Here is a 127,651-nt window from a genome sequence, read left to right as displayed (position 1 = left end):
GTATTGTGTGTAGCTTGATGAGGATATTTCTTTATTTAATCCACTTTAGAATAAGGCTGCAACGTAACAAAATGTGGAAAAAGTCAAGGGCTCTGAATACTTTCCAAATGCACTGTATATTTGTGGCAAATCCAATACAACACATCACTGAGTTCCACTTCATATTTTCAAGGATGGTGGGGGCTGCATCATTTTATGGATATGCTTGTCATCAGCAAGGATTAGTGAGTTTTTTTAGGATAAAAAGAAATGGAATAGAGCTAAGCACAGGCAAAATCCTACAGGAAAACCTGGTTCAGTTTGCCTTCCTACAGACAGTGAGAGACAAATTCACCTTTCATCAGGACAATAAGCTAAAACTCAAGGCCAAATATACACTGGAGTTGCTTACAAAGACGGCATTGAATGTTCCTGAGTGGCCTAGTTACAGTTTTGACTTATATCGGCTTGAAAATCTATGGCAAGACATGAAAATGGTTGTCTAGCAATGATCAACAACAAACTTGGTTGAGCTTGAAGAGTATAAAAATAAAAATGGGCAAATATTGTACAATCCAGATGTGCAAAGCTCTTAGACTTACCCAGAAAGACACACAGCTGTAATCACTGCAAAAAGCACTTCTATAAAGTATTGACCCAGGGATGTGAATAGTTGTCTGAACAAGATATTTCTTTAATTCATTATCGATAAATGTGCAAAAATCTCTCTAAAAACAAAAATGCATTGCATGTAGATGGGTGAGAAAAAAATCGATTTAAACCATGTAGAATTCAGGTTGTAACACATCAAAATGTGGAATAAGTCAAAGGGTATGAATATTTTCTGAAGGTACTGTATGTATTACCGTTTTATTTTTCATTCATCATTTTTTATATATTTTTTATTAATTTTTCTTACAGACATTAAAGAGTATTTTGTGTAGATTGTTGAGAATTTTTAAAATTTGTAACACAACAAAATGTGGAAAAGTCAAGGGGTGTGAGAACTTTCTGAAGGCACTGTGAAACTTTCTGCCTGCACTGGGCCATTAAGTATAATAAACATCTGGTATTCAAGAAATACGTTGTTTCATGTAACATGTACAAGCAGGAATCCATGATTCAAGATATTTTGATGTGCAACCTAATCCAGTGATTGTCATGAATTTTGGTTGAATAATTAGACTTTTTTTCTTGTATGTGTGAGGTAGTCTTTCAAAAATCATGTTTAAACTCACTAACTGCACTTGCTTTCCAACTCCCTGCGTCTACGTTACAAAGGCACTGATTCAAATGAAGGCCCCAAATATATTGGCAGACTAGACTTCCGGGACACTGTCCCTTGCATCCAGGAAGATCCTTGTGAAGAAGAGATATTGGATTGTCATTTTACTGAGCACATTGTCAATGTTTACTTTCAGTTTTGGAGTGGCCATTACATGCCCAGAATGTTTTGATTTGTTTAGAGCAGGGCTGCCCAAAGTTTGGGCTGCAGCTGATTACTGAGTCCAAAAGCTTGGGCATCCCCTGGTCTGGGGGTTAATGTGAATTATTGGTCATCAGAAGTGGTTTGGTAATTACAGTGTTCTCACTCTTTCCAGTTACCCATCTAGTGCTAACAAGCTGACTCTGGCAAAGAACATGATCACTGTCTTCCCTCTGTTAACACTATTATTTCACACAGAGTGAGTCCATGCAACTTATGTGACTTGTTAGGCACATTTTTACTCCAGAACTAATTTAGGCTTGGCATAACAAAGGGGTTGAATACTTATTTACTTTCATTTTTAATTTGTAAACATCCCTGAAAACATAATTCCACTTTGACATTATGGGGTATTGTGTGTAGGCCAGTGACAAAAAAATTGAAATTTAAATGCAGGCTGTAACACAACAAAATGTGGAAAAAGTCAAGGGGTGTGAGAATACTTTCTGAAGGCACTGTATATTCATATCCAGTCACTTACACATACTGCTATCACAACTCAGGATATGACCCAGATGCAGACACAGGAGGCGGATGGTTCAGTTCTCAGATAATTTATTATAACACGGGGAGCAGGCAAAGGGCAGGCAGAGGACAGGCAGAGGTTCGTAACCAGATCAGAGTCCGACAGGTACTGGACGGCAGACAGGCTCAGGTCAGGCAGAAGTTCATAAACCATGTCAGAATCAGGCAGGTACAGAACGGCAGGGAGGGTCAGGGCAGGGAGAAAAGTCAGAACCGGAAATGCTAGAAACAAAAAACTAGAAGCAGTGAAAACCAGTAAACACGCTGGGACGACCTGACAATACAAGACAAACTGGCAACAGAAAACGCAGGTATAAATACACAGGGGATAATGGGGAAAATGGGAGACACCTGGTGGGGGGTGGAGACAAGCACAAGACATGTGAAACAGATCAGGGTGTGAAAACTGCTCTACTCTTGCCCGTTGGTCCTGTCTCTCTAGCCCAGAGGAGGAAGGAGCTTATCTGAGTGAGGGGCTTAACTGAGTGACAGGGATATATTACATCTTTGTTAGATGATCCATGAACAGAGGTAAGTTGAACACACATGAAACAACCTTTTAAAGCTCCTCTATGGTGCCACTTCATAAACACACATCTCTTACAGCTAACAGAGCAGCACTTGTACATTTCACATATCACTGACTTGTCATGCACAGCCCACTGTATGTCAGTCAATGAATTGGATAAATCTTCTTCTCAATAGGGGGTGCTGTTTGCACTTTGTAAAAATTTCGTTCCCAAATTAAACTGCCTCGTACTCAATTCTTGCTCGTACAATATGCATATTATTATTACTATTGGATAGAAAACACTCTCTAGTTTCTAAAACCGTTTGAATTATTTCTCTGAGTGAAACAGAACTCATTCTGCAGCACACTTCCTGTCAGGAAGTGAGATTTCTGAAATCGAGGTCTCTGTTCTAGGGTCAGTTTATAAATTCCCATGTAAGCTATGGGGCTACATGCACTGCATACGCCTTCCTCTAGATGTCAGTAAGCGGTGAGAATTTGAATGGAGTGGATTGCACCATCTGGGGCACTATAAAAGCTCTTGGAACGGAAGGTCCGACATTTTCAACGGGGGGCCTGACGCAGGAGGGACATCACCATGGCGTCCTGAAAAGCTTTCGTTTTAGCAGTTCTATATCTCCGGCTCTGATTTAATTTGATTTTTGTCTTAATAACTTCATAAGGTAGTTAATTTAAACCGACTTATAGCAGTTTATATCAATTTATTGCGATTTTCTGGAATTTCTTTGTCACGCGCTATCGCGAGTTGGACACCTCTCCGGCACATGGCTAGCGTTAGCTGCTATTTCTACAGGAGAAGAGGACATCTTTCAACCAAAAGACGATTGTTCTGGAGAAAGGACACCTTGCCCAAGATTCTGATGGAAGCTCATCAAATAGTAAGAAGTCTTTATGCTGTTAATTCGTATTTATGTTGACAAATGTTAAACAATAATTCCGCCATGAATTTCGGTGCGGTCTCGCTTTAGCGCACGCTGTATGCGTAGTAACGTTAATTTTAAAAATCTAACACAGCGGTTGCATTAAGAACTAATGTATCTTTCATTTGCTGTCCAACCTGTATTTTTTTGTCAAGTTTAGGATTAGTTATCGATTAGAATAGGTGCCTCTCCAAGATGGCGCCGGACAGATTGCTTGAAGTTTGGCCACTAATCACATTGTATAACCACGATTTGTGCCGCTACATATGCACATTTTCGAACAAACCCTATATGCATTGTGTAATATGATGTTACAGGACTGTCATCTGAAGAAGTTTATGAAGGTTAGTCAAAAATTATATATCTTTTGCTTGTTTCTTACGATCGCTAACCTTTGCTGCTGGTAAATGGCTTGTGTTTCTGGCTATTGTGGTAAGCTAATATAATGCTATATTGTGTTTTCGCTGTAAAACACTTAAAAAATCTGAAATATTGGCTGGATTCACAAGATGTTTGTCTTTCATTTGCTGTACGCTGTGTATTTTTCAGAAATGTTTTATGATGAGTATTTAGGTAATTCACGTTGCTCTCTGTAGTTATTCTAGTCGCTTTGGTGAGAGTTGTGATGGTGGCTGCAATGGTAAACTATGATTTATACCTGAAATATGCACATTTTTCTAACAAAACATATGCTATACAATAAATATGTTATCAGACTGTCATCTGATGAAGTTGTTTCTTGGTTAGTGGCTATTTATATCTTTATTTGGTCGAATTTGTGATAGCTACCTATGCAGGAAAAAACTGGTGGAGTAAAAAAAGTGGTGTCTTTTGCTAACGTGGTTAGCTAATAGATTTACATATTGTGTCTTCCCTGTAAAACATTTTAAAAATCAGAAATGATGGCTGGATTCACAAGATGTGTATCTTTCATCTGGTGTCTTGGACTTGTGATTTAATGATATTTAGATGCTAGTATTTACTTGTGACGCTATGCTAGGCTATGCTAGTCAGCTTTTTTACTGATGGGGGTGCTCCCGGATCCGGGATTGTGTGGAAGTAGAGGATAAACAATATCTGACTGATAGTTTTTAAAATAACAAGACTATTACAGTTAACAGTGCCAAACAGCGTACTAAACAAATATTTAGTTGTGTTAAACAACACTGCTCTCCTTTTAACAGTAAGTTAAGTGGCCATAGCATGATTAAATCTGGCCCCTTCTCTGTAGATTTATGAGACTGGGATGTATTGCATCATCCTGTTTCGCTGCCTAGCTAACTGAATCTAATAATGTTTATGAATGCTCCATCCTTCTACTGGGTGCTGGGCAGTGAGTGATAGGACAGAGAGAGTTTATGATCAAAGCAACAATAGTGGTGAATTATCTGTTCTTTCTCCTATCCATACTTCTCTCAATTCAATTCAGGGGCTTTATTGGCATGGGAAACATGTGTTTACATTGCCAAAGCAAGTGAAATAAACAATTACATAAATGTAAACCTCAAAATAATGTTGACCTTGACAGGAGAATCAAAGCCCTATGTCATAGCCATGGCAGTGTTCATTTGCTCATGATGAAAAAATGGGATAGAGGATCTTTCAGCTGTTTCTGACGTTATGCAAGAGGCCTGTCAACACTTCTCTCAGGTTTAAGGAAAAACCACTGTGACACAGTCAGAGTGAAATCTGAGCCCTGAGAAAAGTGTGTGGGGAATCTACTGAATAGGAAGGAACTTAAGAGTACACTAGGGATTCTCCATACTGCTAATCACTCTCTGATGCATCGACCCGACTGGTCCTGAAAGCATGTGTATTGAGATTGTGTGTGCGTTCTTACACTAATGTGTGTGTGCTCGAGCTTGAGGGAGTGCCTATGTGGATACTACTGTACAGTAACCACATGATCTGCTGGCCTCTAACTCTGTCCTTGTTCATAGCCTTTCGACACTTTCCCATAAGGAAGATAAGTCTTGCCAGGCTGAAGGAAGTCTGTGGGTGAAGTGCCCTGATGTGGTGAAGGGTAAATGTGAAGGTGATGAACGGTAGTCAGGCTGAGAGGCTCTGAGAGCCGTCGTTTAGGAGTCAGAGGTCTGTGTGGACCAGGACATGGTGCTGCTGGGTCACAATGTGGTGAGATCGCTGAGGAAAACAGGATATGTGTCTAATCAACAACACGAGCAACAGGGGACAGTGTTTTGACCTGCTGGTCTGACCTCAAACATTTGTTATATTTGAGAACTTAAAATGTTCAGGTTATCCACATAAATAGCCTACATGTAGACTAGGCCTACATACTGTATCTGCCTAATCACCCCAATTGTGAAGGAAGTTGTTCCCCTGATCTAGTCATGTGGAAAAGCTCTATTTAGTGATAGATTAGTAATGTCAATAAATCATTGAGTGAACAGAACTCATCCCATCTAGAATTAAACTCTGTATTTACTGTAATCAAATACCTGGTCCATATATAGTTACAACTTTATCAATACGCTAAGAGCTAGTGTGCTCTTTAAAATATATTTCAATAAATAAAATTGACCAAATTCACCATGAAAGCTTTTCACAATTGCACAATAGTTTGGCACAGTGGAAGCATCATAATACCCATAAAACCTAGCGGTAAAACCCAGTAATGCTTCCAATAGTTTTTTCACCATTCATTTTTGCGTCTGGGATTTGAGAACTACGGTACTTCATATATAAGGTCTATGTTTCGTGTAGGCTTACCCTGGTGTGACATGTTGACAAATAAAATACAATTATTTCATTCAACAAAGTTGATGGAAAATGGTCACTGGTTAGCTGTGTTACTGAATGTTGAAGGGACTTTTTTTTACTATGATGAATGTGTATGGCTATAATAACAACAACCAAAACTTAATCCCATTTAACAAGCTGAAATATCTTATCTCAGAATTAAAAGGGTTATATCCTACAGATAATATAATTGTTGGGGGTGATTTCAACATGGCCCCAGATGAGTCAACTGATAGATATCCCCCCCAGATATTATGTGCATTATAATAGTCTTATCTCCAACTTTTGTGACTCTTATGCATTAATGGATGTGTGGATAGTTCAGAACCCAGCTATTAAGCAATTTTCATGGTTCAAACCCAATGGTCCCAGTAAATCAAGAATTGATTATTGACTTATTTCAAATAATTTAGCCACCTATGTCTGTAACACTTCCGTTTCAGCTTCTCCTCTCACATCTCTAGATTTAAAACCTACAATCCATAAATCTGGACATTTAACACTGATTTTCTTATGGATGAGAGTTATGTGCGTACAGAAGTAAATGGGAATATCTCAAATTTAAGATATGCGAATTTTCTTTTAGTAAAAAGGTTTTTCAGTGTAAAAGACAGTCAGAGTTTGATTTGGTTAACGAAATCAATATATTTTGTAACAAGTCAGATTTGTCTGTTGATGACAAAAATATGATAAAAATGTTACAATCCAAATTGGATGATGTTAACATAAAGAAGGCCAACAGATCAAAGGCAAAGTGGATAGGAGAAAAGAAAACACTTACTTTAGCAGACTTGAGGAAAGGAACGCTATAAATTCATAGTATGTTAATATAAAAGGTCAGAACCAAAGTTGATTGCTACAGAAATAATAAATATTTATACAGTTGAAGTCGGAAGTTTACATACACCTTAGCAAAATACATTTAAACTCAGTTTTTAACAATTCCTGACATTTAGTCCTAGTGAAAATTCCCTGTCTTAGGTCAGTTAGGATCACCACTTTATTTTAAGAATGTGAAATGTCAGAATAATAGCAGAGAGAATAATTAATTTCAGCTTTTATTTCTTTCATCACATTCCCAGTGGGTCAGAAGTTTACATACACTCAATTAGTATTTGGTAGCATTGGCTTTAAATTGTTTAACTTGGGTCAAACGTTTTGGGTAGCCTTCCACAAGCTTCCCACAATAAGTTGGGTGAATTTTGGCCAATTCCTCCTGACAGAGCTGGTGTAACTGAGTCAGGTTTGTAGGCCTCCTTGCTCGCACATGCTTTTTCAGTTCTGCCCACAAATTTTCTTGAGGTCAGGGCTTTGTGATGGCCACTCCAATACCTTGACTCTGTTGTCCTTAAGCCATTTTGCCACAACTTTGGAAGTATGCTTGGGGTCATTGTCCATTTGGAAGATCCATTTGCAACCAAGCTTTAACTTCCTGACTGATGTCTTGAGATGTTGCTTCAATATATCCACATCATTTTGTTTCCTCATGATACCATCTATTTTGTGAAGTGCACCAGTCCCTCCTGCAGCAAAGTACCCCCACAACATGATGCAGCCAACCCCGTGATTCACGTTTAGGATGGTGTTCTTCGGCTTGCAAGCCTCCTCCTTTTTCCGCCACACATAACGATGGTCATTATGGCCAAACAGTTCTATTTTTGTTTCATCAGACCAGAGGATATTTCTCCAAAAAGTACGATCTTTGTCCCCATGTGCTGTTGCAAACCGTAGTCTGGCTTTTTTATGGCGGTATTGGAGCAGTGGCTTCTTCCTTGCGGAGCGGCCTTTCAGGTTATGTCGATATAGGACTAGTTTTACTGTTGATATAGATACTTTTGTACCTGTTCCCTCGCATCTTCACAAGGTCCTTTGCTGTTGTTCTGGGATTGATTTGCACTTTTCGCACCAAAGTACGTTCATCTCTAGGAGACAGAATGCATCTCCTTCCTGAGCGGTATGACGGCTGCGTGGTCCCATGGTGTTTATACTTGCGTACTATTGTTTGTACAGATGAACATGGTACCTTCAAGCATTTGGAAATTGCTCCCAAGGATGAATCAGACTTGTGGAGGTCCGCAAAAAAATTTCTGAGGTCTTGGCTGATTTCTTGATTTTCCCATGATGTCACGCAAAGAGGCCCTGAGTTTGAAGGTAGGCTTTGAAATACATCAACGGGTACACCTCCAATTGACTCAAATTATGTCAATTAGCCTATCAGAAGCTTCCAAAGCCATGACATCATTTTCTGGAATTTTCCAAGCTGTTTAAAGGCACAGTCAATTTAGTGTATGTAAACTTCTGACCCACTGGAATTGTGATACAGTGAGTTAAAAGTGAAAATCTGTTTGTAAACAATTGTTGGAAAAATTACTTGTGTCATGCACAAAGTAGATGTCTTAACCGACTTGCCAAAACTATAGTTTGTTAACAAGACATTTGTGGAGAGGTTAAAAAATTAGTTTTAATGACTCCAACCTAAGTGTATGTAAACTTCAGACTTCAACTGTACATTTATATTCCTCATCCTACTCCCCCAATAACTGCAATGATTTTTTTGAAAATTAAAAGCCATATTCCTACAATAGATTTAGAATTTAAAGAGTTTTACGAGGCAGAGCTTCAGATCCTTGGTGTCCACATCAGCAACAAACTATCATGGTCCAAACACACCAAGACAGTCGGGCATGACAAAACCTATTCCCCCTCAGGAGACTGAAAAGATTTGGCATGGGTCCTCAGATCCTCAAAAGGTTCTACAGTTGCACCATCGAGAGCATCCTGACTGGTAGCATCACTGCCTGGTATGGCAACTGCTTGGCCTCCGACCGCAAGGCACTACAGAGGGTAGTGCATACGGCCCAGTATGTCACTGGGGCCAAGCTTCCTGCCATCCAGGACCTCTATGCCAGGCGGTGTCAGAGGAAGGCACTAAATTATCAAAGACTCCAGCCACCCTAGTCATAGACTGTTCTCTCTGCTACCGTACGGCAAGCGGTACCGGAGCACCAAGTCTAGGTCCAAGAGGCTTCTAAACAGCTTCTACCCCCAGGCCATAAGACTACTGAACATCTAATCAAATGGCCACCCAGACTATTTGCATTGCCCCCCTTTTACACCGCTGCTACTCTCTGTTGTTGTTATCATCTATGCATAGTCACTTTAATAACTCTACCGACATGTACATATTACCTCAATGATAACAATGGCATAATATATTCAATATGCTGTGGGCTATTGTCTTTTAACAGTGTCGCTCAATTCATTCTGATCAACCTAGCAATTACGACACACCCCTCACTATTGTCATTGGTTACAGTAATTGCACTGTTTGTCTACATAACCTGATTCAAGCATTCATGACATTACCCCGAAGGCGGTACAGTGAAGCTGAAACATTGGTGGTTTTTTACCCAATACATTACTGGGAGGTTATACATATGGAGTGTGTGACTCTCTTTATTTTTATACCGCTCCACGATTCAACATTAATCGTGTAATTCGACAAAGCTGTCCAATTTCACAATTTTTATACAGTATTGATACATTTGAGCTTATGGCCATACATGACCATCCATTCATTTCATTGCATAGGAAAGGGTGATGTTTTAAGACCATACAAGGATTGGAGCTTGAATGTTATTGATTTTGAATGAATGAATGTATGAACTAATGTGGTTACAGTCTTTTCTCTGTGATATGGATGGCCTGTGGTTCAGTGTCCCCACTTTCTTTTAAAAAATATATAGGAGGAATAGATTTCTTGCTTAGATGTAACTTCAATATTAACAAATTACCTGTGAAACTTTCTGCATTTCACCAACAAGTGTTATTATATTAGAAATTGGCATATAAAACACAACTTTACTCCACATAACACACCAATGTGGAATAATAGGTGTATTCTGTACCATAACAAGACCATATACTCATATATTTGGTCTAATACAGCTCTTTTAGATGAAAGTGGTAATATCCTCCGCTATAATGATTTTATGATAAAACATGACTTTCCTTGTTGCCCTAAGCAATACTGTACAGTCATAAATGCTATTTCTTCTAGTCTTGTACTGCTGGTGAAAGGTGAAGTTATGTTCAGATGTGTCTCCTTGCCTACTGTCTTTGTATATAGATGGCTGTTGTTTGTGGGATAAGAAGTGTAACAATAAACATGTTAGACAAGTTATTTCCAAAAACAGCTAAAAAATAAATTATATCTGTCCATTTTTTTATGTATCTGTAACAAAGAAAATAAGAACAAAATATTTATCTTTCCCTATAACAACCAAGGCCAAAGTGAATCATTTAAAAATTGTAAATTATATTTATCCATCAAATGAATTTTAAAGATCAAAATTCAATGTAAAGCGTAATGACTGTACATTTTGTGGGAATGACATTGAAACTACTGAACATATTTTATTGTAATCATATTACCACATTCTGGGTGGAGTTACATGATTTATTAATTTCAAAGAATATTAATATTGACAAGTTCACATAAAATTTGGTTTATTTCAAGATGATAACGATTTCAATTTCCTGGTCAATAATATAATTGTTTTAGACAAATTATTTGTACACAAATGTAGATTTTTGAAGACTACCCCCTTATTATTGATTTTTTAAGTTAGCTTGATATTTTTGTGCAATCATTAAGATTTGTTAAGTGCATTTTGAATGTATTATTCAAGTGTCGTATATGTTTGAACAATTTGATGTTTAATAATAAAAAATATATATATTTCTTTTACTCTCGACCACCGATGGGTGTTAACTTAATGTCGCTGCAGTAGTCATTGATTAAATTTCAGCGTTTTCCCCCCTTCAGGTCGTCAACTGTCTGTGACTCCACTGTTATCAACTGCACGTGAAGAACATAATCAAAGGATTTGCTGCTATGTCTGAAAAATCTGAGGTTGATTTAACCGGAGCTAAGCAAAACCACGGCGTATGGCTAGTAAAGGTTTGTTGCCTAAAATGTATCTGAACGATAAGTCATATCCATAAACATATTGGTCACACTTGTCAGTTTTCTTGAGGACCTAGCCTAGCATTTAGCTAGCTAAACTACAGTACCACCTCTTCCCCGGTCTCTTTTTCACTTTTGTTTTACCTGATCAGGTTTCCAGTACCTAGCCCAGCAGTGCGCCAACGCGTCAGGAAAATGAGAGGTTGGAAAGTAAGAACTGGCCTTTGGCTACAACTCCACATTTGTTCTTTACAGAAAACATGATGTATTTTCAGAGGGCTCCAACAATGCCAAAAAGAGAAATGTTGAATTCTGCAGTGGACATCATGCTCAATTGGGTAGTTGGTGATGTTGCATGTAAATAGGTCTTAATGTCTTAGCTGACTAATCTCAACTCCATGGTGAAGGACGTTTCTGGTGGAGTTCATCAAAACTTCCATCACCATGGTGTTGAGTTTAGTCAGTTATCAATGTCCTAAATTCTGTAAAAAAAAAAAATTCAGGAGTCAGTTGTCTAATGAGAAAATGTGTGTAGTCTGTTGTAGTTTCCTTTTTGTATTTTGTCCAACAGGAAACAAGGAAAAGCAGATGTACGTCTGGTACTTGTCGCCACATGGTGTCACTGTAAACCCATACACTGTTCCTCATCCTCTAATACCTCCAACTTTTGGAAGTATTCTAGAAAACACTAGCTGTATTATTGGATATAAGTTGAATTATTAGATGTCATGTTTATATATTCATAGAATATTATTAGTTGAATCAGACGTGTTACTGCTTGGTTGGAACAAAAGCCTGCACCCATGCTGAGATGTTAGCTGATTCATGGGTCTGTGGTGTGTCCCTCGGGTGTCGTTCACACTGAATGAGGACCTGACCAGCCTGTCTGCATTTGGGGAGAAGCCAGCATCGGTACGAGCCCCACGGGACCATCCAATGACCATGCACAGTGTAGGGGGAAAGACTCTGGCTGTGTTCACTGAAAGCTCTGCAGGTAACAGTCAACTGACCTGCTCTAATACTGGTAAAACACCATGGCGGTATGGTTAATTTGAGTTGACGCAATATGGTGCATCAGTTGATTAATCATAAATAATCAAGAAATGAAACTCCTTGAGATTAATCAGATTAGATTTGGGTGTCCTGCTCAAGCAGTCTCTTTGACATGTCATGGAGAAATGGAGAGATTTATAATCAAGACTTCTCATTTGGCTTATTTCATTTTACTTGTCTTGAAAAACTGTAGCTGAAATGTCAACAAAAGCCTATTTTATACTCTCCTGATTTTGCCTTGCTCTATTGTGTACAGAGTTATTACGATTACTCTAACACACTGATTTTATTTAATCACAATTTTTTAATTGTATTTAAACATTTCATCCCATAAAATAGATTTACCCAACTTTAAAACAGCCTACTGTAACACTTAACGCCTTCTCATGTGCGTACATAGTGTCAGCACATGCACCCACATGTACAACTACACGCACCCACATAGTGTCAGCACATGCACCCACATGTACAACTACACACACCCACATACTGTACATGTATTTTAATGATCTGTTGAATGATTCTCAGAAAGAACACAGAATGGGAACATCCATAGGCGCAAATATATCGACGCATACACACACAGAGCGCTAATTGCGTCTGTTAATGATGTCATTCCTACAGAAGCCATGCACGGAATATCAGTAGTAGTTGGTTCATGTAATTTCATATGTAAGTGTTTTATTTTTTTGTGCTTAGTGCCCAACTCTGGCATGCAGCAGGTATTGATTAAGTGGTTGCTTAGCAACAAGCTTCGCTACAGAAGCAGTGAATAGGCTCAGCTGTACTGTACTGTTAGAAAGCCATTCATTTCTCTCCCTCATCCCTCCTGCTCTCTCCTTCTCCCTCTAATTCTCTGCCAACCCCCATGCTCTCTCTCTCTCTCTCTTAACCCTCCTGAAAGGAAATTGGTCAGGGGTGAAACTACAGTGCCAGTCAAAAGTTTGGACACACCTACTCATTCAAGTTATTTTATTTTTTACATTGTAGAATAACATTAAAGACATCAAAACTATAAAATAACACGTATGGAATCATGTAGTAACCAAAAAAAAGTGTTAAACAATTCAAAATATATTTTATATTTGAGATTCTTCAAAGTAGCCACCTATTGCCTTGATGACAGCTTTGCACACTCTTGGCATTCTCTCAACCAGCTTCATGAGGTAGTCAACTGGAATGCATTTCAATGAACAGGTGTTAATGCGCTAGAGCCAATCAGTTGTGTTGTGACAAGGTAGGGGTGGTATACAGAAGATAGCCCTATTTGGTAAAAGACCAAGTCCATATTATGGCAAGAAGTTCAAATAAGCAAAGAGAAACGACAGTCCATCATTACTTTAAGACATGAAGGACAGTGATTTCGGAAAATTTCAAGAACTTTAGAAGTTTCTTCAAGTGCAGTCGCAGAAACCATCAAGCTCTCATGAGAAACGCCACTGGAAAGGAAGACCCAGAGTTACCTCTGCTGCCGGGGATGTTCATTAGAGTTACCAGCCTAAGAAATTGCAGGCCAAATAAATGCTTCAGAGAGTTCAAGTAACCGACACATCTCAACATCAACTGTTCAGAGGAGAGTGCGTGAATCAGGCCTTCATGGTCTAATTGCTGCAAAGAAACCACTTCTAAAGGACACCAATAATAATAAGAGACTTGCTTGGTCCAAGAAACACGAGCAATGGACATTAGACCGGTCAAAATCTGTCCTTTGCTCTGATGAGTCCAAATTTGAGATTTTTGGTTCCAACCGCTGTGTCTTTGTGAGACGCAGCGTAGGTGAACGGATGATCTCCGTTATAATATGGCCGGTGCCAGTAAACGCCTGCAAAAAAGTGTAATTAAATTGTTGCCAGGAGAGCTGGTTAGGTTGTTTTCATGTTATCCAGAGGGAAACAAATCATTGGCCAGAGTGTCAAGTGTGCACTCCGAGAGCGAAACAAGATGGGTGGGGCTAAAGCTTAAGAGGGTGTGAACGATGCTGAATGGGTGTAGACGAAGAGCACTTCACTAGATACCAAAACATTCAAAGGCCATTTTCTCGAAATTGAGTTTACAAGTTGATTAACTTTCAAAGCAGAATTACTTTCCCATTGTTCCTCAAATGCAGTGTATGCTATGCAATGTTGTAGCTCTGAGTCTCTACTTTTATCCAATGTAAAAAAAACACCATTTCACATTTTGCTACATAATAGGGAATCCAGGTGGTGAGTCACATATTGGGAACTCCTTTAAGCCTGTTGGAAAAGCATTCCAGGTGAAGCTGGTTGAGAGAATGTTTAGAGTGTGCAAAGCTGTCATCAAGGCAAAGGGTGGCTACTTTGAAGAATCTCAAATATAAAATATATTTTGATTTGTTTAACGCTTTTTTTTTTGTTACTACATGATTCCATATGTGCCATATCATTAGTTTTGATGTTCACTATTATTCTAAATAAGGCAGGCAGTTATACAGTCAGCTGCCTGGTCTCTGTGTGAACATTTTCTACTGATTATTACTTGCAACACGTGCATCCTTTGTGAGAGAGCAAAGCAGAGGGTGACATTGTCTCTCTTCCAGGACACGAATGGATCTCTGAGCAACAATTACTTTTCCTGCCTGAACAATATGCTGCTGCTGGCTGGATGATGTCCACATGGACCTGGGCTGGTAGCTTTCACACCAATCTCAGCAAATCCACCCAGCCTCTCAGCTGATCAGACGCTACATACATCTTCTATTCCAGCACCAGCAGGACATGATTTAACTAGACAACTAATCACCAAACCTTGGGTTGAGTTGAATGAAGTGCTCTATCTAGAGCTGGGTGGGAGAAACACTGTTAGACTGTTGTAGATGAATAGAGTAGAGACAGGGTCAGTAGGAGAGGGCAGGTAACAAGCCGTCTGCCCTCCCACCCACCTAGGCCCTGACCTTGGCTTCTCCTCTCATTACAGACATGGACAGAACCGACAGGAGCACAGCTCTCGGCCTGACAACCGTCACATGATCGCTCCAGTAGAGACAGATAAGAGAGCAGGTCTGAGGGGGATGAATCAATGGCAAAAATCCTGTGATTCACTCCCAGTGCTGAGAGGTGTTCGGGTGGAATGCTCAGTGATTCGCACAGGGAGTTGGACTGAAGACACACAGCCGACCCAGACGGCTACATTTCCTACAAGCTGCCTCAGATCCTGCCTCACAGAGCTAGAGGCTCGGCAAAGACACACCCCAACCCTGAAGAACATTAGCAACAGTAGCAATGCGCATGCCCCACCCACCTGAGGATCTGTCTTTTTCAGGCATCTATTTTCTGTGTTTGAGGGGTGCAAAATCCATTTGTCAGTTAAATCTCACTGGATTGATTGCTTTCATTTTGTTGCTGCGACTATTTCATTCCCTAGCTTGTGCCCGTCATTTTTTCCCATTCAATTTGTGTCCACAGAAATGTTTGTAACACCCTGTCAAGCACACCCCGGTAATGGCTGAAATGGGCTAAATGGAATACATTGTCTTTCCGTTGTATCTATAAAAACACTAAAGCTTCATCTGGGATTTAACGCACCGTCTCGACACTTACATCACAAGAAAGAGCACTTTTTTTGATGGGTGTTAATTGTTTGGGCAATTGAAAAAAAGTAATAATTTAGTGCAGTTGAAATGTTTACAAATTAAATGAGTTAAAAGCAACGTCCGAAAATGAATACGCAGATTATAGTGATATTATGTCTAATCTCTCAAACAATGTAAAGTAGGGTTCGGCGGTATGCAGATTTTCATATCGTTTCTGTACCATATCTGGGTATATGTTAATACAGAATGTACAACGGGCGTTATTTAATTTTGTAATTACATTTTTTTTTTTTACGACGCACAAAACAATTTAGGCAACAGGGACCTTGATCCAGGAGGGGATTGAATTCATAGAATTAGGGACTACAATACTTCTCTGAACAAAATTATAACACACATGCAACAATTTCAAACATTTTACTGAGTTCATATAAGGAAATCAGTAAATTGAAACATTTATTAGGCCGTCACCTATGGATTTCACATGACTGGGAATACAGATATGCATCTGTTGGTTACAGATACCTTTAAAAAAAAGCTAGGGGCAAGGATCAGATAACCAGTCAGTATCTGGTGTTACCACCATTTGCTTCATGCAGTGCGACACATCTCCTTCACATAGAGTTGATCAGGCCGTTGATTGTGGCCTGTGGAATGTTGTCACACTCATCTTCAAATGGCAGTGTGAAGTTGCTGATATTGGCAGGAACTGGAACACGGTGTCGTACACGTCGCTCCAGAGCATCCCAAACATGCTCAATGGGTGACATGTCTGGTGAGTATGCAGGCCAATGGAAGAACTGGGATATTTTCAGCTTTCAGGAATTGTGTACAGACCCTAGCTACATGGGGCTGTGCATTATCATGCTGTAACACCAGGCGATGGCAGAAAATGAATGGCACGACAATGGGCCTCAGGATCTCGTCACGGTATCTGTACATTCAAATTGCCATCGATAAAATGCAATTGTGTTCGTTGTCCGTACCTTATGCCTGCTCAACCCCACCGCCACATGGGGCACTCTGTTTACAACGTTGATATCAGCAAACGGCTTGCCCACATGACACCATACCCGCCATCTGCCAGGTACATTTGAAACCGGGATTCATCCGTGAAGAGCACACTTCTCCAGCGTGTCAGTGGCCATCGAAGGTGAGCATTGGCCCACTGAATTCGATTACGATGCCAAACTACAGTGAAGTCAAGACCTTGGTGAGGATGATGAGCACACAGATGAGCTTCCCTGAGACGGTTTCTGACAGTTTGTGCAGAAATTATTTGGTTGGCAAACCCACAGTTTCATCAGCTGTCCGGGTGGCTGGTCTCAGACAATCCCGCAGGTGAAGAAGCCAGATGTGAAGGTCCTGGGCTTGCGTGGTTACACGTAGTCTGCAGTTGTGAGGCCGGTTGGACGTACTGCCAAATTCTCTAAAACAACAGCTTATGGTAGAGAAATTAACATTAAATTCTCTGTCAACAGCTCTGGTGGACATCCCTGCAGTCATCATGCCAATTGCACTCTCTCTCAAAACTTGATACATCTGTGGCATTGTGTTGTGTGACAAAACTGAACATTTTAGTGGCCTTTAATTGTCCCCAGCACAAGGTGCACCTTTAATGATCATGCTGTTTAATCAGCCTCTTGATATGCCACACCTGTCAGGTGGATGGATTATCTTGGCAAAGGAGAAATGCTCACCAAGAGGGATGTAAACAAATGTGTATTTCGAAATACCCCGGTATATCGCCCCAGCCTAAGGTATATCGCCCCAGTCGAATATCAAGTATGTTTAGATAGATGTAATTTAGAGTTAAGCGTGTTGATTTTTTTATCATCTGAGGGTTTCCTGCTATTGACACACTTTTTGAATTAAGCAAGAGAATGTGACAACAGTAATTAATGAGGCCGTCTAGACAACACAGGTAGGGTAGACAGAGACAGGTGTTTGGTGGTTGCAGCCCTGGTCCACCCCTTTATGTTAATGTAATCATATATGCGAATACACCTGGTGTATTTATGCAAATTAGATACATATGATACCCTTATTTTAACATGAAAAAATACCTGATAGAATAAGAAAATATATACAGTTGAAGTTGGAAGTCTACATACACTTAGATTGGAGTCATTAAAACTAATTTTTCAACCACTCCACAAATTTCTTGTTAACAAACTATAGTTTTGGCAAGTCAGTTAGGACATCTACTTTGTGCATGACAAGTAATTTTTCCAACAATTGTTTACAGACATAATATTTCACTGTATCACAATTCCAGTGGGTCAGAAGTTTACATACACTAAGTTGACTGTGCATTTAAACAGCTTGGAAAATTCCAGAAAATGATGTTTTGACTTCAGAAGCTTATGATAGGCAAATGTTTATTTTTTTATTTCACCATATAGGCTAGTTCAGAACAAGTTCTCATTTACAACTCCGACCTGGCCAAGATAAAGCAAAGCAGTGCAACAAACAACAACACAGTTACACATGGAATAAACAAACATACAGTCAATAATACAATAGAGAAAGTCTATATACAGTGTGTGATAATGAGGTAGGATAAGGGAGGTAAGGCAATAAATAGGCCATAGTGGCGAAATAATTACAATATAGCAATTAAACACTGGAGAGATAGATGTGCAGAAGATGAGTATGCAAGTAGAGATACTGGGGTGCAAAGGACCAAAATAAATAAAAGTATGGGGATGAGGTAGTTGGATGAGCTATTTACACATGTGCTATGTACAGGTGCAGTAATCTATGAGCTGCTCTGACAGCTGGTGCTTAAAGTTAGTGAGGGAGATATGAGTCTCCAGCTTCAGTGATTTTTGCAGTTTGTTCCAGTCATTGGCAGCAGAGAACTGGAAGGAAAGGCGGCCAAAGTAGGAATTGGCTTTGGGGGTGACCAGTGAAATATACCTGCTGGGGTGCGTGCTGCTATGGTGACCAGTGAACTGAGATAAGGCGGGGCTTTACCTAGCAAATACTTAAAGATGACCTGGAGCCAGTGGGTTTGGCGACGAATATGAAGCGAGGGCCAGCCAACGAGAGCATACAGGTCGCAGTGGTGGGTAGTATATGGGGCTTTGGTGACAAAACAGATGGCACTGTGATAGACTGCATCCAATTTGCTAAGTAGAGTGTTGGAGGCTATTTTGTAAATGACGTCGCCGAAGTCAAGGATCGGTAGGATAGTCAGTTTTACGAAGGTATGTTTGGCAGCATGAGAGAAGGATGCTTTGTTGTGAAATAGGAAGCCAATTCTAGATTTAATTTTGGATTGGAGATGCTTAATGTGAGTCTGGAAGGAGAGTTTACAGTCTAACCAGACACTTAGAATATGTGGACAACTACAAATACCTAAGTCAGAACCGTCCAGAGTAGTGATGCTGGACGGGCAGGCAGGTGTGGGCAGCAATCGGTTGAAGAGCATGCATTTAGTTTTGCTTGCATTGAAGAGCAGTTGGAGGCCACGGCAGGAGAGTTGTATGGCATTGAAGCTCGTCTGAAGGTTAGTTAACACAGTGTCCAAAGAAGGGACAGAAGTATACAAAACGGTGTCGTCTGCGTAGAGGTGGATCAGAGAATCACCAGCAGCAAGAGCGACATCATTGATGTATACAGAGAAAAGAGTCGGCCCGAGGATTGAACCCTGTGGCACCCACATAGAGACTGCCAGAGGCCCAGACAACAGGCCCTCCGATTTGACACACCGAACTCTGTCTGAGAAGTAGTTGGTGAACCAGGCGAGGCAGTCATTTGAGAAACCAAGGCTGTTGAGTCTGCCGATAAGAATGCAGTGATTGACAGAGTTGAACGCCTTGGCCAGGTTGATGAATACAGCTGCACAGTATTGTCTCTTATCGATGGCGGTTATAATATCGTTTAGGACCTTGAGCGTGGCTGAGGTGCACCCATGACCAGCTCGGAAACCAGATTGCATAGCGTAAAAGGTACGGTGGGATTCTAAATGGTCGTTGATCTGTTTATTAACTTGGCTTTCGAAGACCTTAGAAAGGCAGGGTAGGATAGATATAGGTCTGTAGCAGGTTGGGTCTAGAGTGTCTCCCCCTTTGAAGAGGGGGATGACCGAAGCAGCTTTCCAATCTTTGAGGATCTCAGACGATACGAAAGAGGTTGAACAGGCTAGTAATAGGGGTTGCAACAATTTCGTCTGATAATTTTAGGAAGAGAGGGTCCAGATTGTCTAGCCCGGCTGATTTGTAGGGGCCCCGATTTTGCAGCTCTTTCAGAACATCAGCTATCTGGATTTCGGTGAAGGAGAAATGGGGGAGGCTTGGGTAAGTTGCTGTGGGGGGTGCAGGGCTGTTGACCGGGGTAGGGGTAGCCAGGTGGAAGCATGGCCAGCCGTAGAAAAATGCTTTTTGAAATTCTCAATTATCGTGGATTTATTGGTGGTGACAGTGTTTCCTAGCCTCGGTGCAGTGTGCAGCTGGGAGGAGGTGCTCTTATTCTCCATGGACTTTACAGTGTCCCAGAACTTTTTGGAGTTTGTGCTACAGGATGCAAATTTCTGTTTGCTTTCCTAACTGCCTGTGTATATTGGTTCCTGACTTCCCTGAAAAGTTGCATGTCGCAGGGGCTATTTGATGCTAATGCAGTATGCCACAGGATGTTTTTGTGCTGGTCAAGTGCAGTCAGGTCTGAAGTGAACCAAGGGCTATATCGGTTCCTGGTACTACATTTTTTGAATGGGGCATGCTTATTTAAGATGGTGAGGAAAGCACTTTTAAAGAATAACCAGGCATCCTCTACTGACGGAATGAGGTCAATATCCTTCCAGGATACCGGGCCAGGTCGATTAGAAAGGCCTGCTTGCTGAAGTGTTTTAGGGAGCGTTTGACAGTGATGAGGGGTGGTTGTTTTTTAAATTTATTTCACCTTTATTTAACCAGGTAGGCTAGTTGAGAACAAGTTTTCATTTGCAACTGCGACCTGGCCAAGATAAAGCATAGCAGTGTGAACAGACAACAACACAGAGTTACACATGGAGTAAACAATAAACAAGTCAATAACATGGTAGAAAAAAAGAGAATCTATATACAATGTGTGCAAAAGGCATGAGGAGTGAGGTGGATCAGGGAATCACCCGCAGCAAGAGCAACATAATTGATATATACAGAGAAAAGAGTCGGCCCGAGAATTTAACCCTGTGGTACCCCCATAGAGACTGCCAGAGGACCGGACAACATGCCCTCCGATTTGACACACTGAACTCTGTCTGCAAAGTAGTTGGTGAACCAGGCAAGGCAGTCATTAGAAAAACCGAGGCTACTGAGTCTGCCGATAAGAATATGGTGATTGACAGAGTCGAAAGCCTTGGCCAGGTCGATGAAGACGGCTGCACAGTAATGTCTTTTATCGATGGCGGTTATGATATCGTTTAGTACCTTGAGCGTGGCTGAGGTGCACCCGTGACCGGCTCGGAAACCGGATTGCACAGCGGAGAAGGTATGGTGGGATTCGAGATGGTCAGTGATCTGTTTGTTGACTTGGCTTTCGAAGACCTTAGATAGGCAGGGCAGGATGGATATAGGTCTGTAACAGTTTGGGTCCAGGGTGTCTCCCCCTTTGAAGAGGGGGATGACCGCGGCAGCTTTCCAATCCTTGGGGATCTCAGATGATACGAAGGAGAGGTTGAACAGGGTGGTAATAGGGGGTGCGACAATGGCGGCGGACAGTTTCAGAAATAGGGGGTCCAGATTGTCAAGCCCAGCTGATTTGTATGGGTCCAGGTTTTCCAGCTCTTTCAGAACATCTGCTATCTGGATATGGGTAAAGGAGAAGCTGGGGAGGCTTGGGCGAGTAGCAGCGGGGGGGGGGGGGGGCGGGGCTGTTGGCCAAGGTTGGAGTCGCCAGGAGGAAGGCATGGCCAGCCATTGAGAAATGCTTGTTGAAGTTTTCGATTATCACGGATTTATCGGTGGTGACCGTGTTACCTAGCCTCAGTGCAGTGGGCAGCTGGGAGGAGGTGCTCTTGTTCTCCATGGACTTTACAGTATCCCAGAACTTTTTGGAGTTAGAGCTACAGGATGCAAATTTCTGCTTGAAAAAGCTGGCCTTTGCTTTCCTGACTGACTGCGTGTATTGGTTCCTGACTTCCCTGAACAGTTGCATATCGCGGGGGCTCTTCGATGCTATTGCAGTTCGCCACAGGATGTTTTTGTGCTGGTCGAGGGCAGTCAGGTCAGGAGTGAACCAAGGGCTATATCTGTTCTTAGTTCTGCATTTTTTGAACGGAGCATGCTTGTCTAATATGGTGAGGAAGTAACTTTTAAAGAATGACCAGGCATCCTCAACTGACGGGATGAGGTCAATATCCTTCCAGGGTACCCTGGCCAGGTCGATTAGAAAGGCCTGCTCGCAGAAGTGTTTTAGGGAGCGTTTGACAGTGATGAGGGGTGGTCGTTTGACCGCGGACCCGTAGCGGATACAGGCAATGAGGCAGTGATCGCTGAGATCTTGATTGAAGACAGCAGAGGTGTATTTGGAGGGCAAGTTGGTCAGGATAATGTCTATTAGGGTGCCCATGTTTACGGATTTAGGGTTGTACCTGGTGGGTTCCTTGATGATTTGTGTGAGATTGAGGGCATCAAGCTTAGATTGTAGGACTGTCGGGGTGTTAAGCATATCCCAGTTTAGGTCACCTAACAGCACGAGCTCTGAAGATAGATGGGGGGGCAGTCAATTCACATATGGTGTCCAGGGCACAGCTGGGGGCAGAAGGTGGTCTATAGCAAGCAGCAACAGTGAGAGACTTATTTCTGGAAAGGTGGATTTTTAAAAGTAGAAGCTCAAATTGTTTGGGCACAGACCTGGATAGTAAGACAGAACTCTGTAGGCTCTCTCTGCAGTAGATTGCAACTCCACCCCCTTTAGCAATTCTATCTTGGCGGAAAATGTCAATTTCAGGGGTGTTGGTGGTCTTCCTAAGCCAGGATTCAGACATGGCTAGGACATCCGGGTTGGCAGAGTGTGCTAAAGCTGTGAATAAAACAAAAACTTAGGGAGGAGGCTTCTAATGTTATGTTACAGAAGTCAACAAAGGAGAGCGCCTGGGGAATGGGAGTGGAGCTAGGCCCTGCAGGGCCTGGATTAACCTCTACATCACCAGAGGAACAGAGGAGGAGTAGGATAAGGTTACGGCTAAAGCTATAAGAACTGGTCGTCTAGTACATTCAGAACAGAGAGTAAAAGGAGCAGGTTTCTGGGCACGGTAGAATAGATTCAAGGCATAATGTACAGACAAAGGTATGGTAGGATGTGAATACAGTGGAGGTAAACATATGCATTGAGTGACGATGAGAGAGATATTGTCTCTAGAAACATAATTTAAACCAGGTGAGGTCACCGCATGTGTGGGAGGTGGAACTAAAGGGTTAGCTAAGGCGTATTGAGCAGGACTAGAGGCTTTACAGTGAAATAAGGCAATAATCACTAACCAAAACAGCATAAGGCATATTGACATTAGGGAGAGGCATGCGTAGCCAAGTGATCATAGGGGTCCAGTGAGTAGCTCGGCGGGCTGGAGACACGGCGATTCAGACAGCTAGAGGGCCGGGGCTAGCAAAAGGGCCTTAGAGGGACGTCGTGATGGAAGAAGTCTGTTGTAGCCCCCTCGTGCTGTTACGTCGGCAGACCAGTCGTCGTGGATCAGCAGGGCTCCGTGTGGTAAAAGGCTCCAGGCCAATTGGCAAAATATGTATAGTGGCCAAAGAATTTGCCCGATGGGCCTCTTCAGCTAACAGTCCAATATGCTCTAGACAGCTAGCGGGCCGCGGCTAGCAGATGGGCATGGGCATTCAGCCTCCTTTGAGTCAATTGGAGGTGTACCTGTGGATGTATTTCAAGGCCTACCTTCAAACTCAGTGCCTCTGATTGACATCATGGGAAAATCAAAAGAAATCAGCCAAGACCTCAGAAAAAGAATTGCAGACCTCCACAAGTCTGGTTCATCCTTGGGAGCAATTTCCAAACGCCTGAAGGTACCACGTTTATCTGTACAAACTACAGTACGCAAGTATAAACACCATGGAACCACGCAGCCGTCATACCGCTCATGAAGGAGGCGCGTTCTGTCTCCTAGAGATGAACGTACTTTGGTGCGAAAAGTGCAAATCAATCCCAGAACAACAGCAAAGGACCTTGTGAAGTTGCTGGAGGAAACAGGTACAAAAGTATCTATATCCACAGTCAAACGAGTCCTATATCGGCATAACCTGAAAGGCCGCTCAGCAAGGAAGAGGCCGCTCAGCAAGGAAGAAGCCACTGCTCCAAAACCGCCATAAAAAGCCAGACTACGGTTTGCAACTGCACATGGGGACAAAGATCATACTTTTTGGAGAAATGTCCTCTGGTCTGATGATACAAAAATAGAACTGTTTAGCCATAATGACCATTGTTATGTTTGGAGGAAAAAGGGGGAGGCTTACAAGCCGAAGAACACCATCCCAACTGTGAAGCACGGGGGTGGCAGCATCATGTTGTCGGGGTGCTTTGCTGCACGAGGGATTGGGGCACTTCACAAAATAGATGGCGTCATGAGGAAGGGAAATTATGTGGATATATTGAAGCAACATCTCAAGACATCAGTCAGGAAGTTAAAGCTTGGTCGCAAATGGGTCTTCCAAATGGACAATGACCCCAAGCATACTTCCAAAGTTGTGGCGAAATGGGTTAAGGACAACAAAGTCAAGGTATTGGAGCGGCCATCACAAAGCCCTGACCTCAATCCTTTTGAAGGTTTTAGGCAGAACTGAAAAAGCATGTGCGAGCAAGGAGGCCTACAAACCTGACTCAGTTACACAAGCTCTGTCAGGAGGAATGGGCCAAAATTCACCCAACTTATTGTGGGAAGCTTGTGGAAGGCTACTCGAAATGTTTGACCCAAGTTAAACAATTTAAAGGCAATGCTATCAAATACTAATTTAGTGTATGTAAACTTCTGACCCACTGGGAATGTGATGAAAGAAATAAAAGCTGAAATTAATCATTCTCTCTACTATTATTCTGACATTTCGCATTCTTAAAATAAAGGGGTGATCCTAACTGACCTAAAACAGGGCATTTTTACTAGGATTAATTGTCAGGAATTGTTAACTGAGTTGATATGTATTTTGCTAAGGTGTATGTAAACTTCAGACTTCAACTGTATATATCAGGGGAAAGGGGAAATTTTACAATAAATTGAATATCTGAATTTCCACCAAAATCCCTGAACTCATTATTTGTCGGTGCCAGTAAAATGTTTTATGTTCTACAATTCAGTCAATATCTAATGGATTATAAACATTCAAAACGTTTAGAGTATCTTCATCCACTGTCCAACTGTTGCAACAATTTTGATGACGTTGCTAATGCTAGTGCTGAACTTTTACTTAAAACAATTAGAGACGCACTCACAAGAAAGCTATAAATAGTGTTATTTGACATGCATCTTTTTTGACACGCAAAGTCCCAAACAGCGTTCCATATTTGTGTGTGTATATCAGCATCACTCATTCACAACAGGTGGGCTGGAGTTATTTCCAGAACACTTCTCTTTCTGATGTATGTAATGCAGTATGGTTTCTTTCAGACAGTCTGACTTCGTGTCTGCAGTAACAGCAGAGTACAGAGAGAGGTGTTATTAAAGATGATCTGTAGTGCAATCTCTCTGCTCTGTTCTGGCTTTTCTGTTGTTTACCGTACCTTCTGAAACTGCTGGAGCAGGTGGTTATACAGTACAAGTCAAACGTTTGGACACACCTACTCATTCAAGGGTTTTTCTTTATTTTCTACATTGTAGAATAAGGCAGTTCCATTAAGCCCAGGATGGAATGTACAGTACACATACTCTTTAAAATATAAAGAAACATGTATGTGTATTCTGTTTTTAATTTTACCTTTATTTAGCCAGGTAGGCTAGTTGAGAACAAGTTCTCATTTACAACTGCTACCTGGCCAAGATAAAGCAAAGCAGTGCGACAAACACTGAGTTACATATGGAATAAACAAACATACAGTCAATAATACAATAGAAATAGTCTATATACAGTGTGTGCAAATGAGGTAGGATAAGGGAGGTAAGGCAATAAATAGGCCATAGTGGCTAAATAATTACAATATAGCAATTAAACACTGGAGAGATAGATGTGCAGAAGATGAGTATGCGAGTAGAGATACTGGGGTGCAAACGACCACAATAAATAAAATAAATAACAGTATTGGGATGAGGTAGTTGGATGGGCTATTTACAGATGGGCTATGTACAGGTGCATTATCTGTGGATAATGCAGGAAATGCACAAGTAGATAGTGGGTATGTTTAGAACATAATATTATTTGGAATGTACAGAGATATTCATTGGAATGTAGAAATTCTTTAGAATGTACAGATGTTCTGTAGAGTGCTGAATGAAGGCTGATGATTTATTTGAGAGACCACAGCATGTGGGGAATGTGCAACTACAATGTCACATCTCTCATTCAACCTGCTAAGAGAACTGTTGTCAAGCCTTCAGTGCCTCGACTGTCATTAGATTTGTGTTCTAACTACAGTAGCAGAATATAATGTAAGACGCCATTGTCTTACGTCAGATGGCATCACTCCTACGCAACGCTCGTACCTCAATTATTGCAGGCGGAATCGCCACAATCTGGCGTAAGACCATGGTGAAATTCTGTATTGCAGTGTTCTCCAGGGAGAGAAAGTAAGGGCGACGTCAGTCCATTCCTATTCTTTGGTTGTCATTGGCTACAAGAAAGAGAAAGTCTAATTTGCATTATTTCTTAAGTCAAAACACTCAGTTGGTCTTTAGGTCGTGTGTGTGAACAGTCATCTGTTATAGCGTCAGAATAATAGCTGATATTATTAGTTCAGCTTGTTGAGATGTGGCACTCACTCCTCTCAGCCATGCTGTCGGGGGAGAGGAGCGGATTGATTGAGTCAGCTGGCTTTCTTTTTCTCTGCCTCTCTCTGCCTGTCATCTTTCTCTTTCCCCCTGCCTTTCTTTTCTTCTCTTGTTATTTTCTTTCTGTCTGTCATCTCTGCCATTCCTATCTCCTTGCATTTCTCGCTCTCTTCCTTCTTTCTCTCCTCTCTGCCTCTCCTCTTTCTGCCTCTTCTCCCTTGATCCTCTCTATGCCCCGCCTCATTCTGCCTCTCCTCTTCTCTCTGTGCCTATTTTCCCTCTACCCTTGCCTTGGCTACTCTTCAGTCTAGGTCAGCTGTAGTTGACCCATCCATTAAAAGAGTCATTCCAGGGAGGAGGAATGTATTGATAGTTATGTAAATTAAGGGAAACCACTAAGATTCCTATAGCCATGGAGACACCTACTGCCACAGGGAACAGGCTAGGAGTGTATGTGTGTGTGTGTATTAGAGAGAAGAAAGTCAGCGTGGAGTGTGATGTAGGAGTTTAATTTGCCTGGTGAGAGCAAAAAAAATACAAAAATAAAAATACAAAAATGTTAAATAAATAAAAAAATCGGTGAACATTAATCTGTTAATGCGTTGCCTCTAGGGCTGTTAGTGACATTATTACCGCAGTCAATTTCGCAGTCAATTTCCACGTGGCCGTTTAGTCATATTAACTAGGCTTTTCCAAGCTTTGATGCTGATGGTCGTTAGTAGCCTACCTAACTTGCTAACTGCCTGGTACTCAGCACTCTATTGCCCCTTTAATCACTCATCAATGCAAATGTGATAGAAAATCCATGAGCTCATGTTGCGCAACATTTCTATAGGCTATGTAATTGCGTGAGAAAACAGAGTTTTGATGGCCTCTTAAAAAGAGGATCCCATCCTCTTTCTATATGCTAGGCCTACTATATTTATTTCTCAACTTTCCTAATATTAAGCACATTGCTTCACTTTACAGTCGGAGTATAGCCTACCTGGCTGGCATGAAAATGAACCATGGGAAAAGCGTCCTCCATTTTCTATTTAAGTGCATAGATGACATGTATTTTTTCCCCTGCCCTGTTCTGAGACAGGTGCATGACAGTGGTCCATTCTAAATCAAAACTAATTTCACGCATAGTGTATATTATCTAGTAGATGTAAAGATCAGATTAAATTAGCATAGTCTGATGGGTGACATTAGCCTATCACTTGTGCATGATGTATTAGGCAATCACTTGTTAATGATGTCCATATAACTATAATTACCTGTTGATACCGATTCCGCTGGACAGACTATCAAGTTTCCTCCTCTTCTTCACAACAGGTCAGTCATACCCGAGGTACAATTCCAGATAGGGGTGTTCCATGGTGGGTTACTTGTTGAGGAAGTGGAATGAGCACACAGCCAAATTGTTTCCCAGAGCGTGCAGTAAGGCAAGAAACAGTGCATGCCTTTTTTTGCAACTTTTTCAAAATCATAGTCGCACACCTCATGTAGCCTAGCCCATAGGCCTATATGTTTTGATAAGGGTTGTATCACAACTAAAGTTGCCAAATAACTTCTTAAAATTAAGCACATTATTCCGTTTTACAACTGGTGTAGAACCTAACTGGCCTACATAGGCAACACATGAGTTTCAAGTTTGGGAAAGATAATTTTCACCATAAAAATGCACCTTTATAATAAAAGCATTACATGCATAATCGCAATTGCAGTCACTTTTGAGAACAGTGCTTTCTCACTGATTGATTTCGTTTTGAAACATTTGTGCTTATAGCCTACTTAGGCGTGTGCGCATTGCTACGCTTTTAATGTGTAGAAATAGCCGAAACTTTTCGATCTGTTGTGTCAGCCTCATTGCTTTTAAAAGATTTTTGATGCGAGTGGTGGTATTGATTTGGGATCTATCACATCCCACAACTGTCCCAGACTATGTTTGGAATATTTCTTTCTCTCACAGAATGACAAGTTGACCAATAGAATAGGTTAACCAGTGTACTATGGGGGGATAGATTGACATAGACTAGTGCATTGCTGTTCGTTAGTCCTACTCACCTTGTTGGCTGGCGAAAAGTAAGTGTGGACAGTTCTGACATCTTCAATATGCGCCTCAGAATTAGTTTAAAAGGACCGAGCAGCTGCGTTCCCGACGTGTCTGTCTTCACTTGTAGCCTACTTTGGAGCTGAGATGCTTGTGAGAAGGACCCGATCACCTGGTGGGTATTGGTGGCTAATAAGAATTGAGATATCTGAGAAAGCTATGTGAGTGAGAGGCAATTGGCAGCCGGGAGAAGGGAATTTATAATTATTATATTCAGAACATTGGCCACTTTGGCCGCAAAAGGCATGGATTTTTTTCGGGGTATTACAGCCACACAAGGAGGATGCCGCCACAAAATTCGAAGCCTGGTGAGAATATTATCAAGTGCTTGTCAAATTGTGAAGCAGGGACTGATGAAGTGTGTGCAGGCTGAAACAAGGCAGAGCTCATCATTAGAGTCGCATCATGCAGCCTTAGAATGTATTAAAAATCAAAACATACAAACGTTGGGCTATCACAACTAAAGTTGCATAAATAACTCTAAATTAAGCATATAGGAGGACCTGTTTCTTTGTTAACTGCTCAACACAGAATAGCTGCATGTACGCACTACCTCTGAAATCGTTTGGAGAAAATATCCTTTATTTTATTCAGCTCAATTGTATTCGTCATACTATGAAATAATGTAAAATACTGCCACAGAATTCTAAGCAAATCGTGTCTGCTAAATTAACTATTGTAGCCCACAGCCATATGGCATAGCCAGATCAGGGCCTAACAAGGACAACTCAGAGTATCCTATTCTGTTATTTTGAAATAGAGTACATTTTTTTCATATCATGTTTCTTTAGGCTTAAAATAAATAATTGATGTATTGTGATGGTGTAGGCTCTATTAAAATGGATTTATTATACTTTTTAAAATGTAGATGTTCCAAAGGTCTGCATCAGTGGCTTGTAGGCTATGTGTGGAAGCCAGGAAATGCAAAACGTGTTTGTTGATTAACGGTCAATTACCGTGAGACCGGCAGTTATTTGCTTGACAATCACCGGCTGACAAAATGTTATGAACGCCACAGCCCTAGTTGCCTCTGTTTTGAATAAGCTAAGTGTGTTCTCTCTATCTCTGTTTTTCTCTCTTTCTGTATTAACCCCCACCTCTCTCTCTCCTCCCCCTACTTTTTCCTCTCCCTCTGTCTCTCTCCATCCATCTCCCTTAATCTCTCTCCCTGCCACCTGTGGGTTAGATATTCATCAGTCTGAGCCAAAAGCTAATAGGCACAGTGGTATCATCAAATATGGATGGGTCTGATCTGCAATTAAAAAGCTCTCAGGTTTGATGTCGCCCTCAGCACACTGCTGGCTTCGGGAGCTTCATGTTTGCCCTGCGCCAGAAGAATGTGTGTGTGTGCACATGAGGGATTGTGTGTGTGTGTGAGTCATGAGTAGGGGGCTGTAGAGAAAAAAAGCGAGCACAGATTGATTCACTCCAAAGCCTACATGTAAAGACTTCAGTGATTTGTATTTCTTGCAACTTTCTGAAGACGTAGCGGCATGGGAATGCTTTTGTACTGTTAGCGATGCCGAAACAGTCATTTAATATATAAATACACTGCTCAAAAAAATAAAGGGAACACTTAAACAACACAATGTAACTCCAAGTCAATCACACTTCTGTGAAATCAAACTGTCCACTTAGGAAGCAACACTGATTGACAATACATTTCACATGCTGTTGTGCAAATGGAATAGACAAAAGGTGGAAATTATAGGCAATTAGCAAGACACCCCCAAAAAAGGAGTGATTCTGCAGGTGGTGACCACAGACCACTTCTCAGTTCCTATGCTTCCTGGCTGATGTTTTGGTCACTTTTGAATGCTGGCGGTGCTCTCACTCTAGTGGTAGCATGAGACGGAGTCTACAACCCACACAAGTGGCTCAGGTAGTGCAGTTAATCCAGGATGGCACATCAATGCGAGCTGTGGCAAAAAGGTTTGCTGTGTCTGTCAGCGTAGTGTCCAGAGCATGGAGGCGCTACCAGGAGACAGGCCAGTACATCAGGAGACGTGGAGGAGGCCGTAGGAGGGCAACAACCCAGCAGCAGGACCGCTACCTCCGCCTTTGTGCAAGGAGGTGCACTGCCAGAGCCCTGCAAAATGACCTCCAGCAGGCCACAAATGTGCATGTGTCAGCATATGGTCTCACAAGGGGTCTGAGGATCTCATCTCGGTACCTATTGGCAGTCAGACTACCTCTGGCGAGCACATGGAGGGCTGTGCGGCCCCACAAAGAAATGCCACCCCACACCATGACTGACCCATCGCCAAACCGGTCATGCTGGAGGATGTTGCAGGCAGCAGAACGTTCTCCACGGCGTCTCCAGACTCTGTCACGTCTGTCACATGTGCTCGTGTGCTCAGTGTGAACCTGCTTTCATCTGTGAAGAGCACAGGGCGCCAGTGGCGAATGTGCCAATCTTGGTGTTCTCTGGCAAATGCCAAACGTCCTGCACGGTGCTGGGCTGTAAGCACAACCCCCACCTGTGGACGTCGGGCCCTCATACCACCCTCATGGAGTCTGTTTCTGACCGTTTGAGCAGACACATGCACATTTGTGGCCTGCTGGAGGTCATTTTGCAGGGCTCTGGCAGTGCACCTCCTTGCACAAAGGCGGAGGTAGCGGTCCTGCTGCTGGGTTGTTGCCCTCCTACGGCCTCCTCCACGTCTCCTGATGTACTGGCCTGTCTCCTGGTAGCGCCTCCATGCTCTGGACACTACGCTGACAGACACAGCAAACCTTTTTGCCACAGCTCGCATTGATGTGCCATCCTGGATGAACTGCACTACCTGAGCCACTTGTGTGGGTTGTAGACTCCGTCTCATGCTACCACTAGAGTGAGAGCACCGCCAGCATTCAAAAGTGACCAAAACATCAGCCAGGAAGCATAGGAACTGAGAAGTGGTCTGTGGTCACCACCTGCAGAATCACTCCTTTTTTGGGGGTGTCTTGCTAATTGCCTATAATTTCCACCTTTTGTCTATTCCATTTGCACAACAGCATGTGAAATTTATTGTCAATCAGTGTTGCTTCCTAAGTGGACAGTTTGATTTCACAGAAGTGTGATTGACTTGGAGTTACATTGTGTTGTTTAAGTGTTCCCTTTATTTTTTTGAGCAGTGTATATAAAGTGCATTAGGAAACTATTCAGAGCCCTTGACTTTTTCCACATTTTGTTACATTACAGCTTTATTCTAAAATGGATTAAAAATATTTTCTCAAATCTATACACAATACCCCATAATGACAAAGCGAAAAAAGTTTTTGAAATTCTTGCAAATGTATGATAAGAATGTGTATTTTACATAAGTATTCAGACCCTTTGCTATGAGACTCAAAATTGAGCTCAAGTGCATCCTGTTTCCATTGATCATCCTTGATTGGAGTCCACCTCTGGTAAATTCAATTGATTGGACATTATTTGGAAAGGGACACAGCTGTCTATATAAAGTCCCACAGTTGACAGTGCAAGACATGAGGTCAAAGGAATTGTCCGTAGAGCTCCGAGACAGGATTGTGTTGAGGCACACATCTGGAGAAGGGTACCAAAAAATGCCTGCAGCATTGAAGGTCCCCAAGAGCACGGTGGCCTCAATCATTCTTGAGTTTGGAACCACCAAGACTCCTCCTAGAGCTGGCTGCCTGGCCAAACTGAGCAATCGGGGGAGAAATGCCTTGGTCAGGGAGGTGACCAAGAACCCGATGGTCACTGACAGAGCTCCAGACTTCCTCTGTGAGTTGGGAGAACCTTCCAGAAGGACAACCATCTCTGCAGCACTCCACCAATCAGGTCTTTTATGGTAAAGTGGCCAGACGGAAGCCACTCCTCAGTAAAAGGCACATGGCAGCCCACTTGTGAGAGTCCTTTAGGTGCCTTTTGGCAAACTCCACCATGAAAAACAAGATTCTCTGGTCTGATGAAACCAAGATTGAACTCTTTGGCCTGAATGCCAAGCGTCACGTCTGGAGGAAACCTGGCACCATCCCTACGGTGAAGCATGGTGCATCGTGCTGTGGGGATGTTTTTCAGCGGCAGGGACTGGGAGACTAGTCAGGATCGAGAGAAAGATGAACGTAGCAAAGTACAGAGAGATCCTTGATGAAGACCTACTCCAAAGCGCTCAGGACATCAGACTGGGGCGAAGGTTAACCTTCCAACAGGAGAACGACCCTAAGCACACAGCCAAGACAACGCAGGAGTGGCTTCAGGACAAGTCTTTGAATGTTCTTGAGTGTCCCAGCCAGAGGCCGGACTTGAACCCAGATCGAACATCTCTGGAGAGACCTGAAAATAGCTGTGCAGCGACTCTCCCCATCCAACCTGACAAAGCTTGAGAGGCTCTGCAGAGAAGAATGGGAGAAACTCCCCAAATACAGGTGTGCCAAGCTTGCAGCGTCATACCCAAAAAGACTCGAGGCTGTAATCACTGCCAAAGGTGATTCAACAAAGTACTGAGTAAAGGGTCTGAATACTTATGTAAGTGTTATTTCAGTTTTTATTTTTAATACATTTGCAAAAATTTCAAAACCCATTTTTGCTTTGTCATTATGGGGTATTGTGTGTAGATTGATGGGGAAAAAACGATGTAATAGATTTTAGAATAAGGCTGTTATGTAACAAAATGTGGAAAAAGGGGTCTGAATACTTTCCGAATGTACTGTACCTGCCACAGTGGCGGGTGGACCAAAACGTTTGTTTTAGGTCCTGTTAATAAACCATGTTGCAGGTCGTTCCAAAACCACTCACAGCATTTGTTTACATTTTGTTCAGTCATGTTACCTCATTACCTAGCTAGTTTGCTAGCTAGCTAACAACCTGGTTACTTTACCAGTATATCCAAACATTTGGGGGCACAGAAAGAAAGTAAAAGGAATAGCTTCTTTAGAAGATCAATGATCATAGCAATGAATGATCTGTTGCATGTCGTCAGAAAGGAAGAGGGGACGCGAGAGGGTTTACTCCGCCCAAAATCTGTCCACAAAAACAGGGTGTAGGAGCCATGGGGGGACATGCACCCCCCTTCCCCCAATGTTAGCAGCAGGTGAAATGCCACCCCCCCCAGATTTCATCAGGATCTCAAATTATTGGTGCAATTTCAAAATTTGGTTGTGCATCTTAAGTTTTTGTTTTTGCTGTGTCAGTCACTGACAGTCACTCAATTATCTAACATTTCTTAATTTGGTAAAATAACTTGCTTGACTATCTAAACTTGTAGCAATCATGGTCAAATTACTGACTGGGGGTCACTCTCACTCAAATATATTAAAAACTGCAAAGATCTCTCTCCGCACCATGGCAAAATGAGTAGAATTGAATGAAATGTATTTAAATTGCTAAAACTTCTCCCAACCTAATGTCAAAATGTGTCGAACTGCAGCAAACTTGATTTAAAAATGCAACATTTTCTCTACGGCCCATGGCACAATGTGTAGAATTGCAGGAAATTAACAATAAAACAATTTCTCTCCGATGTCAAGGGAGGGCGCTAAAATGTTTTGTTCGCAAGGTGGACCATATTAACGGACAGTAATCAAAATTGGACAGGCCAAGACCAGAGCCGTAACAATTATCACAGTTGTCAAAACGCAGAACATATTTTTATGACATACATCTACCCATCTTCACAACAACTTTGTCAATATGACTTCACCATGATAATTGACCATCCAATGTTATACCTAGGAGTTTAGCTTCCTCAACTTGTTCAATGGTCACACCCTTTATACACAACTACAGTTGAGGTTTAGGTCATAGAGAATGTTTTGAACAAAATAAAATGCTTTTAGTTTTAGATGTATTTAAGACCAGTTTATTATTAATTACCCATTCTGATACTGACTAACTCCTTATCTAGAATTTCAGTGAGCTCACTGGCTTTAGGTGCTGACATGTAGAGTGTGGAATCATCCGCATACATAGTCATTATAGCTTTGTGTAAGACCAGTAGCAAATAATTTGTAAAAATAGAGAAGATGAATGGCCCAAGGCAACTGCCTTGAGGGACACCGCACTGTACATATCTGATGTTCGAAATCTTCCATTGAAGAACACTCTCTGGGTTCTATTGGATAAATAACTCCCCAACCATGTGATGGCAGGTGATGTAACGCCATAGCAAGTGAATTTCTTTTTTTGGGTCAATAACATCCTCTAACAATACAGCTCCAACTATCATGTTATTATCCATTTCTTTTAACCAATTATCTCCATCAGTTTACTAAGAGTAGGCAACAAACTGATTGGGTGCTTTACTATTTTTAGGCAGTGGAATTACTTTAGCTTCTTTCCACGCCTGTGGACACAACCTCCTTTATGCTTTGGTTAAAGATATAGTAAATAGGTGTGGCAATACAGTCTGCTACCATTCTCAATAGTTTCCCATTAAGGTTGTCTATACCTGGTGGTTTATCATTAGTGATGGATAACAATAGTTTTTCCACCTCTCCTACACCAACTTGACCAAATTCAAAACAGCATGAGTTTTTCCACTTTACTAGTGAAATAGTCATTGAAATTATTCGCAATATTGAAAGGTTTTGTTATAAATGATCCATCAACTTCAATGAAAGCTGGCAGTGAATTCTGCCTATGATATAATTTAAGCTACTCAAGTCTTTTTCCATTGTTTTACACTGTACAAAAATATAAAACGCAACATGCAACAATTTCAAAGATACCTTAAAAAAATGGGGGCGTGGATCAGAAAACTAGTCAGTATCTGGTGTGACCACCATTTGCCACATGCAGCGTGACACATCTCCATCACATAGTTGATCAGGCTGTTGATTCTGGCCTGTGGAATGCTGTCCCACTCTATAATGACTGTGCGAAGTTGCTGGACATTGGCGGGAACTGGAACACACTGTCGTACACGTCGATCCAGAGCATGGAAGAACTGGGACATTTTCAGCTTCCAGGAATTGTGTACAGACCCAAGCGACATGGGGCCGTGCATAATCATGCAGAAACGTGAGGTGATGGCGGCGGATGAATGACACGACAATGGGCCTCAGGATCTCGTCACGGTATCTCTGTGCATTCAAATTGCGATCGATAAAATGCAATTGTGTTCGTTGTCCGTAGCTTATGCCTGCCTATACCATAACCCCACCACCACATGGCACTGTTCACAACGTTGACATCAACAAACGGCTCGCCCACATAACGCCATACGCTGTCTGCCATCTGCCTGGTATAGTTGAAACCGGGATTCATCCGGGAAGAGCACAATTCTCCAGCATGCCAGTGGCCATCAAAGGTGAGCATTTTCCCACTGAAGTCGGTTACGACGCTGAACTGGTCAAGTCAGGTCAAGACCCTGGTGAGGATGACGAGCATGCAGATGAGTTTCCCTGAGACTGTTTCTGACAGTTTGTGCAGAAATTCTTCAGTTGTGCAAACCCACAGTTTCATCAGCTGTCCGGGTGGCTCGTTTCAGACCATACCGCAGGTGAAGAACAGATGTGGAGGTCCTGGGCTGGCGTGATTACACATGGTCTGTGGTTGTGAGGCCGGTTGGACGTACTGCCAAATTCTCTAAAATGACATTGGAGGCGGCTTATGGTAGAGAATAACATTCAGTTCTCTGGCAACAGCTCCCTCAACTTGAGACATTCGTGGCATTCTGTTGTGTGACAAAACTGCACATTTTACAGTGGCCTTTTTATTGTCCCCAGCACAAGGTGCACCTGTGTAAAGATCATGCTGTTTAATCTGCTTAATATGCCACACCTGTCAGGTGGAGGGATTATCTTGGCAAAGGAGAAATGCTCAGTAACAGGGATGTTAACAAATTTGTACACAGAATTTGAGAGAAATAAGCTTTTTGTGCGTGTGGAAGATTTCTGGGATCTTTTATTTCAGCTCATGAAACATGGGACCAACACTTTACATGTTGCATTTATATTTTTGTTAAGTATATGTCATTTCTTGGTTTGGTAATCGTTTAATCTTTTTGTTAAGTTTAGTCACAACATTTCTCAATGTACAGTATGTCAACCAATCAGCTGAACAGCCTGACTTTTTGGCACCTCTTTTGCATAATTTCTTTGAACCATACCATTTTTTAATTCATCATCAATCCAGAGGGCTCGAACAGTTCTCAGTTAATTTCTTAACAGGTGCATAGTTCTCAACAATTGGCATTAATAATTTTACAAATACTACCAACGCTGCATCTAGATGAACCTCCTCATACACATCAGACCTACACACATATTATTCAACAAAAGAGTCATGAGAAACAACATTTTGTACGATCTCTTATAAATTGCTTTAGGCCCAACCTTTGGCACTTTGGCTTTACATGTTATTGCTACAATGGAGTGATTCTCTGCATCATTAGTGAAGCTATTGTGACAAGCCTCTTCAAGGTTAGGAGAGTTTGTCACAAATGAAGCGGGAGACCGTCACCAAAATCACCCCAGAATGAGAGTTATTTCAAACAGGACCTGTATGTTGGTTTCTCCATCGTGGTCAAGGATAGCAGGGTTCGGTACACGAATCAGGTTCTCGGTAGGTCCGAGTCCAAACAGTCCAGCCGATATACATTGTCTCTTTCTCTATGGTTCACAGACCCCAGCCCCTTTCTCTCTCTCTTCCTGGTTTGTCTTGACCCCTAATCTGTGGGTCACATTCCGAGTGTTCTCCTTGCCTCTGGGGATTGTAGTTTGGTGGTCGGCCATTTTGTGATCTGTAGTTCTTGTCGGGGTGGCCATTTTAGTGAGAGGACAGAGCCCATTTATTAGTTTTGCCCTCACATATCTGCCATTTATCCCTCGGCCCCCTTCTTTGCCACACATCTCCCCCCTAGCTTCGACCCCCTAGGTCAGGCTACCGCAGCAAAATAGGCGTGCATGTGGGATAACCCATCCACAATTCCTTCCCTGCTCTGTGTTTTATTTAAGTGAAACGGTTGGAGACTCAAAAACCACTGCATCACCCAAGCGTTCTTCTCTTTAGCCCCATGCATCCAGGTGAGTGGGACATGGTCACTGATGAGTATTTCAGGCTTTCTAGAGCCCACTTTACTGCCAACGCCTCTTTCTCAACAACTGAGTAGTGGGTCTTGTGTGGTTCCTGCTTAAAAAACAGGATGCGGTGTTCCACCTCTTCTACATCTCGTTTCCCAAGCCAACCTTTGATGCATCTGTCTGAACAATGACTTGCATTCAAATCTGGTACCACCAGCACTGGATTACAACAGAGAGCCTCCTGTAATGTTCTAAATGTTTTGGTGGCCTTTTCATCCTATTTTTCCATGTTTGGCCCTCTGGCTCTAGTCATGTCGGTGAGTGAGGCGACCACTGTGCTATAACTTGGGATGAACTTCCGGTAGTAACCGGTCAACCCTAGGAAGTCTCGAGCCTGCTTCTTATTTACTGGTTTCGGCCATCCTCTAATTGCCTCAACCTTCTTAAGTTGGGGTTTGATTAACCTTCTTCCCACGGTGTTTCCCAGATAATCGGGTTCCTCTAACCCCACACAACACTTGGCAGGTTTCGCCATGAGCCCTTCCTTCCTAAGGGCGTCTAGCACTGCCTGTACCCGGGGTAAGTGGGATTCCCAATCTGGGCTGTAGAACCACACGTCATTTAAATAGGCTGTGGAGTAAGCTTGCTGCGGTTTTAGAACCTGGTCCATTAGCCGTTGAAAGGTGGCTGGGGCCCCGTGTAAGCTGAATGGCATGACAGTGTATTGAAACAAACCATCAGGGGTTGCAAATGCTGTCTTTTCTTTGGCTCTGGGGGGTCAGAGGAATTTGCCAGTAACCTTTGGCTGGGTCCAGGGTCATAATGTACCGAGCTTTACCAATTTTTTACAACTATTCATATACTCGAGGCATGGGATAGGCATCAAACTTGGAGATTTCATTTACCTTTCCGAAAATCATTACAAAACCGCAAAGACCCATGGGCTTGGAGACCATCACAATTGGGCTGAACCACTCACTATGTGACTCTTCGACTACTCCATCTGCCAACATTTTCTCAGTCTCTGCTGTAATCGCGGCTCGTCGAGCCTCGGGTACCCGATATGGCCTCATGCTCACTTTTCTCCCTGGTAGGGAAACAATATCATGAGCCATAACCTCAGTTTGGCTTGGTATCCCTGAAAACACATCTCTGTTTTTCTGGATCAGGGTCTTTACTTTCTGTACTGGTGCTGGGGACAGAGTAGGTGAAACATGCACTTCGGCTGCCTCCTGAGTGGGCGTGGGGTACTTGACAATTAGTGTTTCTCTCTCTCTCTCCATGCTTTTAACAGGTTAATGTGATAGATCTGTTCCGGAGGCCGGCGACCTGGCTGTCAGATTTGATAATTAACTTCTCCTATTCTCTCCAGCACTTCATATGGTCCTTTCCATGTGGCTAGTAGTGCTGTTCCCCACGGTAGAGTGTAAACTAACACCTTATCTCCCAGTTGAAATTCCCTCAGGGTAGCCTGCCGATTATAAGCTGGTGCTCTTGTGCTTGCCTCGTGCTCTTTGACGATCGGCATGACTGTGGTTATCCTGTCTTGCATTGCCGTGACATGCTCTATAACACTAGTATAAGGGGTGGATTGGTGCTCCAAGGTTTCCCGGGGGTGCCTCCCATATACCAGCTCAAAGGGTGAAAACCTTGGGGCTTGGGGAACCTCTCTCTAATGGCAAACATCAGATACGGCAACATGCGATCCCAGTTTTTCCCATCCTTATCGATTACCTTCCTGAGCATTGACTTCAGGGGGTGGTTGAATCTCTCAACCAGCCCGTCCGTCTAAGGATGCTAAACCGATGTCCTCAACTGTTTCACCTGCCACAACTTACAAAGTTATGTGAGTTTGTCACAAATTAAACAGGAGAGCGTCACCAAAATCACCCCAGAATGAGAGTTATTTTGAACAGGACAGTACCTGTATGTTGGTTTCTCCTTCGTGGTCAAGCATAGCAGGGTTCGGTACACAAATCAGGTTCACGGTAGGTCCAGGTCCAAATGCCAACAGGTAAGTCCAAACAGTAAAGGTCATGCACGGTAAATCCAGCCGATATATATTGTCTCTTTCGCTATGGTTCACAGATCCCCAAGCCCCTTTCTCTCTCTCTTCCTGGTTTGTCCTGACCCCTTATCTGTGGGTCGGCCCCACTTTCCGAGTGTTCCATTGCCTCTCGGGATTGTAGTTTTGGGCGATCGACCATTTTGTGATCTGTAGTTCTTGTCAGGGTGGACATTTTAGTGAGAGGACAGAGCCCGTTTTATTAGTTCTGCCCTCACATATCTGCCATTTATCACTCAGCCCCCTTTGCCACAATATAATCAATACAAGTGAATGTCACAGATCCAACACTGTTGCTATGCACTCTAGTTGGTTGAGTAATAATTTGGGTCATATTACAGGTATTCGTCACAGTTAGACGCTTCCTCTTGAGATGACAGCTAGTTGCTATGCAGTCAATAAATGTTCTGTTCACCCAGAGAATAAACCTCGGTTAACATCACACACACACTATCAAGTATTGCACACATATTATCCAAATGCTGACCGTTCGCACTTGGTAGACTATAGCAGCACCCCAGAAGAAGAGGCTTTAGATGAGGCAGGTGAACTTGAAACTGCAACACTTCAACAACATTTGACATGAGATCCTCTCTAAGCTTTACAGGACCATGACTCTGAACATATACAGTACCGCAACACCTCCCCCGTAGGCATTCCTGTCTTTTCTGTAAATGTTATATCCTTGTAATGCTATTGTTTCAGAGATAGCCAGTATATGAATGTTATCCGATGTTAGCAAGTTATTGATTTCATTAACCTTATTTCTAAGGCTATATACAGTATAATAATATGGGCTATTCTTAGCCCTTTCCTGGGTAGCTTACTGGAGATAGACAGACATTATATGGCTATTAAAAAACAAAAAACATGTTTAGCTAATAGTCAATCAATCAGGTGCTTGTGAATGTCGGTTGGTGTGTGTGTGTTGGTCTGAAGATACTGACCCAAAAGCTTGGCTCTCTCACTCCTCCCAGGGTTTTGGGAGGGAAGGTGGACAATGATCTTGTCGTTGCGGATGTAAGCAATGTCCCCACGCTCTCTGGACGTTTTCATAGCTGGGCTAAGTTCTTTCCGCCTCAGGCGCACAGCTTCAGAGAAGTCCTCATTTAGGAAGATGGCTCTCTCCAGAACAGCCATCTTGTCCTTGAACCTTAGGAACTTGACCACTATTGCCCTGGGTCTGTCACTTGGGCTCGTTACAGGTTTTCCAGACCTTGAGCTTTTCCTTGAACATTTTTCTCACTTTCTCCTCAGATTCCGTCCAGGTCTCATGTGAACTCTCTGGTATGCCATCCACAACAATGTTATTCCTACTGGATTGTCCCTCCTAGATATTCTGTTTTCCCAGTCATCTGTAATAATAATTCACAGACAGTGCTCATGTCATCTCGCATGGACTTACAGTTAGTTGTCATCTTGCTGGAAGTCTCTTTCATGACGTCCGCCTCTCCCTGGGATAACTGCAAACTTTTCTTAAGGTCTTGGACCTCTCTGGTCAGATCGTCCATTCTTTTGTTAGTTGAGTCCACAACTATTTGGACAACGCTCTTGAAGCTATTTTCCTATTGCTGTAACAATTGCTTGTAGACATCTTGTTGTTGATTTAAAAGATCACGCACCTGTGATCCCCATTACTCCAAGCTTCTTTAACTTTGGGCGGCATGATGCTAGCAACGTAGGCTAATGCTGGTACTCCATGCAGTTCCAGGCAGCACAAATCGCAGGGTCGATTGAAACTGCAGGGATATAAACAGCAAGAATTTAAACAGCCAGAAGCCTGAAACTATATGTAGTCCCAGTCACAAGGGCTAACTGCTTCACATGTTGTGTTCAAACTATCATGGAAGCCTGGCTAGCTTGATAGTGAGCAGCTAGGCTAGCTGCTTTGCCAAGCAGCAGCTCTTCAGACTTTCCCGGTTTGGCAGTATCCCGGGACAGATGGTAGTGGTCCCAGCAACTGAGGCCAACTGCATCGCGGGATCCAAATTAAACAGGTAGGCTAATATTTTTTTTTTAAATAAATATTTTTTGGTTTGTAGTTGATCACTCTCTCGTTCCATGTTCAGCGCCCATCCCTGGTCTAGAGGATGTATTGCATGTATTAACTTCATGCAAGAGAGAGGCAGCCATGTTGATATCCATGGACAGACAGGAGGAGGGAGAGCGAGGCCACAAACAGAGTTCATAGACTGATCTGTCATATTGTGGATCTACAGTGCATTCAGAAAGTATTCAGACCCCTTGACTTTTTCTTAATTATGTTACTTTACAGCCTTATTCTAAATTGTATTACATTTTTGCAAATGTATTAAAAATTAAACAATTTCACATTTACATAAGTATTCAGACCCTTTTACTCAGTACTTTGTTAGAGCACCTTTGACATTGATTACATCCTTGAGTCTTCTTGGGTATGACGCTGAAAGCTTGGCAAACATGTATTTGGGGAGTTTCTCCCATTCTTCTCTGCAGATCCTCTCAAGCTCTGTCAGATTGGATGGGGAGTGTCACTGCATAGCTATTTTCAGGTCTCTCCAGAGATGTTCGATCGGGTTCAAGTCCGAGCTCTGCCTGCGACACTCAAGAACATTGAGACTTGTCCCGAAGCCACTTCTGCGTTGTCTTGGCTGTGTGCTTATGGTTGTTGTCCTGTTGGAAGGTGAACCTTCACCCCAGTCTGAGGTCCTGAGCGGTCTGGAGCAGGTTTTCTTCAAGGATCTCTCTGTATTTTGCTCCGTTCATCTTTCTTTCAATCCTGACTAGTCTCCTAGTCCCTGCCGCTGACAAACATCCTCACAGCATGATGCTTCACCGTAGGGATGGTGCCAGGTTTCCTCCAGACGTGATGCTTGGCATTCAGGCCAAAGAGTTCAATCTTGATTTCATCAGACCAGAGTTTGAGAGTCCTTCAGGTGCCTTTTGACAAACTCCAAGCGGACTATCATTTGCCTTTTTTACTGGCTTCCGTCTTGCCACTCTACTATAAAGGCCTGATTGGTGGAGTGCTGCAGAGATGGTTGTCCTTCTGGAAGGTTCTCCCAACTTCACAGAGGAAGTCTGGAGCTCTGTCAGGGTGACCATCAGGTTGTTGGTCACCTCCCTGACCAAGGCCCTTTTCCCCCCGATTGCTCAGTTTGGCCGGGCGGCCAGCTCTAGGAAGAGTCTTGGTGGTTCCCAACAATCAGCAGCATTGCATTAGTGGAAACCACAACTGTTTTTGTATCAATATTTTAGCTTTTTATAATAAACAAATGTTTTTACAGGGTTAAATATTAGATTCTAGAGCACAACATGTGCTTCAAAAGAAGCTAGAATCCTATAATATATCTGGCGCTGCTAGACTTTCTTGTGCTTCTAACTTTAAAAGAATTGGGAGCACCAATGCTACCAATGACTCATGTTAATTTAGAGCCCTGGCTGCAACAGATGGTTTTTGGGGTGTTTGAGACACAGGCTGAATCGAGGTGGGCGACTCCATATGTGCTAAACACTACAGCTACTGTTTTTCAAGCATAGACTGAGTTGACTTATTTTAGTTCCTAATGTTCTAGTCTCGCACCATCTGTTTCCTTGTGTCAGAAGGGTTCTGGCAGAGATTAATTACAAGATGGTAAAGCAATTAGCACTGGGAGGCAGGGGAATACCAAGTAGCCTAACTCTAAGTCCAAACTAAAGGGAATGTGTCTGGTTAGGCAGAGACACACCATATCATACTCTACCACTTGTGCTCTGTACAACAATGTAATAGAATACAATACGTAGATACTGATCAACAACAACCCCTTTTGCAGAGTTTTGGAAAATAACTACACAATGAAATATTCAATATGTTTAGTCTTGTTGTCAAATGTAGACATGGCCCAAATTGAAAGTGAAGTAATTGATAGTACTACAAATGTAAAACATTGAGACATGGATTTAAAAAGAGGTCCACCTTGAGGGAAGAGAGCAGCGTTTATTGAATTGCCTTTCTGACCCACTTCTTTAAATATCACCAGTCTCCAAACTCTGGGGAGTAGAAGACACACCAGCGCAACTGTCAGTCACTGATCTTTCTCACCAGTGATCACTTCCTATAAGAAATGTTAGATTATAAAAATCATGAAATGGGAAACAAGAGTCTTAGATTAATATAGGAATTCTGATCAAATTCAGATTCTTATAAATATGCATTGTTTTTGACATGACATAATAACCTGTCTGAGGGTTTGGCTAGAAGTAACTGCTCTGGGTTGTTGGGCGCTGATGCATTTTCCAATACAGTAAGCTTACATTACAGTTAATAAGGAAAGTAGAAGTAGTTAACTCTATTATAGTTCTACGTCTACAGCATTAGTTACTTGTCTGTTCTATTAAATCCATATGGTAAAATCTTTCTGCATTAATGAGCTGTCATAATATGGATGCAAATAAATACAGTGCATTCGGAAAGTATTCAGACCTCTTGACTTTTTCCACATTTTGTTACATTACAGCCTTATTCTAAAACTGATTTTAAATAGTTTTTTCCCTCATCAATCTACATAAAATACCCCATAATGACAAAGTAAAAACAGGTTTTTAGAATTCTTTGCAAATTTATTAAAGAAACTGAAATTTCACATACAGTAAGTATTCAGAGCCTTTACTCAGTACTTTGTTGAAGGGCCTGTGGCAGCGATGACAGCCTAGAGTCTTCTTGGGTATGACGCCACAAGCTTGGTACACCTGTATTTGGGGAGTTTCTCCCATTCTTCTCTGCAGATCCTCTCAAACTCTGTCAGGTTGGATGGGGAGAGTCGCTGCAAAGCTATTACTAGGTTTCTCCAGAAAGGCCTGATTGGTATAGTGCTGCAGACATGGTTGTCCTTCTGGAAGGTTCTCCCATCTCCACAGAGGAACTTTGGAGCTCTATTAGCGTGACCATTGGGTTCTTGGTCACCTCCCTGACCAAGGCCCTTCACCCCCTGATTGCTCAGTTTGGCTGGGGGGCCAGCTCTAGGAAGAGTCAGGGTGGTTCCAAACGTGTTTTATTTAAGAATGATGGAGGCCACTGTGTTCCTGGGGAGCTTTAATGCTGCAAACATTTTTTGGACCTGTGCCTCGACACAATCCTGTCTCTGAGCTCCATGGACAATTCCTTTGACCTCATTGCTTAGTTTTTGCTCTGACATGCACTGTCAACTGTGAGACCTTATATAAACAGGTGTGTGCCTTTCCAAATAATGTCCAATCAATTGAATTTACCACAGGTGGACTCCAAGTTGTAGAAACATCTCAAGGATGATCAATGGAAATAGGATGCACCTGAGCTCAATTTTGAGTCTCATAGCAAAGAGTCTGAATACTTTTGTAAATAAGGTATTTAAGTTGTAGTTTTTTTAATATAAATGTACAAATATTTCTAAAAGCCTGTTTTCGCTTTGTCATTATGGGGTATTATGTGTAGATTGATGAGGAAAACAATTAATTTAAGCAATTTTAGAATAAGGCTGTAGCGTAACACAATGTGGAAAAAGGAAGGGGTCTGAATGCTTTCCGAATGCACTATATTTCCAAGTCCCCTTGTACTATATAATAGAATGAACACAAATTCCATGTGTTGTGGAAGAAATATTCCAAACCAATTTGCAGATGCTATATGTCTGTAATATTTAACAAGATAATCATGTAATGACTGACAATATTCATTACTTTTATTGTGTGTAAAACAAAACATTCACATATCCAAATGAACACATTGTTACTTACTCACTCACTGCACAGGCGATCAAACAATCACAAAGTTGGTTTCTGATTTGAAAATCTTCACTGCACATGCATCATGCTAGATTTGAACCCTTGGGTCTAACCCCTACGTGTATATTTTCTGCAAAGCACACCTCTCATCCAGTCAGGCTATGTGTGAGAAGTTTCTGGAATAAAACAATTGTTTTTGTCCAATAAACAGCAACCGTCAGTAGGTCAGTCAGTACATTCTTCCACTCTACCACTCCCCTCAGGATCCAGAAAAAGGCTTGGTCACACAACTAAATACTAGAACACAGCAACTAAACACAGCAACTGAACACACACACTGTAATACCTCACTGTGCACACAAAGGCTGGTTTGAAGGGGGAGCAGACAGGATGGAAAAAGCAGCTTGATGCAATCCAGTAGGAGACTGTTCCTCTGAGAGTGTGTGTTCTGTCCTGCAGCAGTGAAGAGAAACGGGCTGTCCTGCATCAGTTCCAGCCCAGGGGCTAGGGGTCAATCTGGAATCAGACACCTTTCTCCTCCCTCTAGTTCCCCTCTACCTGCCTGTTACCTGCCCCATTCTCTTCCCTTCTCTTTGCACCTCCCTGTCCATTCTCTCCCAGATCCCTCTCCCCCATCTTTCCCTCTTCCCCTCTCTTCCCTCTCTTACTTGACAAAGTGCAGTGCCTCTGCGGCCACCACAGATCCCTTGCTGCTGTCCAGAGAGGTGATGATAGAGAAGCCAGCCTTCAGAGCCAGCATCACCGTCTCTAGCTTCAGACACTCCAGAGTACACACGAAGGTACTGTCCTGCTTCAGCACCAGCCTGGAGCCCGGTTCTGACTTGATGAAGTGGCGGAACTGGATCACGTTGGACGACACTTCAAACTCCTCCGGGAAGCCGTCCAGCCGGCTCTTTGAGATCTGAACCAGGCGACCTTTGACCTTGTCAATGAAAGTGGGGTCACTACAATACACCTTGAAGCCCTGTGACCTCTCGTCAGTCACCTCCAGGAAGGCGGGCTCCCGCTGTACTGCCCGCAGCTCCTCCCACTCCAAAATGGCCTCCACCAATCCGCTGAGGCGGTAGAACTCTGCTTCCCGTCTCAGAAGGCCTGCCTCTCGGAAGTCGTCGGGTAGCTGCAGGTCTCCGGTCCGCAGGAAGTTGAGGATGTGTCGGAACACAGGGCCGTCACGGTCAATGAAGGGGTTGCCCATGGAGTCAGTGTGCTGGACGGTCTTTTTGCCACTGGCCAGCTCCTCCAACACTGACCCCTGGTGGCGGCTGAGAGTGGTGCGGTGCGCGGCATACAGAAAGCCCCCCACGTTGAGGGTGATGGTGCCTGACGAGGGCTTCTTGATGCTCTTACTGGGCTGCAGCAGGTCCGAGTTGATCTGTCTAAGTTCACTGTCCATCCTTCTGAGGTTCCATTCCATGCCGCTCCTGCTCAACAACCGCACAGTCTCTTTGTCTGTGTCTGCGGTCCTCAGGATAAGTGTGTGTAGCGTGCAGTAAAAAGTGAGTGTGTGTGTGGGAGCCACTCGGAGAGGTACTGGCATAGAGAGGAGCGCAGAGCGCACTGGTAGCATAATGAGTCTGCCTCTCCCTTTCTCTCCTCCCTCTTACATCCCTCCCTCCCTTTTACCTCTCTCTATTTCTCTCTCTCTCTCTGCATCTATGCTGGAGGAAGAGGGGGGCCACCCTCTGTCACAGGGTGGGAGGAGAGGGAGTGTGTGTGCATTGGAGAGAAAGCGATGAGTAGAAAGGGTGGCAGGTGCTCTCCTTACCGCTCTCTCCTTACTCTCTACACCCCCTCTTTTCTTTCCCCTTTGTCTTGTCCCCTTTCTCTCGCCATCTTCTCTCGTTCCCCCTTTCTCATTCTCCTCCAGCCTCCCTCTTTCTTCTATTTCTCTCTCTACCCATCTCTCTCTCTCTCCGAATCTTAGTAATTAGCCCTCTTTTCTCGCTGATGAAAAAGCTCCCCAGCTGTGCTTCCCCACGTGAGACAACAGGAGGCCCCTGAACACACACACACACCCTATATGCACACACACACACACACCCTATATGCACACACACAGACACAGGAGGTTGTCGTGGCAGGGAACCTCTCTCCCCAACCCCATCCTAGGAACCTGTTGGTGTAGATAGACTGTAGTTGTGTAAGTATCTCTGCTGTAGAGACTTTCTGCAGTGTGCTACAAACCATGTTTACAGCTTTGTCCAGGGTGGCATTTACTGGCAGCTTGGTGGGCATTTACTGGCAGCTTGGTGGGCACATTCACTGGCAGTGTGATAGAGAGATAGGGATAAGTGGGCAGATTGTGGGTATTTATGTAAATGAGAGTGTATTTACACAAATGCCTGATTTCTCTCAAAGATTGCATGCAGTTGGTTAAGATCTCCCTGAGAGTAAACCCCTCAGAGATGTGTGTGTGTGTGTGTGCGCGCCTAATTACTGGTGAATGTAGGCAGGCAGGGTCTGAGCCTGCAGGATCTTTGATTAGTCCACATCTTCCTGTATCCACCCACAGCCTTGGAAGTTGACTGGAAGGTAATTAGGTCTAAACTGAGGGTAATGTCTCTTACTTCTCTATAAGGAAGAGAGGCTTGTGATGTGTATAAAGGCCTTGTGTATTATTATGGTGAGTCATAGACTCATATTGTTAGCCTCCAGAACATGGTGCAAGGAGCTTAAATCAATACTGTATAATACAGTACAATATTTCTTTCTACATGGGCTGACCATGACAAACTGTCTGGACAATGTCTTCGCCTGACACTTATTGTAACAAATAGGGACGTGTGTGTTTGACAGTTTTGCTCCCAGAGGTGAGAGAGTGTCCTGCAGGTGATGGGCTGTCACAGACAGACAGTGATGTTTCTCAACCCCCCCTTCTCTCCCTTTAGCATACATTCTCCCTTGGGAGCAGAAGTGTCATTATAGTAAACAGTGAGATAGATGTGTAATTAGGTTGTCTTTTCTCAGTGTGAAGTCTGTTTGATGGAGCTGGTCTGGTGTTGTCCACAGTTATACAGAAGGCTTTGGTGTGTGTATGCTGGTGTTAAAATTGTAATTAAACCAAGCAATCACCCCAGAATCCAGGTGTAGAACATTCCCACACAGCCTTGATAGAGACACAACCTATCAAATAGAATATCCCCTCTGTCTTATCTCCAGAAGTGGAGGCCCGACTTCCATTCACCCGTCCCCTTCAATGAACGTACCTGTGGACAATCAGTGTGACAGTCTGACAACCCTTTCCGTTCATTTCATTTCCGGTGCGACAGCTCACCATGGTGACGTCTGAGTGGCACGTCGGCGATCAACGAGGCGGCTCTACCGTACCGTGGTGCTTTTTAATCATAATATGATTAGTGGAATCATCCCTGTATTAGAATTGCAAATGAGACAGTGGAACAGCGAATGGAAGAACAGCAGAGAAGAGATGGTGGGTGGGTGAACTGCTTTCCTTCCCAGCCCTTTCACACCATTGTTACCCTGGATAATTGTTCAACTTCATGTCGGAATCTATTTCATTTCTTTTTCTTTTTTTCCTCAGAAAGTACTGAGAACGGTATTGTCCCATCAGTAAAATCACTTTGTCTCTTTTCATTAAAGATATTGAATTATTCATAATGTTACTGGCCAAGACAGAGCTGTAACACAAACTGCAGTGAAGCTCGCATAGCAACAGTAGCCTTGAGGAACATAGATGTGGTGTGTGTGTGTAGCGGAGGTGGTAAGGTAGCCTTGCCTGAGACCTGTAGCCTTGAGGAACATAGATGTGGTGTATGAGGTGTGTGTGTGTGTGTAGCGGAGGTGGTAAGGTAGCCTTGCCTGAGACCTGTAGCCTTGAGGAACATAGATGTGGTGTGTGTGTGTGTAGCGGAGGTGGTAAGGTAGCCTTGCCTGAGACCTGTAGCCTTGAGGAACATAGATGTGGTGTGTGTGTGTGTAGCGGAGGTGGTAAGGTAGCCTTGCCTGAGACCTGTAGCCTTGAGGAACATAGATGTGGTGTGTGTGTGTGTGTGTGTGTGTGTAGGGGAGGTGGTAAGGTAGCCTTGCCTGAGACCTGTAGCCTTGAGGAACATAGATGTGGTGTATGAGGTGTGTGTGTGTGTGTAGGGGAGGTGGTAAGGTAGCCTTGCCTGAGACCTGTAGACTTGAGGAACATAGATGTGGTGTGTGTGTGTGTAGCGGAGGTGGTAAGGTAGCCTTGCCTGAGACCTGTAGCCTTGAGGAACATAGATGAGGTGTGTGTGTGTGTGTAGCGGAGGTGGTAAGGTAGCCTTGCCTGAGACCTGTAAACTTGAGGAACATAGATGTGGTGTGTGTGTGTAGGGGAGGTGGTAAGGTAGCCTTGCCTGAGACCTGTAGCCTTGAGGAACATAGATGTGGTGTGTGTGTGTGTAGCGGAGGTGGTAAGGTAGCCTTGCCTGAGACCTGTAGACTTGAGGAACATAGATGTGGTGTGTGTGTGTGTGTAGCGGAGGTGGTAAGGTAGCCTTGCCTGAGACCTGTAGCCTTGAGGAACATAGATGAGGTGTGTGTGTGTGTGTAGCGGAGGTGGTAAGGTAGCCTTGCCTGAGACCTGTAAACTTGAGGAACATAGATGTGGTGTGTGTGTGTAGGGGAGGTGGTAAGGTAGCCTTGCCTGAGACCTGTAGCCTTGAGGAACATAGATGTGGTGTGTGTGTGTGTAGGGGAGGTGGTAAGGTAGCCTTGCCTGAGACCTGTAGCCTTGAGGAACATAGATGTGGTGTATGAGGTGTGTGTGTTTGTGTAGGGGAGGTGGTAAGGTAGCCTTGCCTGAGACCTGTAGCCTTGAGGAACATAGATGTGGTGTGTGTGTGTGTAGCGGAGGTGGTAAGGTAGCCTTGCCTGAGACCTGTAGCCTTGAGGAACATAGATGTGGTGTGTGTGTGTAGGGGAGGTGGTAAGGTAGCCTTGCCTGAGACCTGTAGACTTGAGGAACATAGATGTGGTGTGTGTGTGTGTGTGTGTGTGTGTGTGTGTGTGTGTGTGTGTGTGTGTGTGTGTGTAGGGGAGGTGGTAAGGTAGCCTTGCCTGAGACCTGTAGACTTGCGTTAAGCTCCCCAAGCTAATGCCTAGGCTTTAGTTCAGCAGGCTAACACGGTTTAGATATGTACAGACAACCTGGGTTCAAACTCTGTCAGTCACATGGGTTCTCTCTATGTCAAACACTCTCTGATGTTGGCTATTTTTTAGGAAACATCTCCTAGGGTGCTGAAAATGTTGTCTAGTATCTTTGATACAGGTAATGGAGTAAATTAATAGCCCTTCACAGCAGATTGTTGATAAAGATGTCTTCTCTTCCCTCTTCTGAGTACCCCCCCCAAACCCCCTCATGTGAAATCATTTATAGATAGTGTATTTACAGAGAGATCGCTTTGGGCATGCAGTCCCCCTACATCTCTTCCACTATTGAGAGACATTACAGCCTTAAGAATAGTGCTGCTCTTCCAAGGCTGTGTTGTGTAGGATAGTAAGATAGTGTTGTGTGGGTTGTCAATAGAACAAAAAAATGCAATATGGCTAACATCTTTGTTGAACTGAAATTGGTACTTAATGCAGGTAAAACTGTTATTTTCCAAAAAGCATATGTACATTGGATGGTGCCCACATTGATCATGTCCCCGCTCATGAATATCTGAATTGAGGAAAAGCCATCTTTCAAAAAGCATATTGATGAGTTAGTTGAGAAATTAAGAATTAAGATGGGTTTCCTTTAGAAATAGGGCATGCCTTTCGTTAAATAGCAGAAAACCAATAATTCAGTCGACATTCATTCCGGCTTTAGACTATGGCGACATTGTCTGTATGAATGCAGCTGCCACTATTGAAGCAATTGGACACAGTTTATAAGAGCACTCTTATTATGGGCGATAGGTTCAGTACATATCACTACGTTCTTTATCAGGAAGTAGGCTGACCCTCTCAAAGTCTCGTAGATCAGTGCACTTCTCTCTTTTAGTTTATAAATCACTCTTGTGCAAACTTTTGCCATACCTTACTTCATTGTTAAATTACAGACGAGTCACCAGACAAGACCCGATCACAGGGATGGCTAACTCCCTTTGGTCTCCACTGAGTTAGCTAGATCTGCGGGGGGGGTTTGCACCTTGTGTAACGATCTCCAGAACACGGATGTTTTGGTGCCGCTTTTTAATGTTTTTTTTTTCTTCAAGATGGTGTTTTGTAAGTTACTTTTCTTAAGTTGTTTTTAAAATGTTTTTATTGTGTTGGAATTGTAAATATTTGGAATTTGTATGATTGTGTGCAGACTCCTTTGTAAAAGAGGCCTTGGTCTCAATGGGATTCCCTGTTTAAATAAAACAACATTTAAACTGAATTATGAGCAGGTGCAGGTTAGGGTTCAGGTTAGACACTACTGTGTAATCTGAGAGATCATAAGGCTGTCTCTTATTCCTGTACGCAGGCTGATGGTAGTAGTCGATCTAGTCAACAGGTTTCCTCTATCTCTTTTCTTGTCACCTCAAGAATAAATACCGCAATCATCTGACTATCACCTTTGCCAGTTTTTAACATATTCCTTTGAGACACTTTTCTATCTGATGGTTTTTGGTAGTCTATCTGAGATTCACCAGAGGCTTGAGAAATCTGAAGGCTCACAATTTCATTCTCTTCTGGAATATTCAGATACAGAGAGGGAGGTGTCTGGGGATAAGTATTAGGTTGTGGTGGGAGTGGGGGCAGTGTGTGTGTGTGTGTGTGTGTGTGTGTGTGTGTGTGTGTGTGTGTGTGTGTGTGTGCTTTAAGGAAGGTCCTTGGAGCAGATAAGAGGTTGGAGATTGTGGGAGAAGATGGAGGGAGGGAGCGGAAGCTTCTTCTCTTTCCCTCTTTCTCCCTCCTCCTGTTCCTCTCCCTCTTCTCTCTCCTCACGTTCCTCTCCCTCTTTGCTCGGCAGCCTGTAGCAACAAGTGCTGTGGCAATTCCACCTCACTGAGTCTTCCTACTCCTACTCCTCCTCTCATTCTGATCTCCTTTCTTTCTGCTCCTCTTTCCATCTCTGCATGTGCAGCTTTGCTCTCCTACATACCAATGTCCTTCCACGCTAAACTGACATAAATCTGTAACACTCCCAGTCTTGAACAATCCTACATGAGAAGAGGCATGAGCAGTCTAGTGAGAGGGGGATAGAGTAGGGGATAGATTTAGAGACAAAAGACGGGAAGAGAAAGGATGGAAAAGGAGAGGGGGAGCCTTGAGAGAGGGAGAAGATGGGAAGAGAGTGAAAATAAGAGTGAGCCTTTAGAGGAGATCTATACTATTCTCTCCTATATGACCCTGACCCAGGTGACCCTAGCCACTGTGTGTAACTAGCAGGATAGTTGGAGGCAGGCTGCTCTGAAGTTGAAAAATGCGTTTGTGTGTAGGTAGGTGTGTTTATGGAGATGCACCGACAAGTGTTCCAGCACTTATCATGCAGTAATTGCACATAATTGTGTCCATTTGTGAAAACAGTGAGTAATGGATATTAGTGAGTGAGTGAGATCTGTGACATTTGACTGTAAAGTGATTTATCCGGAGCCACCTGGTAAAAGTTGCAGATTTTTAACTGCACCAGCAAACGAAAACTGGACATTTTGTTTCAGTAGAACAAAACATGAGTTTAGCCAACCCACGCCAACGGACACCAACTGGACTTCAGTGGCTGTTGGCTGTTCTTGAACGTGTGTTGGGCGAAATCTCCTTATCTCTGTATGAAAGTGTGTCATACCATCTTGTGAACCTATCCCCGCCCCCTTGTTACACACACACACACACATACACACACACACACACTTCATGACAAAGAAAAACCCAAACAGAGGAATCACTACAGTTTGAAATGTCAAGCTGTTGATGAGCATTCCAATGGCAGTTGATGAGTGGAGTTTTGGAGTGTTGGCTGTGGAGTACTCAGCTCGGGTGGTGCCACCTATTTCACCTCTTTCTGTGTTGATTTAGTCAAGTGGCACAGACAGAATAACCAAATATTATAATTTTGGCAGCATTTGGAAAGTATTCAGACCCTTTGACTTTTTCCACATTTTGTTACGTTACAGCCTTATTCTAAAATGTATTAAATTAGATTTTTTCCTCATTAATCTACACACACCACTCTATAATGACAAAGCAAAAACAGGTTTTTAGAAATGTATTACAAATGTATTACAAATAAAAAACCGATACCTTATTTACAAAAGTATTTGCTATGAGACTCGAAATTGAGCTCAGGTGCATCCTGTTTCCATTGATCATTCTTGAGATGTTTCTACAACTTGATTGGAGTCCACCTGTGGTAAATTAAATTGATTGGACATGATTTGGAAAGGCACACACCTGTTTATATAAGGTCCCACAGCTGACAGTGCATGTCAGAGCAAAAACAAAGCCATGGGATTGTCGAAGGGATTGTCCGTAGAGCTCCGAGACAGGATTGTGTCGAGGCGCAGATCTGGGGAAGGGTACCAAAACATTTCTGCAGCATTGAAGGTCCCCAAGAACACAGTGGCCTCCATCATTCTTAAATAGAAGAAGTTTGGAACTAGCAAGACTCTTCCTAGAGCTGGCCGCCTGGCCAAACTGAGCAATCGGGGGAGAAGGGCCTTAGTCAGGGAGGTGACCAACAACCCGATGGTCACTCTGACAGAGCTGCAGAGTTCCTCTGTGGAGATGGGAGAAACTTCCAGAAGGACAACCATCTCTGCAGCACTCCACCAATTAGGCCTTTATGGTAGAGTGACCAGACGGCAGCCACTCTTCAGTAAAAGGCACATGACAACCCGCTTTGAATTTGCCAAAAGGCAGCTAAAATACTCTCAGACCATGAGAAACAAGATTCTCTGGTCTGATGAAACCAAGATTGAATGCCAAGCGTCACGTCTGGAGGAAACCTGGCACCATCCCTACGGTGAAGCATGGTGGTGGCAGCATCATGTTGTGGGGATGATCAAGTAAGATGGAGCCAACAGACATGGCAACTCTGCTTCTAACTCCAAGGCAACTTTGCAATATTTCGTTTTTTTGTGCATTATTTCTTGCATTATTGGCCCAGAACGTTTTTTTTGTGTCATTACATACAGCCGGGAAAGAGCTTTTGGATATCAGAGTGGCGGAAACTCACCAGCATTACCATCAGGAATACGACTTTCCCGAATTGGATCCTATGTTTGTTGCTCCCAGGGCAATTGAACTTATCCCAGAGGCTGCTCCAAGTCGCCGTCGGCGAAAAAGACGTATTCGGGATGGACTTCTAGTCCGACTCAGGAGGCGGGCACACCATCCACCGCTTCCGAGTATATTACTCGCTAATGTTCAGTCGCTGGACAATAAAGTAGACGAGCTCAGGGCGATGATCTCCTTTCAGAGCGACATCAGGGACTGTAACATACTCTGTTTCACAGAATCATGGCTCTCTTGGGATATACTGTCCCCGTCCATTCAGCCGGCTGTGTTCTCAGTTCATCATGCAGACAGGTATAAAAAAAACTCTCCGGGAAGAAGAAAGGCGGGGGTGTATGCTTCATGATTAACATCTCATGGTGTGATTGTGATAACATGCAGAAATTCAAGTCCTTTTGTTCACCCGACCTAGAGTACCTCACAATCAAATGCCGACCGTATTACTTCCCAAGAGAATTGTCTTCGGTTATAGTCACAGCCGTGTATATTCCCCCTCAAGCCGATACCACAACGACCCCTCAAGGAACTACACTGGACTTTATGCAAACTGGAAGCCATATCCGGAGGCCGCATTTATGGTAGCTGGGGATTTTAACAAAGCAAATTTGAGGAAAATGCTACCGAAGTTCTATAAACACATTGACTGTAATACTCGTTTAGGGAAAACACTAGATCATTGCTACTCGCCTTTTCGAGATGCCTTCAAGGCCCTCCCTTTGGCAAATCAGATCACGACTCCATTTTGCTCCTCCCTTCCTATAGGCAGAAACTCAAACAGGAAGTACCCGTGCTAAGGTCTATTCAACGCTGGTCTGACCATTCGGAATCCATTCTTCAAGATTGTTTTGATAACGGGGACTGGGATAAGCCTCTGAGAATAACATTTACGCTTAACATTGACGCATACACGGACACGGTGACTGAGTTCATCAGGAAGTGTATAGGGGATGTTGCTCCAACGGTGAATATTAAAACCTACCCAAACCAGAAGCTGTAGATAGATTGCAGCATTCGCACAAAACTGAAAGCGCAAACCACCGTATTTAACCATGGCAAGGTGACTGGTAATATGGTTGAATACGAACCAGTGTAGTTATTCCCTCCGTGCGGCAATCAAACAGGCAAAATGTCAGTACAGAGACAAAGTGAAGTCGCAATTCAACGGCTCAGACACGAGATGTACACTACCGTTCAAAAGTTTGGGGTAACCTAGAATTTTTTTGTGATTAGTTATTGGATTGACATGATGGAAGAGAATCTGAGGGAGTACATTCCATGGCTGCCAAGGGAGACCATATGTGCTACAATTCCCCAATGTTTTAAGGACCACTACCCAGGAACAACCTGCATTATTGACTGCTCAGAAAACTCTTTAGGAAGTGCAAGAATCTGGATTCAAGGGGGGAGTCATTCAGAAAATTACTACGCCCAGAGCACTATCAAGTACCTGGTGTCCATTGCACCTTGTGGTCTAGTGATGTTCATCTCCTCAGCGTATGGAGATTCTGGGTTCCTGGAGTACCTCTGTCCAAGTGATGAGGGGGCTCCAGAGTGGCGCAGCGGTCTAAGGCACTGCATCTCAGTGCTACAGGCATCACTACAGACTCTGGTTCGATTCCAGGCTGTATCACAACCGGCCGTGATTGGGAGTCCCATAGGGCTGTGCACAATTGTCCCAGCGTCATCTGGGTTAGTGTTTGGCCGGGGTAGGCCGTCATTGTAAATAAGTATTTGTTCTTAACTTCTTTGATATAGGGGGCAGCATTTTCACTTTTGGATGAATTGCATGCCCATAGTGAACTACCTCCTACTCTGTCCCAGATACTAATATATGCATATTATTATTACTATTGGATAGAAAACACTCTGAAGTGTCTAAAACTGTTTGAATGATGTCTGTGAGTATAACAGAACTCATATGGCAGGCAAAGAAAAGAAAAAATCCAAACAGGAAGTGAGAATTCTGAGACTGGTCGATGTTAAAGTCATCGCCTATTCAATTCCCTGTAATATATGGATCTGTTTGCACTTCCTGCGCCTTCCACTAGATGTCAACAGTCTGTAGAACGCTGAATGAAGCCTCTAGTGTGATGTGGGGCCGGATGGGATGTGTTTCAGTCATTGGTCTGGCAAATTGCCAGTTCTTGCTCACACGCTTTCCTCATGAAGATACACTTGTTGTAAATCCAGCCACAGTGTCCGATTTCAAAAAGGCTTTACGATGAAAGCACACCAAACGATTATGTTAGGTCAGAGCTAAGTCACAGAAAAACACAGCCATTTTTCCAGCCAAAGAGAGGAGTCACAAAAAGCAGAAATAGAGATAAAATTAATCACTAACCTTTGATGATCTTCATCAGATGACACTCATAGGACTTCATGTTACACAATACATGTATGTTTTGTTCGGTAAAGTTCATATTTATATCCAAAAATCTCAGTTTACATTGGTGCGTTATGTTCAGTAGTTCCAAAACATCCGGTGATTTTGCAGAGAGCCACATCAATTTACAGAAATACTCATAATAAACATTGCTAAAAGATACAAGTATTAAACATGGAACTTTAGATAAACTTCTCCTTAATGCAACCGCTGTGTCAGATTTCAAAAAAACTTTACGGGAAAAAGTACACCATGCAATAATCTGAGTACAGCGCTCAGACACAAAACCAAGCCATACAGATATCCGCCATGTTGTGTAGTCAACAGAAGTCAGAAATAGCATTATAAATATTCACTTACATTTGATGATCTTCATCAGAATGCACTCCCAGGAATCCCAGTTCCACAATAAATGTTTGATTTGTTCGATAAAGTCCATAATTTATGTCCAAATACCTCCTTTTTGTTCGCGCGTTTAGCCCAGTAATGAAAATTCATGAGGCGCGATTACTAGGTGCAGACGAAAAATCAAAAAGTTCCGTTACAGTCCGTAGAAACATGTTAAACGATGTATAGAATCAATCTTTAGGATGTTTTTAACATAAATCTTCAATAATGTTCCAACCGGAGAATTCCTTTGTCTTTAGAATTGCAATGGAACGCAAGCTATCTCTCACGTGAACGCACGTGGTCAGCTCATGGCACTCTGGGAGAGACCTTACTCAATCCCCTCTCATTCGCCCCCACTTCACAGTAGAAGCCTCAAACAAGGTTCTAAAGACTATTGACATCTAGTGGAAGCCTTGGGAAGTGCAATATGACCCCATAGACACTGTATATTCGATAGGCAATGACTTGAAAAACTACAAACCTCAGATTTCCCACTTCCTGGTTGGATTTTTTCTCAGGTTTTTGCCTGCCATATGAGTTCTGTTATACTCACAGACATCATTCAAACAGTTTTAGAAACTTCAGAGTGTTTATTCAAATCTACTAATTATATGCATATTCTAGCTTTTATGGCTGAGTAGCAGGCAGGTTCATTTGGGCACACTTTTCATCCAAAATTACAAATGCTGCCCCCTACCCTAGTGAAGTTAAATCAAATGCAAAAATCAAATGAGGTCATGGCTGACCGGTGCTTCACAATCCTTGATCTGCTACATGAGAGGAAGGTCAAATTAACAATTCCAGCTTTCACAAAAAGAGACGCACAGCTGTAAGAGGACAGCACATGTACAAGATGGATAGCTAACATGAGGGTTCATGTGGAACGCATAATTCAAAGGCTCAAACGGTTTAGAATCATCTCACAGACACTGCCAATCAACCTCTCATCTAAAATGGACAAAATACTTTGAATCTGTGCTGCCCTGTGTAATCTGCGTGGCGATATCATTCATGAAGATGCTGAATGAACTGGCCAGTCAAATGCCATTCACATGGTCGATTTCCCAATATGAATTAAAGTTATGTGTCAAAAGTTACGTTAAATACATTTCAATTAATTCTATAACAACTCAACTTAATTATTTGTTTTACATACTCATTAATATAAATTTAAAAAAAGAAATAAAAACAATTTCTACAATACTGTGACTGTTGATGCATTAAGTCAGGCATTTTAATTGAAAAACAAGTTGCTAATAGTAACTGCAAACAGGAGAGACATCAGACTACATACTAAAGAGCTGCATATAAACTCAGCAAAAAAAGAAACGTCCCTTTTTCAGGACCCTGTCTGTCAAAGATAATTTGTAAAAATCCAAATGACTTCACAGATCTTCATTGTAAAGGGTTTAAACACTGTTTCCCATGCTTGTTCAATGAACCATAAACAATTAATGAACATGCACCTGTGGAACGGTCGTTAAGACACTAACAGCTTACAGACGGTAGACAGTTAAGGTCACAGTTATGAAAACATAGGACACTAAAGAAGCCTTTCTACTGACTCTGAAAAACACCAAAAGACAGATGCCCAGGGTCCCTGCTCATCTGCGTGAACGTGCCTTAGGCATGCTGCAAGGAGGCATGAGGACTGCAGATGTGGCCAGGGCAATAAATTGCAATGTCCGTACTGTGAGACGCCAAAGACAGCACTACAGGGAGACAAGACAGACAGCCGATCGTCCTCGCAGTGGCAGACCACGTGTAACAACACCTGCACAGGATCGGTACATCTGAACATCACACCTGCGGGACAGGTACAGGATGGCAACAACAACTGCCCGAGTTACACCCGGAACACACAATCCCTCCATCAGTGCTCAGACTGTCCGCAATAGGCTGAGAGAGGCTAGACTGAGGGCTTGTAGGCCTGTTGTAAGGCAGGTCCTCACCAGACATCACCGTCAACAACGTCACCTATGGGCACAAACCCACCGTCGCTGGACCAGACAGGGCTGGCAAAAAGTGCTCATCACTGACGAGTCGCAGTTTTGTCTCACCAGGGGTGATGGTCGGAATCGCGTTTATCGTCGAAGGAATGAGCGTTACACCGAGCCCTGTACTCTGGAGCGGGATCGATTTGGAGGTGGAGGGTCCGTTATGGTCTGGGGCAGTGTGTCACAGCATCATTTGACTGAGCTTGTTGTCATTGCAGGCAATCTCAATGCTGTGCGTTACAGGGAAGACATCCTCCTCCCTCATGTGGTACCCTTCCTGCAGGCTCATCCTGACATGACCCTCCAGCATAACAATGGCACCAGCCATACTGCTCGTTCTGTGCATGATTTCCTGCAAGACAGGAATGTCAGTGTTCTGCCATGGCCAGCAAAGAGCCCGGATCTCAATCCCATTGAGCACGTCTGGGACCTGTTGGATCGGAGGGTGAGGGCTAGGGCCATTCCCCCCAGAAATGTACAGGAACTTGCAGGTGCCTTGGTGGAAGAGTGGGGTAACATCTCACAGCAAGAACTGGCAAATCTGGTGCAGTTCATGAGGAGGAGATGCACTGCAGTACTTAATGCAGCTGGTGGCCACACCAGATACTGACTGTTGCTTTTGATTTTGACACCCCCCTTTGTTCAGGAACACATTATTCCATTTCTGTCAGTCACATGTCTGTGGAACTTGTTCAGTTTATGTCTCAGTTGTTGAATCTTGTTATGTTCATACCAATATTTACACATGTTAAGTTTGCTGAAAATAAATGCAGTTGACAGTGAGAGGACATTTCTTTTTTTGCTGAGTTTATTTGTCACTCAATGAGTCTGCCTGCCTGATGCTCTTCAACAATAAATGGCAGCAAAAAAAAGTGTAAAGTAGAATGCCTTCAACCTCAGGACAGCCTCTGCACAGAACTGTGCATCATAGGGAACAGGGATGACAACTTGCTTGGACAGAGTCCAGATGAGTACCTTACTTTCTCTCAACCTGTGCAAAACATACCAATTTGCAGCTGCATGTAGTAGCCACGTGGCCCATGTGGTTGCAGTTGGGCTGTGCCCTCCACCACCTGCACATCACAGGCTTTCCCATTAAAGACTTCATCCAGAGAATCACTGGCCTTAACCATGACGGGACACTTGATCGCCAACAGCTCCTTGGAGTTCAGCACTCTATCAGGGCTTGCTGGTAGCCATGGCTCTTCAACCCTGACAACAGTGCCTCTGTGGTCAACAAAGTATCCACAGTCTGCTAGCCACTGGGTGGCCATCAGCACATTATCTTTCCCGTAGCATGTGGCTGCATTCCCTTGGAACCTGGGATACAGATGCTTCTGGAGAAACTTAACAGGGTTGTTGGATTCCCTGACAGGGATCTTCTTGGCTGAGCTTGCAGTAAATCAAAGCTTACTTGAGTCATGCCACAAGTGTGAGGCACTCTGCTCCTTTGTGAACTGTTCCAAAGCAGTCGACTGGGTTGGGTCAAGTTTCACAAAGTCATTGTAGAAGGACAGGCACTTCTGCCAGTTGTAATTGACATGCTCTCCATGTGGCTGGGAAAGAGTAGAGAATCTATATTAAGTTATTATATGGAGTTAGAAAGCATTGAACAGAAGAGACACACATCAGTTCAAATATATTCAAATGGTATAATCACAAATAAATATTCAAATTTTACCTGGGATGCTACTGGCTGTGATATTATTGTCGGTTCAGCATTAACACACTTATAGAGCAGACTCCCCACAGGCAGATTCAGGTGTCTCAGGCTCCTATTCAATTCCTCCTGTGAGTGGAATGCAGGAGTGGGAGGCAGGGGTGGACATTCTGGATGCTTTTCTGCATATTGGTCACTGGCCTTATGGTGTGTGAAGTCGATGCTGTTTAACCGCTTTGGCTCAAGGTTCCTCCGAGTCCCTACATTCCATTGTTGCTGCTCATCTGAGCAGGCTATGCCAGTTAGGTCACTGGACACTGCATTCTGTTGTTACTGCTCATCTGAGCAGGCTATGCCAGTTAGTCCACTGGACACTGCATTCTGCACCTGTGATAGAATGTATGTTACAAAAAAAGACATTCAGAAAAATCCCATTATTAACAATTGTATGACTGAGGACTATGTGATCAACTTAATCAAAACACATGAAAGTTTCATCATAAACTTACCTTGCTATTGTTCCCAATGAGATGAGACCACGTATGCTTACCATACTTTAGGCATTACCGCCCAATCACAAGGATATTTTACGAACCTTATTCACCCAGAAAAACAATAACACTAAAGAAATGCATGTGACGCTGACATGTTTAAATACATTGTATACCCTACTCACCTGGACTCCATAAACCTACCTTGCTTCACCAACATGAGATTTGACAGGACACTTACAGATTCCCCACATTAATACAGCAGTTCTGTTGATCCACAAATACATGTTATTAACATAACCAATAAATCATGACATTCTCAATTCAGCTTTCATCCTACAAAATGTTTGGTCTAACTGCTATGTTAAGCCTGACTACTTTATCATTCTGTGTCTTGATAAGGCAGTATTGCGCACTTTCATCTATAAAAGGAACAAAGAAAAGAAATGTACTTGAGAACCTGCATGCTTGCCTGTGTCTGTATATGTACAGTAGTGACAGTACTGTGCATTATACTAGTAGGCTATATTCACTATTGAACCATTGTACAACATAGAGTGTGCCATTGTGTCTATCACCTGCTCTGCCCAATGGGACGCTTCTCTCAATGAGACGCTATATCTTCATTCATTTCTCTGCTTCTCTCAATCAGACACTATATCTTCATTCATGTCTCTGCTTCTCTCAATGAGACCCTATATCTTCATTCATTTCTCTGTGTGTGTGTGTGTGTGTAACTGCCTGCTTGCATGCTCCTGAAGGTTACATGCATATCTTTATAGTGTTGGATCAACATACACCTGGAACTGTAATGTGCACTTCTACCATGCTCCCTGCTTGCCCGTGTGGGTTTTCTGTGGGCTGTGTGTTGTGTAGGTGGAGTATGAGAAGAGGAAGAAGGCTGAGGGTAGGATGGTGAGAGCAGACAGACAGCAGGTGATGGACATGCTCTTCTCCGCCTTCGAGGAACACCAGTACTACAACATCAAAGACCTGGTGGAGGTCGCCAAGCAACCTGTGGTTAGTGTCACACACACACACACACACACACACACACACACACACACACACACACATTCAGCAACCTGTCTGCTCTCCTGCATGATTGCATTACCATAGGTGAGTGTAAGCTGCGAGCTGTTCTGCTCAGCTCTCAAGGATAGATTACACTCCACCACTGTAACCCTCATTCTCCAGGGTGCTTCACAAAGAGACCAGCATGTCCGAGTGAACTATAGTTACCTGAGGCCTGATTAGTCACACATAATAAGTAGGGCAGAATTCCGAACACAGATCTATTATATTTGGAGAAGCGTCAACTGTTACCCACTACTGACATCTAGTGGACATTATCAACTACAACATATTATTATTATTTTTCACCTTCATTTAACCAGGGAGGCTAGTTGAGAACAAGTTCTCATTTACAACTGCGACCTGGCCAAGATAAAGCAAAGCAGTTCAATACATACAACACAGAGTTACACATAGAATAAACAAACATACAGTCAATAATACAGTAGAAAAAAAAGAAGTGTGTATATATACAGTGTGTGCAAATGAGGTAAGATAAGGGAGGTAAGGCAATACAATAGGCCATAGTGGCGAGGTAATTACGATATTGCAATTAAACACTGAGTGATAGATGTGCAGAAGATGAATGTGCAAGTAGAGATACTGGGGTGCAAAGGAGCAAAATAAATAAATACGGTATGGGGATGAGGTAGTTGGATGGGCTATGTACAGGTGCAATGATCTGTGAGCTCCTCTGACAGCTGGTGCTTGAAGTTAGTGAGGGAGATATGAGTCTCCAGCTTCAGTGATTTTTGCAGTTCGTTCCAGTCATTGGCAGCAGAGAACTGGAAGGAAAGGAGGCCAAAGGAGGAATTGGCTTTGGGGGTGACCAGTGAAATATACCTGCTGGAGCGCGTGCTGCGGGTGGGTGCTGCTATGGTGACCAGTGAACTAAGATAAGGCGGGGTTTTACCTAGCAAAGATTTGTAGATGACCTGGAGCCAGTGGGTTTGGCGACGAGTATGAAGCGAGGGCCAGCCAACGAGAACATGGCTTTTGACACTAGAAGTAGACAGATGCTCCTTCTAGTTTTCAGAATAAGGGTGCAGGCAGTAGCTGTGTGAACATGGATACTGTAAAGAGTCCAGCCCTGAACTGCCTCTCTCCTATAGACATACAGTGGGGCAAAAAAGTATTTAGTCAGCCACCAATTGTGCAAGTTCTCCCACTTAAAAAGATGAGAGGCCTGTAATTTTCATCATAGGTACACTTCAACTATGACAGACAAAATGAGAAAAAAAAATCCAGATAATCACATTGTAGGATTTTTTTTTTTTTTTTTTTTTTAATCCCCTTTTCTCCCCAATTTTCGTGGTATCCAATCGCTAGTAATTACTATCTTGTCTCATCGCTACAACTCCCGTACGGGCTCGGGAGAGACGAAGGTCGAAAGCCATGCGTCCTCCGAAGCACAACCCAACCAAGCCGCACTGCTTCTTTAACACAGCGCGCCTCCAACCCGGAAGCCAGCCGCACCAATGTGTCGGAGGAAACACCGTGCACCTGGCCCCCTTGGTTAGCACGCACTGCGCCCGGCCCGCCACAGGAGTCGCTGGAGCGCGATGAGACAAGGATATCCCTACCGGCCAAACCCACCCTAACCCGGACGACGCTAGCCCAATTGTGCGTCGCCCCACGGACCTCCCGGTCGCGGCCGGCTGCGACAGAGCCTGGGCGCGAACCCAGAGACTCTGGTGGCGCAGTTAGCACTGCGATGCAGTGCCCTAGACCACTGCGCCACCCGGGAGGCCACATTGTAGGATTTTTAATGAATTTATTTGCAAATTATGGTGGAAAATAAGTATTTGGTCAATAACAAAAGTTGATCTCAATACTTTGTTATATACCCTTTGTTGGCAATGACAGAGGTCAAACGTTTTCTGTAAGTCTTCACAAGGTTTTCACACACTGTTGCTGGTATTTTGGCAAAATTCCTGATGTTTTGGGGCTGTTGCTGGGCAACACGGACTTTCAACTCCCTCCAAAGATTTTCTATGGGGTTGAGATCTGGAGACTGGCTAGGCCACTCCAGGACCTTGAAATGCTTCTTACGAAGCCACTCCTTCGTTGCCCGGGCGGTGTGTTTGGGATCATTGTCATGCTGAAAGACCCAGCCACGTTTCATCTTCAATGCCCTTGCTGATGGAAGGAGGTTTTCACTCAAAATCTCACGATACATGGCCCCATTCATTCTTTCCTTTACACGGATCAGTCGTCCTGGTCCCTTTGTAGAAAAACAGCCCCAAAGCATGATGTTTCCACCCCCATGCTTCACAGTAGGTATGGTGTTCTTTGGATGCAACTCAGCATTCTTTGTCCTCCAAACACGACGAGATGAGTTTTTACCAAAAAGTTCTATTTTGGTTTCATCTGACCATATGACATTCTCCCAATCTTCTTCTGGATCATCCAAATGCTCTCTAGCAAACTTCAGACGGGCCTGGACATGTACTGGCTTAAGCAGGGGGACACGTCTGGCACTGCAGGATTTGAGTCCCTGGCGGCGTAGTGTGTTACTGATGGTAGGCTTTGTTACTTTGGTCCCAGCTCTCTGCAGGTCATTCACTAGGTCCCCCCGTGTGGTTCTGGGATTGTTGCTCACCGTTCTTGTGATCATTTTGACCCCACGGGGTGAGATCTTGCGTGGAGCCCCAGATCATCAGTGGTCTTGTATGTCTTCCATTTCCTAATAATTGCTCCCACAGTTGATTTCTTCAAACCAAGCTGCTTACCTATTGCAGATTCAGTCTTCCCAGCCTGGTGCAGGTCTACAATTTTGTTTCTGGTGTCCTTTGACAGCTCTTTGGCCTTGGCCATAGTGGAGTTTGGAGTGTGACTGTTTTGAGGTTGTGGACAGGTGTCTTTTATACTGATAACAAGTTCAAACAGGTGCCATTAATACAGGTAACGAGTGGAGGACAGAGGAGCCTCTTAAAGAAGAAGTTACAGGTCTGTGAGAGCCAGAAATCTTGCTTGTTTGTAGGTGACCAAATACTTATTTTCCACCATAATTTGCAAATAAATTCATTAAAAATCCTACAGTGTGATTTTCTGGATTTTTTCCCCTCATTTTGTCTGTCATAGTTGAAGTGTACCTATGATGAAAATTACAGGCCTCTCTCATCTTTTTAAGTGGGAGAACTTGCACAATTGGTGGCTGACTAAATACTTTTTTGCCCCACTGTATGTAAAGGAGATCCAGAGAGATGTGTTTCCTGTAGACCTACTTGAAGGAGATCCTGAGCGAGATAGGCGTGTACAACGCTAAAGGAACCCATAAGAGCACCTGGGAACTGAAGCCAGAGTACCGCCACTACCAGGGAAGAGGGGAGGAGATGAAGAGTGACTAGCCCAGAAAGGAGCATCCTGCCTGGAATATAAATGCTGCCCCAAGGGCCTCCCATCATGGTGGAGAGTTGGGGGGAGTCTTTCTGTTCTTTGACTGGTACCCAAAGTCACATGACCAGAGTGTCTGCTTGTTGTCAACCTGTTGGTAGGATGGTGTGGGGGTTTGCACTATGAACCATATTGTGTGAAGCACTTGCCTTAAAGCTACATTGGGTACTTTGGATGTGCTATTTTGATTTTATTTTTTCACCTTACTTAGAGAAGCTGCAACTGTGCAATATATAATTTATAAAGAACTCCTATAAAATAATGGAACTACTGGTATTTGCATTTTTGACATTTTCTTTCACTGAATATGTAGACCTACTTACTTGCTACTTACTAAACATTTCAACAAAAAGGCCAATGGTATTAACATAAAATATCTTTCATGGATCCAATGATTGTATCATCTACATTTTTAAACAAATCAACACCACAACTGGAAATGTATTACCCAGTGTTAGTTTTATTTTTCACAACTCAAATCAGGAAGTCCTAAGCTATCCCACTACTTTTAGTAAGGGTGTCGCATCTAATGGAACTGTAAACCAAGCAAATGGAGGTGTCACACATGCTCCCGCTCTCCTTCGCTGCCCAGCACTACACACTCCTGACACCATCATTACGCACACCTGTTTCCCTCGTCACGTGCATCAGCGATTCATTGGACTCACCTGGACTCAATCACCTGCTCTCATTACCTCCCCTATATCTGTCTGTTCACCAGCTGTTCCCCGCTTCAGCATTTATTGTCATCATGTCGTTTTGGTCCCTCTGTTCTGACGCTGGTCCTGTCCTGTTCAATGGCCATTCATTAAATGTTCAACTCCAGGTACCTGTTTCACATCTCCAGCGTCAGTTCTTACTGGAGGCCTGAGATTTAATCAATCAACAATAAATAACCAATTAATGAATAACTAATCAATGGACTGAAGCATTGTCTTTGCAGAGATTAACAAATCATCCCAGCAAACTGTGACATTTTGAATGTTCCAGGTAGAAATGTAACATATTAGAGCTGACACAATTCCTTATTCTGCATGACAGAGGCATATCTGCTCTACTATATACACTACCGTACAAAAGTTTGGGGTCACTTAGGAACGAAAACAGTGAGTGCTGTTTTTGAAAGAAAAGCTATTTTTGTCAATTTAAAATAACATCAAATTGATCAGAAATACAGTGTAGACATTGTTAATGTTGTAAATGACTATTGTAGCTGGAAACCGATGATTTTTAATGGAATATCATTAGTGAAGAGGCGACTCCGGGATGCTGGCCTTCTACGCAGAGTTGCAAAGAAAAAGCCACATCTCAGACTGACCAATGAAAAGAAAAGGTAGTTCATGTATATATATTTACAGAATCAATACCAAAATACTGTCACAGCACCCCTTCAGTCAACCCCATATACATGACATGGTTTGGGCATCATATAGTGCCTTGCAAAAGTATTCACCCCCCTTGGCATTTTTCCTATTTTGTTGCATTACAACCTGTAATTTAAATTTGGATTTCATGTAATGGACATACACAAAATATTCCAAATTGGTGAAGTGAAATGAAAAAAAACAACGGGAAAAGTGGTGCGTGCATATGTATTCACCCCCTTTGCCACGAAGCCCCTAAATAAGATCTGGTGCAACCAATTACCTTAGTTTAGTTAAATAAAGTCCACCTGTGTGCAATCTAAGTGTAACATGATCTCAGTATATGTATATATATACACACACATATATACACACACACCTGTTCTGAACGGCCCCAGAGTCTGCAACACCACCAAGCAAGCAGCACCATGAAAAAGGAGCTCTCCAAACAGGTCAGGGACAAAGTTGTGGAGAAGTACAGATCAGGGTTGGGTTATAAAAAAATATCCAAAACTTTGAACATCCACAGACCACCATTAAATCTATTATTAAAAAATGTAAAGAATATGGCACCACAATAAACCTGCCAAAAGAGGGCCGCCCACCAAAACTCACAGACCAGGCAAAGGGGTCATTAATCAGAGAGAACCCTGAAGGAGCTGCAAAGGTCCACAGCGGAGATTGGAGTATCTGTCCATAGGACCACTTTAAGCCGTACACTCCACAAAGTTGGGCTTTATGGAAGTGGCCAGAAAAAAGTCATTGCTTAAAGAAAAAAATAAGCCAACACGTTTGGTGTTCGCCAAAAGGCATGTGGGAGACTCCCCAAACATATGGAAGAAGGTACTCTGGTTAGATGACACAAAAATGTTGCTTTTTGGCCATCAAGGAAAACGCTATGTCTGGTGCAAAGACAAGACCTCTCATCACACCGAGAACACCATCCCCACAGTGAAACATGGTGGTGGCAGCATCATGCTATGGATATGTTTTTCATCAGCAGGGACTGGGAAACTGGACAGAATTGAAGGAATGATGGATGTCGCTAAATACGGGGAAATTCTTGAGGGAAACCTATTTCAGTCAGAGATTTGAGACTGGGACGGAGGTTCACCTTCTAGCAGGATAATGACCCTAAGCATACTGCTAAAGCAACACTCAAGTGGTTTAAGGGGAAAAATGTAAATGTCTTGGAATGGCCTAGTCAAAGCCCAGACCTCAATCTAATTGAGAATCTGTGGTATGACTTATAGATTGCTGTACACCAGCGGAACTCATCAAACTTGAAGGAGCTGGAGCAGTTTTGCCTTGAAGATTGGGCCAAAATCCCAGTGGCTAGATGTGGAAAGCTTATAGAGACATACCCCAAGAGACTTGCAGCTGTAATTGCTGCAAAAGGTGGCTCTACAAAGTATTGACTTTGGGGGGTGAATAGTTATGTACGCTAAAGTTCTGCTTTTTTGTCTTATTTCTTGTTTGTTTCACAAAAAAATATTTTGCATCTTCAAAGTGGTAGGCATGTTGTGTAAATCAAATGATACAAACCCCCCAAAAATACATTTTAATTCCAGGTTGTAAGGCAACAAAATAGGAAAAATGACAAGGGGGTGAATACTTTCGCAAGCCACTGTATAATACTTTAAAGTAATACTTCCATTCCAATCAGATATAATAATTGTAACTAAATGCTTTCAATCCAAATGTAAGGCAGTCGTCGTCTGGTTGGTCAGTGGTCGTGGGACAGGTGAGATGCAGCTGAGCAGCAAATAGAGGCAAAGTTCTTCAACGGAACCCAAACCGGCTGCAAGCGTGAGCCATCGTGCGCTACCGTGCATAAATGGATTTTGTCCCCCTACACCAAACGCGATCACGACACGCAGGTTAAAATATCAAAACAAACTGAACCAATGACATTAATTTGGGGACAGGTCGAAAAGCATTAAACATGTATGGCAATTTAGCTAGTTAGCTTGCAGTTACTAGCTAATTTGTCCTATTTAGCTAGCTTGCTGTTGCTAGCTAATTTGTCCTGGGATATAAACATTGAGTTGTTATTTTACCTGAAATGCACAAGCTCCTCTACTCCGCAAATTAATCCACACATAAAACAGCCAACCGAATCATTTCTAGTCATCTCTCCTCCTTCCAGGCTTTTTCATCTTGGCATCTACACTTTCATAGTATTACCACGACAACCAGCAAAACAATTAGTCTTTCAATCACCCACGTGGGTATAACCAATGAGGAGATGGCACGTGGGTACCTGCTTCCATAAAGCAATGAGGAGATGGGAGAGGCAGGACTTTCAGCGCGATCTGCGTCAGAAATAGAAAGGACTTCTATTTTAGCCGTTGGCAACGCAGACGATCGTTGGCGCGCGCGAGCAGTGTGGGTGCAATAATTGAATAACATGGATTTCTACATTTATTTTGCGACGCTCGCGTACGCGACGTGTCCGGTCTGGTCAGCATGTTAGTCCAGAATGTTACTGCGAGAGAGAAGAAGAACAGTGGTTATAACAGGAGTAGACTGGTTATAAGTTATAACATCAGTGTGTTATTAGACATGAGTAGACTGGTTATAAGTTAGAACATAATCAGTGTGTTATTAGACATGAGTAGACTGGGCTAAAGGGACTAATTTCTCGATCTCCAGGCCGTCTATGAAGAATGTCATGAAGGGAGTGATGCCGTCCTCACGGAAGTCGAGCAGACCAACCATACCATCTGGGTTCATACACCTGTAAAAAAACTAGGAGAGTGAGTGTAAGTGGATGAAGAGAAATTTGGTCATTGAAATTCCACACGTTACTCCATTTTTTTAACATTTTTAGCAAGCTCATAACTGTTGAATTTCGTAGGCCTGGAACTCCATTCCTCCAAAGGTGTCATCACAGCTTGACTGAGCACAAATAGTTGATGTGATGTGAGGAATGCATGTGTAGCTGAATTTGCTGTAGGCAGTAGTAGATGTATAGCTGTAACTAGTAGTTACCTGGTAGTTCTTCATGTTGCCCATGATCTTCTTGATCTCCTCCTGAGCTCCAGCCATGAAGGGCTTCACTCTGTCTGGGTTGTTCTCCTCCAGCTTAGCCTTGATCCTGCACACACCCCCACACACCTTCAACAACTGCTTTTCATTTCAAATAAGGATATTTTCATCTACATAAGTACAGTCACAGTTTTGAGGGGCATACAGGGAGACTGATGGGTCTAGCTTGTATCAGTCCTAGCACACCCAACACATGCACAGACACCCGTCACTAACACACTCACGCCTTCATGTAGTCCTTGATGTAGCCCTTGTATGAGTCCTTGGTGAAGGATGTCTCCTGCAGTTTGTGGTTGAGAACGATGTCCACTCCATTGACTGTGCTGGACTCGCAGCCGTCATCCTGCACCTCCGCCGACGCATTTGCCCCCAACAGACAGTCATCGATATTCTCCGTTCTACTAACCATCTGAGGGGAGGAGGGGGAACACCAGAGGAAGATGGGAAGGAGGGAGGAGAGTGAGTGCTGAATCACTCTGGTTGGGTCCCAATACTGTCAAACATCTTATTCTATTTCAGGACCATCTGATAGGACTTGTCTATGTAAACTCAGGCATAATGCAAAACTATGAGTTGAGTTAAGATGATACCCAAGTCAATAAGTGTCTCCAAATCTTAATACACCTCACCTCACCACCACAACTCAGAGAGCTTATACCTGCAGTGGAGACGCACCTTTCCCTCTACTTCCAATAACATCCCAGTTGGTGATTCTTTGATCTTGTAAATGTCAGAGAACATTTCATCCCCTGCAATAAAACAGAATGAATAGAAACCACATTAATAGTTCACAGTCACAAGGTTACATTGTTGTCAGGTAGTTTGCCTTGGGCCTCGACAGACTTCCCCAGGCCAGGTACTGCTGCTGCCGGCTAACATAGCTGAGCTTGCCCACTAATCCTATTTGTTAGAAGGCTGACAGACATACTAGCAAGATCTGCTAGGTTTACAAAGCTAATATAACTGGATTAGAAGCACAACTTTAAGCTAATATAGTATGCATGCAAATGGTCAATGGGTGAATAATCGAGGAATGTACAGTTCAACCATTGAGTGATTGATAGCGTTTGCTGTTAGTTGACAGTGCCTTTTGACAGCTGACAAATCTGTCAGCGCGCGCATGAAACACAAGCAGCTGCAGGCTGACTAACTAACAAGGTCCACATATCCCAGTACCGTAAACTGCACCTGTTTTGCATCGCGATAAGTAAATATTCTCCTTTGGTTACATTACCAAACATTCCTTTTTTCTTAATTAAAAGTCCCGGCGTGTGTAATAGTAAAACAGTTTATAGTAAAAACATACACAGTTGAGGTTACGTGTGGCCCTGTACAATGCCTCATAAACCTTTTGCATTTGCTTTCAGCTCCCCAACCAGAAGGTGGGATATAGGTTTCGTATTTCTTTGTGCAATTTGCAGCTATGAAACAATATCAGAAAAACTTTTAAAACAGCTACTGCAGCATTTTTCTGCTATAAATCGCAACTCGCACATGTGCTCATGATTGACTTTTGACTATTTTTATTCGCAAATGCGAATGTAATTCTCGCATTGTAGAGCCCTGCAAATTGACCACCCATCAACGTGGCTGTTGAAATACACATTCTTACAAGCCAATACTTAAATCTACCCGCATTTGGCAAGCGGCAGGTGTGAATTTTATGCCCGATTTCCTTTTGCTGCGGGTTCAAAGGTTTTTAATTTGCTTAATGCAACAAACAGTGCACTCTGGAGCATTACGCATTCATGCTTACAGCACCTGGTATTCTCAGGCAGTGTTGACAACTTAGCGACAAATATTTAGCGAGTATTCAGACCCCACTAGAGACAAATTTTCAAAAAAAGCGACTAGCGACAAATCTAGCGACTTTTTCTGGTGTTATTGGAGACTGACGTGAAAGCACGTATCGTTCTTACTCTTCTCAACAAGCAGCGGGTGCTGCCGTGGGTCCCAAAGCGGCCCAGTCCTCGCGCTGCAGTCAGAGCAGGAGATGTTCACCCCTCCGCGTCGACTGCAAATGAATCTCGCATGCGGGAAGCCGCCGCTGGCTGATCCCGCCCTGGCTTACATAAAACATTTTTTTTTTACCTGAATTAGGGCCAGACTAGTTACCATAATTTTCTCACATTGCCATTGACAGTTTTTTTCTATTGTCTCTTTTTGGTCCATTTAGATTGTTAATGTAGATTGTATACAAACAAAATGTTAAAAAATGTATGGTTAAAAATGTTCATGTTTTACTGTGACTTGTTGTAGGCTCCTAAGTGGACCATAAGGTTAAAAACAAAAACAAATTAAGAAAAATTTAATTAAAAATTTAAAAATTTAAATTAAGTAACTCTGCCAGAGTGTCTCTTTTGGGTCACCTTTGCCGGTCCCAAGTCCGGAAAAAGGAGGAGGGTTGGAATTGTGACATAAAAAAAGAATCGACAGAAGAAATTTAATTTGTAGTTCTAAACATATTTAGGATGTTTTTTACTCACTTTTTCTCTCTCCTACAGTGTCCATCACAATTACATGCACATGTCAAATTATGCTAATTGGGCGATGACGTCATTTAGCGACTTCTAGCGACTTTTAGGACAGCCAATAGCTACTTTCCTTACTGAGGAGTTGGCAACACTGTCAGGCAGTCTTCCATCCAAGTACTAACCAGGCCCGACGATGTTTAGTTTCCAAGATCGGCCGAGATCAGGCGTAGTCAAGTTGGTATGCCCGTAAATAGGAATAACTCTCAGTACACGTTATAAAGTGAATGTGTCAATCGCTCCAAAAAATTAGGGAATACAAAGGCAGATGGAGTGCAACCGTAGTACAACCCCTCTTTACATTCCAGAGCATATATTTGAGTCTTGTGAAAATAGTTACTCTCAAAAGTTATTCTCATCGGTAACCTCAGTTGTTTTCAGCACCAATAGTTATGGATAATTGTTGTGACTATGGGCCACATAATAAAACAGAACACACAAGCATATGGCACATGATGCTATGGGCACAACTGCACACCGTTAGATGCGATACTAGCCAGGCCCGGCGGCAGGATTAACTCTGCAAGGGGGCATCAGAAATGACTAAAGTGGCACAACTATTTTTGCTTGCTGATAACACAGGATCGATAATAATCGATAGTACAATTACATACAATGTATTTTCAGCCACGCACGGCTGTCTTGCCGCAAGAATACAGGCTACTGCACCGCTTTACAGACATGGACAATTCATAACTGGCTCGAGAAATGACAAATTATGACAACGCTAAACAGCTACATGCACAATACCCATCAATGCAATGCAATGCAAAACATTTGCTAATTACCGTAATAACACTTTCCCATGACAATACATACAATGCATTTCCAATCGCGGAACGCAAACAATAATGTACAATGCAATATCACGATTTAACTGTACAATGCAGCTACCAAGCTCTCTTCCCACAAGAGTGCGGTACTACGCTGCGTATGATAACAGAGAAATTTGTATTCCATAGCAACGAGTTGTTTATGGCAACACTATAGCTACATCGTTACTCAACCATTGGTCAATGTCTGCCCACCCTCATCAAAGTAATTCAAAGCACCTCTTCTACCATATAAAACAACATATAAAACAATCTGATTATATTATAAACCAAACATTTCCAATCCAATCACATCACAGAAATCAAGCAGTATACTTGGCAGCAACGCCAATAAAGAAATCACGTCTACGCCTATTTCTGACATTTGCCACGTATTTCCAGAAGCTAGCATATAACAAAATAATACAATCAAATTCAATCAATCAAATTTATTTATAAAGCCCTTCTTACATCAGCTGATGCCACAAAGTGCTGTACAGGAACCCAGCCTAAAACCCCAAACAGCAAGCAAAGCAGATGTAGAAGCACGGTGGCTAGGAAAAATTCCCTAGAAAGGCCAGAACCTAGGAAGAAACCTAGAGGAACCAGGCTATGAGGGGTGGCCAGTCCTCTTCTGGCTGTGGAAATTATAACAGAACATGGCCAAGATGTTCAAATGTTCATAGATGACCAGCAGGGTCAAATAATAATAATCACAGTGGTTGTAGAGGGTGCAACAGGTCAGCACCTCAGGAGTAAATGTCAGTTGGCTTTTCATAGCCGATCATTCAGAGTATCTCTACCGCTCCTGCTGTCTCTAGAGAGTTGAAAACAGCAGGTCTGGGACAGGTAGCACGTCCGGTGAACAGGTCAGGGTTCCATAGCCGCAGGCAGAACAGTTGAAACTGGAGCAGCAGCACGACCAGGTGGACTGGGGACAGCAAGGAGACATCAGGCCAGGTAGTCCTGAGGCATGGTCCTAGGGCTCAGGTCCTCCAAGAGAGAGAAAGAAAGAAAGAGAGAAAGAAAGAAAGAGAGAAAAAGAGAGAGAGAATTAGAGAGAGCATACTTAAATTCACACAGGACACCGGATAAAACAGGATAAATACTCCAGATATAACAGACTGACCCTAGCCCCCCGACACAAACTATTGCAGCATAAATACTGGAGGCTGAGACAGGAGGGGTCGGGAGACACTGTGGCCCCGTCCTACGATACCCCGGACAGGGCCAAACAGGCATGATATAACCCCACCCACTTTGCCAAAGCACAGCCCCCACACCACTAGAGGGATATCTCCAACCACCAACTTACCATCCTGAGACAAGGCCAAGTATAGCCCATGAAGATCTCCCCAACTGCACAACCCAAGGCGGGGCGCCAACCCGGACAGGAAGATCACGTCAGTGACTCAACCCACTCAAGTGATGCACCCCTCCTAGGGATGGCATGGAAGAGCACCAGTAAGCCAGTGACTTAGCCCCTGTAATAGGGTTTGAGGCAGAGAATCCCAGAGGAGAGAGGGGAACCGGCAAGACAGAGACAGCAAGGGCGGTTCGTTGCTCTTGTGCCTTTCCATTCAACATTCACACTCCTGCCAACCTGTCCTTCACAGCCCAGCCAACCTGTTCTTATCCAGATTCAAAAGAGTTGCAGCCGCCTTGATGCTGTGTTGAACCTGCTCAGCAGTCTCTTGTTCCATTCCCCATGGAATTTGCTTGTAAGATCCCTCTCAAATGCCAGTTGAATCAGCTGCCCTTTCCTCCTGTGCAACATACTCTGTCTGTGCTCACTGAATACGTTTTTCAATGTTGATAAAGAGTTCTCGCAAGTTGGGTGTTCCAAATGTTAATCCCAGCTTCAATGCCATCATCACAGTAGGCATTGCTGTTAGAGGCCTAGAGTATCTATCCAAAATGCTCTGTGTACTCCATTTTTCTTCTCCAGATCGGGCGATTTCATTCTGTAGAAACTAGCATGTGACAGTAAACTCAGCTTCCACAAAGTCTCCTGAGATTAAGTCCAGCAGTGGTTTCACATTTTCCACATCCGATAAAGTTTTCATTCTCTGGGTGCAAGGCAACATTGGGTCTCAACAAGTTGGCTGTTTTGTTCATTAAATCTTGCTGACATTTCTCCCAGTACAGGATCCAGAGTGCTGAAAAACAGTATTTTGCACTCCATCTCATTATAACCTCTTCTTGCTGACCCATTGTTGTTTCGACCACATATTCTTTTAGATTACTACTTACTACTCTTTGCCGTTTGCTTGGAGCGGGGTGTCCGTGTGATTGTATTTCTCCCATAACTCATCAAACTCACTGTCACGTTGCAGTTTTTCCACGCAATTGTGGGCATAGCGGACGACTCGGATGCCAGTGTACAGATCAGTTGCTTCAACCTGAAGTAACTTGTTAGAGGGGTCAAGCAGGCTGAGGACTTTGTGGACCATGAAGGCAATGAATCTGAAGCTCTGCTCGCAAATAGCTTTCAATAGGTCCACAGCCTCAAGTCGCACCTCTGTACCATCATTTTATAACGAAACTCACCATGGCCAGATGACCAGTCCATCACTGCTAAAGCAGCCGTTTCAGTTTCTCTCCCATATATATATTGCGCAGCCACAGTTGGTTTCCTGAGGAACTTGTAAAGGGAATTACACATATTAAAAAAGTCATACAATGCACCCTCAGAGAACATAGCGTGCACTATGACTAAATGCAGCTGGTGGTTAAAGCAATGCACATAAGGCACTTCCCGATTCAGCACTACCTTTCCTCCACTACCTTTCCTACACTACCTTTCCTGCACTACGTTCTGCATGCCCCCATGTTTACCACACATCACACTGGCCCTATCATAACATTGACTAAGAATCTTCTCTGTGCTAAGGCCAACATTTGTTCGCTCTGACAGAACCAAGTTAGTCAGCGATAAAGCATCACATTCTTTACTCGTTGATGTTTGAGCATCCTGTCGGGCTGTATCACGCCTGGTACGGCAACTGCACCGCCCACAACTGCAATGCTCTCCTGAGGGTGGTGCGGTCTGCACAACGCATCACCGGGGGCAAACTACCTGCCCTCCAGGACACCTACAGCACCCGATGTCACAGGACGGCCAAAAAGATCCTCAAAGACAACAACCACCCGAGCCACTGCCTGTTCACCCTGATACCTTCCAGAAGGCGAGGTCAGTACAGGTGCATCAAAGCTGGGACCGAGAGACTGAAAAATAGCTTCTCTCTCAAGGCCATCAGACTGTTAAACAGCCATCACTAACACAGAGAGGCTGCTGCCTACATACAGACTTGAAATCATTGGCCACTTTAATAAATGGATCACTAGTCACTTTATTAATGCCACTTTAATATTGATGTGAACATATCTTGTACTACTCATCCCAGATGTATATACCTCTATTTTATACCATCTATTGCATCTCGTCTATGCCAGTCGGTCATGGCCCATCCATATATATATATGTACATATTCTTATTCCATCCCTTTACTTATATTTGTGTGTATTAGGTAGTTGTTGTGGAATTGTTAGATTACTTGTTAGATATTGATGCACTGTCGGAGATAGAAGCACAAGCATTTCGCTACACTCACAATAACACCTGCTAACCATGTGTATATGACCAACAAAATGTGATTTGATTTGATTAGCCGCTCACAAACACGGTTGTTTTCGCCCAAATAACGCAGTACAATTGAAATGTTCTCTCACCCGGTTGGGTCTTTAGTCCCATCCACTTTAAGTATGTACCATGAATCACCTACTTCCTTCACAATTTCCTCTGTGACTACCTCACTCACGAGCCCAATTATTTTGTTCTGGATGTCATGAGATGTGTATGTGGCATTGGGGGGAATTGTGCTTAAGGCACTAGCAAGTTCCTTTACTTTCCTGAGCGTATAATCTAACATTGCCAGGAATAGTCCACCCCTCTTGTCTTTCTGTCCAAAGTGCCATGCATTTCAAATGTTCTTTGCTTGATGCGTGCCTCCCCAGTCCCTTGTTGCTATCAATGGCATGTCGCCAGTTATTATATCCAATTTGGGTGAATGCCTTATCGGCGTTAGCATTGGATCCGATGTAACATGTTCGACAAGGATAGCAGAAAGCTGCATCTGCCTTACAAGACGGTTGGCAGGTCAAATCAAATCAAAGTTTATTTGTCACGTGCGCCGGATACAACAGTGAAATGCTTACTTACAGGCTCTAACCAAGGGTGCAAAAAAAGTATTAGGTGAACAATAGGTAAGTAAAGCAATAAAAACAATAGTAAAAAGATAGTGAAAAATAACAGGAGCGAGGCTACATACAGGCACCGGTTAGTCGGGCTTATTGAGGTAGTATGTATAGTTAAAGTGACTATGCATATATGATAAACAGAGAGTAGCAGCAGCGTAAAAGACGGGTTGGGGGGGGGGGGGGGTACACAATGCAAATAGTCCGGTTAGCCATTTGATTACCTGTTCAGGAGTCTTATGGCTTGGGGGTAAAAACTGTTGAGAAGCCTTTTTGTCCTAGACTTGGCACTCCGGTACCGCTTGCCATGCGGTAGTAGAGAGAACAGTCTATGACTGGGGTGCCTGGGGTTTTTGAAAATTTTTAGGGCCTTCCTCTGACACTGCCTGGTGTAGAGGTCCTGGATGGCAGGCAGTTTAGCCCCAGTGATGTACTGGGCCGTACGCACTACCCTCTGTAGTGCCTTGCGGTCGGAGGCTGAGCAATTGCCATACCAGGCAGTGATGCAACCAGTCAGGATGCTCTCGATGTTGCAGCTGTAGAAGAGGATCTGAGGACCCATGCCAAATCTTTTTCATTTCCTGAGGGGGAATAGGCTTTGTCGTGCCCTCTTCACGACTGTCTTGGTGTGTTTGGACCATTCTAGTTTGTTGTTGATGTGGACACCAAGGAACTTGAAGCTCTCAACCTGCTCCACTACAGCCCCGTCGATGAGAATGGGGGTGTGCTCGGTCCTCCTTTTCCTGTAGTCCACAATCATCTCCTTAGTCTTGGTCACGTTGAGGGATAGGTTGTTATTCTGGCACCACCCGGCCAGGTCTCTGACCTCCTCCCTATAGGCTGTCTCGTCATTGTCGGTGATCAGGCCTACCAAATCAAATCAAATTTTATTTGTCACATACACATGGTTAGCAGATGTTAATGCGAGTGTAGCGAAATGCTTGTGCTTCTAGTTCCGACAATGCAGTAATAACCAACAAGTAATCTAACCTAACAATTCCACAACTACTACCTTATACACACAAGTGTAAAGGGATAAAGAATATGTACATAAAGATATATGAATGAGTGATGGTACAAAACGGCATAGGCAAGATGCAGTAGATGGTATAGTGTACAGCCTATACATATGAGATGAGTAATGTAGGGTATGTAAACATAAAGTGGCATAGTTTAAAGTGGCTAGTGATACATGTATTACATAAAGATGGCAAGATGCAGTGGATGATATACAGTACAGTATATACATATACATATGAGATGAGTAATGTAGGGTATGTAAACATTATATTAAGTGGCATTGTTTAAAGTGGCTAGTGATACATTTTTACATAATTTCCATCAATACCCATTATTAAAGTGGCTGGAGTTGAGTCAGTATGTTGGCAGCGGCCACTATATGTTAGTGGTGGCTGTTTAACAGTCTGATGGCCTTGAGATAGAAGCTGTTTTTCAGTCTCTCGGTCCCTGCTTTGATGCACCTGTACTGACCTCGCCTTCTGGATGATAGCGGGGTGAACAGGCAGTGGCTCGGGTGGTTGTTGTCCTTGATGATCTTTATGGCCTTCCTGTGACATCGGGTGGTGTAGGTGTCCTGGAGGGCAGGTAGTTTGCCCCCGGTGATGCGTTGTGCAGACCTCACTACCCTCTGGAGAGCCTTACGGTTGTGGGCGGAGGAGTTGCCGTACCAGGCGGTGATACAGCCCGACAGGATGCTCTCGATTGTGCATCTGTAGAAGTTTGTGAGTGCTTTTGGTGACAAGCCGGATTTCTTCAGCCTCCTGAGGTTGAAGAGGCTCTGCTGCGCCTTCTTCACAACGCTGTCTGTGTGGGTGGACCAATACAGTTTGTCCGTGATGTGTACACCGAGGAACTTAAAACTTTCCACCTTCTCCACTACTGTGCCGTCGATGTGGATAGGCGGGTGCTCCCTCTGCTGTTTCCTGAAGTCCACAATCATCTCCTTTGTTTTGTTGACGTTGAGTGTGAGGTTATTTTCCTGACACCACACTCCGAGGGCCCTCACCTCCTCCCTGTAGGCCGTCTCGTCGTTGTTGGTAATCAAGCCTACCACTGTAGTGTCGTCCGCAAACTTGATGATTGAGTTGGAGGCGTGCATGGCCACGCAGTCGTGGGTGAACAGGGAGTACAGGAGAGGGCTCAGAACGCACCCTTGTGGGGCCCCAGTGTTGAGGATCAGCGGGGTGGAGATGTTGTTACCTACCCTCACCACCTGGGGGCGGCCCGTCAGGAAGTCCAGGACCCAGTTGCACAGGGCGGGGTCGAGACCTAGGGTCTCGAACTTGATGACGAGTTTGGAGGGTACTATGGTGTTAAATGCTGAGCTGTAGTCGATGAACAGCATTCTCACATAGGTATTCCTCTTGTCCAGATGGGTTAGGGCAGTGTGCAGTGTGGTTGCGATTGCGTCGTCTGTGGACCTATTGGGTCAGTAAGCAAATTGGAGTGGGTCTAGGGTGTCAGGTAGGGTGGAGGTGATATGGTCCTTGACTAGTCTCTCAAAGCACTTCATGATGACGGAAGTGAGTGCTACGGGGCAGTAGTCGTTTAGCTCAGTTACCTTAGCTTTCTTGGGAACAGGAACAATGGTGGCCCTCTTGAAGCATGTGGGAACAGCAGACTGGGATAAGGATTGATTGAATATGTCCTTAAACACACCAGCCACCTGGTCTGCGCATGCTCTGAGGACGCGGCTGGGAATGCCGTCTGGGCCTGCAGCCTTGCGAGGGTTAACACGTTTAAATGTTTTACTCACCTCGGCTGCAGTGAAGGAGAGCCCGCAGGTTTTGGTAGCGGGCCGTGTCAGTGGCACTGTATTGTCCTCAAAGCGAGCAAAAAAGTTATTTAGTCTGTCTGGGAACAAGACATCCTGGTCCGCGACGGGGCTGGTTTTCTTTTTGTAATCCGTGATTGACTGTAGACCCTGCCACATACCTCTTGTGTCTGAGCTGTTGAATTGCGACTATACTTTGTCTCTATACTGGGACTTAGCTTGTTTGATTGCCTTGCGGAGGGAATAGCTACACTGTTTGTATTCGGTCATGTTTCCGGTCACCTTGCCCTGGTTAAAAGCAGTGGTTCGCGCTTTCAGTTTCACGCGAATGCTGCCATCAATCCACGGTTTCTGGTTTGGGAATGATTTAATCGTTGCTGTGGGTACGACATCGTCAATGCACTTTCTAATGAACTCGCTCACCGAATCAGCGTATTCGTCAATGTTGTTGTTGGACGCAATGCGGAACATATCCCAATCCACGTGATCGAAGCAGTCTTGAAGCGTGGAATCAGATTGGTCGGACCAGCGTTGAACAGACCTGAGCGCGGGAGCTTACCACTGTTGTGTCGTCTGCAAACTTAATGATGGTGTTGGAGTCGTGCCTGGCCATGCAGTCGTGGGTGAACAGGGAGTACAGGAGGGGACTGAGAACGCACCCCTGTGGGACTCCAGTGTTGAGAATCAGCACGGCAGATGTGTTGCTACCTACCCTCACCACCTGGGGGGCTGTAACGCTCGTCTGATGAAGAAGGAGTGGACCAAAGCGCAGCACGTGTTCATAATATTTTAATAAATTAGAACACTTGAACAAAAATAACAAAGAGACAAACTAACAGTTCTGTAAGGTAACTAAACTAAACAGAAAACAACTACCCACAAACCCAGGTGGGAAAAAGGCTACCTAAGTATGATTCTCAATCAGAGACAACGATAGACAGCTGCCTCTGATTGAGAACCACACCCGGCCCAACACAACGAAATAGAAAACATAGAAATAAAGAAACTAGAATGCCCACCCTCGTCACACCCTGGCCTAACCAAAATAGAGAATAAAAACCTCTCTATGGCCAGGGCGTGACAGGGGCGGCTTTGAGGGTACTATGGTGTTGAGCTTTGAGGGTACTATGGTGTTGAACGCTGAGCTGTAGTCAATGAATAGCATTCTCACATAGGTGTTCTTTTTGTCCAGGTGGGAAAGGGCAGTGTGGAGTGCAATAGAGATTGCATCATCTGTGGATCTGTTTGGGCGGTATGCAAATTCTGGGATAATGGTGTTGATGTGAGCCATTACCAGCCTTTCAAAGCACTTCATGGCTACGGACGTGAGTGCTACGGGTCTGTAGTCATTTAGGCAGGTTACCTTCGTCGTGTTCTTGGGCACAGGGACTATGGTGGTCTGCTTGAAACATGTTGGTATTACATACTCGGTCAGGGACATGTTGAAAATGTCAGTGAAGACACCTGCCAGTTGGTCAGCACATGCCCGGAGCACAGAGGTGCCACAAAGGTGCCTTTGGTGCTGGGCTCGACGGCCTTGGCCTCTGTGATTAGCGTCGGCTCAGCGGCCTTGGCCTCTGTGGCAGGCTTCTCCCCTTCCCCGCCGCTTTTATCCGATGCTGCCGTTGTGCCCTGGCGAAGCCACTTTCTAATATCCATCATGCTATCAGCTACCTACCTAACTGTTAACATTAGCTACATTCCAGCTGCGCGCTGCAACTTTTTTTCTCTCCGTAGCTTTGAAAGTAAACCTAAACGGTCAAATTGATCCCGCCCTTCTACCGTGAAGGCTGGTAAAATGTGCATGACTTATGATACATGCAAGGGAGTTGCATGAATGAAGCATACTCAACAAATCAGTTGGGCATGACAGAGGGGGCAAATTGTGGGACAGAATAGGTATACAAACCTGAGGGGGCACAATATTCCAACTAAGGGGGCAATGCCCCCTTTTGCACCCTCGTGGCGCCGGGCCTGTACTAGCCCAAACTATCATGGCACTACCACTAGATTATCCTTTTTTGGGGGGGCCACAAATGATCAGGGGAAAGCGCAAACACAGTTCTGGTAGTCCTCCACTACCAGAAATGATGCAATCGAGATTTCCACATTTGGGAGATTGGCAGGGGTCAGCACAGCCGTAGTGCAATGGCAGAGCCTCGCGCTGGGTGAACCGCCTTCTTGATCATGGTGTCTCCCTTGCCAGGTAAGTATGAGTTCTGCGTGGAGGTGGAGTCATTCGAGTGCAAACGTTACCACTTTGGCTGCCTGATAATACCAAATCGATTAGGGTTTAAGACATAACCCAGTAACCGAAAGGTCGCTGGTTCTAATCCCTGAGTAGACGAGGTGAAAAATCTTTCAATGTGACCTTGAGCAAGGCACTTTACCCTAATTACTCCTGCAGGTTGCTCTGGATAAGCATGTCTACTAAAATGTAAATGGTGGAGAGAGACTCAGAAGCCTATTACTTCATCCACAACAAGACAGAGAAGTAGGCTACAGTAAAAAGCTTGGGTTAATAGTAACTGTTTTATACATAAACCATGCATATACTGAAACCACTGTCCAAATAGCCTGACTGTGATACGTGGTTGTTTTGACCTACCTTAGCTGATAGTACTTTTTAATACTTTTTATACTGAGCATTTTAGCTGGTTGTATTTTGTGAATCGTAGGCTTTGTTGCCCAATCTCGTGTTTCACTGTTGCAATAAAAATATCTGTAGGCCGAAAGTTTCACAAAATCTCATCACTTTTCAGCAGTAACTGAGCAAAGAAAGCACAAATCCGACTCAAGATGAAACTGTATTTCTTTTGACAAAGTTGGGGGGGGGGGCACCATTCCTGGAGGTACTGCAATACCAGGTCGATGTGTGGAGTGGACGGCGCAAGCCCCTATTCCATCTCCCTATTCCAAAAATCGATTTAATATATGGTCCCCAGATAGAGGACGTACCAGACATTAAACTATTAAGAACAGATGATTCAAAGCTTTTATTCTACTTATTCAATCACTTACAAGGGTGAACAGTTCACACGTCAATAACCATAAAAAGGAAAGACAACCAACGCCCATCCCCCATTCTTTTGCAGGGGGCTGCAGCCAACAAAATCACAAAATATCAATAAACAGTCCTGGGCGCATTTAAACCAGTTAAGGATAAAAAACTTTACCCTGCACTTGGCCAACCATGGTATGGAGGCCTCTTTCTATGTGCCCACACACACAAAACCCACACGATCTATAAAACCTACCTTCTAAACCTTAGTCACCTACATAACCAGCCCCAGCCCCCCTTTCCACCGCTCGAAGGCGGCATGGTGGCCCCACTTCCTCTCCTCCCTCCTTAACCTCCCCCTCCACTCTCCTTACTATTTCCTCCACCCCCCAGTCTGCCCCAGACTTAACCAAACCCTGCCTTGCGTCCCACAGCCCTTTTAAAACGGTCCCTACTTAACCCCCCCCCCCCCATCCATGATCAGGACTATGACCTTGCCCAAGAAAAGACACTGCCAGCTTCCTCTGTACCGCTGCTAAACCCATGTTCCAGTTCAGTGTTGCAAAGCCGGAGGTCTCCAAGAATCCTCATGGACCTGTTACAGAGAGGTAGTCCCTCGGGCACTACCAATTTGACATGCGAACTGCTGCTCCCAGGGACCAGCAAGCCCTAATGGCCGTGCCCAGGAGCTCCATATAGAGCACAAAGAGGAGTGCCGAGAGCGGGCAGCCCTGCCTGACCCCTGAAGAGAGGCCAAACACCTCATCCAGGTGGCTATTTATGCTCACCTGGCACCCCGCTCCCACATACTAAGTCCTAATCCGTATAACAAAGCAATCATTAAACCCTAACTTACCTAAAACTTTGAAAATAAAACTCCTACTGGCGCGATCAAAAGCCTTGGCCTGATCAAGCGCCGCTACCATCAGAGGTAGACTTCTGTCCTCAAACGATGGCGATGGAGTCCCTGATCAGCTGGAGGTTCCACCTAATAGATTGACCCTTCCCCCCTCGTGAACAATGTAAGGAAGGGCTGTGCGCAAACGGTCTGCCATGACCTTAACTAGTATCTTGTAATCAATACACATTATCGGCCATCAACCAGCCCGTGGCTCCAGTCTCGAGAACCGCCGTCAAGACATTGAGAACCACCGGTCCAAGTATACCCTAGGGGAAGGGGCCCATCTCGGGCACCTTCCCCTTCCCCATCCTCTTGAGGGCACTCTCCACCTCCTCTATTGAGATCGAGGCCTCCATAGCCTGTTTAATGTCCTCCGGAACATGCCGGAACAAGTGTTCTAAAAACACAGGACCCTGCCCTTCCTCTACTACCCTCTCCTGGAAAACCCCACGGAAATGGTGAGTTGCTACCCTGACCATATGCTCCGGTTCCCTAACTACCCTACCATGTCCATCCCTCACCCCATAAAACACCTGTCTTACCTGCTTTTCCCTAACCAATTAAAATATTACTGCAGAGCAGGTCTCATTATGTTCTACAAACTCATGATGTGCACGCAGCAGGAAAGCACGGGCCTTCCTCTCGTGCACCTCCCTAAGCTGAGCCTTGAGGGTGGTAGCACGTTCAAGGTCCATCGAACCTCAGAGGTTGCCAGCCTCGTACTCGAGATCGAGTAACGGTTGAAGACGCTCCACCACCCTTCTCTCCTCCCTCACCTTCCTCTTACAAAACCCAATAATAAACACCCTTCTTTCCGGCGCCGTCTTTGGCCGAAGCCCCCCCCCCCCACAACTCCACACAGACTTCCCTTTTCCCCATTCTTTCTTAAATTTCTTTACTTCCCCCATCCCTTATTAAATGTACCTCCTATAAAAAACAAAAAGTAAAACTAAAGACAGCAGTTCTCTAAATAGCCTCTCTTAGACCCCGAACATTCATCATCATAATTTGAATGTTTGTCATGATCAAAAAACGAAATTAAAGAAAAGGTCAAACAGTAACAGAGATTTCAAGTACTTACTCCGACCGATGGGTAAAGGTCCTCATCAGACGAGGACCTTTCCATATCTTCCTCCTGAGAACCCCAAGACGCAGGGAAGGGGTTGGGGATGGGGTGTCCCGGCATTCCAGAACTAACCTGAGACACCCCATCCCCAGTTGGCAGACACAGCGCAGGGGTCAACAGGACCACGTTCATAAAAGAGAGTGAGAGGCTGCGAGGACATGGAGGCCACCTCAGCTGCACTGTCTTTCCACCCCATTGCTCACAAGCCCAAACCCTCCCCTATTCCTCCCAGTCCACTCTGTCCCTCAGCCAGCTCAAGGGAAAACCACTTATTTTTCCTCCGCCCACCACCGAACTCTTCTGACTCGGAGAAAGCAACAGGGGCGAGATGGATTCCCACTCTGCCTTCCTGGTCTGCTAAGCTTGAAGGTCCTCAATCATCGCCCTCATCTCCCCAACGAGGACCCCGAACGCCTCCTTGTCGAGGGATGAGCACAGCCTGTCCGTCCCGCCACCAACCTCATCTTCCACCGGCTGCTGGGTGGCGGATGTCGGGACTGTGTTCATCTGGGTTTCCGGGGTTACTTCCGACACCATTGAGGACTTCTCCTTCAAACCCACCTGACCCCCGACATCTGCTCGAGTTGGCAAGAACGGGGATGGCTTCTCTGGCACCCCATTTAGCATTTCATCAAGTTCATCAAGGACATCAACCACCTGAGCCACAGCCTGTTCACCCGGCTACCATCCAGAAGGCGAGGTCAGTACAGGTGCATCAAAGCTGGGACCGAGAGACTGAAAAACAGCTTCTATCTCAATGCCATCAGAAGGTTAAATAGCCATCACTAGTGAGCTACCACCTGGTTACCCTGCAATTTAGAGGCTGCTGCCCTATATACATAGACATGGAATTACTGGTCACTTTAATAATGGAACACTAGTCACTTTAATAATGGAACACTAGTCACTTTAATAATGGAACACTAGTCACTTTAATAATGGAACACTTGTCACTTTAATAAGGTTAACATACTGTACTGTACTCAGCTGTTTCGTCTAAAACAGCAAAGCGAACAGTAGTTAGGTGGACTGAGTTCTGCAGTCAAAACCTTGCAAGCACACTAGTTATCAGATTTTTACAGTATATGGATGATTCACTGCAGTCTACTGAAAACATTTCGAGCCTATCTAGATGTAGCGACTTGAGTGAATGTGTGAAAAAGAGAAAAAACGCTAATTCCGGTTGAGTGCTTTAGAAGCAGCAGCTGAACCTCGCAATGTCAGACAATTATGGCCTCAACTTTGTTTACAACACATGCGTAAAGCTATTCTAACAATGAATCTGTTGCTAAATGTACACACAGGCAGTAGCGTTACTTTGTATAGCCTACAGTAGTAATATATCGATTTAGTGCATGTGGAGGGGGCAACTTAAAAAAATTATGAGGTCTAGCTATCATTCCGAACTCAAAATGGCATTCATACTAGGTAGTAGTCTTCATAGCTACAATATTCAGCTACATCCACTATCATATTCTCATCCAATTACAACTCAGTCGCCTGGCATTTTACCTTAATGTCAACCAAAGAAACATGAATGTAACTAAAGTTACCTATATACACTGAAACAAATGTCTGTAGCCAAACTTTTACAAGCAGGCTCTTTGTGTAGCATTCTCTGCAGGTCTGAAATGTTATGCCTGGGTACCCAGTGCAGTGGGGGAGGTGGGGCACTCAGTAGTTGTCAGTCTCCCGCTCACTGAGCTAGCAAGCTAGGTAGCTAGCTGGTGTTATTCTCAAACCAACAAAAGCACATCCTTTTTCGAGTACAAACACACACATTACAATATTTAATGTATCATCAATGACTCACTGCTATTGAAGTACATTTTTGACTCACCATTTCTGTCAACTGGCTAGGTTCGAAGACGGAGCTCGTGACTGTTGCTAGCTAGCTAGCTGGCCATCTTGCTCAATATCCTGGCAGGCTACAACTGTTTGACTAAATATTAGCTAGCTAAATAAACAAAAATATATATATGTACTGTCGTAGAAATATTCGCTCAATAATATTTCTCAGATACCGGAACTTGTGAACTTGTCAAATAGACTTTATTACAAAGTAACAAGCCGAGCTGGTCCATGGATCAACTGCCTTTCCAGCCTCGGCACATACTTTTTATACAGTTTTCCTCCTTACGTCACACATATAGTCGTTCCTCTGTATGTTAATGATTTATCCCCTTGGGCATTTAGCCATGGACTTACAGTTGAAGTCGAAAGTTTACATACACTGAGGTTGGAGTCATTAAAACTCATTTTTCAACGACTCCACAAATGTCTTGTTAACAAACTATAGTTTTGGAAAGTCGGTTAGGACATCTACTTTGTAATTTTTCTAACACTTGTTTACAGACAGATTATTTCACTTATAATTCACTGTATCACAATTCCAGTGGGTCAGAAGTTTACATACACTAAATTGACTGTGCCTTTAAACAGCTTGGAAAATTCCAGAAAATGATGTCATGGCTTTAGAAGCTTCTGATAGGCTAATTGACATAATTTGAGTCAATTGGAGGTGTACCTGTGGATGTATTTCAAAGCATACCTTCAAACTCAGTGCCTCTTTGCTTGACATCATGGGAAAATCAAAAGAAATCAGCCAAGACCTCATAAAAAAATTGTAGACCTCCACAAGTCTGGTTCATCCTTGGGAGCAATTTCCAAATGCCTGAAGGTACCACGTTCATCTGTACAAACAATAGTACGCAAGTACAAACACCATGGGACCACGCAGCCATCATACCGCTCAAGAAGGGGATACGTTCGGTCTCCTAGAGATGAACGTACTTTGGTGCGAAAAGTGCAAATCAATCCCAGAACAACAGCAAAGGACCTTGTGAAGATGCTGGAGGAAACGGGTACAAAAGTATCCATATCCACAGTAAAACGAGTCCTATATCGACATAACCTGAAAGGCCGCTCAGCAAGGAAGAAGCCACTGCTCCAAAACCACCATAAAAAAAGCCAGACTACGGTTTGCAACTACACATGAGGACAAAGATTGTACTTTTTGGAGAAATGTCCTCTGGTCTGATGAAACAAAAATAGAACTGTTTGGTCATAATGTCCATCGTTATGTTTGGAGGAAAAAGGGGGATGCTTGCAAGCCGAAGAACACCATCCCAACCGTGAAGCACGGGGGTGGCAGCATCATGTTGTTGGGGTGCTTTGCTGCAGGAAGGACTGGTGCACTTCACAAATAGATGACATCATGAGGCAGGAAAATTATGTGGATATATTGAAGCAACATCTCAAGACATCAGTCAGGAAGTTAAAGCTTGGCCGCAAATGGGTCTTCCAAATGGACATTGACCCCAAGCATACTTCCAAAGTTGTGGCAAAATGGCTTAAGGACAACAAAGTCAAGGTATTGGAGTGGCTATCACAAAGCCCTGATCTCAATCCCATGGAAAATTTGTGGGCAGAACTGAAAAAGGGTGTGCGAGCAAGGAGGCCTACAAACCTGACTCAGTTACACCAGCTCTGTCAGGAGGAATGGGCCAAAATTCACCCAACTTATTGTGGGAAGCTTGTGGAAGGCTACCCAAAACGTTTGACCCAAGTTAAATAATTTAAAGGCAATGCTACCAAATACTAATTGAGTGTATGTTAACTTCTGACCCACTGGGAATGTGATAATAAAAGCTGAAATAAATCATTCTCTACTATTATTCTGACATTTCACATTCTTAAAATAAAGTGTTGATCCTAACTGATTTAAGACAGGGAATTTTTACTAGGATTAAATGTCAGGAATTGTGAAAAACGGAGTTTAAATGTATTTGTCTAAGGTGTATGTAAACTTCCGTCTTCATCTTTATTTCAGCTTGGTTTCCATTTTCTTGTTTGGCGCAGACCTTAGGGCATAGAATCTATTGGTGGTGGATCCATAGCAATGATACAAAAAGAAACAGACACGCACACTCCTAATGTAGGTGCATGTCTAATGGTGCTTTTAGTAATACAAACCTATGCTCCTAACGCACATCTAATGAACCTCGCGGGACTAGGTAATGGCTTCCCTATGCTAATGACCTATTGATTATTGGTTTCCCTTAGCGTAATGACCCAGACACATATGCCTTCCCTTAACCTAATGACCTATTGATTAATGGCTTCACAGTGCACGTCTAATGGCCCAGATACATATGGCTTGTATTGATTCTGCTTACTACTCTAAGATGTATAATGTGCACATATGTACTGGAAAATTCCCAATAGTACTGATTCCATACCAATATTCGCCTAGCCATAACTACAAATCGTTGTTTGATATTCATGCGCTTCCTTCAAACGCAAGCGTTCAATGCATTCAACTGAAATGTGTCTTCCGCATTAAACCCAACCCCTCTGAATCAGAGAAGTGCGGGAGGCTGCCATAATCGACATCTCCACGTCTTCAGCGCCCAGGGAACGTTTATGCCAGGCTGTCAGCCTTTTTTGTGCATTCTGTCTTCAACTAGGCCTAATGGTATTGTTCAGTAAAAATGCCTAAAACCCATAGGCTACCTCTTGGGTTTTTGTTCAGTTGTAGCACTGAACAAACATATAAACGCAACAGGGAAGAAGCCTGTTACAGTTGATATAAGGTAAACAGTCAATTGAAATCAATTCATTAGGCCCTAATCTATGGATTTCACATGACTGGGAATACAGATTATGCATCTGTTGGTCACAGATACCTTGAAAAAAAAAGGGGCGAGGATGAGAAAACCAGTCAGTATCTGGTGTGACCACCATTTGCCTCATGCAGGGCGACACATCTCCTTCGCATAGAGTTGATCAGGCTGTTGATTGTGGCCTGTGGAATGGTGTCCCACTCATCTTCAATGGCTGTGCAAAGTTGCTGGATATTGGTGGGAACTGGAACACGCTGTCATACACGTTGATCCAGAGCATCCCAAACATGCTCAATGGGTGACATGTCTGATGAGTATGCAGGACATGGAAGAACTAGTACATTTCCAGCTTCCAGGAATTGTGTACAGATCCTTACGACATGGTCGCTGTGCATTATCATGCTGAAACATGAGGTGATGGCGGCAGATGGATAGCACTACAATGGGCCTCAGGATCTCATCAGGGTATCTCTGTGCATTTATATTGCCATGGATAAAATGCAATTGTGTTCGTTGTTGGTAGTTTATACGTGCCCATACCGTAACCCCACTGCCACCATGGGGCACTCTGTTCACAACATTGACATCAGCAAACAGCAAAAGGCCTCGTTTCTAACAAGACATGTGTCACATTCCCACAGGTGCCCTGTCTTTTTACCAAACTTCACCAAATCCAAACCCACCTGAACGAATTTAAGTGGTTCAGTTCAGTGTGACACGTGGCTGCATATTCAGTCCAGTGCTGAAGTATATTAAGTAACACTTTTTAGCCCTGTTGTACTGAAATAAAGAATACAATCTGATTAAAACCAGAATTCTGTTATTGATTTGTGTGTGTGTCTGTGTGCGTGTCATTGATGCAAACATGTACTGTCTTTGTTTCAGATAAGATCAGTCTGGAGGGCATAATGGTATAGAGAGCAGAGTGCAGACCTCACGTCAATGAAAACTACATGAAACTAAAGAAGTGAGTGAAACAAAATTCAATACAACTAAATATAATGAGGCGACTGTTTTATAAAGCATCACTGATAGATACTGTAGGCTATTTCTCCTGGCTTCCTTTCTGAGTGAGTTTAGTAGATGTGGAGGAACAGTAGTCATATCTAAGTGCAGGAGAATGCCTAATAATGGAATGAATGTCTTCCATACTGTTTTATTGTCGCTGAGGTTGGCAGGGATTGCTATAGTAACTGTTCTGTGTGTGCTATAGCAACTCTTCTCTCTCCCTGAGTGTTTGAGAACATGCATGCTTGCCTGTGTCTGTATATGTACAGTAGTGACAATACTGTGCATTATACTAATAGGCTATATTCACTATTCAACCATTGTACAACATAGTGTGCCATTGTGTCTTTATCACCTGCTCTGCCCAATGGGACGCTTCTCTCAATGAGACCCTATATCTTCATTAATTTCTCTGCTTCTCTCAATCAGACACTATATCTTCAATAATTTCTCTGCTTCTCTAAATCAGACCCTATATCTTCATTAATTGATCTGCTTCCCCCAGAGAGATCTGGGAGATCTGCTTCTATCAGGTGTTTGCAGTGGCGATTTTAGAATGTAAATCTTGGTGGGGAAAAAAATAAAATAAATTGTATTAGATGCATGCCAGCAAAGCCACAACACAACACATCACAACACTAAACAATACATCAATTACAGTATAAGGGTAACAAACGGTGCCCACAAACTGTTAGGGCCTACATAAAGCTGTTCCAAAAGCTGAGCTTTCTTTTCAGCACCATGGAGTGAATCCTTACCACCGCTACACCTGGTTATCAGCGGAGCCTTGTCTGGCAGCGAAACAGATCATTTAGCTTAATTTACTGCCTTTTTAAAAAACATAGCTGATATCGCTGACTTGCTTAAACAAATGTGGTTCCTGCTGACAATTGAGATGTACAAATATGGCATAAGGGAACGATGAGCGGATACAAAGCAATCCGTAATTTTGATTAAGACATTAATGAGCGAGCTAAGACCGACGTAGTCAATATAACTATTTGTTCAGCACTTGAAATGTACAGCGACAGAATTCAGAACATGAGCTGTATTTACAGTATTCTCTCTGTGGGACCAAGTCAGAACCGTATGATAAATAAAGGGGGCATATATTTGATGATGAAAATTCTCTAAAACAAGCTATAAACTACATGTTCACAACCAAGTCTGAACAGTAGGCTACAACTGGGAACTCGGTTATGAGGGGGAAAGGGGCCAAATTATTAGGATGAGACACGTGGGCTACTAACAGCTTACTACACAATGTACACGTAGGATTACTTTCTTAGTATATCTCCCTGGCATATTACATAATTTATGTAGCAGCATACAATACATTTTTGGACTCACATTTGTGCTGTTCACACTTGAACAGGAAAGTGGCGCGGCTGTCCTTCTTGTGGGTAAATTTTGTCATCAAACTTTGTCATCAAAGTCTGTCATTCTCTGGATTTGTGGTGCTTTAAATACAACTGGGGAAAAAACAAGGTCGAATCAGGACGTCAGTGATCTTCAGGTCGGAGCTCTAGAAAGAGGCCCGAGTTCCCGACTTGGAATTCCGAGTTGGATGACCGCTCAAAACATATTTCCCAGTCGGAGCTCGTATTTTCCGAGTTCCCAGTTGTCTTGAACTCACTGAAGTCTGAGATTTCCCAGTTCCGAGTTTCCAGTTGTTTTGAACGCGGCAGAAGTCATGCTGGATTGACAGCATGGCCAATGTATTCAACCTCTTCTGCCCATGGTGTTGCGTGTGAATGTTTATCCTTCTAAGCTAGGAAAAGAGACCCTTAAACCCTGACTTGGACCACACAGCCTCTCCACCAAATAGCAGGCAGGGGAAGCTAAATAGCGATTGCTTTGTAAACCACTCGTTGTTGAATTTGCGATTTCCAACTCGTTGTCTAATGTTTATGTCCAATGGCCGATGAGCACCGATACATTTTATTTATAATTTCTCTTCATATGACAAGGATTGAAAAGGATGATGACTGCTTGTCTAGCTTGCTAGCTAAGATTTTGAATGTCCAATCAAAGCTACTGTAGATATCACGGGAATTGACGTAATTTTATTTGTGGCCAATGACCTTGAGCCTTCTTGGATGGGCACCTCTAATGTAACTCTATGGCAGCACCCAAGGGGGCTTGAACTTTCAATCTCTCCCTGTAGATTTTGCAGTGATGTAGTGTCCCCAGGAGTGACAGAGAACTGAGCCAATCACGGCGCAATTAGAGAAGATTACCAACCCCTACGCTCTGTATTTTCACCTGGCTGACTCTCCACCACAGAAAGCAGAGCAAGGCTGAAACACCTGCATTTTGGAGCTACCTTACTCAAGAAAACAAAAAAAGAGACCATCTTCGTATGCAGCTTTATTAACTCTAAATGTTTGAAAACTGATGTGACACGTATTAATGCAAAATATCATGCAAAACAGGCAACAAAAAAATAATATATACATATCCATATATATATATATATATTTTATAGCTAAACAGGGCTCAGCCCCACCTACCCTGAATGACTGGTCGCTACTGGGTGTTTGTATGTGTGTTAATGTTATCATTTGTATTCCTCTGTATCTCGCTCTCCTCAGATTACAGATCGAGGTGTCTACCAAGTCCCAGCATCTGACCGAGCAGATAGACAGGGCTGTCACCAACAACTTCAAACTTGTTTCCAACCATGTTGCTAATGTAAGAACACTGCCATATCACATATTAAAAAGCAGTGTTTGTGTGTGTGTGTGTAACTGCCTGCTTGCATGCTCCTGAAGGTTACATGCATATCTTTATAGTGTTGGATCAACATACACCTGGAACTGTAATGTGCACTTCTACCATGCTCCCTCCTTGCCCGTGTGGGTTTTCTGTGGGCTGTGTGTTGTGTGTGTGTAGGTGGAGTATGAGAAGAGGAAACATTTTTGGTCTCAGACATATGTAAAGGAGATCCAGAGAGATGTGTTTTGTTTGTGTTTCCTGTAGACCCACTTGAAGGAGATCCTGAGCGAGATAGGCGTGTACAATGCTAAAGGAACCCACAAGAGCACCTGGGAACTGAAGCCAGAGTACCGCCACTACCAGGGAAGAGGGGAGGAGATGAAGAGTGACTAGCCCAGAAAGGAGCATCCTGCCTGGGATATGGACGTTGTCCCAAGGGCCTCCCATCATGGTGGAGAGTTGGGAGGAGTCTTTCTGTTCTTTGACTGGTACCCAAAGTCACATGACCAGAGTGTCTGCTTGTTGCATATTTTCCATTTTCACTAAATATGTAGGACTACTTACTTGACAGAACAAGCTTTAGAGATAAACTTTTCAACAAAAAGGCCAATGGTATTAACATAACATATCTTTCATGGATCCAATGATTGTATCATCTACATTTTTAAACAAATCAACACCACAACTGGAAATGTATTACCCAGTGTTAGTTTTATTTTTCACAACTCAAATCAGGAAGTCCTAAGCTATCCCACTACTTTTAGTAAGGGTGTCGCATCTAATGGAACTGTAAACCAAGCAAATGGAGGCCTGAGAGTTAAATCAAATCAACAATAAATAACCAATTAATGAATAACTAATCAGTGGACTGAAACATTGTCTTTGCAGAGATTAACAAATCATCCCAGCAAACTGTGTGACATATTGAATGTTCCAGGTAGAAATGTAACATATTAGACCTGACACAATTCCTTATTCTGCATGATAGAAATGTATATATATATGTATATATATATATAGAGCATATATGCCTCCATCTGAATGTTCTGATTGGGCCTTCCTGAATATACCAGTTACCAGAACACTGCAATAGTCAGAGTTTAACACAGTAATCAGTAAGGTCAATTACAAAATCAACACCAAATACTGTCACAGCTCCCCTTCAGCCAACCCCATAGACATGACATGGTTTGGGCATCTTATAATACTTTAAAGTAATACTTCCATTCCAATCAGATATAATATAAAAATTGTAACTAAATGCTTTCAATCCAAATGTAATACAGAGCAGTCCTCTCGTTGGTTGGTGGTCGTGGGTCAGGTGAGATGCATCTGAGCAGCCAATCGAAACAAAGTTAGTCCAGAGTGTTACTGTGAAAGAGAGGAGAGGAAGGTCAGTGGTTATAACACATGAGTAGACTGGTTATAAGTTATAACATAATCAGTGTGTTAGACATGAGTAGACTGGTTATAAGTTATAACATAATCAGTGTGTTATTAGACATGAGTAGACTGGTTATAAGTTATAACATAATCAGTGTGTTAGACATGAGTAGACTGGTTATAAGTTATAACATAATCAGTGTGTTATTAGACATGAGTAGACTGGTTATAAGTTATAACATAATCAGTGTGTTAGACATGAGTAGACTGGTTATAAATTATAACATAATCAGTGTGTTAGACATGAGTAGACTGGTTATAAGTTATAACATAATCAGTGTGTTATTAGACATGAGTAGACTGGTTATAAGTTATGACATAATCAGTGTGTTAGACATGAGTAGACTGGTTATAAATTAGAACATAATCAGTGTGTTAGACATGAATAGACTGGTTATAAGTTATGACATAATCAGTGTGTTAGACATGAGTAGACTGGTTATAAATTAGAACATAATCAGTGTGTTAGACATGAATAGACTGGTTATAAGTTATAACATAATCAGTGTGTTATTAGACATGAGTAGACTGGTTATAAGTTATAACATAATCAGTGTGTTATTAGACATGAGTAGACTGGGCTAAAGGGACTCACGCATTTCTCTATCTCAAGGCCGTCTTTGAAGAATGTCATGAAGGGAGTGATGCCGTCCTCACGGAAATCCAGCAGACCAACCATACCATCTGGGTTCATGGACTCACCTGTAAAAAACTACAGTGAGCGGGGGAACAGAGAGAGGGAATGTAAGCGGGGGTAAAGAGAAAATAAGTCAGTGAAACTACATCCACAGGATTCTTCTCCAATCTAGATCTTTTTAGTTTCATAGGCCTGGACCTTCAATCATCACAGCTTGACTGAGCACAAATAGTTGATGTGATGTGAGGAATGCATGTGTAGCTGAATTTGCTGTAGGCAGTAGTAGATGTATAGCTCTAACTAGTAGTTACCTGGTAGTTCTTCATGTTGCCCATGATCTTCTTGATCTCCTCCTGAGCTCCAGCCATGAAGGGCTTCACTCTGTCTGGGTTGTTCTCCTCCAGCTTAGCCTTGATCCTGCACACACCCCCACACACCTTCAACAACTGCTTTTCATTTCAAATAAGGATATTTTCATCTACATAAGTACAGTCACAGTTTTGAGGGGCATACAGGGAGACTGATGGGTCTAGCCTGTATCAGTCCTAGCACACCCAACACATGCACAGACACCCGTCACTAACACACTCACGCCTTCATGTAGTCCTTGATGTAGCCCTTGTATGAGTCCTTGGTGAAGGATGTCTCCTGCAGTTTGTGGTTGAGAACGATGTCCACTCCATTGACTGTGCTGGACTCGCAGCCGTCATCCTGCACCTCCGCCGACGCATTTGCCCCCAACAGACAGTCATCGATATTCTCCGTTCTACTAACCATCTGAGGGGAGGAGGGGGAACACCAGAGGAAGATGGGAAGGAGGGAGGAGAGTGAGTGCTGAATCACTCTGGTTGGGTCCCAATACTGTCAAACATCTTATTCTACACTGCTCAAAAAAATAAAGGGAACACTTAAACAACACAATGTAACTCCAAGTCAATCACACTTCTGTGAAATCAAACTGTCCACTTAGGAAGCACCACTGATTGACAATAAATGTCACATGCTGTTGTGCAAATGGAATAGACAAAAGGTGGAAATTATAGGCAATTAGCAAGACACCCCCAATAAAGGAGTGGTTCTGCAGGTGGTGACCACAGACCACTTCTCAGTTCCTATGCTTCCTGGCTGATGTTTTGGTCACTTTTGAATGCTGGCGGTGCTTTCACTCTAGTGGTAGCATGAGACGGAGTCTACAACCCACACAAGTGGCTCAGGTAGTGCAGCTCATCCAGGATGGCACATCAATGCGAGCTGTGGCAAGAAGGTTTGCTGTGTCTGTCAGCGTAGTGTCCAGAGCATGGAGGCGCTACCAGGAGACAGGCCAGTACATCAGGAGACGTGGAGGAGGCCGTAGGAGGGCAACAACCCAGCAGCAGGACCGCTACCTCCGCCTTTGTGCAAGGAGAAGCACTGCCAGAGCCCTGCAAAATGACCTCCAGCAGGCCACAAATGTGCATGTGTCTGCTCAAACGGTCAGAAACAGACTCCATTGTGTGGGTTGTAGACTCCGTCTCATGCTACCACTAGAGTGAAAGCACCGCCAGCATTCAAAAGTGACCAAAACATCAGCCAGGAAGCATAGGAACTGAGAAGTGGTCTGTGGTCACCACCTGCAGAACCACTCCTTTATTGGGGGTGTCTTGCTAATTGCCTATAATTTCCACCTTTTGTCTATTCCATTTGCACAACAGCATGTGACATTTATTGTCAATCAGTGTTGCTTCCTAAGTGGACAGTTTGATTTCACAGAAGTGTGATTGACTTGGAGTTACATTGTGTTGTTTAAATGTTCCCTTTATTTTTTTGAGCAGTGTATTTCAAGACCATCTGATAGGACTTGTCTATGTAAACTCAGGCATAATGCAAAACTATGAGTTGAGTTAAGATGATACCCAAGTCAATAAGTGTCTCCAAATCTTAATACACCTCACCACCACAACTCAGAGAGCTTATACCTGCAGTGGAGACGCACCTTTCCCTCTACTTCCAATAACATCCCAGTTGGTGATTCTTTGATCTTGTAAATGTCAGAGAACATTTCATCCCCTGCAATAAAACAAAATGAATAGTAACCACATTAATAGTTCACAGTCACAAGGTTACATTGTTGTCAGGTAGTTTGCCTTGGGCCTCGACAGACTTCCCCAGGCCAGGTACTGCTGCTGCCGGCTAACATAGCTGAGCTTGCCCACTAATCCTATTTGTTAGAAGGCTGACAGACATACTAGCAAGATCTGCTAGGTTTACAATGCTAATATAACTGGATTAGAAGCATAACATTAAGATACTAGTATGTGTGCGAATGGTTAGTATGTGGATAATCGTCGAATGTACAGTTCAACCATTGAGTGATTGATAGCGTTTGCTGTTAGTTGACAGTGCCTTTTGACAGCTGACAAATCTGGCAGCGCGCGCATGAAACACAAGCAGCTGCAGGCTGACTAACTAACAAGGTCCACATATCCCAGTACCGTAAACTGCACCTGTTTTGCATCGCGATAAGTAAATATTCTCCTTTGGTTACATTACCAAACATTCCTTTTTTCTTAAAAGCCCCGGCGTGTGTAATAGTAAAACAGTTTATAGTAAAAACATACACAGCTGAGGTTACGTGTGGCCCTGTGCAAGGCCTTAGCCTTTGATTTCACAACACTGGGAACCATTAAAGACCAACACACTTGATTCTGAATATAGATAGCATGACAACATAATAAATAAAATTAAAATACATGAATGGGCATACGATATATTTGTCCATACCAGTGATGATGTCCTTGTAGATGATCATTTTGTCGGATTGAAGTTTCGAATTCGACACAAAGACAACGGAGTCCCCTCACCCTCACTGGCTTGACCAGAAAAGAGCGTCATGCATCCAACGCGGTCTAGTGTACAATTTGCTGTTGAAGTCATATATATTTCACCCATTTATGAGGCAAGTCTGCCCTCTGGCGGATAAAAATACGAAAACCCATAAAAAGACATTACTTTACTATATATAAAGTGGAGCTATACATAGTGTAACGACCCTGGGTTTATAAGCGCGGAAATCGACTCTGCCGCTTGAGCATGCTTTGAGCATGCTTTTGCGGCACAGTCGATAGCGCGCCGGACCTCGGGCTAGGAGGTCGAGGGTTCGAGACCTGCTCCCTGCCTGTTTCATTACACTGGTGTCAGAAGTGATCGGACCTCGCATCCACGACAGTGCGTGTGCTTGGCCGGTGAGCGCGTTCCTGTAAGACGTAAAGTCGCAAGCTAGCGCGAGGACGCGCTCTTTGAAAGGAGGGAGTAGTGTAAAGACCCTGGGTTTATAAGCGCGGAAATCGACTCTGCCGCTTGAGCATGCTTTTGCGGCACAGTCGATAGCGCGCCGGACCTCGGGCTAGGAGGTCGAGGGTTCGAGACTTGCTCCCTCCCTGTTTCATTACAATACTATTATGTTTTTTAAATGTAAAAGTTAGTTTGTTTTGGGTGGAAGGATGGTTGGGGTGACCGGGTTGTGGAGGATACCAATGTGTGTGAGATGTGGTGTTGTCACATCAGTATAGAAGTAGAGGACAGAAACATCATGCACCAACACCATAGAGTACCACAGTATGAGTCATAATACCCATAAAACCTTTTTAGAATCTGGGAGTAAATAGAGCCGAATATATTGATCAAAGTCACCTTGTCCGAGAGAGATATACATGGTTATCAAAACGACACGCCAGGGTAAGCCTGCACTTGTTAGTTACAGCCTCATGCTAATCGCATTAGCCTACGTTAGCTCAACCGTCCCGTGCGGGGACCCACCCAACTTCATAATGAGGCTGAAGATGAGTCTCGTAGTAAGAGGTCAGATACTCCACATCTCCAGGTTGTGAAGGATGGTTTTGTTCTCCTTTTAACAAAAATGTATGCCTTATATAAATAGGACATGTTAATCACAAACATAGTGTGTTGCTAACCCAGCTATTATAGTGTTGCACAAACATAGCGGGACTGCAGTAAAGCTGTTGCTAATCTAGGGTGTCGACTGTGCAAACCAGAAGGTTGAGACAAGATGGAAAAGTGCTGAATTACAAGAAAACAGGAACTGAGTAATGTGTAGCAACCGACAACTCAGCTCAATCTTCACAACAACATTTCCGGACATCTGAATCCTGAGTGCTGTGGGGCTGGGACCAGCCTGGGCACCACCGATAGGCAAGCAAGTTTAAACGACGCTGAGCCTCTACTACAGGCCAACTCTGAAGTTGGAACTACCTCTGTCCCAGTATAAAAGAAGATGTCTGTACTATTCTAGTCAGTTCTCTGCTTTACCCTGCGTGGTGATACAGTGAACCCGTATATACGAAAATTGCATTTACCATTTATCGCTTGAGTTTAATAAAAATACTTAAAGTATATTCGGTGACTCTGAATCACATTTTATCCTGATACCAGATTTGATTGACGCAACCCTTTACAAGGTTCAGCATAACAGTGAGCAAGAGAAGCAACATGTAGTCCTGTATTCTTCAGTTCCTCCACCAATCTAATCAGTACAGTATTTTTGTTCAGAACAGGCCTCAGGGTAAAGGTCTTTCTACACACTGTGGGCAGCTGTTGACACCAGTGGCGGTCAGTGCCATTTAAGATGAGGGAGGACAATTTATTTTCTTCTCATGAGCATGGTCTTATTTCTATTACAGCATATTGGATGACTGTCATTCATATTCCATTCACCCAGTTCAATGTAACATCAATAGGTTTAGGCTACTACATGACACTCAAAATGTCCCTATACCCATCATGAGGTTTCTACAACCTAGCCTATGAATGAAAGTTTACAACGTAGGAACACAGGTCAAAAACAATCTTGAGGTGAGAGACCGTGACATATGCCGCCTTGCACACACTCGCCTGCGTCTAGCTTATCTAAGGTGTAATCATTAGTCAAACAGTTGCAAACAAGAGATTCAATTGGACATAATTCAGGTATTTTTCCCCCCGTTTTGTTTGTTTCCATTTTTATGAAACGTTTTTCAACAGAATCGGCGGAATGAATACACCCCTGATCACACGTACACACAGTTCACTTTCATAGCAGCCACAGTTGTATTCATCTCGCATCTATGCACTCTCTTCCTCTCACCATTTCCCTTTGTTTGTGGACTTCAATGCACAACACATCACCTGTAAAGTTGAAGTCGGAAGTGTACATACACATTAGCCAAATACATTCAACTCAATTTTTCACAATTCCTGACATTTAATCCTAGTAAAAATTACCTGTTTTAGGTCAGTTAGGATCAACACTTTATTTTAAGAATGTGAAATGTCAGAATAATAAAAGAGAGAATGATTTATTTCAGCTTTTATTTCTTTCATAACATTCCCAGTGGGTCAGAAGTTTACATACACTCAATTAGTATTTGGTAGCATTGCCTTTAAATTGTTTAACTTGGGTCAAACGTTTCGGGTAGCCTTCCACAAGCTTCCCACAATAAGTTGGGTGAATTTTGGCCCATTCCTCCTGACAGAGCTGGTGTAACTGAGTCAGGTTTGTAGGCCTCCTTGCTCGCACACGCTTTTTCAGTTCTGCCCACAAATGTTCTATAGGATTGAGGTCAGGGCTTTGTGACAGCCACTCCAATAACTTGACTTTGTCCTTAAGCCATTTTGCCACAACTTTGGAAGTATGCTTGGGGTCAATGTCCATTTGGAAGACCCATACGTGACCAAGCTTTAACTTCCTGACTGATGTCTTGAGATGTTGCTTCAATATATCGACATAATCTTCCTGCCTCATGATGCCATCTATTTTGTGAAGTGCACGAGTCCCTCCAACATGATGCAACATGATGCTGCCACCCCTGTGCTTCACGGTTGGGATGGTGTTCTTCGGCTTGCAAGCCTCCCGCTTTTTCATCCAAACATAACGATGGTCATTATGGCCAAACAGTTCTATTTTTGTTTCATCAGACCAGAGGAGATTTCTCCAAAAAGTACGATCTTTGTCCCCAAATGCAGTTGCAAACCGTAGTCTGGCTTTTTTTATGGCAGTTTTGGAGCAGTGGCTTCTTCCTTGCTGAGCGGCCTTTCAGGTTATGTCGATATAGAACTAGTTTTACTGTGGATATAGATACTTTTGTACCTGTTCCCTCCAGCTGTTCCCTCCAGTTGTTCTGGGATTGATTTGCACCAAAGTACGTTCATCTCTAGGAGACAGAACGCGTCTCCTTCCTGAGCGGTATGACGGCTGCATAGTGTTTATACTTGCGTACTATTGTTTGTACAGATGAACGTGGTACCTTCAGGCATTTGGAAATTGCTCCCAAGGATGAACCAGACTTGTGGAGGTCTACAATTTTTTTATGAGGTCTTGGCTGATTTCTTTTGATTTTCCCATGATGTCAAGCAAAGAGGCACTGAGTTTGAAGGTAGGCCTTGAAATACATCCACAGGTACACCTCCAATTCACTCAAATTATGTCAATTAGCCTATCAGAAGCTTCTAAAGCCATGACATCATTTTCTGGAATGTTCCAAGCTGTTTAAAGGCACAGTCAACTTAGTGTATGTAAACTTCTGACCCACTGGAATTGTGATACAAGGAATTATAAGTTAAATAATCTGTCTGTAAACAATTGTTGGAAAAATGACGTGTGTCATGCATAAAGTAGATGTCCTAACCGACTTGCAAAAACTATAGTTTGTTAACAAGAAATTTGTGGAGTGGTTGAAAAACGAGTTTTAATGACTCCAACCTAAGTGTATGTAAACTTCCGACTTCAACTGTATGTGACCAGGCGATCATAACTGCTACACACAGCCTACATTGTTGTCCCCATATTAGCTAAATAACGTCCTAGTCAACATAGCTAATAGAACTAATGTGTTAGTTAACCCGCTACAATCATGCAATAATGTTACAGTGTATCGTCAGTAAGCAGTTTAGCAGTTACACCGGCAGCTCCGGCGGCAATAAATTAATACAACCAAAAGCTTACCTTGACTTGGAAGAGTTCCAGTGTTGTGTTGGAAAGTCATAGCCAGCTAGCTAACATACTATCCCTCTATTTGAGCCGGGCGTTTGAGTAGGTTAAACTAGCCAGCTGCATTTGCTAGCTAAGTAACTGAAACTGAAAGTGAAAAGAAAAGACGAAATCTCTCTCTCTCAAATCAAATCAAAATGTATTGGTCACATACACATGGTTAGCAGATGTTAATGCAAGTGGAGTGAAATGCTTGTGCTTCTAGTTCCGACTATGCAGTAATATCTAACAAGTGATCTAACAAATTCACAACAACTAACTTACACACACAAATACACACAAATGTAAAGGGGTGAATAGAATATGTACATATAAATATATGGATGAGCGATGGCATGTGGCATAGGCAAGATGCAGTAGATGGTATAGAATACAGTATATACATATGAGATGAGTAATGTAGGATATGTAAACATTATTAAAGTGGTGTTATTTAAAGTGACTAGTGATACTTATATTAATTCCATTTATTAAAGTGGCCAGAGATTTGAGTCTGTATGTTGGCAGCAGCCTCTCTATGTTAGTGATGGCTGTTTAACAGTCTGATGGCCTTGAGATAGAAGCTGTTTTTCAGTCTCTCTGTCCCAGCTTTGATGCACCTGTACTGACCTTGCCTTCTGGATGATAGCGGGGTGAACAGGCAGTGGCTCGGGTGGCTGATGTCCTTGATGATATTTTTGGCCTTCCTGCGACATCGGGTGCTGTAGGTGTCCTGGAGGGCAGGTAGTTTGCCCCCGGTGATAAGTTGTTGCGACCGCACTACCCTCTGGAGAGCCTTGCGGTTGAGGGCGGTGCAATTGCCGTACCAGGCGGTGATACAGCCTGGCAGGATGCTCTCGATTGTGCATCTGTTAAAGTTTGTGAGTGTTTTTGGTGACAAGCCGAATCTTCAGCCTCCTGAGGTTGAAGAGGAGCTGTTGCGCCTTCTTCACCACGCTGTCTGTGTGGGTGGAGCATTTCAGATTGTCCGTGATGTGTAAGCCGAGGAACTTAAAACGTTCCACCTTCTCTACTACTGTCCCATCGATGTGGATGCGGGGGGGGGGGGGGGTGCTCCCTCTGCTGTTTCCTGTAGTCCACGATCATCTTCTTTGTTTTGTTGACATTGAGTGACAGGTTATTTTCCTGACACCACACTCCGAAGGCCCACACCTCCTCTCTGTAGGCCATCTCTTCGTTGTTGGTAATCAGACTGTATTGTTGTCTGCAAACTTGATGATTGGGTTGGAAGCGTGCATGGCCACGCAGTCATGGGTGAACAGGGAGTACAGGAGAGACCTGAGAACGCACCCTTTTGGGGCCCCAGTGTTGAGGATCAGCGGGGTAGAAACGTTGTTTCCTACCTTCACCACCTGGGGGCGGCCCGTCAGAAAGTTCAGGACCCAGTTGCACAGGGCGGGGTCGAGACCCAGGGTCTCGAGCTTAATGACGAGTTTGGAGGGTACTATGGTGTTAAATGCTGAGCTGTAGTCAATGAACAGCATTCTTACATAGGTATTCCTCTTGTGCAGATGGGATAGGGCAGTGTGATGACGATTGCATCGTCTGTGGACCTATTGGGGCGGTAAGCAAATTGGAGAGGGTCTAGGGTATCAGGTAGGGTGGAGGTGATATGATCCTTGACTAGTCTCTCAAAGCACTTCATGATGACACAAGTGAGTGCAATGGGGCGATAGTCATTTAGTTCAGTTACCTTAGCCTTCTTGTGAACAGGAACGATGGTGGCCATCTTGAAGCATGTGGGGACAACAGACTGCGATAGGGATTGGTTGAATATGTCTGTAAACACACCAGCCAGCTGGTCTGTGCATGCTCTGAGGACGTGGCTAGGGATGCCGTCTGGGCCGGCAGCCTTGCGAGGGTTAACACGTTTAAATGTTTTACTCACGTTGGCCACGGAGAAGGTAGCGGGCCGTGTCAGTGGCACTGTATTGTCTTCAAAGCGAGTAAAGAAGTTGTTTAATTTGTCTGGGAGCAAGACGTCTATGTCCATGACGGGGCTGGTTTTCTTTTTGTAATCCGTGATTGACTGTAGACTCTGCCACATACGTCTCGTGTTTGAGCCGTTGAATTGCGACTCTACTTTGTCTCTATACTGACCCTTTGCTTGTTTGATTGCATGGCGGGGGGAATAGCTGCACTGTTTGTATTCGGTCATGTTTCCGGTCGCCTTGCCATGATTAAAAGCGGTGGTTCGCGCTTTCAGTTTTGCGCGAATGCTGCCTTTAATCCACAGTTTCTGGTTAGGGAAGGTATTAATAGTCACAGCGGGTACGACGTCACCGATGCACTTGCTAATAAACATGCTCACCAAGTCAGCGTATACATCAATGTTGTTGTCTGAGGCTATCCGGAACATATCCCAGTCCATGTGATTGAAGCAATTTTGAAGCGTGGAATCCGATTGGTCAGACCAGTGTTGTATTGACCTGTTTTAGTTTCTGTAGGCTGGGATCAACAAAATGGATTCATGGTCAGATTAGCCGAAGGCAGGGCGAGGGAAGGCTTTGTATGCATCTGTAACCGATGTGAAATGGCTAGCCCAGCCTTTCAGTCGGTGACGTCACTTGCTCTGAAACCTTGAAGTAGTGGTTCCCCTTGCTCTGCAAGGGCCGCGGCCTTTGTGGAGCGATGTTTAACGATGCTTCGTGGGTGTCAGTTGTTGATGTGTGCAGAAGGTCCCTGGTTCGCGCCCGGGTCGGGGTGAGGGGACGGACTAAAGTTAAACTGTTACACATCGCGGAAGTTCGAGTAGCAATGATCCAGAATTCTGCCAGCTCGTGTCGTGCATTCGATATGCTGATAGAATGTAGGTAGTATTGATCTCAGGTTAGCTTTGTTAAAATCCCCAGCTACAATTAATGCAGCCTCAGGATGTATGGTTTCCAGTTTACATAGAGTCCAGTGAAGTTTTTTCAGGGCCGACGAGGTATCTGCTTGGGGGGGGATATACACACGGCTGTGATTATAATCGAAGAGAATTCTCTTGGAAGATAATGCGGTTGGCATTTGATTGTAAGGAATTCTAGGTCAGGTGAATAAAAGGACCATAGTTCCTGTATGTTGTTGTGATTACACCATGATTCGTTTAAGGCATACACCCCGCCCTTCTTCTTACCAGAGAGATGTTTGTTTCTGTTTGCGCGATGCGTGTAGAAACCAGGTGGCTGTACCAACTCTGACAACGTATCCTGAGTGAGCCATGTTTCCGTGAAACAGAGAATGTTACAATTTCTGATGTCTCTCTGGAAGGCAACTCGTGCCCTAATTTCGTTCACCTTGTTATCTAGAGATTGGACATTGGCGAGTAATATGCTAGGAAGCGGTGGATGGTGTGCTCGTCTTCTGGGTCTGACTAGTAGGCCGCTCCGTCAGCCTCTCCTGTGGCGACCGCGTTGTTTTGGGTCGGCCTCTGGGATAAGATCGCATGTCCAGGGTGGAGGACCGAACAAAGGATCCGCTTCGGGAAAGATGTATTCCTGGTCGTAATGATGGTAAGTTGACATTGCTTTTATATCCAATAGTTCTTCCCGGCTGTATGTAATAACACTTGAGATTTTATGGGCCAACAATGTCAGAAATAGTACATCAAAAAAACGAATAACTGCATAGTTTTTTAAGGACCTGAAGCGAGGTGGTCATCTCTGTCGGCGCAATCATCTCTGGCTTCTCCAACATTTTTGAATAAATTAATTAGTTGAAAACTGTTCAACTATTGTCTATTTCTCTCTTTGAGTCAACTACTCACCACATGATATGCATGCAGTACTAGCTATCAGTAGCTTATGCTTTCAGTACTAGATTCATTCTCTGATCCTTTGATTGGGTGACACCATGTCAGTTCATGCTGCAAGAGCTCCGATAGGTTGGAGAACATCCTCTGGAAATTGCCATAATTACTTTGTTTAATTACAATGGAAGGGGGTGAGAACCAAGAGCCTCCTAGGTTTTGTATTGAAGTCAATGTAACAAGAGGAGGATGGAAGCTAGCTGCCCTCCTACTACACCATGGTGCTACCCTACAGAGGGCTGTTGAGGCTACTGTAGACATTCATTGCAAAACAGTGTGTTTTAATCAATTATTTGGTGACGTGAATATATTTTGTATAGTTTTATATAAAAAGGATAACTTTTAAATGTTTTACAATTTTTTATTTTATGAAATTCACTGAGGAGGATGGTCCTCCCCTTCCTCCTCTGAGGAGCCTCCACTGTTACAGATAATTAGTTCATTTGACATGGTGGATCTTTTTGTGTCGGAAAATGAACTAGGCGAGAGGAGGCAGTGGAAATGCCTTTATGCACAAATATTTATATAATAACCGTTATGTCGAAGTATTCTTGTAGTTACGCAATGAAATGGTGTGAGGTCTTCCCAATACAACCCAGGAAACCATACAGTTTATTAGGCTAAAGATTAAATAAATTATGATGAACTTCACAGGGTAGTGAAAATGTACGATGATTTCGATGCTCCTTTCCAATAAATATTGAGGGTCTTATTCTGATGACATGATGATCGATGCTTGAGTGCCATTTGACAAAATGCAATGGAAACATATTGAACTGTAGATATTTAATAGGCACATGAAAACTTAGGCAAAAAGTGTAAATTTTTTGTCCACAACGTCATCACTCACCGATTTTTATCGGCAACAAGTCTGTTTGGTGGAAACACACTACTGGTGGGAAAATGAGCATATTTTCTTTATGCGTAGGCCTCGTTCAGAATAGTCATATGAAAAGCTGTCGCAAATTGGATTGAAACGTAGCTACTAGAGCAAACAAATGTGAGACTGTTGTTCATTGACTTCAGCTCAGCATTCAACACCATCGTGCCCACAAAGCTCATCACTAAGCTAAGAACCCTGGGACTAAACACCTCCCTCTGCAACTGGATCCTGGACTTTCTGACGAGCCGCCCCCAGGTGGTAAGGGTAGGCAACAGCACATCAGACATAATGATCCTCAACACAGAGGCCCCTCAGGGGTGTGTGCTTAGTACCCTCCTGTACTGCCTATTCACCCACGACTGCGTGGCCAAGTACGACTCCAACACCATCATTAAGTTTGCTGACGACACAACGGTGGTAGCCCTGATCACCAACAACAATGACATAGCCTATAGGGAGATCAGAGACCTGGCAGTGTGATGATTGTGGACTACAGGAAAAGGAGGGCTGAACACGCCCCCATTCACATCGACAGGGCTGTAGTGGAGCGGGTTGAGTGCTTCAAGTTCCTTGGTGTCTACATCACCAACAAACTATCAGGGTCCAAACACACCAACACAGTAGTGAAGAGGGCACGACAAGGCCTATTCCCCTCAGAAGACTGAAAAGATTTGGCATTGGTCCCCAGATCTTCAAAAACTTCTACAGCTGCACCATCGAGAGCATTCTGACCAGTTGCATCACCGCCTTGTATGGCATCTGCTCGGCATCCGACAGTAAAGCACTACAGAGGGTAGTGCGTACGGCCTAGTACATCACTGAGGCCATCACTGGGGCTAGGCCCCTTAGTTCTAGTGAAGGGGAAATTTAACGCTACAGCATACAATGGCATTCTAGATAATTCTGTGCTTCCAACTTTGTGCCAACAGTTTGGGGAAGGCCCTTTCCTGTTTCAGTATGACAATGCCCCTGTGCACAAAACAAGGTCCATACAGAAATGGTTTGTCGAGATAGGTGTGGAAGAACTTGACTGGCCTGCACAGAGCCCTGACCTCAACCCCATCGAACACCTTTGGGATGAATTGGAACGTCGACTGCGAGCCAGGGCTAATCGCCCAACATCAGTGCCCGACCTCACTAATGCTATTGTGGCTGAACGGATGCAATTCCCAGTAGCAATGATCCAACATCTAGTGGAAAGCCTTCCCAGAAGAGTGGAGGCTGTTGTAGCAGCAGGGGGGGGACCAACTCCATATTAATGCCTATGATTTTGGAATGAGATGTTCAACGAGCAGGTGTCCACATACACTACATGACTAAAAGTATGTTTGTAATCGTAAAGGGCATCCTCATAATTATCAGTATAAAGCAACTTTATTTCTAAAGACATTCTCCAGCATCATTTATTTATTGACAATAAGAATTGTTTCAACTCCAAGTGATATTTGTCAACAGAATACCATAAAAGGTTCTTCCACAACAATAAGATATTATGTCATCCCTCTCCCAAAGTGTCACACAGTAGGTTATAGTTCTTCATATTCCTAACTTTAGAGTTTAAAATGGACAAAGGTAGTCTCAATGATTTGTACATTATGAAATCAATGTATACACAAAAACACACCTAAAAGTATTCACAGGGAGCAGGAGAAAGGAACGTAGTTCAAAATGAACAGAGGTTGGTTTTTAAACAAGGTTTCTTGTTCATCTCGATTAAGGCTTAATTATACAAAACAATCAAGTTAGGGAGCTTATGAAGGAACCAGCGTTTTCAACTCTTATTGGAAAACATGAAAAGTGAATGTATATTATACACAAAAATACAGACTGGGGATTCACAGTCACATGCTGCCCTCAGGGTGGGGCAACACTTATGAAAAGGTGACCATCTCTGTCTCAAATGACACCCTATTCCCCCCGTAGTGCACTACCAGAACCCTTCGTGCACTGCACATGGGCTCTTGTAAAAAAAAAAAAACATGTTTTACATTACATGAGGTATAGGGTCTCATTTGAGATTTGCCTACTATAGTTGTCCACAGTTTGAAAGCCTATCACTGTCCAGTCCATGGCCAGAGCGAAGGCCGATAGCCATCCAGTCAGTGACCAGATCTCAGCCCTACAGTTGAGTTGTCCACAGTCAGTGAACAGAGCGAAGCTCTACAGTTGTCCACATTCGGTGACGACAATCTTCTTGCTGGGTTTGCCAGTCTTGGTGCCCAGCTCTCCCATGCTGCGGACCACATCCATGCCCTCTCTGACGAAGCCAAAGGCCACGTGTTTGAAGTCCAAGTGCTCAGCCTTCTTCATGGTGATGAAGAACTGGGAGTTGTTGGTGTCTCGGCCGTGGTTGGCCATGGACAGCAGCCCCGGGCCTGTGTGGCGCACGTCAAAGTTCTCATCCTCAAACTTGTCCCCGTAGATGGATTTCCCTCCTGTCCCATCCTGGTTGGTGATGTCTCCACCCTGAAGAAAGAGGACAATACAGAGACAGGACCAAACAGAGTTATACATTCTTGCAGAGGTTTACAAAATGTTTTGTGTTCCAAGAAGCACTAACTGTGACCTATGTTTTGGGAAACATGGTATTGAAGGTTATGAAAGCACTTTGGCTCTGATTATTGTCTGGTTGGAGGCTAACCCCACAACTGCACTCCCCGCTTCTCACCTGACACATGAAGTCCGGTACGACCCTGTGGAAGACAGAGTTGCGCAGCCCGAAGCCTTTCTGTCCTGTACACAGCGCTCTGAAGTTCTCAGCTGTCTTGGGGACGATGTGAGAGAACAGTTCTATGGTGACCGTTCCCAGGGGCTTGTCGTCAGCGGAGATAGAGAGGTACACCTGTGGGCAGAGTTTAGTGGACTCTTTAGTACAATTAGTAAACATTATTGTAGGTGGAGGGGACAAAAGTAGTAGGCTAGGCGGCCCACCTATACATTAGCAGACAGGGGAAACACTGACCTGGGGATTGGCGTCTCTGGAATGTTCCTGTACCCTGGACAGCTGGGGGGAGGAGAGGGACGAGGCCTCTGATTGGCTCATACGACTCTGACACTCACAGAAGGTCTTCCTGAAACACTCGGCCAGCTCCGCGGTCTTAAACTTGGCTGCCAACTGTTCCACCTTACCCTCACCCTCTGAAATGTTTTGTTGTTGATAAAAAAACATTTATCAATTCAAATTATATACCAATCAATATATTTACGTAGCTTTGTGTGTGTGTTGCCGAGTTATGTATAGACCTACCTGAAAAGTCAGTAGCTGTCCAGACTAGGGCTTGGTTAGAGGTGTTCATGGGTTTGAGCTCCATGCTCTGACAGATGGTGTGATTGGCACAGACCTTCAGCACCTGCTCCCTCCTCATCAGCACCCGGTAGAACCTCTTATCGGGGTGGAAGAGGATCTTGATGTCTCCCACACCCCTCTCCTTCCACTGGCCCAGGTCTCTCTCCCAGCGGTACAGCTTGGTACGCTCCTTAAACAGGATCTCCTCATCCTCCTCCCCTGACTTAGTCTCCACCTGGACAACACAGTTACACGCAGGTTAATGACGAGACCAAGGGCTCATTAATCAGGAGGGTGTAAGATTACAGAACTCATATAGAAATGTATTGCGTAGAACATGCAAGATTCTCTGTCATATAGATAGAATGTGGAGTAATGCCAGCTCTAGACTAAGCCTCCACCTAGAACACATTTAGACAGTTATAACGATGACGTAGAGTCTCTGCTTGGAACTCAGCATTAAAGGAAAGGTTCACCCATTTTGAATGTTATATTGTTTTTGTGCATCTATGAGTGATGTTCTATCGATTCCCTGGGTCATTTCATGTTTTCATGTGTATCAGAGTTATTGTGGTTGGAGCAGGCAGAATTGCCTCCGGTATGACGTAGCACTGTGATAAAGTCACTCTCACTACACTGGAAATTAAGAGGAATACGCCTTTTAGATTGCAAAATGATCTATTATACATGTCAGATTTCAATACTGGCCGATGTCACAACTCGGGAGGATGTCTTCTCTCATCGTTTCCATGTGCCTTAGAGACTCCACTCGGTAAGGCACATCGATCTGCAGGTTGAACACGGTGAGATTGTAGACTCAGAAATTGATAGTGAAGTTTGTTTAGGAGATTTTACAGCTAACTAACATGCTGATATTATCTTCTGTATTATTGTGTGTAGCTACGTTTGCCCGTAGAGAGCATTGCACTGTGGATTTTGTAGACGACTTGAGATGCAACAGATTTCCATAACAGTTTTCCATGTTGCTACAAACCTTATTATGACGCCAAAATGAAAAATATATTCACAAAAAAACATTTCTCACATTTTAGTGTTATTTAACCCTATAAATTAAAGAATGAGTGGTTTTATTTGGATTTTTCCTTTAAAGAGAGAGATTGGGGTAAGGCCCTGCGTTAGACTAGTGTCCTGTCCAGGCTGTGTACTTGTACAACAAGCTGCCCCACTACAGAAACCGGTCTGCTCCTATGAGCCGTTCTTCATAACATTCCCAGTAAGGGTAAGTGGAGATAAATGAGTAGCAGTGCATTGATAAGTACCTCTGGTAGAGAGACTATGGGTTCAAAGTCAATGCCCACATTATTAGTGTCCTCTTCATCACTCCCCTCCTCCCCCCCCTCAGCTTTGGCTGGGGCTGCAGCTCCAAACAACGTAGCCCCGGCGTTCGCCCACGAGAAGTTGGAATCTAATAATGAAACATAAAAAAAGTTAACTGAAATGTTTGTTTTCACTGAAACATAGCTCAGTTGTCATGGTGACTAATAGAAATCTTAAGAACACACATCATATTGAATTTTCTTCAGTCAATCGTATAGAGAAAACTTAGAAGTGCCAACCTTGTTTTCCAAAGGCAAATTCCCCCCCAGTGTTCTGTGCCAGATCAGCAAAGGAGAACCCTTCCCCTCCTAGAGCACTGAAGCCCAATGAGCCAAATGAGTTAGGAGCATCTGTAAAAGAGAGTAAGTAAGAAAGAGAAGACAGCTCAGTTTGCTGCATTGGTGTCAGAAGTGGGATTGTGTTGCTGGGAGGACATAGAAGGCATTGCCAAGAGTTAAGTGAGGGCAAAATTCAAAAGGCTTTGTAGTGATAAATGTCTCATACCCTGAGTAGTGGTTGTAGAAAATGTAGTATTGGAGCCAGGCTCAGAGGTCTTCTTGGCAGACAGGTCTATAGGGCTGCTGCTGCTGGTAGCTGCAGGAGTAGACTGATCTGGAGCCTGCTCGTTTAGAGTTTGACAAGAAACACAACTGCTTGCAGACTCCTCATTTCTAACAAGACACATGTTACACTCCCACTGCCCTGGCTTTTTGCCAAACTGTGCACCAAATCCAAAACCAAATGAGGGGGTTATCAAAGCTGGGGCACTAGCAGCAAGTTTTTCTGGACGGTTTGGAGTGGTAGCCTGCTCCCTGCTGCGGGAGACCGCAGTCTGAGATGGTGTTGAAGTGGAGCCTAACTGATCTGGAGTCTGCTGCTCCTTTGTAGTGGACTGGACCTCTGCCTCCTGGATGGTTACTGATTGAACTGGGACCTGTTCTTCTGCTGTAGAGGACTGGACATCTGCCTCCTGGATGGTTACTGATTGAACTGGGACCTGTTCCTCTGCTGTAGAGGACTGGACATCTGCCTCCTGGATGGTTACTGATTGAACTGGGACCTGTTCTTCTGCTGTAGAGGACTGGACCTCTGCCTCCTGGATGGTTACTGATTGAACTGGGACCTGTTCTTCTGCTGTAGAGGACTGGACCTCTGCCTCCTGGATGGTTACTGATTGAACTGGGACCTGTTCTTCTGCTGTAGAGGACTGGACATCTGCCTCCTGGATGGTTACTGATTGATCTGGGACATGTTCCTCTGCTGTAGAAGATTGGATGTCAGCATCCTGGATGGTAACTGACTGTTCTGTGGCCTGTTCCTGGCTACCTGGGGTTGGGATTCCAGCCTCCTGTATGGTTAAGGACTGATCTGGGACATGTTCTTCTGCTGTAGAGGACTGGACTTCTGCCTCCTGGATGGTAACCAACTGTTCTGTGGCCTGTTCCTGGCTACCTGGGGTTGGGATTTCAGCCTCCTGTATGGTTAAGGACTGATCTGGGACATGTTCCTCTGCTGTAGAGGACTGGACTTCTGCCTCCTGGATGGTAACCAACTGTTCTGTGGCCTGTTCCTGGCTACCTGGGGTTGGGATTTCAGCCTCCTGTATGGTTAAGGACTGATCTGGGACCTGTTTTTCTGCTGTAGTGGACTGGACTTCTGCCTCAGACTGATCTGAAGCCTGTTCCTGGCTGCTGGGGGACTGGTCTGGGACCTGTTGTTCTGGCACAGTATCGCCGGTGCTAGAGGACACAGCCTCAGATGAAACAGGGTCTGAGCTTCTCTCAGCATCCTAAAACACAATAACTAAAACAGTTAACATTTGCTTGAGAGAACCACTTTCAATTTCTTATAACCCAATGCCACATAAGTTGTTTACCTATGTGCAAACAAATGCATATATCATATAATCTCACCAGAGCCTCCTGTGCTTTGCGAAGCTCTGTCTCAAAGTCCTCTGGCTTGTCCTTCTCTGCCTCGCTATCGCTGCCTACACCACAGAAGAAGGTTGAAGGCAGCTGCAGGGTCCTGGCTTTCTGTTCCTCCTCTGGAGTAGGCCTCTTCTCCCATACCACCTCAAGCTCCAGGTCCAGACCCTGAACACCTGCGTCGGCCTGGCCTGCTGAGAGGAAACGAGTTGAGCAGGTTATTGGAGAAGTAACTTCTGTGGAGAAATTTCACCCCAACCTGTCCTATTCATACCCATCTCTATAGCTGCTTTGGCCATGAAACTTACCAGAACCTGCACTTGCAGCTTCTCTCTCAGGAGGATCCTGGTACAGTTTTCCATTCAGGGCTTTAACTGCTGTCTCAAAGTCCTCATCTGCAATATTCACAGCACAAACTAACGTTAGCAACACTGTCAACTACAATTACTAAACGGTTGCTCATGCAGGTAGAAAAAGTTTGAGAGAGAGTGTTTCTAACCATCTGTCTGGGCGTCGCTGGTATATCCTGGTTCGTTCTGGTAGCAGAAGAAGGTGAGAGGCAGCAGGAGTTCCCTGGCCAGAAGAGCCTGCTCAACTGTTGGCTGCCTCACATACACCACTTCCACCTCACCGTCGGCCTCCGCCTGGGAGGGTGCTATAACACAACACAAATGGTGAGACAACTCAGTCAGGAGGCCCCCTTCCTACAGAACAGTGTACAGAACAGAGAGACATTGAGAGCAGGAACCGATTAATACAACTATATTAATCTCCAAGGTGAATTTGATTTATTATTATTATTGAAAATTGGATCTACAGAAACTGTAATAAGACTTGACGTAATTATGCTCCAAGGTTATTGTTTGGTACTAAAAGGCAGGCTAACATTTTATTAACTAGAAAGGCACAAAACCATTTCACTAAGCAGATAGTTGCATGTCTAGGGTTAGTTCCTCATCAAAACACACGCATCTAAAAAAATTGACAACGTGCATTTCACCCCCCGAGCGAGCAGTCTCCTATATCTCTGACAATGCTATTACTACTGAGTAAGTCAATCTCAAAAGCATCATAAACCTTAGAACCATGGATCTACAGTGTACTGTACATGAGGCCAACCATAGCAGTTGTACCATTTCTTCCTGCTCCTCTTAAACCAATTCATAGATAACTGTCCAGTGGTAGAACACGTTTTGCTTGTGACATACAGAACATGCTACCGGAGTTTCAACAATGGCTCTTTCACTGGGACATATTGTAAATCTCTGGAACAAACCGGACCAGAGTGGGATTTGATTTCACACTGTTGCTACACATCCTGGACTAAAAATGTGTGTGTGACAGCAAGCATGGCTGGAATCTCCCCGTGTCTCCTTTTAAACAGAGGGAGAAGTACTCTGAATCGCCGTTAACACAACTGGCTGCTACCAGGAACTTAGTCATTTCACCCCTCCAATAGCTAAACAGCTATCCTAACTTTCATCTGTAGAAATCTATATTTCACTAGAGTAAGAGTTACTGTTGAGTATCACACATGGGCATGCAGCTCATTAGGTTGTTGTACTATAGGTTTGTACAGTGCATTCAGGAAGTATTCAGACCCCTTCCCCTTTTACACATTTTGTTAAGTTACAGCCTTAGTCTAAAATGAATGAAATACACATTTTTTTATTTTTTTATCCTCCTCAATCTACACACAATACCCCATAATGACAAAGCGAAAACATTTTTAGAATCAAAATAAATAAAACACTTTTCATATTTTTTTTTAACCCCTTCTTTCTCCACAATTTTGTGATATCCAATTTATATTTACAGTCTTGTCCCATCGCTGCAACTCCCGTACAGACTCGGGAGAGGCGAAGGTCGAGAGCCATGTGTCCTCCAAAACACGATCCTGCCAAGATGCACTATTTCTTGACACACTGCTCGATTAACCCGGAAGCCAGCCGCACCAATGTGTCGGAGGAAACACTAACTGGTGACCGTGTCAGGGTGCATGCGCCCGGACCGCCACAGGAGTCGCTAGAGCACGATTGGACAAGGACATCCCGGCCGGCCAAACCCTCCCCTAACCCAGATGATGCTGGGCCAATTGTGCGCCGCCTCATGTGTCTCCCGGGTGCGGCCGGCTGCGACTCAGCCCGGTATCGAACACGGATCTGTGGTGACGCCTCAAGCACTGCCTTATACTGCTGCGCCACTCGGGAGGACCAGAATGTTTTGCATGTTTCATTCAAATAAAAAAACGAAGAACATATTTACATAAGTATTCAGACCCTTTGCTATGAGACTCGAAATTGAGCTCAGGTGCATCCTGTTTGCATTGATCATCCTTGAGATGTTCCTACAACTTGATTGGAGTCCACCTGTGGTAAATTCAATTGATTGGAAATGATTTGGAAAGGTACACACCTGTCTATATAAGGTCCCACAGTTCATGTCAGAGCAAAAACCAAGCCATGAGGTCGAAGGAATTGTCCGTAGAGCTCTGAAATAGGATTTTGTCGAGGCACAGATCTGGGGAAGGGTACCAAAACATTTCTGCAGCATTGAAGGTCCCCTAGAACACAGTGGCCTCCATCAATCTTAAATGGAAAAAGTTTAGAACAACCAATACTCTTCCTAGAGCTGGCCCCCTGGCCAAACTGAGCAATTGGGGGAGAAGGGCCTTGGTCAGGGAGGTGACCAAGAACCCAATTGTCACTCTGACAGAGCTCCAGAGTTCCTCTGTGGAGATGGGAGAACCTTCCAGAAAGACAACCATCTCTGTAGCACTCCACCAATCAGGCCTTTATGGTAGAGTGGCCAGACGAAAGCCACTGCTCAGTAAAAGGCACATGACAGCCCCCTTGGAGATAGCCAAAAAGGGTCTAAAGGACTGACCATGAGAAACAAGATTCTCTGGTCTGATGAAACCAAGATTGAACTCTTTGACCTGAATGCCAAGGTTCACGTCTGGAGGAAATCTGGCACCATCCCTACGGTGAAGCATGGTGGTGGCAGCATCATGCTGTGGGGATGTTTTTCAGCGGCAGGGACTGAGAGACTAGTCCTAGATCAAGGGAAAGATGAACAGAGTAAAGTACATAAAGATCCTTGATGAAAACCTGCTCCCGAGCGCTCAGGACTGGGGCGAAGGTTCACCTTCAACAAAGTAGTGAGTAAAGGGTCTGAATACTTATGTAAATGTATTATTTGTTTATTTTTTATAAATTTGCAAAAGTGTCTAAACCTGTTTTTGCTTTGTGTGTAGATTGAGGGAAACAACAATTTTAGAATAAGACCAACGTAACAAAATGTGGGAAAAAATCTACATCCCTGAAAACTTTCCGAATGCACTGCATGTTCCACTAGTTGCGTGCTGGTTAAGACCGGCTACCAGGCAAGGCCAGACAGGTGACAGCTGTGTAGGTGACGTGTCACAGCACACACACAGTGTAGTGACAGAGTACCTGGGGGCTCAAATTGGGTGGATGAGGTGCTGGTCCAAAAAGTCTTTGGGTTATCTTTGAAAAGCCTAAAATCCAATCCTACAAAATAATGGTTGGCATGTGAGACAAACTAGAATTGGGGGTGGTTGGATTAAGAAATGAAAATGTATTAATGCATCTTTGGTTAGCTTCAAGTTGCTGAATGTCATTGCATTAAGTAAGTGTAATGGATTAGGCCTATATCAATCTTTCTATATTTCGGTCCTGTCCCATAGAGAATGATAGAGATATCATCTTTATATAAGTTCCATTATGGCGTCTGTAAACTCACGGGCAGCGCCATTGAGGCAATCTCCATTATTATTACCTCCTCCTTCTCCTCCTAGTTGGCAAACAAACTGAAAGGGTGCATACTGCCACCTAGTGTTTGCTCAGAAGTATAATTTACTGGCAGATGACTCGGATGGAATCATGTGATCCTTCCGTAACCCATGGCAAGTCCCACCCTGTTGACTACTTTAAGAATGGTGGGGACAGGACATAGTTAGAGGACAAAAGTGTGACACCAATCCGGCCCCCGAGGACTGGAATTGCCCAGGCCTAATCTCTAACTACGTCCTGTCCCCATTTCTGCCTTCATGAAGACAAAGCCTGCAATAAATCTTGTGACTGCCTTATTTTGTATAATATACTAAATGAAATGGACTATATAATCAATTTCATCGGCTATCATATCAAACAACCTATATCAAAATACCAAATGTGAGGAAGAGTGGATGTAAGTTAGTCTAATGGGAGTGACGGTTATGTTCTGTCCTACTAACACAAGAGTGTGGGCTGGTGGGAGGAGCAATGCGATAAACCAATGGGACATGAATGGAATCACAACACAATGGGGTCAAATTATGTATAAACTCCAAAATGGGCGTCACCATTCAAAAACAAGCGGTTTACACTGAACCACAAGATCAACAAAAACAATCAAGAAAGAATAACAAAAGGCTTACCTTTTTCTGAGATTTTGAATGCAGTTAAAGGCTGGGAGGTCCGACCGCTGTCTTTAACCTTGGAGCTCTCTGAAGAACTATCCTCCTTGGACGACGGGGGGCTGCTGCCGAAAAACTTCTGGAGAGAGTCTGTTCCAAAGAGGTACTTGGGTGGGGACATCACCATCCTGGAGAGGTTGAGAGGGCTATGTGGAGTGCCAGTGGAGGACTTACAGTCAGGGGTGTGTAAAGTCTCATGATACAGCTCCGTCCGTTCTGTGGTGGTCTCCTCCAGGATGTCCACATCAGCTTGTCCACACACTGTTGTCCCCGTCGCTATTGCTTCCTCCTGAGTAAGAGTCTCACTGGAGGCTATTGGAGTGACCAGAATCTCATTCTCCTGGGCAGTTTTAGCCTGGTCAAATATATCTCTGAAGGAGTTAGCCACATCCTTCAGTTTGAATCTCACAGCTAACTGCTCAACATTTCCCTTAGTTACCTCGGCAAAGTCAATAGCGCTCCAGACCCAGGCCTTCTCAGCACCCTTCATGGGCTCCAACTTCATAGAAGGTGTGACCCAATGGTTGGCGCAGATTTTCAGGACTTGGTCTCTCCTCATGATGAGTCTGACTCGTTTGGTATCACAGTTCTGCAGTATCTTGAGGTCTCCGATGCCCCTCTCCTTCCACTGATTCAGGTCTTTGTCATAGCGATACAGCTTTGCCCTGTGGCTGAAACACACATTTTCATTCTCCTCTCCAGTGGAGATCTCCACCAGGTCTGGCAGGGGAACCACAGGCTCAAAGTACAGGCCGTCCCGCTCCTCCTCCTGGCTAATGTCCTGCTCCTCGTCCACAGACACCCCGCTCTGGTTCATCTCGGCCAGCGACTTGGCGGGACTGACGACAGGCTGGAAGCTGAAGTTGAAGCCCTCTGTGGATTCTCCAAAGCAGAAGAGGTTCTTCCTGATTGGGCTGCTTGCCAGGGGTGAGGCGTAGACAGAGGTGTCAGCACTGTCGTCCAGAGCCTCCTCTCTCAGGTCATAGTTGTCCCATTCTAAGGTAGGGCCAGTGTTCTCTGTGTGGGGCTTGATATTCAGACCAGAGGTGTTACTGGCTGTCGTGATGTTAGCTTGGCTGTCGTCCTCCTTGATCTTGGTTTTGTCATCGGTCAGGAAAGATTTAAGATCTTTCAGGCCGGACTTCATCTCCTCTGCCTTCTGGATGAGATGTGCAGTTCTGCCTGTGTCAACAAGCTTGTGAGGAGTCTGCAGTGGGATGTCTAACAGGAGCCTCTGACACTCCTCACACTTAGAGGCAGATGCATCATTCCTCACTAGACAAGTGTCACAGTCCCATTGTACATCCTTCCTTGACAAAGCAGCACCAAAGTCTGACACTGTTGGCTTTGTTGTTGGTGCTACCTCTACTGTTGATTTTGCTGAAGGGTTAGGAGTTTGACAAGAAACACAACTGCTTGAAGAAGCCTCGTTTCTTACAACGCATGTATCACAGTCCCATTGCCCTGTTTTTTTGCTGAATTGGGCACCAAATCCAGACCGAGTTGAGAGGGTTGCCAAACCCGGGGCACCAAATGACATGGTTGAGGGCTTTGATTCTGCTGCTCCATCTACATCTGTTTTGGCTACAGGGTTTGGAGTTTGACAAGAAACACAACTGCTAGCAGACTCTTCATTTCTAACAAGACATGTGTCACACTCCCACTGCCCTGTTTTTTTGCCAAACTGTGCACCAAATCCAGACCCAATTGAGAGGGTTGCCAAACCCGGGGCACCAAATGACATGGTTGAGGGCTTTGATTCTGCTGCTCCATCTACATCTGTTTTGGCTACAGGGTTTGGAGTTTGACAAGAAACACAACTGCTAGCAGACTCCTCATTTCTAACAAGACACGTGTCACATTCCCACTGTCCTGTTCTTTTTCCGAACTGCACACCAAATCCAGAGCCAAATGGCATGGTTGAGGGCTTTGATTCTGCTGCTACTTTTGTGGTTTCTTGCCTCTTTCCAAACTGGGCACCAAAACCAGCAGCAGGTATATAAGTGGTGCCACTGGTTCCAAACGTAAAGGAGGAGGGTATCTGAGCTCCAAAAGACCCAAATCCTTTTCCAATAGATCCTGCGCTGCTGGTGTCTTTTGGCGAGTCAGCTCCAAATCCAAAAGTAAATCCTCCCACTGAAGCTGCCCCACTAGTAAAGCCTTTGATGTCAGTAGCCGGTGCGCTGTCCGGCTTTGATGGGGCATTAGGGTTGGCAGTCTGGCAGGCAACACACTGCATAACTTTAGCTGCATTTCTTACACAGCACACATCGCAGTCCCACTCCCCGTACTTCTTTCCAAACTGGGCACCAAAACCAGCAGCAGGTATATAAGTGGTGCCACTGGTTCCAAACGTAAAGGAGGAGGGTATCTGAGCTCCAAAAGACCCAAATCCTTTTCCAATAGATCCTGCGCTGCTGGTGTCTTTTGGCGAGTCAGCTCCAAATCCAAAAGTAAATCCTCCCACTGAAGCTGCCCCACTAGTAAAGCCTTTGATGTCAGTAGCCGGTGCGCTGTCCGGCTTTGATGGGGCATTAGGGTTGGCAGTCTGGCAGGCAACACACTGCATAACTTTAGCTACATTTCTTACACAGCACACATCGCAGTCCCACTCCCCGTACTTCTTTGCAAACTTGGCAGCAAAGTTTGTCGCCAATGGAGCAGAGAGTTTAGGAAAATAATTTTTCCTATATGACTGATCTTGCTGCTTTTCTGGAGATTTGGGAACGATCTTCTGAGCCTCTTCAAACTTTGTCTTGAAGAGCAATGCCTCGTCTTCCGTTTTGTACCGGATGGCCAGTTGCTCAGTCCTTGGTTCCTCATCCGCATAATCAACGGCATTCCAGACCCAGGACTTGTCAGATCCAGCATTTGGTTTCAGGAGCATATCTGGCGTGATGTAGTGGTTAGCGCAGATCTTCAGAACCTGCTCCCTCCTCATCAGCAGACGCACTTTTCCTGATCTATTGTGCTTTAGGATTTTGACTAAGCCGATACCTCTCTCTCTCCACTCTTTTGTCTCCGCATCGAATCTGAACAGCTTGGCCCTGTTACAGAACATCTCCTCCTCTTCCTCCTCTCCAGTCTTCATGTCTACTTTGTCAGGGAGGGGCACAATAGGCTCAAAGTGAGGCCCATCCTCGTCCTCCTCCACATGAGTGCTGTTGTTATTGCTCTCTGCTCCCTTCTCCTCCTTCGCTGTGTTTGCTAGCCCAAATACCGGCGGAGTTACATCAGTGAAACTAAATGGCTGGTCAAATTTTCCAAACAGGTTTGGTTTGTCCTGGATCTGGGTTGCGTCATTAAAGGAGAACCCAGGAGCGCTTTTAGTGCCAAAGGTAAGTATCCCTCCCAGGCTAGGAGGATATTGGGGCTTCCCCTCTGAGGGGCCCTCTGATTTGGTGGGAATGTCTGATGTCAGAAGCCTCAACAGGCTCTCACTGTTTTTGGACTTGAAGGTGAAGTCCCCGTCATTGGATTTAAAGTTGGAGTTGATTTTAAAGGCAGCGGATGATGGAGTGGACTGGGCGACTATTTCAGCACCAAAGCTAAGCACTTTAGGATGCTCAGCAGGGATCGGCTGGCCAAAAGACATCTTCCCAAAGTCCACAGGCTTTCGCTCAATGCTTTTAGGTGTTTGGACAGGTACGACGAAGGGCTTGGTGAAGTAGCCAGACTCAGGGATGGGAGGGTTGGGGGTGGGCTGAGAGTCGGCCCCAAATCTAAAAGTAAATCCTCCCACTGAAGCTGACCTACCAGTAAAGACTTTGGTTTTAGTAGCCTGTTTGTCATTCTCTTGGGTCACGTCCTGGTCCTCGTCCACAGACACCCTGATCTGGTTCAGCTTGGCCAGGGACTTGGAGGGACTGATAACTGGTTGGAAGCTGAAGCCAGAGGTGCATTCTCCAAAGCAGAAGAGGATTTTCCTCATTGGGCTACTGGCTAAAAAGGCATATCCAACTTCAAAAGGAAAAAAGTTAGATAAATACATTTTTAAAAGGCACAATTGTTATTATTTTTTCCCTAGCCAAACAGCAGCCAGCCACATGGTTTGTTATAAGGCAGAGGGATGGGGCTGGAGAAATGTAACCTCTTTCAAATAAATTACTGAAATGATGCAAGGACAAGATCAAAGGATAGATTTAAACCAAATTTTTAACTATATACACTTGTTTGTGTATCTTTTAGGTTATGCTGAGGTAATACGTGTGTACTAAGCTCCTGAGGCAAGAATCAATGGGTATACATATCAATAAATATTGCAGATTTGACTTTTAATTGAACAGAGCATTTAACAAGTATATATATCACTAAAATATAGTCTTCATTGTTCTGTATGCATGAGACATAAGCTTTACCTTTTCTAGATATCTTTACCATTTCCTCATTGAATACATTCTCCATTCGGTCTTGTAGTTCGGAGAGTGACTTCTTGACATCCTCAATGGAGACATGAGGGTTAAAAGTGCTGGGTAAGCCCTCAATTCCCGGCGGGACAGAGAAAGACTGGAAACTCTATGAGAGATCAGGAAACAAGGTAAAGTCATGTAACCACAGAAAGCAGATTTTTTGGGGCATACCACAGAAGTCTAGAGAGGCTGTTTCCTCTGTTAACAGAATGAGTGATGTCACCTTGAGGAAATGGATGTTATCCTCTGTGTGTGAGAGCTGCTCCAGCTCAGCGTCTTTCCTCCTCACCTCAACCACCTCCTGCTCCAGTTGCTTCAGGTGTCCTTCAGTCCGACAGACTTCAGCCATCTCCTTGGCTTTGATCAGCTGCTTCACCTTAGAGCTCCTTCTCTCAATGGAGCGGATAAGCTCAGGAAAGATCCTCTCACTGTCCTCCACTGCTGCCTGTGCAGAGCTCTGTTAGGACACACAGAGAGGACAGGGCCCACTTCAACCATTCCATTCACTCAGCTCTCATCAGGACCCTAGTCAGCTTGTTCCCCACAGTGGGGCTCAGTGGGATTACAGTTTCTTAGACAAAAATAAAGTCATTTTTTGAGAAGGCCATCAGCCAAATGACCTCTTCAAGACTTACCTTGACAAACTGTATAGACTGTCTCGCCCCCAACACCCCCATCTCTGTCTTCTGGATTCTCTGCTTTAATATCTGCTGTTTCTCATCCAACTGTTTCTGTATAAAAATAAATAATATTTAGTAAAATATTAAATACATCACAAAAACACCAAATCAAAGAAAGTATTGTGCTATGTACAATATCAAATGTTGATAGATTTTAATATTTTAAAAACCCAATCAAAACCGTGAGGTAATAAAAATAAGAAAAGTATAATTCAAATGTAGAATAGATTTAGAATGTAGAGTAGACTTGATAAGACAATAAGACTTGTAAGAGGCACTGGATATTTTCCTGTTTGAGCCCTTAGAACACTTCCTTAGTAATCAACTGTGGTAATAGACATGAGAGTGAAATACAAAGCTCATGTCCTTACCTGTTTTTCAGTTCTTTCTGCTGCAGCTGACACTGTATCATGGCCTTTATGTTCATCCACTGTACAAAGATAACAGATACACTGCTGATCAGTACGGCAGTAAACCTCCAGCAGTTTATCATGATGAGAGCAGATCTTCTCATGTAGTTGTGTGGATGCTTTGACCAGCTTGTGCTTCTTTAATGGAGCTACTTCATAATGAGGCTGTAGATGAGTCTCGCAGTAAGAGGCCAGACACACCAGACAGGATTTCACAGATTTTAGTTTTCTCCCAGTGCAGAAATCACACTCCACATCTCCAGGTTCAGCATAACAGTGAGCAGGAGAAGCCGCATGGAGTCCTGTATTCTTCAGTTTCTCCACCAATTCAATCAGTAGAGTATTTTTGTTCAAAACAGGCCTCGGGGAAAAGGTCTTTCTACACAGTGGACAGTGGTAGACACCGTTCAGATCATCCTGATCCCAGCAGTCCTCAATACAGCCCATACAGTAGTTGTGTCCACAGGGAATAGCCACCGGATCTTTCAGTAGTTCCAGACAAATTGAACAATTTATCAAGTCCATTGCATCTGCCATTATAGTTAACACATCAACAGGCTGAGCAGCAAAGTATCACAGATCAGTTTCGTTTCTCTGGAAATGCTTGTTGTGTGCGAGAGTGGGAACGTTTCCTGATTCGGTGGGTGTTGTTTGTGCTGTACTCTGTCTGTAGGGGGTGTGGTGTTGGACAAAGGGTGTGTGGTGTTGGACAGAGGCCAGGCTAGGATTGTTAAAACAGGACTCTGTCTCTTTTAGGAAACGTAAGTGATGGAAAGTTAAAGCTGATCAAATGTATCCACATTTTAACTAACAGATTAAATAAACAAAACGTGCATTTTTCATACCTGTATTTACAGATAGAAAAAAGTTAGTTGATAGCATAGATTCTGTTATGTTCATTCATGTTGCCCCTATTAACTCAAACACGACAGCAATTTAGCTTTTTGAGCTCAAAGTAAAGTTTTTCTGCAGATGAGTTACAAAGTAATTATCTAAAGAGGGTAAATCCTCACTGCAGAAACAACAAATAGTGGGGAGAGCAAGTCAATATGGTCCACGCAATTTTTTTCAGTGCAAAAAAGTTTAAATTAAATGCAGGTCATCTAATAGTTTGGACATGTAAAAAATTATTTGAAAACGCATTTCAAATGGTAGCCTACCCTTTGCGCTATATATTGGAGATTTGCTCATTTGTTCATGGTTCTAGGTAGATTTTTAAGCATTTTAAACGAAGATCCGAAGAGCCGTTACAGAGCCAATTAAGCTGGCTCACCGAAAAGACTCGGAATGCCCATAACCACGTTTCCATCAAAAGTTTTTATGCGAGTCATACCGTAGAAAAAAATAATCTGATAATTTGTTCGTTCGACATGGTGGGGTGTTTTTGTGTCGGTAAAATTAATTATGCCAGAAATGGCGGTGGAAACACCTTTATGCACAAATATTGATATAATAATCATCATATTGAAGTAAACTTGGAGTCACGCAATGACATGGTGTGAGGTCTTCCTACTATGATACGGGAAACCATGCAGTTTATTAGGCTACAGATGAAATACGTTTTGAACTTCACAGGGCAGTGAACATTTGACATATTAAATATTCTCACTCTTATCTATAATAATCTTAGACTAGCCTACCAGCACTGTATCTGCACGTTGTTGGCTCGACTGTATCTGCGAGCTGGTGCCAAAACCAGATTAGGCACATCTGCTATTTAACGCAACAGTTTTTGTGACAAAACTATCGGTAGAGTTGAAAATGCGATGGAAACACATTGACCAGGTCAATAAGTGTACATTTTGTGCCAACAACGTCATCACGCACCGATTTTTATCACCAAAAAGTATGTTTAGCCATGGTCTAAGGCACTGCATCACAGTGCTAGCTGTGCCACCAGATACTCAGGGTTCGAGCCCAGGCTGTTAGGGAGGGTTTGGCCGGCAGGCATATTCTTGTCTTATCGGGCACTAGCAACTCCTGTGGCGGGCCGGCCGCAGTGCACGCTGACCAGGTCGCTAGGTGTACGGTGTTTCCTCCGACACATTGGTGCGGCTGGCTTCCGGGTTGGATGCGCGCTGTGTTAATTAAGAAGCAGTGCGGTTTGGTTGGGTTGTGTTTCGGAAGACGCAAAGCTCTCGACCTTCGCGATGAGACAAGACAGTAACTACTAACAATTGGATACCACGAAATTGGGGAGAAAAAAATGTAAATATTTTTTTTTTTTTTTAAGTCTGTTTAGTGGAGACACACCACCGGTGGGGAAATTTGCATATTTTCAGAATATTCATATGAAAAGCTCTCGCCAATTGCTTGGAAACCTAGCTACTAGAGCAAATACATGTGAGAATGTTAATTGTCAGCATTCAACACCACAGTGCCCAAAAAGCTCATCACTAAGCTAAGGACCCTGGGACTAAACACTTCCCTCTGCAACTGGATCCTGGACTTCCTGACGGTCCGCCCCCAGGTGGTGATGGTAGGCAACAACACATCTGCCACGCTGATCCTCAACACAGGTGCCCCTCAGGGGTTTGTGCTTAGTCCCCTCATGTACTGCCTGTTCACCCACGACTGCGTGGCCAAGCACGACTCCAAGACCATCATTAAATTAGCTGACGACAACGGTGGTAGGCCTTATCATCAACAACGATGAGACAGCCTATAGGGAGGTCAGAGACCTGCCAGTGTGGTGCCAGGACAACAACCTCTCCCTCAATGTGAGCAAGACAAAGAAGTTGATCGTGGACTACAGAAAGAGGTGTGCCGAGCATGCCCCCATTCACATCGCCAGGGCTGTAGTGGAGCGGGCAGAGAGCTTCAAGTTCCTTAGTGTCCACATCACCAACAAACTATCATGGTCCAAACAAACGAAGACAGTCGTGAAGACAACGCCTATTCACCCTCAGAAGACTGAAAAATTTGGCATGAGTAGCCAGAACCTCAAAGTTCAACAGCTGCACCATCGAGAGCATCCTGACCGGTTGCATCACTGCCTTGTATGGCAACTGCTCGG

General features: G+C 43.8%; 5 protein-coding genes and 2 pseudogenes across 6 annotated transcripts; all 7 read right to left on the bottom strand.

The window, feature by feature from the left end:
- Positions 1-46,204: 46,204 nt before the first annotated feature.
- kctd4 (potassium channel tetramerization domain containing 4) lies at positions 46,205-46,975 on the bottom strand. The gene has a single exon (XM_039014071.1). The coding sequence runs from the start codon at positions 46,973-46,975 to the stop codon at positions 46,205-46,207; it is 771 nt and encodes a 256-aa protein (XP_038869999.1).
- Positions 46,976-70,115: 23,140 nt separating this feature from the next.
- Positions 70,116-82,613, bottom strand: LOC120063957 (translationally-controlled tumor protein homolog). Its single transcript, XM_039014268.1, has 5 exons — positions 82,437-82,613; positions 71,235-71,315; positions 70,784-70,968; positions 70,503-70,608; positions 70,116-70,259 (listed from the first exon to the last, which is right to left on the bottom strand). The coding sequence occupies exons 1-5, from the start codon at positions 82,611-82,613 to the stop codon at positions 70,116-70,118; spliced, it is 693 nt and encodes a 230-aa protein (XP_038870196.1).
- A 382-nt stretch (positions 82,614-82,995) lies between these two features.
- On the bottom strand, positions 82,996-83,168 carry LOC120064533 (annotated as a pseudogene).
- A 616-nt stretch (positions 83,169-83,784) lies between these two features.
- Positions 83,785-83,951, bottom strand: LOC120064535 (annotated as a pseudogene).
- Positions 83,952-95,025: 11,074 nt separating this feature from the next.
- LOC120063775 (translationally-controlled tumor protein homolog) lies at positions 95,026-99,283 on the bottom strand. Of its 2 annotated transcripts, none has more exons than XM_039014069.1 (6): positions 99,174-99,283; positions 98,386-98,459; positions 97,006-97,190; positions 96,725-96,830; positions 96,372-96,488; positions 95,026-95,704 (listed from the first exon to the last, which is right to left on the bottom strand). In XM_039014069.1, the coding sequence occupies exons 1-6, from the start codon at positions 99,199-99,201 to the stop codon at positions 95,702-95,704; spliced, it is 513 nt and encodes a 170-aa protein (XP_038869997.1). In that variant the 5' UTR covers positions 99,202-99,283; the 3' UTR covers positions 95,026-95,701. The 2 variants fall into 2 exon arrangements, with proteins under 2 accessions (XP_038869997.1, XP_038869998.1); XM_039014070.1 differs by having other exon boundaries at positions 98,369-98,459; positions 99,174-99,188.
- A 10,185-nt stretch (positions 99,284-109,468) lies between these two features.
- Positions 109,469-123,067, bottom strand: LOC120063956 (E3 SUMO-protein ligase RanBP2-like). Its single transcript, XM_039014267.1, has 11 exons — positions 119,098-123,067; positions 115,156-115,311; positions 114,965-115,051; positions 114,645-114,850; positions 113,236-114,520; positions 112,971-113,081; positions 112,674-112,819; positions 111,355-111,628; positions 111,070-111,245; positions 110,776-110,949; positions 109,469-110,573 (listed from the first exon to the last, which is right to left on the bottom strand). The coding sequence occupies exons 1-11, from the start codon at positions 123,065-123,067 to the stop codon at positions 110,268-110,270; spliced, it is 6,891 nt and encodes a 2,296-aa protein (XP_038870195.1). The 3' UTR covers positions 109,469-110,267.
- A 282-nt stretch (positions 123,068-123,349) lies between these two features.
- Positions 123,350-125,082, bottom strand: LOC120063955 (tripartite motif-containing protein 29-like). The gene is made up of 5 exons (XM_039014266.1): positions 124,597-125,082; positions 124,181-124,276; positions 123,769-124,002; positions 123,495-123,651; positions 123,350-123,357 (listed from the first exon to the last, which is right to left on the bottom strand). Exons 1-5 carry the CDS (start codon positions 125,080-125,082, stop codon positions 123,350-123,352), a joined length of 981 nt encoding a protein of 326 aa, XP_038870194.1.
- Between the last annotated feature and the right edge of the window lie 2,569 nt (positions 125,083-127,651).

The sequence above is a fragment of the Salvelinus namaycush genome, chromosome 19, assembly GCF_016432855.1.
Source record: "Salvelinus namaycush isolate Seneca chromosome 19, SaNama_1.0, whole genome shotgun sequence".
In the NCBI taxonomy this organism is placed as follows: Eukaryota; Metazoa; Chordata; class Actinopteri; order Salmoniformes; family Salmonidae; genus Salvelinus; species Salvelinus namaycush.
This window is presented reverse-complemented; position numbering and strand designations above follow the sequence as displayed.

Bases quoted from the DNA above. Each gene is read 5' to 3' on its own strand.
- kctd4 (XM_039014071.1), bottom strand. From the start codon at position 46,975: ATGGAATGGAACCTCAGAAGGATGGACAGTGAACTTAGACAGATCAAC.
- LOC120063957 (XM_039014268.1), bottom strand. From the start codon at position 82,613: ATGGATATTAGAAAGTGGCTTCGCCAGGGCACAACGGCAGCATCGGAT. The intron at 71,316-82,436 runs GTGCTGACCAAC...TCATTCTGTTTT, and splicing joins CACCTCTGTGCTCCGGGCAT to ATTGCAGGGGATGAAATGTT. The intron at 70,969-71,234 runs GTGCGTCTCCAC...TCCTCCCCTCAG, and splicing joins TATTGGAAGTAGAGGGAAAG to ATGGTTAGTAGAACGGAGAA.
- LOC120063775 (XM_039014069.1), bottom strand. From the start codon at position 99,201: ATGATCATCTACAAGGACATCATCACTG. The intron at 97,191-98,385 runs GTGCGTCTCCAC...TCCTCCCCTCAG, and splicing joins TATTGGAAGTAGAGGGAAAG to ATGGTTAGTAGAACGGAGAA. The intron at 96,489-96,724 runs GTAACTACTAGT...CGCTCACTGTAG, and splicing joins GCAACATGAAGAACTACCAG to TTTTTTACAGGTGAGTCCAT.
- LOC120063956 (XM_039014267.1), bottom strand. From the start codon at position 123,067: ATGAGGAAAATCCTCTTCTGCTTTGGAGAATGCACCTCTGGCTTCAGC. The intron at 115,052-115,155 runs GTTAGAAACACT...TGAATATTGCAG, and splicing joins CAGCGACGCCCAGACAGATG to ATGAGGACTTTGAGACAGCA. The intron at 110,574-110,775 runs GTGAGAAGCGGG...CTCTTTCTTCAG, and splicing joins TACCGGACTTCATGTGTCAG to GGTGGAGACATCACCAACCA.
- LOC120063955 (XM_039014266.1), bottom strand. From the start codon at position 125,082: ATGGGCTGTATTGAGGACTGCTGGGATCAGGATGATCTGAACGGTGTC. The intron at 124,003-124,180 runs GTAAGTCTTGAA...GTGTCCTAACAG, and splicing joins AGTCTATACAGTTTGTCAAG to AGCTCTGCACAGGCAGCAGT. The intron at 123,652-123,768 runs GTGACATCACTC...GATCTCTCATAG, and splicing joins ATAACATCCATTTCCTCAAG to AGTTTCCAGTCTTTCTCTGT.